The 144179-nt window shown below is 42.7% G+C and overlaps 11 protein-coding genes and 1 long non-coding RNA gene across 22 annotated transcripts in view; 7 read left to right on the plus strand and 5 right to left on the minus strand.

Moving 5' to 3' along the window:
* Positions 1-1573: 1573 nt before the first annotated feature.
* On the minus strand, positions 1574-2578 carry LOC306915103 (chemerin-like receptor 1; the record flags this gene model as incomplete). The annotated part of the gene is made up of 1 exon (XM_079492349.1): positions 1574-2578. One exon carries the CDS (start codon positions 2576-2578, stop codon positions 1574-1576), a length of 1005 nt encoding a protein of 334 aa, XP_079348475.1.
* A 5415-nt stretch (positions 2579-7993) lies between these two features.
* On the minus strand, positions 7994-9745 carry LOC306915283 (NAD-dependent malic enzyme, mitochondrial-like; the record flags this gene model as incomplete). The annotated part of the gene is made up of 1 exon (XM_079492582.1): positions 7994-9745. The coding sequence occupies one exon, from the start codon at positions 9743-9745 to the stop codon at positions 7994-7996; it is 1752 nt and encodes a 583-aa protein (XP_079348708.1).
* Positions 9746-11485: 1740 nt separating this feature from the next.
* LOC306915104 (proton channel OTOP3-like) lies at positions 11486-17685 on the minus strand (the record flags this gene model as incomplete). The annotated part of the gene is made up of 7 exons (XM_079492350.1): positions 11486-12095; positions 12208-12438; positions 12530-13221; positions 13353-13501; positions 14098-14156; positions 15697-15833; positions 17343-17685. 7 exons carry the CDS (start codon positions 17683-17685, stop codon positions 11925-11927), a joined length of 1782 nt encoding a protein of 593 aa, XP_079348476.1. The 3' UTR covers positions 11486-11924.
* A 1420-nt stretch (positions 17686-19105) lies between these two features.
* LOC306914787 (pre-mRNA splicing regulator USH1G-like) lies at positions 19106-33708 on the plus strand. 2 transcript variants are annotated; one of them, XR_013788744.1, is made up of 6 exons: positions 19106-19413; positions 27834-28082; positions 28751-28964; positions 29364-30181; positions 31109-32517; positions 32621-33708. XR_013788744.1 is itself a non-coding variant. In XM_079491986.1 (5 exons), exons 1-4 carry the CDS (start codon positions 19250-19252, stop codon positions 30177-30179), a joined length of 1443 nt encoding a protein of 480 aa, XP_079348112.1. In that variant the 5' UTR covers positions 19106-19249; the 3' UTR covers positions 30180-30181; positions 31109-32590. The 2 variants fall into 2 exon arrangements, 1 of the variants encoding a protein (XP_079348112.1); XM_079491986.1 differs by lacking the exon at positions 32621-33708 and having other exon boundaries at positions 31109-32590.
* A 1625-nt stretch (positions 33709-35333) lies between these two features.
* fads6 (fatty acid desaturase 6) lies at positions 35334-46379 on the plus strand. Its single transcript, XM_079492156.1, has 6 exons — positions 35334-35988; positions 40435-40601; positions 42080-42260; positions 42927-43114; positions 44964-45143; positions 45631-46379. The coding sequence occupies exons 1-6, from the start codon at positions 35706-35708 to the stop codon at positions 45778-45780; spliced, it is 1149 nt and encodes a 382-aa protein (XP_079348282.1). The 5' UTR covers positions 35334-35705; the 3' UTR covers positions 45781-46379.
* A 4408-nt stretch (positions 46380-50787) lies between these two features.
* Positions 50788-57784, plus strand: trim16 (tripartite motif containing 16). The gene is made up of 7 exons (XM_079492057.1): positions 50788-51757; positions 52100-52473; positions 54907-55002; positions 55593-55826; positions 55955-56126; positions 56549-56644; positions 56853-57784. The coding sequence occupies exons 1-7, from the start codon at positions 51400-51402 to the stop codon at positions 57464-57466; spliced, it is 1944 nt and encodes a 647-aa protein (XP_079348183.1). The 5' UTR covers positions 50788-51399; the 3' UTR covers positions 57467-57784.
* On the minus strand, positions 57524-58173 carry LOC306914848. The gene is made up of 2 exons (XR_013788749.1): positions 57874-58173; positions 57524-57831 (listed from the first exon to the last, which is right to left on the minus strand). It is a non-coding gene; the product is annotated as an uncharacterized lncRNA (long non-coding RNA).
* A 2711-nt stretch (positions 58174-60884) lies between these two features.
* On the plus strand, positions 60885-68640 carry tvp23b (trans-golgi network vesicle protein 23 homolog B). Of its 2 annotated transcripts, XM_079493125.1 has the most exons (7): positions 60885-61020; positions 63625-63695; positions 64551-64695; positions 65066-65155; positions 65947-66075; positions 67577-67705; positions 68201-68640. In XM_079493125.1, exons 1-7 carry the CDS (start codon positions 61015-61017, stop codon positions 68225-68227), a joined length of 597 nt encoding a protein of 198 aa, XP_079349251.1. In that variant the 5' UTR covers positions 60885-61014; the 3' UTR covers positions 68228-68640. The 2 variants fall into 2 exon arrangements, with proteins under 2 accessions (XP_079349251.1, XP_079349252.1); XM_079493126.1 differs by lacking the exon at positions 65066-65155.
* Positions 68641-69063: 423 nt separating this feature from the next.
* Positions 69064-95091, plus strand: exoc7 (exocyst complex component 7). 7 transcript variants are annotated; one of them, XM_079493519.1, is made up of 21 exons: positions 69064-69281; positions 69933-69998; positions 71775-71959; positions 72491-72596; positions 73925-74147; positions 76234-76401; positions 77382-77393; positions 79293-79385; positions 80482-80550; positions 81537-81682; positions 82134-82286; positions 82561-82659; positions 82795-82857; positions 83338-83404; positions 87583-87648; positions 88164-88284; positions 88532-88627; positions 89380-89443; positions 89821-89862; positions 90876-91009; positions 94162-95091. In XM_079493519.1, exons 1-21 carry the CDS (start codon positions 69222-69224, stop codon positions 94262-94264), a joined length of 2136 nt encoding a protein of 711 aa, XP_079349645.1. In that variant the 5' UTR covers positions 69064-69221; the 3' UTR covers positions 94265-95091. The 7 variants fall into 7 exon arrangements, with proteins under 7 accessions (XP_079349645.1, XP_079349640.1, XP_079349642.1 ...); XM_079493514.1 differs by lacking the exon at positions 80482-80550; XM_079493516.1 differs by lacking the exon at positions 79293-79385.
* A 10454-nt stretch (positions 95092-105545) lies between these two features.
* Positions 105546-107361, minus strand: LOC306915105 (galanin receptor 2a; the record flags this gene model as incomplete). The annotated part of the gene is made up of 2 exons (XM_079492351.1): positions 105546-106191; positions 107021-107361. The coding sequence occupies 2 exons, from the start codon at positions 107359-107361 to the stop codon at positions 105546-105548; spliced, it is 987 nt and encodes a 328-aa protein (XP_079348477.1).
* Positions 107362-111038: 3677 nt separating this feature from the next.
* Positions 111039-116765, plus strand: plaub (plasminogen activator, urokinase b). Of its 2 annotated transcripts, none has more exons than XM_079492649.1 (11): positions 111039-111176; positions 111288-111342; positions 111509-111613; positions 111768-111921; positions 112012-112118; positions 112781-112827; positions 112937-113121; positions 113676-113827; positions 114866-115006; positions 115734-115882; positions 115976-116765. In XM_079492649.1, the coding sequence occupies exons 1-11, from the start codon at positions 111108-111110 to the stop codon at positions 116171-116173; spliced, it is 1362 nt and encodes a 453-aa protein (XP_079348775.1). In that variant the 5' UTR covers positions 111039-111107; the 3' UTR covers positions 116174-116765. The 2 variants fall into 2 exon arrangements, with proteins under 2 accessions (XP_079348775.1, XP_079348776.1); XM_079492650.1 differs by having other exon boundaries at positions 112781-112822; positions 112935-113121.
* Positions 116766-130717: 13952 nt separating this feature from the next.
* Positions 130718-144179, plus strand: part of vclb (vinculin b) — a 41555-nt gene continuing 28093 nt past the window's right edge. Inside the window, exons 1-2 of one of the 2 annotated variants that reach the window (XM_079493512.1) lie at positions 130718-131255; positions 144157-144179. The exon at positions 144157-144179 is cut by the window's right edge and continues 48 nt beyond it. In XM_079493512.1, coding sequence (XP_079349638.1) covers positions 131088-131255; positions 144157-144179 — 191 coding nt within the window. In that variant the 5' untranslated portion in view covers positions 130718-131087. The remainder of the gene's footprint in view (positions 131256-144156) is intronic. The other variant, XM_079493513.1, reaches the window with a different exon arrangement.

Raw genomic sequence — 144179 nt, forward strand, 5'->3', positions numbered from 1 at the left:
ACTTGAAGAAGTTAACTGTCTCTTTGTAGTTGTGTCAGAAGAAAGTCTCAGCAAACGTCCGCTCAGTTAGAAGGTCAGTCAGTGAGTGAAGAGAATGAAGTTTGATCATTACATTAACGTCATCTCAGACACCTGTCGTCCGGTTGGCTCATTTGAATATGAACTCGCGTTGCCATTCGATAAGCGACGCTCTCGGACGGGCGACCCCGCTCTGATTGGTCAGTCAAATCAGAAACCGACATTTCGCGAGAACGTACGAGACCGGACGAGAGGGAGAACAGATATACAAGCTCACAGTGCGTCACACCTGCAGCCCGTTGTGAGTTTGCAGATCTGCGGTTGTCGTAGCAGGCTAGGCTACCGCTAGCTAATATTGTATTCATAGGCGACCATTTCCAAGGGTGTGCTCGTTTTAACCGTATAGTATATACTCGCCGGCTACTACTAGTTAACCTGACTTCGCCAGATTGCGGCAGTATTGAGTTCACCAGTTCCCTCTGGCAGAATGCAAATGTTGTCCAGCAGGGGGAGTGGTTTCACCAGGCTAACTACTAGTAGGGGGCTACCGACCATACTCTATGGCATAAATAATAGTGTCGCATTTTAAAAACAAACGCGTTTGTTTTTAAAATGCGACACTATTATTTTCCCATAATGCACAGAGCGGTACTGTTCAACTGATGGCAGACATGATGGCAGACCGTCACACACAACAGAGAAGACTGAACCGAATTTAGAGAAGATTAATTACTAGTGATCCCACAGAAGTCGACCGTAGCTCAGGATTAAAATGTATCTGTCCATTTTGGAACGTGGGCTAGCCGTGCAGCAGCTCCATAGACCACACCATCTATGGAATTCATAACCAAATGGACCAACCAAGTCCATTTGGTTATGAAGTACTTGGTTACCAAGTATACACAATTACCCCATTGTGGCCTGTACTGCAGAACGAAAACAACCGCCAGTTGTCTATGATTGAAATTCTTTATTTGGAATACCCCTTGAGATACAATATCTCGTTTTCGAGAGGGTCCACAAGTATACAGTCAATACAATGTAATTACAGAAAAGAAAAAAGGAAAAGAAAAACAAAACAAACAGTTACAAAACAACACAAAACAGGGTATTACACTAGACAAGCAGAGTAGCAACAAGATGGATCATTTGTTCCGTCAATATCATTGTCACTATAGGTCAGTATTAAGATACAGTTAATTTGGTTTTCAGCATTGGAGAACTTTGATAGAAAGAAACATTTAGTTAATCTCATTGATTGTAGTTTGTTGTTTACATGAGAGTATATTAAGTAATAGTGTATGAATATATGAATAAAATGGAGTGAGATGGTCATGGGCATGTACAAGAGGTCGTAATATAAGAAGACAGTGCACTTTTGAACATATTAAATGATGAAATGGTTCGAATATGCGTTGGTAAATTGTTCCAATCAGAGGGGGCTTTAAATATGAATGCTTTCTTACCCAATGCATTGGAGACTGTTGGAACAGAACATCAGAATAGAATACTCCACTACAGTAGTGATATACAGTACAACTACAAATAGGTGGGCCTATAGAGTACAAGTTAGGAAGTTGGACAGTGTGAGTGTGTTGGACTTGGGAGTGTTGTTCGGCTGTGTGTTGGGAGTGTTGTTCGGCTGATCTTCAGCGAAGGCTTTCTCCAGAACCTTTAGGATGGACTCACGGAACACTAGCCTAAAATGCGGACCCATGAACATATACAGCAGCGGGTTCAGGCAGCTGTTGAGAAGCGCCAGGGTGAGGGATATGGGGACCCCGAACTCGAGCACAACACCCAGTGTCTCACCTTTTTTTGTCACCACAACATAAATCAGTCGTATGATGTGAAAGGGGGCCCAGCACAGGAAAAACGCGGCGATAATAGCTCCTATGATCTTGAAGTAGCGACGTGATCCCCTGATCCGACAGCAGACGAAAGAATTGCAAGAGACGATGACGAAGAAAGGAAACACGAATCCCACGAGGAGGTTAGTGATGACCAGGGGGTGTTCAGGATAGTCCCAGCACAATCCAAAATCCAACTCCTTAGAGATTACGTAAGGGATGCTGAGAACCAAAGCCATCACCCAGACACCCAGAATGAACAAGGATGCGTTTCTGACGGTGCGGTGACGGTGACGGGGCCACTCGAATGTCCAAACCATAAGCAAACATCTGTCCACACTGATCAGCACCAGAATGTAGATATTGGCATACATGTTCATGTAGAAAACCATACTGTCCATTTTGCACATGAACCAGCCAAAAGGCCAGCGGTTGTCCAGAGCTCTCTGTGTGATGTTCAGGGGCAGGAAGGCTGTAGCCAGGAAGTCGGCCACAGCGAGGTTGAGGTACCAAACAGTGCTGACGGTTTTCATCATCCTGAAGCCCGTCACCCAGATGACGATACCGTTCCCCAACACGCCGATCACACACACCAGGCTGTAGATGACCGCGGACATGATGTCGACGGATTTGAATAATTTATCCCAGTCATATCCTTCATCCTTAGCCCCAGCATCGTGATAAACAGCAGGTGTGGTCATATTCTCCATCGTCCTGAAACCTACAAGTAACAAAACAATTAATACAAGGTATATGCCTTGTTTTGGAACAAGGAGATTTGTACTGTTGAAATGATTATATATATATATATATATATATATATATAGAGAGAGAGAGAGAGAGAGAGAGAGAGCAAGAGAGAGAGAGCGCAGAATACTTGAGCACAGTAACTGATCCAAAACTAAGGAAAACATTAACTCGATATAGACTCAGTGAACACAGTCTTGCGATTGAGAAAGGCCGCCATAGGCAGACCTGGCTCCCAAGAGAAGACAGACTGTGCACCCACTGCACACAAAACGAGAGAAGACAGACTGTGCCGTGTGCACCCACTGCACACAAAACGAGGTACTAGAGACTGAGCTACACTTCCTAACCGTCTGCCCACTGTACCAAGACAGTTTGAAAACATGACTAACTAGAAAGGTCGCAATTTTTCAAAATTGCAAAGTGTGGTTGCCGCAGTCGCTTACATAGGCCCCTCCCACTAATGTTGCCAGCCAATTACAATGTCACGTCACCCCTGTGATCATGCGTAAGTCATTCGGAGGGGATTTATCCCCCAAAAATCATGTTTTTGCGACAAACGGTTACATTTCTCGCATTTGCGGCGCCCCCTATGGATGAAAATGGAATTGCTTTTGGAACTTGGTTGATTGAACCACTCGCGATATGTGATTCAAATTTGGGATGGATTGGACATTCCGTTCGTGATTCATGGCATTTTTTGTAAAATAGGCCCCTCCTACTATCTTCGGACGACGATTACGGCCGAACGATACGCACTACCAAAATTCTGCAGTTGGTGTTTTAATCGGATAGGTCCAGAGATCATGTGTGCCGATTCTTTTTAGATTTGGACAAAATCTGTAGGAGGAGGAGCCAAAAGTGTGTTTTGGAGAAAATTCTAATTTGCAGGATTCTTTTTCCTGACGAAAATGGGCGTGGTCTATATGTGGAAATGCATCATGACCCAAGGAATCCATGGAAAAATAAATTTAGATTTTACAGCTTGCGGTTCAAGAGTTATAGGGAAAAACGTAAAGTGGGCTGTTATAGCGCCACCGTGAGGCCGACTGATGTAATTCCTTTTCAATTAATTTTCATAATTATTATGAACCTCCCCCCAAAACTTGTAAATATGGCGCTTACGGTCTCCAAGGGAAAAAAATACTTAAATGTAGTCTTCGATTTCCCCATTATAAGTCTATGGAGAACTAATTCATTAATATCAATTAAACTATACAACAGATCTCTTAGCAAAAGAGATCTGTTGCCCTGTTAGGGCAACCACACTAATGACAAAAAACTCCCATATCTGTTGGGTGAAGTACAACAATGTGCAAACACAGCAGCGAGATTTGTGAGCTGCTGTGACAGGAGAAGGATGTCAAATGGAATACAAGCACCTTAAGGAATACAAACCATTGTGTGTACACTGTTTACCAAAAGTATAAAGCTAACGTCTCCTATATGGATGTATATTTTTGGGGGTCCTTGCCTTGGCAGCAAAAAGTCTGAGAACTCTCGATTTAGTAAGTAATTATGTAGAATGATTTAGAAAGCTTTTTGAAGAATCAGGTCTTAATGACAGCTCTACTGTATATTCTCTATCAATCATTACATGTCATAATAACAATAATATAAAAGCATAGTTACCTGTTTCAAAGTGTTGAAGAGACGTCAGCCAGAGAAGAGTCTTGGTATAAAGGGTGGACCTTAAACAGAGAGGAGGCAACTTTATAGGTCCCTGTCCAGTGTCCACCAAACAGTCTCGTTCAGACTTGTTCTGACTAATTCCAAATATTTAAAACTGTCACAGATAGCAACAGACTGGGCACTTATTGTGAGCACGCACGCACGCACGCACGCACGCACGCACGCATGCACCACACACACACACACACACACACACACACACACACACACACACACACACACACACACACACACACACACACACACACACAATACAATTACAATTTAGGCATTTAGCAGATGCTCTTAATCCAGAGAGATTTACATTAAGCAATAACAAAAAAGCATGGCATGCATCACATATATAAAAAGCTAAGAAGCTAAGAACGTAACAGTGGAGTATCTACGTAAACTATACATACTATACTATATTATATATTATACATGTGTACTATAAAGTGCTATGACTACATAAAGTCAGAGGGTTTGTAGGGTGCGAGCATACTTGTAAGATATGGGGAGCCATGCCTTTGGTTGTTTTGAATGCCAGCATCAGAGTTTTGTATTTTTTGCGGGCAGCGACCGGGAGCCAATGGAGGGAGCGGAGAAGGGGGGAGACGTGTGAGAATTTTGGCTGGTTACTTACTATAGTATATGTGCACACATGCAGTTCCTTGTACGTATTGCACATGCACACACTGAACTCCAATTCCAATGAAATGAGAGAGAGGGAGAGATAGGGGGGAGGGGGGCTGAAATGAATTAGGCCACATATCCTTTACTTCTAAATATACAGAAGAGATCAATTTAATGGTAACATGTCATTGTTCCAACCTCCCCTAGTCTGACCATTACTAACATTATCCCAAACCCTAAGCCTAACCTCAATCTTAACCGGCCATGTATGAGTCTTAACCGGCCACGGCGGCTATTTACTTGCGCAAGCAGAGCGCGCAAGTAATAGTTTTCGTCCAGGGCGATGTTTGATGCGTATGCGCCGTGCCAGCGTATGACGTAATGACTACTTGTGCTTGATATGGCAGTGGTGTCAGATTACATACACGTATACATAGGGGCATTACCTTTAATCCTCCCGACACTAAAACATATCGTCATTACGTCACCATCGAAAACCAATTACACCCTGGCATTGGGTCCTTTAAAGGTATATTCAGTGATTTCACTTAATTCAAATATCACTTATTTTTTCTTATTTTTTGGATAATCCTCCCTACTATAAAGTGTGCTGACCATATAAGGAGTTCCTCCCTGTCCCCAGTGAGCCCCTGGGGTCAAAAAACCCTAGTTTCGGTTTGGGCTTTGGGTGGCAAAGCCTTCATCCAATCAGGATGAGAGGGGCCTTCTTCCAATCATGATCGAGTGGGGCGGGCATTGGTGCACGTGCTGTTGGTCTGTTGTACTTCCCCCACTGTAGAGCGTGTGCATGTGCACATCTTGTTACCGGGTGGACCGGGTTTTTTTTCCAAATCACCCAAATCACTGAATGCTCCTTTAATCCACATCTTTATTACGTCATCATTGAGAGCTAGTTATACCAGTTATACCCTGACGTCATATGCTGCTACGATACATACGCATACGCAAAGTAACCACAGTATACCGCTAATCAATTTACAAATTACATAATACATAGAGGCATTTCCTTTAATCCACCCGACACTGATCGACATATCAAACAGGTACTGATCATTTCATTTGTTTACACTGGTAGCCTGTGTCAAATGTTCTGTATTCCTTTAAATCGTGAAATCTCTATAATTTATATAACGGGGGTCATTAAAAAGGAAAGCTTCTTCCTATTGACTAAAGCTACATTTGTACAAAAAGGGGACGCAATGACAACGAACGCATTTATCATCCGATTCTTGTAGGAAAGAAAATCCCACTCACTGTCTTCAAATTTAACATTAATGTCAAATAATGTATGGTATGTGTAACAGTGTGAACTTCGCCTGCATTCTGTATGACAGAATTCACCCAAGTCGGCAGCAGCCATTATTCACTGGCGATAAAGGGATATGGACACGGTTAGGACCAGCACAGCACTGTGGGCAATGTGCCCCCAAAAAGGCAAATGGTTGCTTTTCACCCTTGCTTTGAGTTGCTTAGTTGATTGGATGATTGCACTCCCACAGTAATAAGGAAAAAACACATACATTTTTACACTTTATTCATTTTAAACTCAGTTTTAGGGAACCCTGTATAGCGTGTGAAAGATCCATACACAGCCACAACCCAGCAGGCGCAAGTCTATTTTAAATCGCTCCCACTGGCCCACAGCAGCATCAATTATGCGTTCCTCATAATATGCAATATGCAGTTAGCCGAGGGGTGAAGAAGTCTATCAGCTGGAGCACATTGTAGGCCTTGGTCTGGTGAAGAATAATTGTCCTTCAGAATCCTCCAAAGCCTGCCCAATTGCCCATAGAAGCCCTGTGCCTCCCGCATACATTATTTGTTTGATAGCGGAGAGGAGCGTATTCCTGTCGGCCATGTGGATGCGCTACTCTTTTCTCCACAGCCATCTCCATCTGCATCTTCTGTGATGAATTTAGGCTTTTTCGGTTGTCCTAGGACTGAAGCCACTCCATGTATCCGGCTTTGACTTCAACCACACTAACACACACACACACACACGATTAACATAACGTATACTATATTATATTTCCCTATCCCCATATGAGAGCAGACTTTTCGTCCTGTGGAAATTTAAAGGACCACTTCACCACTTTTCAACTTCTCTTCCTATAATGGTCCTAACTAATGTTCATGATAAAATACCACCATTTTTTCCTACTCAGTCTGTGTCTCATAGGAAGGCTGTGGGCAGTTCAGAAACCCGTCCACCAGTGACATCATCGATGGTGAATCCAAGCTAATAGAAACGGCAGGCTTTCTTTTCCTGAAAAGTTGCAATGCAAAAGTTGAAGCCATCGTTCTCACGATAATAAAAATCTAAATATATTTTAAAACAAATCTTGTTTAAAAAGAATCTGCCTAATGATGATGTCACTGGTGGACGGGTGTCCGAACTGCCCAAAGCCCTCCTATGAGACACAGACTGAGTAGGAAAAAATGGTGGTGGTGTTTTATCATAAACATTAGTGAGGACCAATTATATGAAGAGATGTTGAAAAGTGGTGAAGTGGTCCTTTAAGTGTAGCGCCCTTGTTTGTTCCTATTCCAACCTTTCACAGATGTAATGAGAGTATATGCCCATTGACCTACAAAGCAGTTTGTGTCGACTTACTTACTTATCCCCATTACGCCGGCTGGCGCATAGGGCAGCAACAAAGTTCCTCCACTTGCATCTGTCTTTGGCCATCTTCTCCATGGTCCCCCAGCTCTGATGTTGTTGCTGGAGCTCTTTCTCGACCGTCCTACGCCATGTCGTTTTGGGCCTGCCTTTCTTTCTCTTTCCCTCTGGGGTCCAGTGTAGTGCGACTCTTGGTATAGCGTTGATGTCCATTCTGAGCACATGTCCAATCCAGGTCCACCTGCGTTTATTGACTATACTGTGCATGTTGTCTTGTTGGGTGATGTTGAGGAGGTTTTTGTTTGAGATGGTCTTGGGCCAGAATATGTGTAGGATCTTTCGCAGGCATGATGTGTGGAAAGTGTCGACTTGCTTGAAAGTAATGAAATGCGTGACGCAGTCGGGACCTGCAGACTATCACATTTCCAGTCTAGGTTTTAGGGTTGAAGTTGACGCCGGGCCAGTCATAGATGTCTGGAAGGAAAGAGTCATATTTGGTGTCCCAGACAGTAGAACGCACAAAGCTGTTCTTTTCCAAAGGCTCAGGGTAGTGGAATGCCATGCCCTGAGCATAGACATATTCCACCACCGTGACAGCCATCTGGACTGACACCTCTCTAATGTTGGACAGAGGAGGGTAGAGTCTGCCTTCTGCGACTTCTTTATCCGTCACTTGCTCTGCCAAAGCCTTTGCTGCCTCCAAGAAGACAATGTCTTGGATATGTCTCACTCCGCTCAGGATCACGGCTAGCGCCACGCCCGGAAAGATGTACACGTTATTCCCTTGACCGGGAGTGAAGACGCGACCGTCGCTCAGAGTCACGGGATCAAATGGACTGCCACTGGCAAACAGACACCTACCGTTGGTGAGTGTGTAGGCATCCTCTGCAGTGCATTCAGCTTTGGTGGTGGGATTACTGAGGGCGAAGATGATTGGCTGTTCATTCAGGCTTCCCATGGCCTTGATGACATCGTGAGTGAACAATCGTCCAGCTCCCGACACCCCGATGATGGCGGTGGGTTTGATTGTGTTGACGGCATCTAGGAAGCTCTGAACGTTCCCTGGTGGACTGTCATGGACAAATGCTTCCTGGTTTCCATCGGTCTCCTGGGGTCTGTTTTTCACTAGTAGCCCGTGTTTGTCATACATCCAGATTTTCTCCCTGGCCTCAGCCTGGGTCATCCCCCTTTCCATCATTGCCATCACGATCAGGTTGGCGATGCCCAGGGCAGCCTCTCCGGCTCCCAGGAAAAGCACCCTGTGTTCAGTGATGGGTTTGCCAATTGCTCTCTGAGCTGCCAACAGTCCAGCCAGGGCTACCGCTGCAGTGCCTTGAATGTCGTCATTGAAGGTGCAGTATTTCTCCTTGTACTTCCGCATTAAGCGAAAGGCGTTGTGGTTCCCAAAGTCCTCAAACTGGATCAGCGTGTCCTGGCCATATTTGTCAACCACGGCCTCCATGAACTCGTCAATCAGGTCGTCGTACGCCCGAGAGCGGTCGCGCTTCTGGTACAAACCCATATATAACGGATCCCTCAGGAGGGTCTCGTTGTCTGTGCCAACATCTATCACCACCGGTAGACACCTCTCAGGTCTGATTCCAGCACAGGCCGTGTACAGGCACAACTTTCCAACGGGGATGCCCATTCCATACACGCCCAGGTCGCCTAAACCTAAGATACGCTCTCCGTCAGTTACCACTACTGCAGCAACATTGGTCTCTGGCCAGTTGTCTAGGATGGAGCGGACGTGTCCTTTGTCATGAATGGAGATGAACAAGCCTTTGGGTCTCCTGAAGATGTGTCCGTACTGTGTGCAGGCTAGGCCTACAGTGGGAGTGTAGACTATGGGCATCAGCTCCTCTATGTCATCCATTAACACTCTATAAAACAGCCTTTCATTCCGTTCCTGGATGCCCATCAGGTAGACATACTTTTCTAGTGGGTCTTTCATCTTCTTGAGGTTTCTCTGGAAGCGCATGGCCTGATTGTCCTGAGTCTCCACTTTGGGAGGCAGCAGCCCCTGTATCCCCAACATTTGTCGCTCCTGTAAGGTGAAGGCCATGCCTTTGTTGGTGCGAGGATTAAGCATAAGGGTTTTCCCTTTCTCTTTGGTGTGTGCCCATCTGTAAGCAGGGACGGGGGGTCTCAGGGACAGGGTTGGCCGTAGCCTGGACAACATGCTGGATAATCCCTGTTCTGGTCTGGTTCAATATGGTTGTTTAACCTGTCCTTTTAACTGCAACTTTATAGTTTAATATGCATCATTTCTTCAAGGTCTCAAAAGACAACTATTCGACCTCGACAGCGCACACATCTATATGGAATAATATATATACAAGCGGTTCGGACGCATGCCCTCAGATCTAGTCCACGGGCCCAGAATTCAGCCAATCATAACGCATGATGACACAAACGCATCATTTTGCCTAATTTTAGATATGGAGATATCCGACATACAGCATGTAAGTGACCTATCGAAGTCTAACGTCACAAACGAGGTTGATCTAGCTCCATACATGGAACGGGCAGAGACATCCAGTGCTGACATGCTAATGTAAAACTCCATATCTGGATTATATAGCTGATTTATCGTGACATCAGTGGTAGAGACATGAGATGTCGCGAGTATCCAGCCAAGTACTATATTAAAGGGACAGGTTTTCAACCATTTCTTATTTTAATGAGGTTTGGGAGACAAGAAAAACTTCAGGCTGGTTCTAGGTGTGGGGCTCAGAATTAATAATTGTGGAAGAGCCGATAACATAAGGTGCATTCATCGTACAATTATGTGAGGCATGAAAAATTAAGATAGATATGTAGATAGAAGGGCAGTGTATGAACACTGGATTGTTACATCAATGTTACATCAATAGAATTCTATTAAGTCATCATGGTGTGCCATAGTGTTGGATATAAAATATCCAACACTATGGCACAGTTGGCACACAATCATGATGACTTAATAGAATATCATATTATGATATAGTTAATTAATTGGACACAGATGTATACCTGTGATGAATTTACACTTTTTCAGTGCCCCTCCGTCAGGTGAAGGTGGTGGTCCATCTTCTGTGACGCATTATGGTAACACATGTTACTACTCTTGTAGCTGCACTTTAACAATAATTGTTAAAGTGCAGCTACAAGAGTAGTAACATGTGTTACCATAATGCATCACAGAAGATGGACCACCACCTTGGAATGGAATTTGTATTTATTCGTAGATCAAACTTTTTTAATTTCAAGGTCTCCCATAACTCTTGAGAGTGTACACATTATTTGTACATTCTCGGAGTTGCAGACTTGTAGCGGTCCATTTGGAACTGCATCAAGGAACAGGTTCCCTGGAACCCACTTTGAGAATCACTGTCCTAGATTGGATCGCTACTCCATATGCAAGTTATGGGGATCAGAATTGGTATCGGGAAGGGGAAAATGGTATCGATACATCTCTTCTCTAGTTGTTGTCGACACACCAAGGTGTGGCACCGAGTTGGAACACCTACATGAAATTATGGTTAGACAGAACACCTCCTACAACCTGCCTAAGTGATTATATAACATGCAATAGTGTGGGTTAACTTTGTTTTATTCTTTTCAAGTTTTAGACAATGTCAGTTATTTCACTAAAAACAGCCCCCATCCAGGAACATCAAATCACACACATAGACACATTGATTGAATGGAAAGGTTAAAGTTAAAATACAGCCCGAAAAAAGGAACAAATTCAGAAAAAAAAGAAATGTCATGAAAACAAACAATATTTTAGGCTGTTTTTAAATGTGCTTTATAAATAAAATGTAGTTGACTACTGTACAGCTACTTACGGGAAGAAAAGACAGAGGAAGATTTGTGCAAACAGGTTTACATACGGCTTTCTTTGAGTGCTTTGCATCCGATAACTGGCAGCAGAATTAAGAAGGCTATTGAACATTAAGGAGGCTCCTTTTGCATCTTTTCTAAAAGGGAAACGAAACCTGGCTTATCCTGAAGTGAAACCTGACAGAAATGCATAAAGGCCACCCAGAGATCTATGAGAGCATGAAAATGTTATAGGTTTTGTATTGAGTCTGCTTAAAAATGTTAATAGCATTTTTAGATGGGCTGGGGAAAAAAATAAATATTGTCTTGTAACATAAGAAGGCATACAATATATGATTCATATACAGTCTGTGAAGTATGACATACAGTTTGGTTTAGATTTTGTTACTGGGGAAAATGTGTGATTAATTAGAACTTTTTGTAGGTCATTTGAGGTCCTCAAAGTGGACTGTATTCAATGTTTGCCAAAGTCAGATGAGTGTCTTTTTCAAGCGTAACTGTGAAATATTCATTGTTCGTATGCAACTGGCTTTTTAGGCAGTAATGAGCAGCTCCATCAGAGCGCCTACAGAATGCATCCTATAGAAGACTCCTAGAGGTTGCCCCAGGTTTACCAGAACAAACCATGCTGTGAAACCAAAGAACTTCTTCCCCAGACCATTCTCAAACTGGGGATGGGCTCCAAATGCAGGGATGATCCACAGCTAAAAGAAATAAGGAACAGTGAGTGGTGTGTTACAGGCAGCAATAGAGAAGCTATACCCTCTTATTCTGAGAAAGATAATATGGTGCTAAAAATAGGATACAGTAGTTTACCATGATATTTGAAAGGATCAGGAAAGCGCATATTTCTTGGGTTGCTTTCTTAGCCCTTGATGTTTTACCATCCCCTTCTTTGCCAGCAGGTGGTGCTGATGTGCTCCCCTCCAGAAGTGAGACGTCAGTCTTTGCCCCTTCTTTGCCAGCAGGTGGTGCTGATGTGCTCCCCTCCAGAAGTGAGATGTCAGTCTTTGCCTCTTGTATTTCTACAGGTGCCTTTTTCTTAGGCTTTGGAAGGAACAGTTGTTACTTTAGTAAATAAATAGCAGAAGTAGTCTTCAACTTATGCAGAGCAAACATACAGTAAGGGTCAACTTACGTTAAATATGCTTCTTCTTCTTCCATTCCTCTTGGCAAGGCTCAGACTAGGGTGCCTGTGGAGACCGCCGATGATGAAGATGTTTTGGAGCATCAGTTCCAGCAGGCTGAGGAGCGAGTAGGACAGGTCGAGACTCCCCAGGGTATCGCTCGCTCCCACCGCCAGGGCCGCCACCACGGAGAAGTAGGACAGGGATAGCTGGCCCAAGGCCGCGGCCACCAAAAGCATCACGTCCAGGCTACGGGTCGGGTTGTGGCCAGCCTCTTCGGCCCTCCTCTCCAGCTTGTGGACCAGGAGGCCGAGCACGCAACACAGAGACATAACTGGCATCACGGCCAAATGGTATCCGTAAAACAGCAGGAAGGCCGTTAAGCGACGCTCCCGCTGGCTCACCCAAACTTGATAGAGGATGAAAATAGCCACTCCTGTTATGAAAACCAAGGCACCAAGCAGAGGGCCAAATATGATCCCGCCTTTTCGGACGATGCGCAGCGTCAGCTTCTGAGAGGCATGTTCAATGGCCCCGGGGCCAGGACCCATCCTGCGCCCGACGTTCTTCCACATTACATAAAGCATACAGCCGGCCATCAGGTAGTATTCAATGTTGAAAGGGTAGAGAATCTCATAGCCTTTCCTGAAGATGAGGCAGACTGCGTTTGCACTGCACTGGCAAATGGTTGAATTTCCACCACCTGGAATTAAGATAACAGCAGTTTGTTTTAAATGATAACAGTCAGGCTGACATGAGTGAATGAATATCGGTTTTACCGGTACTTTAATTTAATGTTACAAAGGTACATTTGTGGTCGTGCAGCTATAGCACCTTCTGAATTGGATGTCTCAGTGAAATTAGTGTTGATGAAAACGTCCCCGCTTTCCTTCTCTAACTCCATCTCTTGATGGACGGTGTCCTCGGTCACTGTATTCAGCCACAGAAGAAGATCTGCACACAGGGTCACCATGAGGCCCGACCTGTGGAGACACCAGGTCACATACCATTAAACACCAGTGATAAAGTTGGATAGACATTTTATTGATTGATTGAAATTTGTATTCACAGTATGTACAGTAGAATGTGTACATTTCAAACGAAAGCACAAGTCAATACAAAACTGCTACGAGGATAAAACCATAAAAAGCCCTAAAGTCTTGCTTACATCAGGGTCCTCCGTTTTCAATTCATCAGAACATTTAAAGACATACAAATATAATATACACTTCTATGAAAAGAAAAGGAAATCATCATATATATACAGTTTAAGAAAGTAAAAAAAGGGGACAGTATGGAAAACATAGGAGGTGGGGACTTTTCGAATTGCAGCTGCCCCTACGTGCGGTTTTGAATATATATTTGTGTGGGGCTTTTCTGCCTTTATTTGACTGTACCAAAGACTGACAGGAAATGGGGACTTGGGAGTGACAGACACGCAGCAGAGGTCGTCGGGATCGGGACTCGTCTCGGATTAGCAGCCTAGGTGCCCACCCGGACGACTACGCCAGCTGTCCGGGCCCACAGTAAAATACTTTATACCTAACAAAGTTATTTGATGAAAAATAAATCGATATACCTGGTCATGATCTTGTGCTTATGAATGCAGTCTTTGGAATGATCCCAGAGTAAATATGTCTACAAAAAGAAGAAAGTAGTAGCTAAATAAGACCACTCACAAACAAACAGTCACGGTGAGGTTATATGCAGCATGCCCAAGGTAATGAGGGCAACAACACATTGACTTATTATTCTGTACCGCCAATAGCCCGCCCCTGGTTCTATTCTTTGCATGACAGACTTCCTCTCCAACAGACCATTTTTCATTTCATTTTTCATTTTTTTCATTTATTTATTTATTCCGAACATGTTAAAATATAAACAAGAAAAGACAAAGTAAATATTAAAAACAAAAAAAGAAGCGTCCAAAAATAATAATAGTGATCTTTCATAATCCTTAACTTATATTTATGTTCGAAAAAGGAGTAGGAAGAAGTTTATTGAAAACTTATCAAGTCCTACCCCTTCTTTGTGTATCTCAATACATCAAAACTTATTCAAATTATATTCAGGTTGATTTTTTTTCTTTGTTTACACACAGTATTAATAACAAAATGGAAATACAAAAAACAAACAAAAAAAACAATCAAGTCTATATAAGATCATTCAACTAAATATATAATTACAATGAATAATAATTATTATTATTATTCATTGTAATTATATATTTACAATACCACAGAAACTTCAGAAAGTATAGGTGTAAGGGGAATTATGTATTATCAACTTTACCATTACGGGGTCCCGTAAGGATGAATTCTGTCCCCTGTATTGTGTTATATTACCATTAGTGCCAGCCGGTCAACCTGTTTAAACATGGTTTGACAACCTCATATGTACATTAAAGGCATAAACAACAGCTGAGTGATCTACAGAACCAGCAAAGCCCTGAGCTTTGTGATGATTCTCATCCTTTATTCACTCAAGGTGATGAAATTGGAGAAGGATGGGGGAAGGATGTGGTACAACTGGCAACCAAAAGTATTTCAGTAAGTAACCTACTGTATTCCAACAGCGTGGTAACAAAGTTGGCTTAGAACATGAAGGGTGTTTATCTGGCATGCCTGACAAACTTTGTCATTCCATTAACCGCTGAAGGCCGCCGTTTCTGTTCTGTTTTAGTTTCTTGGTTGCCAGCTGTGTCAGCTGTGTATTATACCACCACATCAGCAGCAGCAGCTGTGTTTGGGGGCTGATTATTGTTCATATTTGACATGATGAGCAACAGTGTTGATTTTGACAGCACATTTTGATTTTAGTTTTAGTCATAGTCTTTGAAATAGTCGACTAAATATCATATGATTTTAGTCGACTAAATCTAGTTGTTTTTTGTTGACAAAAATGCTCACAATGCGTCGCAGCGCGACGCGTGGTGAGCTTGTAGATCAACTATTTTGTAGATCAGCTATGTTGTGAGCTTGTAGATCAACTATTTTGTAGATCAGCTATGTTGTGAGCTTGTAGATCAGCTATTTTGTCAGTGCTTTAGCTGCACCGATTGGCTGCCTGATGTATCTTACTGTAGGACTTATATGGCATTCAGAGAAAGATTGTCACCCTCTCTGACAACGCTTATTTGGTCAATTTATCAAGACTACATGTATGAGATTGTCATTACCTGTAATCCTAGAAATGGAGCCTCGATGAACGGGGAGATAACTTTGGCAGTGGGTTTGCAGTGCCTCATAGTGATGACATAACCAATTCTGAAGACATGCAGCAGCAGACTGAATGTAGCGAAAAGCATAAGAACCACTGTGAGCAAAAGAAGAGAACAGTTTAATATGGCCATCATAAATTATTTCTATCCTACTATATTTCAATTTATTCTCATATCAAGTCATACAGTCACATTACTGTATGACTTCATTGGCTTGGCAATAGTAATAATAACTGCACTCTGCACTCTGTCGAGGTGCCAATTGCTAAAATCGTCTCTTCGGTGCTACTGAAAATTTCTGACGAGCCAAAATCATTTCGGCACTACAGCGGTAAGTATGAATCGGCCCTAACGTCTATTACAACTGCTGTTCTAAATCCTTTAGACCCGTTATTGACCTTATACCAACCTAGAAACGTACCTTAGTTAGATTACCATCAACAGCCAATAAGGGACCACCATTCTCCTCCCCCGACATACATACATACCCAGCCGATCACCAAACGTACCTTAGTTACGAATACGTACACCACCGACATACGACCGACATACGCAGCAGATTACAGTACTCTGCTTGTGCAAGTAATGATGATGATAATTCTAAAAAGATTTAATTTCGGACCTCATGGTACAATAACTGGTGTTTCTCAACAGGGTACAGCATTTCAGAGAGCATGGGAGTTGGGGGGCGGGGTGGAAGCAATTCTTTTTTAGGCCTATACACAGGTTTAATGTTTAGTTCAAAGTTTGTTTAGTAAACGCATTGACATTGAAGGGAAACTTTACGTCATAATGTGTCGTTTACGTCATTTTGTCTCTTTATTGTTAATGGCGTTTAATGTTTGTGTTGGCACCGTTTGTATATTAGCACTCCTCACTTTACACAGGTGAGATTTTTGAAAGTGGGCACTCCTGTTGGGGGCCTTAACTTTTCAAGGGTGGTGTCAAATGGTGACAGGACCAGAGACAGCCAACCATTGCCCGAGTCAGCCAACAGCGGGACCAGAACCTGCGACCATATTATGCACATAATTATATGTGCATAATGTCACAGTACGGAGTACGCCATAAAGGACCACAGACCTTTCATTCATTTTTATTTATTTTGTGCCCTGTATCCGTCCGTCCTTGACCATTTATGCTATACAGTAAATGAAGATCCCTGATGTCATCAGAATATATGCCCAAACATCGATAATAATTGATACATAATGAAAGTGAAAATGCCTCTCCCTTTGCCACTTATATTTGCTCATGTGGCACACCTGTTATGCGATGCTCAGCCAATCAAAGCGCAGAATGACACACCTTCCTGGCACCTTCCTGCCAGCCTAGCGGTCTGGGCACATAGGCTGGCACCGACCCCAGTGACCTTTGCTGCGTGTCACCCCCCCATCTCTCTCCCCGTTTCCTGTCTCCTATATCTACTGTACATCTATCAATAAAGGCAAAAAGCCCAAAACATATCTTTAAAATAAAAAAGGGACACACCTTCCAGCCAATTACCGTGCAATACAGGCGGACGATTCCGTCCTCAAATTTTGAGGACACAATTACTAAAATGATTAGTTATTAAGATAACAATAATAATAGTAATAGCTCACCTGTGACAGTCAGCCCCCCGGCATGGTGATCTTTATATGGGGAGATCCCGGGTTGCTTCCTGGCCCAAAGCAGGTACCACAGCATCCAGACCACACTGCAGCTCATTAACAGCAGCAGGAAGATCTGGGGCTCCTGGTGCTTCAGACCCAGGGGGTTGAAAGCCTGGCCAGCCACCAACGCTGCCCCCAGCAGCACCACGTTGAGACCCAGCATTCCAGAGAGCAGCCGGTGGCCGCTGGGGGCCCAAACCAGTACCGGGTCAGGGTCCGGCGGCTCTTGAGTTTGAAGTGTTGTTGAGTCCCACTGGTCAACTGGTTCATTGTGAGAAGAAGAAAGTTCCATGTCTGAGGTTCTGGAAGGACGCTCTGGATTCACACTCACAGCTCGCTTCTCTCACTCACTCACTTTCTCTCTTCCCTTCCCGTTCAGTTTCCAGACCTTTCTCTCGTATTTCCCTGTGTTATGTCATAGGAACACGAGACTGTGTTTAACCATGTTTCACCATGTGGCTCACAGTGGGACCGGATTGGAAATGATCAAGCCCTAACGTGCTACACTACAACTTGACTAGGTGTGGTCACGGTCCCATACAGTGCAAACAATCATGACACACCTGTGGAATTTGGTTTGGTTTACACAGTTGAACTTTGTCTTATCATTTGCATTAGTCTTGTTGGTGATTGTGTTACAGACACTGGCACATACAGTGTGAGTGTATACTCGCCTGTGGTCTATTTATTGCAGGCTATAAATATGCTATCTTACCAGATTGTCTGGCTGATAATAATCGCTATAATAGTCATTAATAGAAATTAACAAAACAAAACTGCTGTTTTAGTGTAAGGTATACTCAAGCATAGGTATGGTGGATGTCTGTCTGAATGTGTCTATAGTGTTGTTACTGTAAAAGGGAAGACATTTGTGGTCGTTAATCAAGACTAATGAATGTATGAGTGTAGAGTTTATAAGGAAGGGCATTCATTTCCACTGTTTGCAGCACACACACCAGATATAAAGTGGGTCCCTTATCACTGCTATGTAAGCACCTCACAGGTCACTGATAACATTCAAATTCAAAATTCAAATTTGTCACATACACATACGTGTATGAGCAGTGGTAGAACATTATTTTAAGCCTAGAATCAAGCCATAAAACATTTGATTCTGTGAGGAAAAAAAAGAATATGAAAACCGCTAAACAAAAGGCTGTAGCAGTTTTTTAAATGTAGTAGGCCTATATAATTAGCCTAAATTATATTTTTTCACAGAATTAAAAGTTTTGTGGTCATGATTCACCAGGATCCTGGTGATCCTGGCTTGATTCTAGGCTTAAAATAATTGATTATAGGCTATAGGCCTAATTATTTTTGTAAATCTCTATGGGGAAAAATGAATGGACGATTTTTCAGTGGAACCAGAAAACCACGCCCATGCCCTATAAGCTGTTCTGATCATAGATACAGTATATGTCTATGGTTCTGATAACCCTTCCCCTTTGAAAAGTGGGCGTTTCCAATTTCTTTAACCACTCCTGTCTCCTATTCCTGTCAACCACCTGACCTCGTGTGTGCGTCGCCATGGCAACGGCACAAGCGTCTCTCCTTCCCTGCAGCTTCTCTCTCTCTCTCTCTCTCTCTCTCTCTCTCTCTCTCTCTCTCTCTCTCTCTCTCTCTCTCTCTCTATCCCCCCCTCTATCCCCCCCCCTCCCCCTTACCTTCTCCCCGGAAGGAGAAAAAAACAACACCGACAGTGGTCCGAACGCCGTAGCAGCCTACTGTCTGGGCAGGGTCAGGGGAAACGTGCCCTAATGGCAAGGCAAACGAACCACGTTCCCTGGAAGTGATCCATCCAGCCAGCCCAGGCCCCTGGCCCCCTGAGGCCCGACGGACGGTCTGTCAGTGTCGCAATGACCGACCGGTACCACCGCGCGGCCCGGGACGGCTACCTGGACGTGCTGAAGGAAGCCACGCGGAAGGACCTGAACGCGCCGGACGAGGATGGCATGACACCCACGCTGTGGGCTGCCTACCACGGCAACCTGGAGGCGCTCAGGCTCGTCGTGTCGAGGGGGTGAGTTCTCTGTAAACCTTGCTTGGCTTTATGGCTTTTGCGCCCCGTTGCCAGAACATGTGCTTTCACGAATTGCGACCTGTAGTGACAGATGATGGTTGGGTTGGGTGCCTGCAGCGGTAACAAGACAACTCACCCCTAAAGCCACTTTTGGTGAGTTGTCCAGACAACTCACCCCTAAACGTGAAGACATCTCACCCCTGCTTTTTTAGGGGTGAGATGTCTTCACTTTCCGGGGTGAGATGTCTTCACTTTTGGCCACTTTCGGGGTGAGATGTCTTCACGTTTAGGGGTGAGTTGTCAGGACAACTCACCAAAAGTCTGACTGAATATGTAGCCTTTGAGCTATACTTTACTGAATATTTCACAAGAATATAACACAAGAGTCAAATGTACGGTCAAATGTAATGTAGTTTATTTAAATATAGAAACATTGTAAACAAAGTTCAAACAGCAGTTTGTACAAAAAATATAAAAAAAAGGTAAACATCAAAAGTTTAGAAAAACATCAGTTTGTACAAAAAAAGAAAAGAAAGAAGAAAGAAAAAAGTTAAGTATAGAAAAAATGTAAACTAAAAAATATAGTAAAAAGTTGTCATAAAAAAAAAAAAAAACATCAGTTTGCTACAAAAACACTAAAAGGTTGTCTACAAAAAGAAAGAAAAAAGTTGTGCTGTGTGCAGTGCAGTGTGCAGTGTGCTGTCCCATTTTGGTCAAAAGTTGTGCACTAAAAAGTTGTCATATCTACAAAAAGAAAGAAAAAAGTTGTGCTGTGTGCAGTGTGCTGTCCCATTTTGGTCAAAAGTTGTGCAGTGCAGTGTGCTCATCTCCACACTGGGGCATTCACTTCAGAAGCGAGAGTTAGCATGTCCATGATGGTCAGATCGTTCCTTTCCAAGTCCTTCCACAACTGGGCCAGATTGCCCTGTGTAGCCTTGGTCTGCTTTCGCTGGTAGCGGCGTAGCTTGTTCTCTGACACCATACGCAGCTGGAAGTCGATCAAGGTACTCTGCCTTTGAAGCGCAAACATTATCCACAAACGACCCCCCCGGGCCCCCCCCCCCCTCAATGCTGCATAGAGAGAGAGAGAGAGAGAGAGAGAGAGAGACGCTCTACTCCTTACAAGTGTTTCACCGGATTTTACTGTTAAATAAATAAATAATTAGCCGTGACTGCGCACGTCTGTAGGAACCGATAGTTAGATCCGAAATTGAATTATGCCTACTGTAATGGGTGCCACGGAAAGTACAGACAACTCACCCCGCAATGTCAGAAAGTGAAGACAGCTCACCCCGGAAAGTAAAGACATCTCACCGGGGTGAGATGTCTTCACTTTCCGGGGTGAGATGTCTTCACTTTCCGGGGTGAGATGTCCGGGGTGAGCTGACCGGACATCTCACCCCGACATGTCAAAAAGTGAAGACAACTCACCGGGGTGAGATGTCTCGTATTCCCTGCAGCTAGCCCCTTTCGGGACCCTCGTTACCAAAACGGATACTAGAGTATCCGTAAACTAGGGGAGAGAACCTCAACCTATACAACTGGAAAAGTCTTTCCAATTAAAAGGTGCTGTAAGTTGTGTTTGTTTGTTTTGTTTTTGTTACAATAAGTGTTAAGTAGCTCAATATTTCAATAGTAAATAATGTATGATAGCCATCCATTATTTTGTTAAGTAACAGGGGTCTCACTCTCTGCTATACCCTACCCAGCTCTTTAGTAAACAAACAAGACAAAATATACAGGTTATGTTTAGGTCGTTGACGTTGGCATACCAATTACCAATGTCATCCAATCAGGATAGAGAAATGACATGAGGATAACCAAAGTGAGATTGGGACTTTTGGAAGTGATGGAAATAAAATATAATGGAAAAAAAAGACTAAATTGGCACTGGAATAACTTTCAGCTGATAAAATGGCATCTTTTGTCTGATAGGATGAAATTGTATTTTCTGGAGGTATGGACTGCTGGAGAGATGGCGAGACCCCTGTTACTGGACAAACACTAGCAGTGATTATAGAGCTTGAACTTTTTAACAAAAATAATCACTTACAGCACTGTCACTTAAAAAAGTTACTAGAACACCAACCATGTACTGTATACCATTTGTCATGGTCTCGGACTGACTACATTGTTTCACCCTCCCTCTAAGATTGTAATTCCTGTGTCCCTGATTCCTGTGATGTATTTATTATATTATGTATGGTGACAGATTGTACTGATGTAGTAGGCCTGTTTTGTTTCCATATTACATATTTTTTATGTTGGAGACTACGGATGAAATGAAATTAAAACATATTTTTCTAAATCCAGTGTATTTACAATTAATACATTGCATCATGTGTTTTTTTCATTTAATACATGCTGTCCATCCCAAATAACCAAATAAATGAATTGAAAAGAAAAATACGACAATGTCCAGTATTATAATGCAGGTTGTTAGGGAATGTATGTTATATTATTGACATTCAATAATATAACTTTGCCTCATTGGAGTTTAGTTGCATATCTTATGTGAACACATAAGAAATAACCACAACATGCCACCTAAATAATCCGGTCCCGTAAGCATCAAATCAGTGCTGCTAGATGGTCTGCTATTCAAGTTTACAGCCTAATTACAGAGAAAGGTCATTTGCCTCCCTAGTAAATGGAGGATGGACAACACACACACACACACACACACACACACACACACACACACACACACACACACACACACACACGCACCATCGCAAGCTGATTGGTCTCCAGTCAGTGTACACAATATGACTTTGTATTTAATCCCTTAGCCTGTGGCTGCCATTGATGGTGCTTTGATTGTGAGATGCACTGAGCAATTACACAACAGCAGCACCTCTTTGGTAACCATGTAAATCCTATTCAGTTATCCAACACAGAGGCCGTTTTAATACAGATCAATTACTCAAGGGGCGCAACTCCTTTACCCACATTGTAAGTTACCTAGCAGCTACTTAAAGATAACATCGGCACTCTTAAGAGTCTCTCACACACACACACACACACACACACACACACACACACACACACACACACACACACACACACCCACACACACACACACACACACACACACACACACACACACACACACACACACACACACACACACACACAACTAATTAGCCATTTTCTCATTGTATAGCACAATGTCTTCGTAGCCTAATGGAGTTTGCGCTCAGTATTTCAATGAAAAAGAATAGACAGAATTAAGAGGATTTAGCAGTACTGTAAGTCTATCTTCTGCAGTGATTAGTTGGGTAAAAGGCCCTTTGTACAGGGGCACTGCACGAGACAGTATCTTTTGTTAGAGGTTACACAAAGCAGCTTTAGAAAGGGTATAGTATTTTCTATGAATTTAAAAGATGCAGTGATGGCTTGCTGTGGCTGAGAGACACTGAGAAGGGAGTGGGGCTGTGCTAGTGTCCTAGTATAAGTCATGCTCTCAGTGACAGGTTTATAATGCATGCAGTAAAGTCAGGCCAGTTAAGGCCACTGCTGGAGAGTAACATAACGCAGGAGGATTATTAGAAAAGCAAAGGTCACTGTGATGGATTGGGCATGTTCTTCTCTCGTTAATCTCTGGAGGATGTGCCGCGTGGATATGACTCGGGCTGGGGTCGGTCTTCATGGCAAAAGGTAGACAACAATAAACAACCAAAAAAAAGAAACAATCTCTAGATTACAATGTATTATTTGCTAGTGTGAGCAGCAATTCTGTAATTTATATTTGCAGCAGATGCGTCTTCTGACAAACGACACATTTTCTATTTAGTTTTCTAGCAGCAACTCTGATTTAATTTGTTATTTAGTAGCAACGTACACGTGATACTGTTGGCAGCTAAATGTGTCTGACTTTGCCCTTCCTGGCAGAGTTTCTGATGGTCAAATTACTGTTTGTGATTCTCCGTTTCTTACTTCTAGAGCGAGGCATTTCCCGGCTGACTCTTTGCAACGTATTTAATTACCCTTTTACCTAACACTGCAAAAAGTGCTTTAGTTTGAACTAGAGCCCGATCGATTTATAGGTAGGCTCGTTTTACAGGCCGATATTGGCCTATCATAATGATGGTAATAACAATAATTTAGTCTCCTTTAGTAGTTTTTAGGTATTTGTCACATATGTGAAATCATCCTAACTATTAGGAGCAGTGGGTGTTATTAATACAATGCCCAGGGAGCGGGTATGCTGCGTTCACACAGGCAGATGCAAAGATACAGTCTATCATTTATTTTCAATGGAAGCCAGCGACATACAAAGATGCATCCCATTTTTGTAGCTGACAACACTGACAACAGCTACAAAAAGTTGAGCTAGTTTCAACTTCAGCTACAAAGATGCAAAGCTACAAATAGCCTACCCTGTGTTACAGCTTTGCATCTTTTGCATCTGTCTGTGTGAGCGCAGCATTAGGGGTTAACTTGTCTTTGTGTTTGACACATAAATGGGGTGACCATGAACCAGCATCCTTCTGATTATTACCATAATGGTCTCTACCCAATGAGATATGGCCGGCGTTGGCCGCCAGTCACGGATACCATTTTGTATATGCACTGATATAAAAACTTTATTTTAAAACTGTACATTACATTATGCATAATTGCATATGCTGAAACAGTTGCTTGGAGTGAATCATGATGAAGGTCATCCTCTCCACAACATCATGGCAGGCCTAGAAAAGCAGCAAAGGGTCTGTTAATTTCTTTGCTCTGCAAGAATGAACGATTTAAGAATTAGTTTTGTCCAAACAGGAAATAGGCTCTTTAACAATACAACCAGCTGATGATTTGTATATGCCGTATACTGTAACCTTCCCGGCCTGTAACCTCTGTTAGTTGTTATAACCTGTGCCCTTTTGTGTTTTTGAGTTTTTAACTAACATTATGCCTGCATGAGCTTTGGGATACCTGCATTCCCCAGGTATTCCCCCCTGTCTGTCTGTCTGTCTGTCTGTCTGTCTGTCTGTCTGTCTGTCTGTCTGTCTGTCTGTCTGTCTGTCTGTCTGTCTGTCTGTCTGTCTGTCTGACTGACTGACTGACTGACTGACTGACTGACTGACTGACTGACTGACTGACTGACTGACTGACTGACTGACTGACTGACTGACTGACTGACTGACTGACTGTCTGTCTGTCTGTCTGTCTGTCTGTCTGAACATTTTTGTTTTCTTTTTGAGGGGTGCTAGCTAGCCCTTCAATGCATGGCTTTTGAGAATTACGTCATATGGCAGCCAAGTCTATGAACGTTTGTTTAGAGTACTTATGACGTAAATCGAATTGCAGCCAAGTCTATGGACTTTATTGTTTGTTTAGGGCAGCAGTTAAACAAACATTGACGACGTGAGACGCCATCAAGCTAATATAAATACAGTGGGCGGTCCTCACTTCACATGGGTGTGATTCTTATATATTAAAGTCCCTGTGGGAATTTACTGCTTCAGTGCAGTGATGCAATTGTGGACAATAAAGTGTATTGTTAAATAGTAAAATATTTACTATTTATATTGTATTTACTATTACAAGTGTTTGATATTAACACTTGAGGTATCGTTGCAAAAACTGTGTCGTTGTTTAATCCCTAATATCGGTGTTCGCATCTGTATTGGCAGGGTCTACCGTACTTTCAACCTATAGCGGCATGTTAACAGACCAATCAGGCTGATTTGTCATTATGTAACTGGCAATGTGATACGTGTGAGAGTGTTACTATACGGTACCTACTAATGACAACAAGGTGTGGCGTCACAGACGGGAAGTTGAAAGGAAGGTGGTGACCTCACCGTGCATGGTCACTGTGTCTCTCTGGGTGTCCGAGAAAAAAAAGAGTTGACATGTTATGATGAATAATTCAAAGTCATCTCTGTCATGTTTAACCTGCAGCAGCACTTCAATTATTGATCAGCCCTTAGCTAATGCCTGGCCATGTGGGTGGGTCAAAGGCAGGAAGGAAGGGGAGGGCTTTTTGGAGCCCAGAGCAATGTATAACAGACACCCTAATACCTGAGGTATGTATGACACACATTAGGGATTTAAAACCAACTGTCGGACCCTCGACTACAAATCAAGATAGTTTCCATGGAACACGAGTGTGGACAGCTATTATTAGTTGTGTCAGTTTAAACTGTGAATACTTATTTTTTCACTTTTATGTTTTGTTGAGCTTTTAATTTACACAATACCTGACCTGACAAACAACAACAATTACAAGAAAGAAAAACTACGACTAATCCTAAAAAAAGAAATAAAATAAAAAATAACCTAATACTAAGCCTAATAAAAATAAAAAATAAAACTATTTAAAATTAGCTTTAAAAACGAATTGGATCGAAACTGAATGGAAATAAAAACATGCAAAACTAGAAAAAGTGCCCTTCTGGGCACAGGTCTCCACCAGGAGGATAGGAGTGTGTGTGATGTTTGGCAAAATGTTTAGGAGTAGTGTGTGTGTGTGTGTGTGTGTGTGTGTGTGTGTGTGTGTGTGTGTGTGTGTGTGTGTGTGTGTGTGTGTGTGTGTGTGTGTGTGTGTGTGTGTGTGTGTGTGTGTGTGTGTGTGTGTGTGTGTGTGTGTGTGTGTGTGTGTGTGTGTGAGACACTTGGCCTGTTGTAGCGCCACCATGAGGCTGATTTGAAAACTGTCAAGTGGCATTTCTTCCTCAGCCTAGTGGGAATATGCATGCACAGTTTCACCGCAATCGGACGCTGCGTTGAGTAGTTGCTGCGATTTGTACAACACGGGTACAAAGTGGGCTACTCCTGAAAAGTTTAGAAGCCAATCGTAGGCAATGAAGGTGGATTATGAGAAATCAAACAAACCCGTCTTGATCACATGACTATGGAGAGCATGTGTACCGATTTGCGTGACATTTGGATAACATCTGAAGGAGTAATATTAGAAAATGTGTATTACATATGTCGCCCTCCTGGTGGCGCTATAAAGAGCAGATGTGAAAAATTCCAGGCAAAGGTTTTTCCTTGGCCTCTAGGGAGTTGGCATACAAAGTTATCCACAAATCCGTGCAGTTGGAGGTAAAAACACTTTTTGGCCAGTTATAGCGCCACCATGAGGCTGAGTTGAAAATGTTCACGTGGCATTTCTTCCTCGGCCTAGTGGGAATGTGCGTGCGCAATTTCATGGAAATCACATGATGTGTTCATGATTTGCAGCATTTTGTTTGAAACTGAGCACTCCTGCGAACTTTGGAAGCCAATCTTAGCCAATCAGGATGGAGTCTGAGAAATCTGAAAGACCCGTTTCGTTGAATGGCTCTAGAGAGACTGTGTACCAATTTGCGTGATGTTTAGACAAAATCTGTATGTGTACTGTCCAAAAACGTAAGCGGCCTCCTGGTGGCGCTATAACAGGCCGTTCTGGAAAACTTGGGGCAGAGGTTCATCGTTGGCATCCAGGGAGTGTGTGTGCAAAATTTGGCATCGACCGGGTTAACGGTGCCGGAGATTAGCTGTTCACGGACGGACGGACGGACGGACGGACGGAGTGCAAAACATACTCTCTCCCCATGCCTTCGGCCTGGTGGAGACAACTATACCTAATGACTATGATCTTCAAGCTTGGGATACGCTGCCCCCTGGTGGATATATATCCTGACAGAGTAGAAGGAAATGTAAAAAAAGAATGGCATAACATTCTGTCCTTTTATAGTGCACTTATTTCAGAGAATGAGCGGCAATTAGAGCCACAACATGGACAGGTTTTAGTATTCAGCAACAATACTGTTCTGTGTATGTCTTGTCTGTAGTGCAGTGGTTCCCAGCCTTTTCTGGTTCAACATTTTGGAAGCGTTCACCTCCTCACCCATGCAGTTTATTGTAATGATCAATCAATCGATTTAAACTAATAACAATCTTTATTATATTTTAAGATCCTATTTATTGGTATTGCATTAAAAAAAATAGATTAGAATCTTAGTGTTTTCCAATTATTTGGTGGCCCACTTGCAATATCCTCCCGGGCCTTCTAGCCCTGGCACACAGTTTAAGAATGTGTCTACTGGGAACCGCACGGTTCCCAGTTCGATCCCAGGCTCCTCCAGAGTTGGTGTCGAAGTGTCCTTGAGCAAAACGCTGAACCCCAAATTGCTCCTGATTTGGTAACCTGACTCCACCAGATGGGGCAGCAGAGAGTACACTGGGTTCCCCCCAGTGTACTCTCTGCTGCCCCATCTGGCGGAGTCAGGTTACAGGTTTGGTGCCTTGCATGGTTTCCTCCGCCATCGGTGTATGAATGTGTGTGTGTGATTGTGAATGGGTGAATGTAATGCAAAATCTATGTAAAGCACTTTGGATAAAAGTGCTATATATATGCATCATTTACCATTTATTTACAGTAACATTGATCGGTATCATTTCTCACCCTGCCCTGTGCTTCTTCTGTCCATCAGGGGCGACCCGGACAAGTGCGACATCTGGGGCAACACCCCGCTCCACCTGGCAGCTGCCAATGGCCACCACAACTGCCTGTCCTTCCTGGTGGCCTTCGGTGCCAACGTGTGGTGCCTGGACAACGACTACCACACGCCGCTGGACATGGCCGCCACCAAGAGCCACATGGACTGCGTGCGCTACCTGGACAGCATCGCTGCCAAGCAGATCACGCTGAACACCAAGCTGGTGACGAAGCTGAAGGACCGGTCAGTATTAGCCGTATTGCTTCCAAGATCATCGTACTTCCCACACCCACACTCTCTGATATGAACAATAAGGCCATCACACGGTTAGCACTAGGGATGTACACTTTTTTCGTATCCGATCAAGATACCACACTTTCTGTGTTAACCGATACCGATACTGACTACAGATACCAGTGTTGTGATCTCGTGTTGTGTTTATAGCTATCTAGCTATCTCGTGTTGTGTTTATAGCAGACTCCTCACTCATATGTGCACTTGCAGTTTGGGCAACTCGAAAGCAAACTCCACATGCCCCAACATTTTATTTACCTGCCGTAAATAAGGGCCTATACCGATACAGTATCGGGACATCTCTAGTTAGCACTTTCAATATCACATCACACTGATCATCCCCTGTATCGCTTTTTGAACCTCATGCCATCAGGACAAAGATACAGAACCTTTGCCATGGAAAAAGGTCTGATTTTAGTAGGAGTTTTGTCCCCTCAGCCATCGCTGCATTAAACAAACCCAGCCGATAGGATGGTTCTGTATGCAGTGGGGACCTCATGTTTTTGTATTGTCTTGATGTTATGTTTTCTGTACTGTGTTGCTTTGTTGTGGCTGTTTGAACACACCTGTGAAGATCAATATCCTTCGGGACAATAAAGACTATTATTATTATTTAGGGCGTTCCGCGGCGCCGAGCGCCGCATCAAGGAGTGCGCCAAGCTCCAGAGGAGGCACCACGAACACATGGAGAAGAAGTTCCTGAAGGAGGCGGCGGCGATGGACCGTGACGCCGACACCATGAGCTTCTCCAGCTACACCAGCGGCAGTACGCTCAGCCGCAAGCTGCCCCAGTTCAACACCGTCACCACCGCCAACATGCCATACTCGCAGGTGTGTGTCTGTGTGTATGTGTGTGTACCATACTCGCAGGTGTGTGTGTGTGCGCGTGCGTGCGTGCGTGCCATACTTGCAGGGGTGTGTGCGTGTGCGTGCGTGCGTGCGTGCGTGCGTGCGCGCCCGTGACCCAAAAGAGAGATTTTTTTTACCCAGGGAGGGACCCAAACTAGTGAAAATAGCAGATCTACAAGCGTACAACATGTCGCTTCGCGCCGTGTTGTGAGCTTGTAGATCGGCTATTTTCACTACTACACCACAACAATAATTATTAACTGAAACTGTAAATCAAATGCGTCGCCTTAAATTCTTCATTCTTCAGTGTATTTATCCTGTGCTTATGGCCTTGTAATGGCTGTAATGGCTGCTTGTCTTGACTCCACCCTTTCCTCCCAGGCCACCCTGCACTCCACATCCAAGGGCAAGACCAAGATCCAGAGGAAACTGGACAAGAAGAAGCACGGCGCCGACGGCACCTTCAAGATCTACGAGGACGGGAGGAAGAGCGTGCGCTCCCTCTCGGGCCTGCAGCTCGGCAGCGACGTCATGTTCCTCAAACAAGGCACGTACGACGCCAACCCCAAGGAGCGCGGCCCGCGCCTCAACATCCGCGACATGTTCCCCCGTGGCTACAACGACGATGACACCATCTCCCGTGCCATCAGCGACCCTGGCCTCCACGAGGCCGCCTATTCCGAGATCAGCGGCGACTCTGGCCGCGACTCGCTGTTCACCAGACCCGGGCTGGGCACCATGGTCTTCAGGAGGAACTACATGAGCGGGGGCATGTTCGGCATAGGGACGCGGGACGAGGGCAGCGTGGCCGGGAGCGAACCCGTGGGCAGGGCGCCCAACGTGCACCTCCGCGGGAGGCTGCCCCGGCACGATTCGCCCAACCTGGACGAGGACAGCGTGGGCAGCGCCCTGAGCCTGCAGGAGAGGAACCTGCAGGAGTTGCCCTGGGAGCTGGAGGAGCAGATGGAGCCGGACAACAGCCCCCTGGAGACCTTCCTGGCCTCCCAGAGCCTCGGCGAGTTCATGCCCATCTTCGTAAGGGAGAGGATAGACCTCGAGGCCCTGCTGCTGTGCTCGGACAAGGACCTGAACAGCATCCATATACCCCTGGGCCCGAGGAAGAAGCTGCTGGAAGCCTGCAAGAGACGCCTCGAAACTCTTGGTGACCCCGACGCCATTGAAGACACTGCGCTTTGAAGGTCAGTAACTAAGTATATGGAATTATATAAATGTTTTAAAATGGTGAAGTATCGCTCAGCATTCAGTTCCTCACAGATTGATTGATACACGTTGAATAAGAGTCAGTCTACACCAGGGGTCAGCAACCTCTTTGATCACTAAGCCGTTTTCCAATGCTGGGATGATCACCCAGTGCCAAACAATGGAATAAATAAATAAATAACTTTTACTTCTCATGCTCAGAATAATTGCATAAAATAAAAAGCTAAGAAAAAGTCAGTAATGTAATAATAAAAAACTATTAGGGCAACCACACTAATGAGTCAGTAATTTTAATATGAATAATAAAGGTAATTATTACGATCTGGTGAGAAAAGCTTTATGCAAATCAAACAATAATTAATAATAATGATCGTTTCTGATGAACCAATTGATCACCCCAGTAGCCCAATCTGATCTTTGATGTGAAAAGTCTACAGGGGGAATTCATTGTACGGTTATTTAGTCATTGAATTTCACTTTGTGGCAGTGGTGGCCGAACGGATTGCGGAGCGGTCTTGATACCGGAAGGTCGCCAGTTCGAATCAGCGGTCCGACGCGTTAAAATGACCACCGCTGAAGTGCCCTTGAACAAGGCATTGAACCACCATGATGAAATGTTCTATGAGCAGGGCCTGGCTGGAAACAAGTTCTTGAGCTTAGCCCAGATACCCTGGGTAAATATAGTAATCATTTCATTTCATTTCACTTGACTAGCCTTTCTAAGAGCTGGCAGCTTGCTGTTATATTGAGTAACGGGGCCATCTAGTGGACACTTGGGGAATATATGGCCTTTGGTAGGCTGTTGGAATATAATAAAAACATCCTAGTATTAGAATTACTTTTACTTTTATATTAGAGTGTAATATGATATTGTAATATTATGTTTTTTGTTACTGTGTTTACAGGAGAGAAATAGAGTAAAGCTGTGATACACAGTTCATGGTCTTGTCTTTACGAAGCGCCACAGCAGCTGTTGTTCACATGTCCTTCTCTCTGCTAATCATCCATGGGGATATACTTCCTGGCACTAGATAAAGGAGACTCCAGAGAGACCCAAATTCTTTGACTAACCACATGAACCCTAGTGACTACTAGCGTATCCTATGCTGGGCTTGTTGTGAACACTGTGGATTGGATGTTTTCCTGGTTTGCTTGGTTTGGTGTAGAGGAGAAAAAAAGTATTGACCCCTGGGGTTTTGTGGTCAAAATAGGGCTTTAAAAACTTTAAAAACCCTTTTTCATCATCGCCGGAGGCTGATTTTATGGAATGTGTTGGCAGCTGGACGCAAAGGAACATTTTTTTTATATTTAGGAAAGCCTTGCCACACGTGAAACACGTGGACATGTGTTGTGCCTGAAAGAATTCCAAAAAACATTTCTGCCATTTTGAAACGGTTACAGTATATCTCTATGTATTTAAAGGGATATTTCACTTTTAAACATGTTTGTGACTTCAAACTCCACTTTAACCATGATATAGTCATTGAAAACAGCCGCCCTTGGTTCTGGGCTGGTGACTGATGATATGTTGTTCTAATAATGCGTGGCCGTGTCCGTGAGGGGGCCGTGTTTTTTCTTTATCTTTTATCATTTATTTTTTATATATTTTGTTTATATTTATATGTTTATTTTATTTGAAAGTGAAATATATCCCGTTAACCTTATCCCCTGATATGCTATTTATTATTCATTAACCTTCATTGCACAGTTGTATTATTGAAAGAGTTGTTTAAGTGATATCATTTATTTATTATTTATTCAATGACACATGCAAACTATATGAAGATAGCTTGATGTGTATAATGGATGAAAATAGCCACAGACTATGATGTTGGAAGGATATTTATTCATGGGAAAAAAAGCAACACTGAGGTTATACAAGTGTGCACTAGAGCAAGGGTCAACTGATTGTGAACCAGGGACCACCACCCTGACTAAGAATCAACCTGGGGAGTGGGACCACTGTTGTGTTGGGATGAAGAATCAACCTGGGGAGTGGGGACCACTGTTCTGTACACAGACCACAGTACTGATAGAGCAGACACACCATGACATGATAGAGAAGAATAATGATGACTCAACCAGGCAAGCTGGTACACATCAATGGTCAAGAGGTGCATGCACATCCATGACTGAGAAAGGAAAGAGGAGACCCGCACACCGTTTTAAAGGCTCCCAAAAGGATTTATTGATAACGGAGGGGACAAAGCAATACAACGTTTCGGCCTCACCGGCCTTCGTCAGGTATACTGAAACAGCGTGTCCAAGTGCTGGGCAACATCAGGCTAGGGCAACGTCAACTGGTGTCTCTCACGTCTGTGAGAGACACCAGTCAAGTTTGTGAGTGGAGAAACCTGGGATTCCGCCCTGTTGCGGCAGTTTAAAGGGCCGCCACGAGGAGCTAAACATGAGAACAGTCAAGTTTGTGAGTGGAGAAACCTGGGATTCCGCCCTGTTGCGGCGGTTTAAAGGGCCGCCACGAGGAGCTAAACATGAGAGTTAAGAGACTCTTTGTATGACGCGCACGCAAATGAAGCAGGTCCACTCCAGCTGTAAGTTTGACCGTTTATTCAGTCACCACACGTAAGTTACAAACTGTTCAAAGGCTTTTAGCTATAACTGTCTAACGTGGATGTTAATGGTGATAAAGTGCGTTAGATGCGGTCAACAGAAATGTCTTCTCCCACGCTCACCTCCTCTCTCTGTCCAACTTCCCTCCCCAAGTGACAGGTAAACGCCATGAAAGTAGAGTGGCAGCGCCCCAGCCCCGGTGACACGCCCACTACCTGTGCAGTGCCCATTAAAGTGACATACCTTATGTCAATCATAATAGCTCATTAGCTATTAATAGCTCATAATAGCTCCTACACGCCCTAATTTGACAAGACATGTTACAAGACTGGTTTCAGGTCGAATTCCTCATTTAACCCATGAGGAGCCGACGTATCTCAGAGCACTGATGTTATGGCCAGCCTGTTTAAAGTGCATGGCCACGGGATTTCTTTCATCCCTGCATCTAATATCGGACCGGCGCTATGGAAATTAGGTAAAATGTCCCCACGTCATCTTGTCCCCACACGTCTCATATTTGCCATCAACAATGAAAGGAGAAATTAGGTCAAATGTCCGCCAAATATGACGTAAAATGTCCGCAACACAAACATTAAATGCCATTGACGATGAAGGGAAAATGTACGTCATCTTGTCCCCTCACGTCTCATATTTGCCATCGACAATGAAAGGAGAAATTAGGTCAAATGTCTGCCAAATATGACGTAAATTTGTGGCAACAGGCATTCTGATTGGCCAGTATGAGATGATGCATGATGATGTACGATGATAAGAGCGCCTCTCACTTCACACGGGTGTGATCTTAACAGCGTTTGTACCCACAAGTCTCAAGATTTGCCATTGACCACGGTAAGATAATTCCTGTCAAATGCAAGCTTTACCATTGACGATGAACGGAGAAATGACGTCAGAATTCCGCTAAATATGACTTAAATTAAACATCAAAACATTAAACAACATTGACATTGAAGGGAAAATGTACGTCATATGTAAACGAGCAAATCAGCCAACCAATCACAGGCATTCTGATTGGCCAATGGCCAGTATGAGATGATCCATGATAAGAGCTGATAATTCCCCTAAATATGACGTAAATTAAAGGAGCATTCAGTGATTTGGGGGATTTGGAAAACCACCCAGTCCGCCCCGGTAACAAAATGTGCACATGCACGCTCTACAGTGGGGGGAAGTGCAACAGGCCAACAGCATGTGCACCAAGGCCCGCCCCCACTCGATCATGATTGGAGGAAGGCCCCTCTCATCCTAATTGGATGAAGGCTTTGCCACCCGCCACCAAAACTGAAACTAGGGTTTTTTGACCCCAGGGGCTCGCTGGGGACAGGGAGGAACTCCTTATATGGTCAGCACACTCTATAGTAGAGAGGATTATCCAGAAAAAAAGAAAAAATAAGTGATATTTGAATTAAGTCAAATCACTGAATATACCTTTAAACATCAAAACATTAAACTCCATTGACATTGAAGGGAAAACTTACGTCATATGTAAACGAGCAAATCGGCTAACCAATCACATGGTTGGTGGGAGCGCTTGGCCAATAAGGGACCACCTTATGTAGCAATGTCAAATGTCCGCTAACGTAAATTGATGTACGATGACAAGAGCGCCCCTCATTTCACACGGGTGTGATTTTTTTAAGTTCTGATTGTGTCTGAGCTGGTACACTTACCCTTCTAACTACCTTTCCTGTGGAATTTCGTAACCACACCTGGATCAGTCAGTGGATCCTATTGGTTCACCGATCTGAGCGCCCTCCTCCCTTCCCATCCCCCCCCCTCCCCAGTAAAACAGTTTATTTTTCTTGTGAAAACGAGAACTAGATAACACTGTTATCTCAGGTGCTCTGGCGGTGTAATATTTCACTAAAGGTCTGCCTGGGCACTTGAAAGTGTGACCGTGCATGAATGTGCATTTTTATGTTCAGAAAGATAACCAATCTTTGTAAAAAAAAACCCAATTCCTGTTCACATGTATGTACCTAGTGACATATAGATCTTTTATTAAAAGAAAAGGAAAATACTGGCTTTGTCCATATTCATCCCATCATGAGGTGTGTGTGGGGGGGGGGGGATGGGTACAGACAGCCTGGCGCTCAAACTCCTGAGTCCTCTCTGTTCTGCTTCTGACAAGTTTCTTGCCTCCTTTGGCCTCAAACATGGACTCCCAGAGCCTCAGTTAAAGAGCAAACTGCAGTAAGCATGGCATCAAGCCCAGAACACTGGCCTATCTCCCAATAAAAGCACTTAAACTCACACACACACACAAAACACAGTACATCAACACATTCTTGTACACTTGACAAGTTTCCTATCCCCCCCCACGGCCCCTCTACACTTTGACCTAGTAGCTAACACACAACTGACTACTGAGCAGCTATTGCTAATTCTCTTCCATCCCATCTTCGGAGCCTCTCTTCTCTTCCCTCCCCTTTCCTGGGACGGGTGCCAAGGTAACAGGGAGAGGAGGGGGGAGGAGAGGAGAGGTTGGGTTGCGTAGAGCCGTAGACAAAGCCAGGAGGGTGGGGACATGCAGTATGCATGAACAGCTATGCAGGACGGCAGGGGAAGAAGACATTTCGGGGAGTGAGAGAGACGTATAGTAGCTCCTGCAGCTGAGCAGCTGCAGTCCTGTGCCGCACCCGTGTTCGACTATTCAGAAAAACCTGCTGGGGTTCTCTGTCACTATGAGAAGAGAGAAGAGGACGCACTAGTCAACTTGAAGAAGCAAAAAGGGGGCTGGACTTCTCTCAGGGTTCCTCTGCTGCTATGTTAACGTTGACCTGTGGACTCTGTCTGTACTCTGGCTGAAGTGCTGGCAACCGTGGGACACCGCCGCACTGTGACCCTGAAGCCTTGAGCCTTGGTTGAGGCGAGTTTCTAGTCGTCAGGCACTGACTGTTGCGTAGGGCTGTCATGCAGAATGTATCAGCCGAGTGGAGGGAAGGACAGAGTGAGCAAAGGGATGTCAAATCCGGGGAATGGGAGGCCTTGTTTGAGAGGAAACCGGCACACTCCACAGATTCAAAAGGGGACCCGAAAGAGAGGGGCAACGGAGAGATGAAGGCAGAGGGCAAAGAGTCGCCGATGATGGAGCTGACGCGGCTGGTCCAGAAGGTGGTGAGCGATAGCAGTTGGTGGGAGAGGAGAGGCATCGACTGCAGCATCCTGGCTGGAGCATTCCTCTGTCTGCCACCGGGTAGGTAACTTATGTGCTTCCAATCATACTCTGTAATACGACGGTGTTGCTCGCCCAAAGATAGGAGCTGATCTACAAGCCCACACAACGTGTTGTAGTATGCTATTTTAGGCAAGCGAAGCTGAAGCATCATATGATGAAGTATAATCAGGCTTTATGCTTTAATAATTTATACCTCACTGAAAGTACTGATATCGTAAATATGAAAGGCTTGTGATGATGATGGTAGTGTTGATAATGATGATGGCCGGTTTCCAAAGCTGCTTTTTATAATAACGGCTGTTGTTACTCGACGCATTAATTGGTTAATTGGTTACAGATACAGAAATTCAAACGCCTGGCTAACAAGAACACAAAACAAATAAATCTAAATCTTCTGATGACATTGACATATATGTAAATAAGCGTAACGAATCTGAAATAGAAATTGAAACAAATATTTGTCAAGGCTATTCTACACCATTGGCATATAGCTAACTATCTGTTCTTTCATTCTGAGAGGGTTTCTTTGGTCCGACAGATCACTTCAGTCTTTATGGTCCACTTTATTCAATAAAGTCATTCTTTACCAAAAGAATGGTGTGCGGGCCCTACCTCCTTCCACTTCAGAACGATAACATTATTTTATGACTACAGCTGAGTACAGAGAGAACAGACAGATAAGATAAAACAAAGCCTGCACTGAATTATATTTTCCGTTGTGAATTTTGCATGGCCTGCCTGGCAACTATACAAAAGCATACATTTAACACACAAATTTAACAATTTATTCTGCTGACCAAATGAATCTAATACTGCCCAAGTTAATCTGATCGATAATCTAATACGGCTGTCATTTCTGGATCACACAAGCATGTGTCCAGTACTGGGGTCACAGGCGGTCAACTATACTGACCTCAATAAAGGTCAGTTGGTGTCATTTGAGCAAAGGACCTTTGGCTTTATGGATCCTGGACACCATAGTAACATGTAATCTAGACTCGTAGAATGGAACTGGTTGGAATAACGTGTTCCTTCCACACGCTACGTCCAACCAGGGAAACTCCCCCCTGTCAGGTGTAAAGGAGCAACTTGGACACTCATGCATGAAGGAAGCATGAGTTCAAGTCCGTTGCTCTCCCCATGTTGGCGGAGGGTGTGTAGAGCCCAGGATCACATTAGATAATTGACACAGGGGTGAAAAATGGGTTACAAAATCATGGGATAAAAATTATAAAGAAAAAAAAATCTAGACTCGTAGAAGTGTAGTGGAGGATATGCAGTATAGTATATCTATTCAGTTTAGACAATTACAAAACATTTTTTTCATTTGTTTAAACACGATCGAAAAGGAATAGGCAGAAGCTTAAAGCTTATGTATGCCTGTCCTCCTTACATAAGAACGTAGAACATGTACTGGGTCTACAAAACAATCAACATTTGGACGAAACATAAAAAACAAAGAATAACAACCACAAGAAAAAAGAACAAACAAAACAACTGTCCCGGATTCTAATATTTTCACCTTTATTGCTGCTTAATTAATTGATTTGTTCAATCGTGCACAATTGAGGTATTTATATCAGACCTAAGGCCCCTGGGAAGGCCTATAGAGGGTATGCGCGTGACATCATCATCAAAGCAGGAAGTTATGCAGGAACGCCTACTGATTGGCAAAAACCTACTTTTTGGCCTTGACAGCCCAAACATCCACACAGAAAAGTCGTATCTGATTGCATTAAACAACATTAAACAATGTTAAACTCACTTTGCCTGTTGCTTTGCCACTCGATGTGCCATTCACTTTAAGCATGCGCATACTCTATAACAACTAAATAGTTACTACTAAGCGAATTACTCAGACATATACTGTTTAATGCTAAAGCTTGAAACTGTTACTCCAGTGTTTAAATAATCCAAACCAGTGTCTTTTACATTATTTATTGGTCATTTCATTACACGTATAATTAAAGCACACGTTGGTAGGATTACAAATGGATGGATTCAGTTTGCCTGTTGGCCTAAACTCTAGTTTATGAGAATAGCAAGAACTAAAACAAGACAGTAATAGTTGGTAGTTAGACTGTGGTCTAGTTAGTTAGACTGTGGTCTAAACAGTTAGTTAGAGTTAGGTAATTAAAACCTGTAAGGATGACAAAGAAACAGAGCAAATAGCACATTATGTTTACAGCTATTTAACTGGTATTGTACTAATATACAACATTAACAATGTTAATACAGAAATAGAATGACATACCGTTAGTCCATTTAGAAGTTAGATCGTGTGTTTTACACGGCTCAAATCTTGTGGTTGCAAAGGCCTAAGCCTTGGTCAGTTAACTGAGACTTCTGCCTCCGTTGGTGTTTACAGAAAAGAGACAGAAAATAGCTTTTTCCTGCCATATAACCCTAAGAGGCGGACCTGCTCAGGGTGTCGGTTTTCAGGCTAGCTAGAAATGGTATGAATGGTATGAATGAACTCCACAACAACAAAACAAACAGACAAACAGAAAAAAACAAAAACAAAGCACAGACAAAAGCATAAAGTTGGATCCCTAATCGGTGACTTATACATTTTCACATTAGCATTTTATTTAATTATTCAGCGTACCGTATGGTATTTATCCAATATCGCCTGTTTAAGCCTTTTTTTAAATTTAATTAGATTTACACGTTTTATATTCTCGGACAAGCTATTCCACAGCTTCACCCCACGAACAGAAATACACATGCTCTTCAAAGTAGTGCCGACCCTTGGTTGTTTGAAGTTAAGTTCACCTCTCAGCTCATACCTACAATCCCTATCCTTAAACCTTGCTTTATAGGTGCAGTTTTAAAGTCGACTAAATAAAAAAAATGAAAGTATGTGAGTTTATAAACAGTATATTTGTGTGCTCGTGATAACCTAGCATTCAAATTGTGGAGAGATTGTTTTATTCCAAGTTACCATACATTTATATTTAGTATTCATTTGTGCCCTAATTTAATATGCATCACTGGCCTTTTGGCTTACATGAGCTGCTTTGAAATATGAGGTTGTGTTTTTGAATGCAGTTTGCCATTAGGGACATACAGTAACAATCAGGTTATACTAGTGAATGCGGTGAATGCGGTTTGCCATGTTAGGGACTGGCACGCTCTGTGCTGAGTGAGTGACAGGGACATAACAATCAGGTGCAAACACTGTAATGACACAGCCAGCAGCATTGGACATCACAGCTAAAAGTTCTTCGCCACCTGCAGAGCCAGTCAACTCAGCACTCGATGGGTTTATTGAATCAGCCTGGTGACCTCTCAAACTGAGCGAAACATGACACTTGGTGTGGCAGCTAAGCCTGAAAAATAAATACAAGTGAAATTCAAATTTCTCAGCATTGAACTAATCAAATTATATTACTGATATGAAAGATTTGGCTGCATATCATTATGTAGACTACGGTATCTACAGTATATAAAGACAATGTTAACAGAATCCAAGAATGGATAACACAAAATATAGGGGGGTTATTTATAATGGCATATAATGGGTTCATTTTTGTATAATTTCAAGTAGTCATAGTCGTAGGATCATACCGTGTGTGATGAAAGGTGCAGGGATCCTCTAATGAGGATAGAGTTTCCCTCCCTCCACCCGATCTCAACACAAACAGAAACCCACACCATCGCTGCATGGGGGTAGCTGGCTGGGTGCTCAGACACCAAACGAGATGTCTGGCTAATACTTGTGTACATTCTTTAGGCTTATACTTAGTTGCATCATGTGGCATTGCGCACTAAATATAGCTGATCTACAAGCTCACATTGCATCACAGCGAGAGTGGCTGTGAGCTTGTAGATCTGCTATATTTGGTGTGCGCTACACCCGGCACAAATGTGTAATTCAGGCTTCATACAATGAAAAAGAAACGGGTCACTGACCGCTGGGAAACAAGTGCTGAATGGTATTGACCTCTTTCTTCCACTCACACATACAGTACGCTCACACTGGGAAATCCCACGTTATGCTGGGAGTGGGATGAGAATGTTCTGCAATGCATGTGTGTTTTAAATAGCAGCATGAACACTGAACAGAAATATACCACTACAGCTAATTCTACTACTACAAATAATACCATTCATTTTATAATGATAATAGGGGTGAACCAATGGCCGAATGGTTAGGATGTGTACTACAAGCTCTAGTAACGCCTGACGGGAGAGTCCCTGGTTTGATTCCTGCCGGCAGGGTACATCATTTGCTGCATGTGTCATTCCCCTACTCTCTTTACTGGTTCCTATGATCTATTTCTCACTGCTGACTATCAATATTATATAATTTAGTCTATCTTCTAGTTTCACAGAGTGTGTCTATTATGTGTGTTTATATCCAAAGGCCAAAAGGAAACGTTTTGTTGGGTGCCTACTATCGTTCACTTGTCCCTCTGTTCTCTCCATCTCTCTGCAATCCCTCTTTTGTGGTTCCTCCAGCCTTCCTGCTACTGGGTTCCTCCCAGTTGCCCTGGTTCGCAGCAGGACTGCTGCTCATGGGGTTGGCTCATGCCATCATCACCATCAAGGGGGCACACACGGCCAGCCACGGTTCCCTGAACGAGTCCCAAGCCTGGGGGGAGTTCTGGGCTGTCTTCTTCATAGAGGTGAGAGAAGTTCAGGTTCTGTGTGAGTCTATCACATGGCCATCTGTTGATTGATTATTTCCTGTCCTAAAAAATAATCAGTTAATCAATTCACCGCATGTTTATTGAGTCTGGCTCATTCAGTGCAAAACAAAACTTGCATGTAGAATCAGTACAACAAGTACAAAGTACAAAAAGTGGGTGAAATACGTTTGTGTGCATTCGTGGGTTATTTCCATAGAAAGAAAGAAAGGGAAGAGAGAGGTAGGGGGAAGAGAGATCAAAGAAAATATAGTGACCGAGGTAAGATATACCTGTAAAGGTGTGTGAGCATAGCAACCGATGTATACTGTATGTGATACTATGGACATTAGTTAAGGTGCGAGAAAACACAAAAAAGTAAAGTCATCGAAATGAAAAGTCAGTGCATCGACCGCAAACTCCACATGATACTGGTAGACTGTAATCCACAGGTAGGTCCATGGGGAAGAGCCGAAAAAAGAGCAACTAGATAAAGTGCCACTCGGGGCACAGGTCTCCACCAGACCAGGTCAGGTTGTAGCCTCCTGGTGGCGCTATAATAGGCCAATGTGAAAAGGGTGCCATTTCTTCTTATGCCTTGGATGTCAATTGGATGATTTGAGGCATTTTGTTCCAAAAATGTGTTTTGCAAAAGTCCACCTGTTGGTGGTGCTATAACAGGCCAATGTGAAAAAGGTTTCACGTAAATTGTATGCTGCGTTCATGATTTGTGGCTTTATGTTCAAAATGGGCCAATCCTGCAAACTTTGAAAGCCAATGTTAGCCAATTAAGATGGAATATGAAATATCGGACAGATCCGTCTTGAACACATGACTATAGAGATAGTGTGTAGCGATTTGCTGGATTTTTGGACAGAATCTGGTAGTTTAACGTCATTTAATGCAATCATATTGGACTTTTCTGTTTGGATGTATGGGCTGTCAAGGCCAGAAAGTAGTTTTTTGGCACTCAGTAGGCGTACCCTCTATAATCTATATGTTGATAATCACAAGCTGTGATACATCTGGCGGACTCACACACACGGACGGAGTGCAAAACATACTCTCTCTGACTTCGCCGTCCCCATGACTTCGGTCTGCTGAGTAAGGTTTGCTGCTCCTCTTCACCGTTGGACTGGGTGAAGGGTGAATGCTCGCTTATCACCTTCTCTCCATTTTTGTGTGTCTAGTTAATCAGTAATGGAATTGGTCCTTAGCTATTCAGAGCTATATGTGTTTATGTACACTTACTGTATGCACTTACTCTTGTCTGTCTGTCTGTCTGTCTGTCTGTCTGTCTGTCTGTCTGTCTGTCTGTCTGTCTGTCTGTCTGTCTGTCTGTCTGTCTGTCTGTCTGTCTGTCTGTCTGTCTGTCTGTCTGTCTGTCTGTCTGTCTGTCTGTCTGTCTGTCTGTCTGTCTGTCTGTCTGTCTGTCTGTCTGTCTGTCTGTCTGTCTGTCTGTCTGTGCCTCCATCCAGATATGTGGCTCATTCACGGCTAGGGCAGGAGTGCAAGCCCACATTAAGATGCACCATGCCCATACTAACATCATCGGACTTGGTGACTCCAGCACATGGAAGGCCCCCATGCTGACACGCAACGTTTACCTGTTCATAGCCCCCCTGGCGGTGCCCATCATTACGCCTCTTGTTGCACTAGGTGAGAAATAAAGCAAAAAATAAAATGTACTTTTTTTCTTTGTTGTTTCTTTGTTTTTTTTATTGAAATTAGGGACTTCAAGGATGGAAAAAAAGATAGAAAGAAAAAGGGTACAAAACACACAGAAAAACCAAAAACTAAAGAGATTACAAGAAATTAAAAAAGAAGGCTGCATTTTTCAGATATTACAGATTCATATTTGAATTCCTCATACATTGACCATGGGCTAGACTGGAAAAGATCCCACTTTTCCCACTTTTTGTGAAACTTATCCTCTCTTGTAGTCTGAGTATGAATGTTAATTTGTCCACGACCTATATTTCCCCAGTAATGTCCATCCAATTGTCTTGGTTGGTGGGTCCTGTTGGTACCAGGGTGTGTGATTGCTTTCTTACTTGTTACTAAGAGGATAAAGAAAAAGTACTTTTAAAGCTGAAGATTACATTCTTAGTACTATAGCCGAAAGACACCCCACCTGTATTGAATGTGTAACTTTTGATCTACACAATTTTTGATCTACACAATTTTACACTCTGAAAGTGTAAAAAATAATTACTCTTAAATTTACCCTCGAGTCGGCATACAGTTATTCAGTGTGTCTATCTACAGTAAGTATTGTTGAAGTAGTTGTTCTCACTGTTATGATGCCCCTTTGTTTTTTTGCAGGTCAGTTGACGGGTTATTCACTGGCCCAGGTCCTAAGGACCGTACTGCTGATAATACTGGGATTTTACTCCCAGTACTGGCTGCTGATACACGTCTCTGGGTTCCAGTCAGCTTATAGTGCCTTACTCTGCATGCTCGTGTGTAGGGCAATGTCCGGTCTGCCCTACATCCATGTCAACATATTTCAGGTAAGCTTCCAGACACGAGATAAAGAGAAATGTCAATCTTCCGAACAGCATACAGAGATATTCATGATTCATGTTTCAAAGTGTATATACTGTTAGTGTATATAGTTTGGCTTCCATGGTGACAGTACAGTGTTCAAAGTGTACACTGTACAGGCATCCACACATAAGGAGGATCAAATCACATCTCATATGGGACTAGTCTGGAGCCAATTCAGAATGGAGTCAGAATATGTGGGATAAATTATGAGTGCACTTCTTCTGAGAGCACCACCCCTTTCAGTGTGGTGCCGTGACCTCACCAAGGAATTCCAGGGGACTGGAACAAAGGGGCAGCAAAAGGAACAATCCATGCATGATTTTCCCAGACGGAGCCTTGTAGCCTGTAGAGTTCATTGTGTATTGTTCTGGTCTAACTGTTTGATCATGGATTAGTCAATAAATATGAACTCTTGGATGGGGCTTGTAGGGGCTTAGGGAGGAACATTCAGTATCACTGTACATTACATTAGTCCAAGTCTAGATATACTTTAACGGGGTCTCCAATGGGTATATAGTTGGTCCCCTCCTTTTTTCCCTCTACACCAAAGCTGTACAAGCTTAGATCTGCTATTTTCACCAACTGTTCACTTATTTTTGCCTGTACACCTATTATTATACTATAGCACTATAGTGCCCTTTTTCCAGGCATGTCATAATAATAATAATAATAACCCTATAGGGTTCATGTGGTTAAAGCACAATTACACTTTGGTTAGAGGTTAGTTACATTAGTAGTATACGTTAGTATCACTTACTACGAAGCCCATGTCTATAATACTTTACAAACATATAATGCATTATAATTGGCATAACTGTACCAACGTAGCCTACTGTTTCCCAAACTTGCTAATAAAAGTATTCAATCAATCAATCAATCAATCAATCAATCAATCAATCGTGTCCAGCTATTATTATGGGGCGACTGTGGCTCAGGAGGTAGAGCAGGTCGTCCAATGATCCATGGGTCGGCGGTTCGAATCCCGGCTCCTCCTGTCTACATGTCGAAGTGTCCTTGGGCAAGACACTGAACCCCAAATTGCTCCCGATGTGCTGGTTGGTACCTTGCATGGCTTCCGCCGCAATCGGTGTATGAATGACTGTGTGAATGGGTGAATGTAATGCACAATCTATGTAAAGCGCCTTGGATAAAGGCACTATATAAATGCACCATTTACCATTTACCATTTATTATTATAATACTTGGCATCATAAGCCAGTATAAAATGCTTTATAATGTGTTATAATAAATATTGTTATAAAGCACAATGAGCATTTATGAGTTCATTTAGCTATAGTTATTAAGTGTTATAAACTGATTATAATAATGCACATTATAAAGTAAGTATTATAAAGTATGATTGTAATACATTATAGACTCACACATTTTAATTAGTAAGAATATACAGATCCGGACTATACGGATCCAGTCCAGTCTGTCCCACTTTGATGAATTGAACATTGTGGACCCTATTGGAAACAAGTGTAATGCTTAATTGGGTCGTCCACTCACAGTTAACAGCCTTTGTATTGAGTTTGTGCTTGAAATGTACTGTAATTCTGCAAACTGTTAATACATTTTTCAATCAATCAATCAATCAAAACTGTAAACATATCATAGCAAACAAACAGCTAGTCCAGTATATATTGTCAAAGCTGTACAGTACAAGCTATATTGTCAATATCTCCCTTGCTAACAATATACTCCTGTTGTACGTCCCATGAATCAATATCTAACATTGACAATACCTTTAGTGTCATTATGAGCTCTCATCACACTGTTTTGACTGATGAAACGATCTCTGTTCCACAGCACATTGGCCTGTCCATGTTCTCCCCCACCAGCCGTCCCAAGAGGATTTACCAGATGACCCACGGGGTCCTTAACCTGCCGCGCAATCCCCTCCTGGACTGGACATTCGGACATTCTCTCATCAGCTGTCACGTTGAGCACCACCTCTTCCCCTTCTTGTCTGACAACATGTGTTTAAAGGTTGTTATTTTTGTTTTTTTAAATTGTAAATATGTTACTAAAATGTGTCCTTAAGGTACCATACCTCGTTGGTCTGGGCATATGTTTACTTTAGACCAGTGTTTACTGACATTACTGTCGAGCATGGATAAAGATTTTTTTGGCTGGACCTGCGAGCCAGCCCTAAACGTCGCCTACAGACTACAGCATTGACAACAAACTATAGCCAATCGTAAAATAATCTCTCATATAAGTCTATCCTTGGTTGGTACAGCTTTGGTTACATAACATTAGCCATGGTTAGTTCTTGTTCAGTGCTAATCACACCAGAACTTAAGAGATAAATATTGCTGATAAGAAAATTGGCGCTAAATACAGTACGTACTGGCTGTAAAACAGAGATGCTTGTTGTGGAAGACTGTTTGACATTGTGCATTTGTCTTGGCAATGACCGAGAAACCACACCTATGTTTGTTTACCGTTCTGTTGACCCTTTCCTTCTCACCAGGTGAAACCTATTGTGTCCAAGTATCTGAAGGAAAAAGAGCTTCCGTACCAGGAAGACGGCTACCTCTCCCGCCTGCGCCTCTTCTTCCACAAATACCAGGAACTGATGGTGTACGCGCCATCCATTACAGAGCTGGTGGGAGTGCAATGACGGAGGGAAAGCGATGGAAAGCATTAGTGGAGAAACTGGAGATTAGTATGACAAAAGAACTATTCTTAACTGTTGCTGCTATTTACTTTAACACTGCTGCCTAGATCTTTTATACTCTGTCTACTGGGACAATTTGCTTAAGAGCACAAGCTGTACTGTACAGTATACTTCAATGTTGCAAAATGGACACTCCATATTTGGACAACCTACAGCAGGGGTATTCAACTAGATTAGGTCAACTGTAGAATGATTGTGTGTGGAGGGCCGCACAGCGTGCGCGCGAAGCGTGACCTTTTTTGGATTCTACAAATGCATTTTGTGTTCAAACACAAAGATTTATGTAGGCTAATACATTTGTGCACAGTATGAGCACAAGTATATGCTATACCTTAGAATAGACCGATTTGACAGAACGAGCGTCAACGAGCACTAGCTGAAAGTACTAACACACACACACTAACACACACACACACACTAACACACACACACGCACTCTGCAGGAGTCTGTCTAATTTCTCTTCAAAATACCTTGAATATGATAGAATATAATTTAGGATTACTGTCATTATGATAATCTAGCACTTTATATATCGAACACATCATACCTGTAACTTTCTCAATTAAAAAAAAGAAAATGTTTTTGGTTTTTTTGAAAATTATTCCAAGGGCCGCCAGTTGAATAGCCCTGACCTACAGCAAGCAATACATTGTGATTTTTTTAACCAATCATGCACTGATAAAGCAATATCTGATTATGATTAATGCTTAGGGTTGCTCTAACATACTGTAGCAATGTTATATTTCATTGAGTTCAATTAATGTCAATGTATCACAAATATAGAAGGCGTAAACAACAAGTAAACTGCAAATATGCAAGATAAAAATATGATACACCAATGATATCATTGGCATCCACGCACTCTCTCATATACCCACCTATCAAATGTAGGATTATTTGTCACACCTACACAATTCCTGCAGGGTTCCATGGCAAAAGATTGTTGTGGGACCTTTTTGCAACTTGATCTTTGAGATATTACATGGTCCCAAATCCCAATGAGGCTGAAGCGCCGCTTTAGTAGGCCTTGAAGATGTACCTAGAATAGCTGCCAGCTGTGTTCTTCTGATTTCCAATGGCACCTCTCCCACCGCCTCCTGAACTGCTACAATTGGAGCCGATTCAACAGCCCTACAACACAACCCAAGAGCTTGCCTGTGAACCACATCCCACTGTTTTCAACTGGGTATGAGCTGCAAGCCCATAGGCATAAGCTCTAGTGTTTATGTCATCTGGCCACCACCAAATGAAGCCTAGCTAAATTATACTTTGTTGTACGAAGGAGTAGTCTATAAAGTAGGCATAAGAGTTGAGCGTACCGCTTTTTATAATACAACATCCATATTTCATGGTATCTGGTGACATTATTACTTTATTTTGCATTTCTCTATTTTATTTGATATACTCTTCATCATATTACCGTACTCTATTAACATCCTCAAATTCACAGTAGTATCAATCTATTTCATCATTGGTTTTTCACACTGAACCTGAAATGCCCTCACTTTCCCACTTCAATACCTCTCTAATGAGATCATTGTGTGCAATTAAGTATGCCATTTCATTTCCTCCACATAGCCTCATCTTCTGCAAAGAAGAATTACTCACACCCATCTTCACTCTAGAAAAATTATAATTTCCCATTATGGAGAACAATAAAGGTCTGAACACACTGGACATATCTGATCCTTCTATATTCTAACTTGGATTGTTCTACCAAAAAGGCCTTTAACCCAATTTAAGTATTTAATCCAATGAAAAGCCATTCAGGCAGGCTCCTACTAATCCCCAATGTTCCCCATCATATCTAATTTAATTCCTTCCTTCCACATCACATCATATACTTATACTGACAGGACAGCAAGACTCAGTGCTCACAGGTACCAGGCAATAAACTAGCACTTTTGAAGTGAAACACTTGATCCTACATTAGAATAAAACCACAAGAGGCTGTGGTTTAAATTGTTTTGGACAAACGCACGCACGCGCGCGCGCACACACACACACACACACACACACACACACACACACACACACACACACACACACACACACACACACACACACACACACACACACACACACACACACACACACACACACACACACACACACACACACACACTGTCAATATTCACTTTCGTGATCTAAGATATACCATGCATGGCACATTTTTCTTTTACCTTATGGTCAATATTGTATACTGTACGTATACGTGCTCCATTAAAAGTATAATGTTTATTCTCTGGGGGTCGGTGGAGGTTCTAGCAAGCTTTACAGTGGGTGGCAAAGTGGTGGCTGGTAGTTGCGATAGGGTGGCATGGGCTGGACTAGCAGTCTGGGCACCTAGACTGGTAATCCAGCCTGACAGCGTGTCGTGCATTTGAGTCCGTTCCTGCATGTTACCCCCATCTCTACCGTCTACCTATCAATAAAGGCATAAAAAAGACCCCAAAAATAAATAACTATATTGTCAAAATAACAATTATTCTACATTCTCGAATTGTGTAGACTTCTTGTAAATTAAGTAATGCAGATGTTTAACAATAATGCAACTCTTCAAAGCGTAACATGAAACCAAATGGACACACGGGTCCATTTGGTTTAATTTTACACTCTCAAGAGTTAAAGATCTAGGGTCCATTTGGTTACCAACTCTCGATCATTTAGCTGGGGACCACCTGGGACCACACTGGTTGAAAACCACTGCGATATGTTATAGTACAATGGTCCTTGGTAATGTGATGGAGCAATGACACCATTAAGAAGGCATTACAAATCTAGTTTACTGCGCAGGCCCAACAGGATCCAAGATGCTTCCAGATTTGCACATTCCTCTCCCAGGAATATGAACCTTTACTTACTTGCAAAGAATTTGAGACAGGGTTCTTGGAGGATAGGTTTTATTTTCTTAAAGTTAAGGCAGGTGGTTTGACCTAGCTGGAAAGGGAGTGTGTTGTTTTAACTCTTGATGAGCTGGCTATCACTCCAAGACATTTATGGCCATCATACTGTTCTGTTGTGGATACCGACCACCACACAGAATGCATTCTCAGTGATCACTGGAAGATAATTGTTACTACACACAGAGTACTATCACCACCCAGTGGTTAGAACATGCTATTACATAGCAGTTACAAGTTTGATTGATTGATTGAAAATTTTATTAACAGTTTGCAGAATTACAGTACATTTCAAGCACAAACTCAATACAAAGGCTGTTAACTGTGAGTGGACGACCAAATTAAGCATTACACTTGTTTACAACAGGGTCCACCATGTTCAAATCATCAAAACATTTAGAGACGTACAAATAGACACTTCTATATAGACAAAGAACAGTACAGGAATTCATCATAATGGAGGTAAAAAGGGAAAAGAAACATATACAGTGAGGGGAAAAAGGGGGAGGGCGGTGGGGGGGGGGGGGTTCAGATTTTACGGGGGCCAGTTTCGAATTGCAGCCATCCGTAGGTGCCCTTTGAGAGCGGTTTTGAAGGAGTCAAGGGATTCGCATGTCTTAATGACTGTTGGTAGGGCGTTCCACATTTTGGTGGCATAGGAGCGAAAAGAATTTAGTCCCTTGTTTGTGCTGAATCTGGGTTGAACATGATTCGTTGCACTCCCTCTGGTGTTGTGGGTGTGGACTTCATTAACATTAAGGAAGTATCTACACAGGTACATGGGTATCTTGGTGGAGTATCGAATCTTGTGGACCAGACCCATTGCAAGATGCTGTACTCTGTCGCCGACCCTAAGCCATGCCAGTCTGTCAAAGTGGGCAGGGGTGAGGTGGGTTCGGGGGGTGAGGCCAAGTAGGAGCCTGACCAGTTTGTTTTGGGAGGTCTGGAGCCTAGTTTTAAGGGCCTTTGAGGTGCTGTGGTACCAGGAGGTGCATGCATAGTCAAAGAAGCCTTGTACAATGGCTCCTGTTAAGGTCTTCAAGGTGTTTTTGTCGACCAGTGAGGAGATCCTGTAAAGGAATCTTGTTCTTTGGTTGACTTTTTTGATTACGTTGGTGGCCATTTTATCACCGGAAAGATTAGCCTCCAGGATGGAACCTAGGTAGGTAATTTCATCTTTACGTGTGATAACATTGTCACCCACTCTAACCAAGAAGCCATTTGCCTTGCTGAGATTACTATTAGATCCAAAGAGAATGGATTCAGTTTTTCCCAGGTGTAAAGATAGTTTGTTATCAGCGAGCCAGGTGCAGATTCTACCGAGTTCAGAGCTGAGGGCATTTTCAACCTGCAGTTTGTCCCTGTCCGAGACCAGCAGTGCCGAGTCATCTGCGAACAGGAACAAGTTGCAGTCACAAGCTGAAGTCATGTCGTTAACATATATTAGGAACAGTAGAGGCCCTAGTATGCTTCCTTGTGGAACGCCACAGCTCACTGGGAGGGGGGGGGGACAGTGTTCCGTTCACTTCCACCATCTGTTCTCTCCCCTCCAGGTAGGATTGCATCCAGCTCGCTGATGTGCTATCGAAACCAATTGCTTTTAGCTTGTTAACCAGTATGGAGTGGTTCACTGTGTCAAAAGTCAGTAACACCTTGAGCACACAATACAATACAGAGAGCTGACAGGTGTTATCAATGTTATAAATTAAGGTTGTGTTCCATTCCGGTCAAACAGAGTGCCTCACTGGAAAGACTGCTGCTACAGTAAATTAAGTGGAACCTTGATTTTGAGTAGTAACACCAGATTTTGCCCTACAATATAAAAAGTTTATTTACATTTTAAGATCTAGGCTAAAGCTCTGTTAGGATGCCCGGTAACTTGCTATTGATAGCTACTGACTGCAAAAGGATGGCTATAGTAGCCTATTAGACCCTGTTTTAAAAAAGCTTGAATGAATTTTTTTTTTTTAGCTAGAATTCATTGCTGTCTATTGTCACTGGGTGGCAGTATTGCACCATTTCTGAAATAATGACACCAAAACCAATGTTTGCCTGCATTGAACAACTACAACATGCACTTTGGAATAAGCTCAGCCGAATCACAAAAATGCAACTCGTTGCTGTCATTTTGTTTTGAACAAGAAACTAAAACAATCTCTTGTTGTATGGGCTGGAATGGATTGATGCAATTATGTTTAAACAAAACGGGTTCAGCTCAGCTGTGCTAGAGCAGTCACATCAGTGAGTGAAGCACAACATTATGTCAATAAACAAGTTAGGCTACCTCATGATACTTTGGAGTTGAACGCAAGCAGCATGAAGCATGCCGGGGAAATGCAATAGGCATATAACACCGACCGCACAGTTTCTGATTTGGAGGGAACTTGGCAATGGGAAGTGATTGTGTGACTAATGTGTGCTTGCAGCCTGCTTCCAGTTTAAAACTGGGGGTTGGTGAACATGCTGGCTGAAACTACAGGAGGCTGCAGTGCTGACGTTTGCATAGTTTAGGTGTGGTGTGGGAGGCGAGGCTCTTCCCTCTGATCAAGGAGGAACTACAGGTTGGCCAGCCAGCTGAAGTAAGTGGCAGAGCGGGTTAGTTTCAGCTTTCAGGGAGAGAGAGAGGCTGAACAACAGAGAGAAGGAACAAACAGAGCCATGGCAGATACAACTGCACCTGAAACGGCAACCACCCTTAAATCGGAGCAGCAGCAACTGTGTGTCGTGTGTTCTGGTACTATCCTCACCACCAGAGACGCGTCTGCTTCGTGCGGCCACTCTGTCTGTGGCTCCTGCCAGGGGGACAAAGCTAAAGGATGCCCGGTGTGTCTGCAGACTCAGAGCCCCAGCAGCAAGCCTGGACGTGCAGAAAGCCTCAAACAGAACGGAGCAGTGTCTGCTGAGTCTCCTGTCATAGAGTGCAGGGAGGAAGAGAGTCAAGAAGACTGCAAGCAGACAGCGGAGGAGACCAAGATACAGGAGGATCTGAAGGAATCAGAAGATCCCAAGAAGCCAGGTAAATTTACCAACAGCCATTAAGAAATGTGAATCTCTAGACTTCTTCAAAACAGCTCCCAAAGAGCACATGTTTACAGACGGGTGTCCCCTGGCCCTCCCCCTATTTTTTTTTACTTTAACTGTATATTGTATTATTGGCCTATGATGATCAACTTATTTTCATAGAAGTGTATATTTGTATGTCTTTAAATGTTCTGAATAATTGAAAATGGAGGACCCTGATGTAAACAAGTCTTGGTGCTTTTTCTGGTTTTATCCTCCTAGCAGTTTTTGCATTGACCTGTACCTCCGTTTGAACTGTACCTATTCTACAAATTGAATAACATTTTCAATCAATCAGGCGAGGACAAGCAGGATGTCGCGGTCAATGGTGAAGAAAAGGTGGTGGATGAAAAAGAAACCCCCCTGGGCCCCGATGACGTGGTGTGCGACTCGTGCATCGAGAACCCACGGAGGGCCCTCAAGTCCTGCCTGGTCTGCCTGGTGTCCTACTGCGAGGCACACCTCAGGCCCCACCTGGAGAACCCCAAGTTCCACAACCACAGGTTGGTGGAGCCCCTGAGGGACATCGAGAGGCGCACCTGCGAGAGCCACAAGTGGCCCTTGGACCTGTTCTGCTGCGCCGATGCCTGCTGCGTGTGTCAGGAATGTGTGACGGAGGAGCACAAGGGACACAACACCGTGCCTGTGGAAGAAGCTCGCAAGAGGATAGAGGCAAGTTTCTCACTCAGACAGACACACACACACACACACACACACACACACACACACCTTTTTGTTTGTTTTTGGTTCTCTAAAATGTACTTCCCCTAAACACCAATCCCTAAGAAGAGAATGTTACGTAACGTACACCCACTTTCTACCATTATGTGCGCTAAGACCACACCATTCTCAAATGACCTATATCTTTTGTGCGGTTTTGTTATCTGACAAACAACTGCACCTTAGTGTTTTCTTTGGTCACTAAGGTTTCACTCTACGGACGTCGGACGTAGAGGTACACAGAAACAGGTGCATAGAACTAAATGCTCACCCAACTGCAAAACACATTGTAATTTCATCATGTCATTTAACTATGAATAAAAACAACAATACATCACGTCAGATGATTCCTCCACACAATACTATCCTTGGTTATTCTATACTTTGTAATACAATTAGTACTTTGACCAGTCTGCTCAGTATAATAATGATTATGTTTAAGGTTCTGTAACCTGACTGTTACCTTACTGGAGGTGTATATACAGGGGTTTTCATTCAACTGTATGAAAGAGGGACCACTGTTGTGTTGGGTGGGGATATGGGCTAGCTAAGATTAGTGCTTTTGTAAGACTTGCTACATCCCACTGTTTCTCGACCAATGAATGGTCCATTGACTACTAATAATTATTTTCCTAATGATTACTCAACCAGACGATCTGGTGCACTTCCAACTAATGAAATTCGATCATAGGTCACCAGGCCATTCACTTCACGGTTTCGCAACTAGTGGAAAGATTTTTTTTTAAATCAACAAATCCTACATTACTAAATGAATGGTCAGGGACCAATACTTCCACGGACCACCTGTTGAAAACCCCTGCTATACCACATTACAACATTTGCTTAAAATGCTTCAGCAGGAAGATGGTGGTAGAAAACGTAATATAGATATCTAATTTTAATTTATAATTGAACTGACTTTTCACAAGTACCAGAGAGGACATTGGATTATTTAAATTGAATTATGAGTCTATCCAACTCCAACACAATCTCTTGGGCTTTCTCTGTAGTGCGTTCTTGAAATTCCATTTTTCTTGTTCAATTCTATTTTGACTGAAAGAAAAACATGTTAAGCTGAAGATTCATTTGTCTTTCTTATAGTGACAGTTCATGACAGTTCAACATTCCAGCTCAGACTCCCAGTGACACCATTCTGCTTAGCCCACACCTGTTATTTGTGGCAATATTTGTAGCAGTTGACAGGCCAAGAATGTATAGTCATTAGTCAAGACTAGGTTTGTAATTCAGTACAATTATCAACTCTCCTTTGAAAGTAGATTATGCATTGAAACATAAGTAGATTATGCATTTTTAAATGTCAAGTGCAACAGTCATTTGGATATATAATGTATGTTCCTGTTCCTAGTTTGTTCACCAGAAAAGTCCCCTTCACATAATTTGTTACATAACTCAAAGGGCAGGTTTTGATCAAACCAGTTATTACTACTATACATACACCTGTAACATGGGTGGCTGATAGAGTCGGTAATGTAGTCATAAATCATTTCGAACGACCTACATTTGTTTTAGGATTCAAACCAACATATAACTTAAGCCCTGAGGGTTAATTTCCTTTCCTGTTGTGTCACTCTCGCACTACATCCCATGGTACACAAAAGATGAGTACTCTATGCCTTGTGGTAAAAATGCTTTGCCCAATACGAAAAGGTAAACTGGGACAATGGTATTTCCTGTAGCATTGGCTGCCAGCACTTGACGTGTAATACTGCTCCTGTTTTAGCATCACACATTTTGTTGTATGAACGAATACTTAAAACTGGTAGAGCAGCTTTGTTTTCTCTCTGCAAAACGGTGTGCCTGTTCTTATCTCTTAGATGAAAGGGAGCTCTTGCGAGAGGTCAGTTATTAACAAATGGTACTGAATGGAATGCCGCTTACAGATAAACACTTTTTATTAGACATTTTAATATAATACCCCGACTTTTTGCAAATGTCCATCTACTTTCTGGCCCAAGCAAGCATAATGCCTTTATAAAGAATTAATGTAATATAGATCTCAATATAGATCTGAGAGTCTACCTATTGGTTAACAAAGCTGTTTCCTCGGGGTACACATTGTATGGACAAGAATGCAACATGCCATTCCAGTTTCGCCAGGACCTGCCCAAGGAATTCACACTTGAGACTGAAAGTCGGTCTCAATCTAGAGGGCAATGAGCATATGCCTTAAAAACACAACTGATTATAATATAAGCCATCATCTGGCATTTAGAAGCAGCAACACTGTTGATTTACAGTACATTCTTCAGAATGGTCTTGTTGTGTAAGAAAATTGTTGGGATTATGTATAATTTCACAGTGAACGACTGCATGACTGTGGTTTTGCATGTACGCAAACTGAGTTCTCTTCTCCTGTATGCACAGAGGGAACTAAATGGGAAACAGACTGAAATGGCCAAGACGGTGACCGCAGCAGAGAACGCCATCAACAAACTTCAAGTCAACACAGTCTCCATCGAGGTACATTACAACTAAATGCACTGTGACATCCCTTGCCTGACATGAGATCACTATTTAACGACATTCCTTTATAGTATGTCATAGTAATTTGTACGAGCTGTAATTATTAAGACAGAGCTATTTTTGGCCATGAATATCCCTTGTCTTAAAGCCTCAAGGTATCCGAGCCACCTCAACCTGACAGGTTTCTTCAGGCGTGTGGGAGGGGGAAATCCATGTGTTTGTGTAGTAGTTCCTAGTGGTGTCAGCTCCCATTTGACGCATTAAGCATTCCTCCTGCTGTTACATAAAAGCCACCCATCGTCATCGTCACCTGACATAATGTGTTCACACCATGTCATCTGGTTGAGTTGTCAGTCACACACGTTGACACACTGAATGACAGTTTGCTGATCAATTGCTTCAATCATCTGACCATGATCCATACACGCTAAAATCTTCAGTGGTAAATGCATCCATTTGTATCTCTGAGAATGAAACCAAATGCACACTTCGTATATATTTGTACACTATCAGAGTTAATACTGAGCATTTTACTGTGTATAATCAACAAATATGACGACAAATGCATAACAAGAACCACTTTGCAGCATTCGGTGAAGGAGGTGCGGGAAGTGATCGAGACCCAGTTCACAAAGCTGCAGGCCGTTATGGAGAGGGCCAAGAAGGAAGTGACGGAGATCCTGGAGGGAGAGGAGAAGCAGGCTCTGAGACAGGCAGAGGGAATCCGGGTTCACCTGGAGCAGAGGTGCACGGAGCTGAAGAAGACCCAGGCGAAGGTGGAGAAGTTCTCTAAAAACAAGAATGATGTGGATTTCCTACAGGTAATCGATGGCTAATAGATAAATGACCAGGTCAACGTTTACAAGACCGTGCTCAAACTCCTGTTTCTATAACAAATTATCGACTTTACTGTTCCTACTTTTGAAATAAGCTCTGGTTGTTTTTACAGGAGTACTCGGAATGGAAGAAAGAGGCAACGGATATTTCCCTGCCTGGCGTCTACATTGGCCTGATGGATCGCTTGAATTCCTTCAGCCGTGTGATTGTCAAAGCCACCGAGGAGCTGTGTGAGAAGCTTGTGTCCTCTTACATAGAACAACTCAAGGAAACGTGTAAAAATGGTAAGTGTATTGCGTGCAACAACAGAAAATGCTATTTGGAGGGACACAACCTTGAGTTTCTGATGTAAAGATAATCCCCCCTTGATTCCCTCGGCTTGCTCAGTCTTGTCTGGAGAGCTGAGGAATCTTAGACTGTGTGTCATAGTTTTGAAGCTAAGGATTAAGGCAACAAGTGGCGGCTGAGCCTGAGAGATAAGAATGTGTACTGTAAATGTAGCTGGCCGCCTGAGTGACTGAGTCACCTCATGTGTGTGTCACGAGCACACCTGAAGTGACTTGACCCTCAGGGTTGAAGGATGGCTTATCGACTAATGACCGTTTGATCTATTGGGTGTGTGTGGGTGGCAATAATAACAAACAAATGGAAATCTTAGCGATGCTGTGTTATTGAAGCATGGAATATTGTTCTTCCTTTTCCTCAGACAAGATGGGAATAAAGACCACTGTGCATGAAATTGTTGCAGCCAAACAGAACATGTCCCTGCCAGATCCGAAGACGCGCAAAGATTTTCTCAAGTGTAAGACATTGTGTATATAATATATATGAATAGATGTATAGGTGTAAAACATGGGTAATTAAATGTTACTCAAGTGTCACAAATGCTTTGGGTAATCACTGTTTCTCGGGTGTCACAATAATTGTCATTGTCAATCAATCAAATGCCACACAGCAAAGTCCTGAATAGCACTTAAGCATGCTGACTCATCTCTCGCATCCTCTCCCAGATGCCACCCATGTGAGTTTCGATGCAGACACTGCCCACAAGTTCCTACGTCTGACCGAGGAAAACAGGAAGGTGACCAACACCACTCCCTGGCAACATCCCTATCCCGATGTACCAGAGCGCTTTGACAACTGGCGCCAGGTGTTGGCCACGGAGAGCTTCTACTTGGGCCGCCATTACTTCGAAGTGGACATAAGCGGGGAAGGCACACACGTCGGCTTGACCTACAAGAGCATCGACCGCAAGGGCAGTGAGAGCAACAGCTGCATCACGGGCAACGACTTTTCGTGGTGCCTTCTGTGGAACGGCCGCACGTTCTCCGCTTGGCACAGCGACGTGGAGACCCCTCTCAAAGTGGACAAGTTCAGACGTATCGGGGTCTACGTGGACTACACCAAGGGTGTCCTGGCTTTTTACGGTATGGATGAAAGCATGACGCTCATCCATCAGTACAAGGCAGAGTTCTTGGAGCCTGTTTATCCAGCTTTCTGGCTGTCTAAGAAAGAAAATGTCGTCACTTTGGTTGTCCCCGGTGAGTCACTCCCCCTTAAAAGCCCCTCCCCTCCCACCTCTCCTGCAAACAAGCTTGCTGCCTTAAAACCAGCAACACAGTAACTTCAAAAGGTCATATTGTACCTGTTAACTTTTCCCATTCAAATGACTGTTTAACAAGTTTAATTTCAAAGTGTGTTTCCATGAGCCAATAACAGACCTCTTTAAATCTATATAATGGTTGTGCTTGTTGAGTTCAATTATGTTTCATCAAACGGGACAGTAGTTTTTCTTTGGAGAATACAGCACTGAGACATTCTTCTCCTGTGTATTATACCCTGCGTGACTCATATGTTGTATGATTTTGGGACTACTGTTACTTAACACTGTACTGTGACTTTAGAATATTAATAAAGAGTATGACACTTGTTTGCAAACAAAACTGGTTGCTTGTGTTATAGCTTGATGTCTGACAATTATCTAAGATTCTAATGGACACAAAAAGTAGTCCGCTTATTTATGCTTTGAACAATTGAGAAGACAAGGCTCTTTATAATATGTAATACTTGTCTTTTTGCTGTAGCGTTTGGAATCGAATAATAAAAGTCGATTAGAAGGGCTTTCTAATTTAATTTAAATGAAATATTTGTAAACTAATGTACATATCTTTAACTTGTTGGACTACAATCACCACCACACATGAAAGTAAAATGACAAACTTGAACAATCTACAGTACATGCAAAACAACAAACATCCATGTCTTCTTTTTCTTCTTCGGGGTTGCAGTTGACAAACCAGCTTTTAGAGGCGCATTGCCCAGATACTACTGGATTATATATTGAGAAGTATATTTTACTTGCTGTTTTACCCAAGAGACAATGAGAAGTCATGGTGTTTGCCCTTCCTAGGTGAATCAATATAAGGTTTAACCCCCAAGAAATTGATACAAAAGGTTTTTCAATGGATTCTGGTAGTATTGGGCATGCTAAATAACATACTAAGAGTCTACCAAAATCTACTCTCCAGAAAGCCATTTTCAAGATTGCGTCCCAGACAGAGTTTAAAATGGCCATATATCAAATGGCAAAACATTTTCAAAGTATTTTTCAACTTATTCTAGTACCTCTGGACATGCTTAAGAACATACTACAAATATAGGAAAATATACCTTTGGGAAAGGTGTCATTTCCAAGATGACGTAAAAAATGGCAGGCTTATAAAGCTTATAAACAGCTATACTGTATATCTCAATTGAAAAGAAATTATACATAAGGTTTTTCACTTGATTCTTGTACCTGTAGACATGCTTATGAACATACAAAAGATTTAGGCATAGCTGGCACCGCTATACTGTATATCTCAATAGAAAAAATTGATACAAAAGATTTTTCACTTTATTCTGGTGATTTTCACTTGATTTCACTTGATTCTGGCCATGCTAAATAACATACTAAAAGTCTACCAAAATCTACCTTTAGGAAAGGCTTCATTTTCAAGATGGATTGAGATATAGCAATTTTAAGCCCCCGGACGCCGTTTTGGACACCATCTTGAAAATGAAGCCTTTCCCAAAGGTATATTTTCCTAGATTTTTGTTATGTTCACATGTCCACAGGTACCAGAATCAAGTGACAAATCATTAATATAAATATATTCTATTGAGATATACAGTATAGCCAATTTAAGCTTGGCTGTTGCAGTTAAGCCCATATATGGAGATCCCTGATGTCATCACTATTGGCCAGCAACTCTACATCTGACCTCAAACCCTTAGATCTCCATACTGTATATGGATATATTTCAGAATCCGTTCTGACATTCCATCCTTCCACATCCATCCTTCCTCTTTGATGTCTCCTTTTTGAGTGGTGTAAACCACTCCTACAACTGGCTTTTGTGTGCAGAAAAAAATGAGCATGGTTGCTATGTTCAAAATAATTTCTGACGTAATTAAATCACACCCGGGTGAACTGGATGACCGTAGCAACCATGGTCATTTTCTCTGCACAGAAAAAGCCAGTTGTGAAATCACATCCGGGTGTGATTTCATTACGTCAGATCAGAGCTGATCAGGCTACATAATACCTTACCTTATTTCATTACGTTAGACATTACGTCAGACCACAGCTGATCATGCTATATAAAACCTTACACCACTCAGTTCACACGGGTGTGATTTTTGACTTATAGCCTACCTGTCCATTCAAATTTCAAACTCTAGTCGGGCCTGCCCCAAAGTTATTAGTGCAGCCTCAGCCTGCGAAAACAAGTTCTCAACAGGCCCACCTGTCCATTCAAACTCTAGACGGGCCTGCCCCAAAGTTTTTAGTGCAGCCGCACCCACCACAGAGGGAAACTAGAGTTCTCAACAGGCCCGGAAATTAAGGCCCGGCCCTACCTCTACCTGGGCCCTGATCCAACCCTGTACACTCAAGAGAATGTCCCCGCTACCACCCTTAGATCTCCATATACTGTATCAAGCTGACCTGTTCTGACATTCCATATGTTGATCTGACCTCATCAAACCCTGTACACTCAAGACATGCTCCTTATATGGCCAGTACAGAATTCATTCCATGTTGGTCTGACCCCCCCAGTGCTTGCCCAGCAGTCTGCCGTCAACGAGGCGGACGCGTGCCCTTTAAGGCGAGGTCGCTTCTCGCCCTCAGGCGTCTTACTAAAAAAACATTTCAAAATGAGTTATTGTTTTGACCCCGTCCCAGTAGTAGCACATGACAAGCCTCCTCATGTCACAATGACCACTGTTTAATTAATTCCACTGTGCTCATATCCAGTGGCGTTTCCAGGAATTACATTTTGGGCAGGCAAGAATTACATTTTGGACAGGCAAGATGTGTTAATTGTCGTCTCCCCGCGCACAATCGTAGCACTAAAGGTTTTCAAAGAGATATACCTGCCAGACGAGTAGTATACAAAGGCTGAAAGGCTTGCATGTACATTCCAATGGGTGATTGAGGGTCACTCTCTACCGCGACGGCCGGCCAATCAGCTGTCCACTAATAGTTCTCATGTCTTGTTTTTGTCCTCTTTTTTTCTCATTGTATGGATTTTGGCCAGGCCAGAAATGGATTTGGACAGGCGGACACCTGCCCTCGCCTTATTGTAGATACGCCTCTGGCTCTGCTCATATCTGCTATCACACAACAGTTGTGGTCTAACGTTTCTTAAAAATAATAGAATAGGCCTAATGAAAAGAGAGATTTTCACTTTCCTACATTACTGAAAGTCTGAATGCATATAGTCGAGGGCCACATGCTGCGCAGTACCTTCAAGAAGGTTCCACCTGTGGTGACCTGACCACCAGTAGAACTTGAAACCCCCTCCCTGAGACAAGGTTCAGCTTGTTTATGCTTTGAGAAAGACATTGGATTAAGAAAGTAATGTCTTTAAAAGGATCCCTGGCTAATAAGACAAATAGATAGGCCTATGCCTTAAATGTTTGCTGTAGTGTAGCGCCTAGATTAGAACCTACACACGCGCACGCGCACGCACACACACACACACACACACACACGCACACACACACACACACACACACACGCGGTTTCCGTATCCCTATCCAAGTATAGTGACGTGTAACCAGGAAGTGGCTAGCTAGTAGCTACACAGAATCATCACTAGACAACAGCAGACTTTAGCAGATTGAAACATGATGGTAAGTGACAAATCTCACTCTGTTTGTTGTTCACTATGGAATCAGTCGATTCATTTTTACTGTGCCGCAAAGAACGGTGGCAGAATTTCACCAACTCCTCAGGGAGGGACGAATCTGTCGCTGCAGTCTCTGTGTTGCTAATGAGTTAGCATAGTGTGTTTAAATGTAAACACATGTTAGTTATACAACACCCCGTTTTTAACACCACACATGATAACGCGTAACGTTTTAATGTGATATTAGCACACCATGGACGTAACTGTCATCTATATGTGGTCGTAGACTTGCCGTTAAACACTAGATAAACAACGTCATCTATATCTATAGTAGACGTGTCATTTACTGTGTATGTCAGTGATTCTCAATATCAACCCTTCCAAGGACCACCAGTTTGTGCATTAGCGATTAGGCCACACTTGTATAGGCCTCCTGTTAGCCCCTTTCTGGACCCTTGTTTACCTTTTCTCCCCAAATACAGAAAAGGTAAACAAGGGGACCAGAAAGGAGCTAGCCTCCATATGTGGTCTGATCCAACAACTTGTGCGCCACTGCACATCTTTCTGTAGTGCCCTGCGAGAGATAAATGCATATTATTTTGTGTAGCAGGGCAGCTCGTTTATATCCCAGCCCATGTATGGAACAGTGTAGCACATAGGCAAAATAAATCAGGTCTTAATAAAGCAGTAGTTGTTGTGTATAAATCCTAAGAGTATTCCTCTATTAATGGTGGTGCAGTGTCACTCTCAGATTCCTTTAGTTTAAGAAAAGATGATGACAACAGGCAGTATCACATGATTGATTGATTTATTAACAGTTTGCAGAATTACAGTACATTTCAAGTACAACTCAATACAAAAACTGTTAACGGTGAGTGGACGACACCATAAAGCATTACACTTGTTTACAATAGGGCCTACCATTTTCAATTCATCAAAACATTTAGAGACGTACGGATATACACAACTATATAGTCAAAAATAAATAATCATAGGAGGTAAAAAGTGAAAATAAACATACAGTGAAGGGAAACGGGTGGGTGGACAATTCAGATTTTACGGGGGCCAGTTTCGAATTGCAGCCGTCCGTAGGTGCCCTTTGAGAGCAGTTTTGAAGGAGTCAAGGGATTCGCATGTCTTAATGACTGTTGGTAGGGCGTTCCACATTTTGGTGGCATAGGAGCGAAGTTTATTTAATCCCTTGTTTGTGCCGAATCTGGATTGCACATGGTTTGTTGAACTCCCTCTGGTGTTGTGGGTGTGGACTTCGTTGACATTAAGGAAGTATTTAGACAGGTACATGGGTATCTTGTAGCCGCAATTTGCAACTCTAGATTTTTTTATAATGGGATGAATCTAGAGTTGCAATACCCTCCATTGACTCCCCACTCATCATTTTGCGTTTGCGATCTGCTTGTCTTAAACAACGTTAAACTCACCAACATTGCAGCTGTAGTCCAAGCTTGAATTATTCTCTTTCAATCTGCCGAGCTTGTTTTTCATAAAAATCCCTTGTAGACATGTTATGAGCTACTTTCTTTCAAGAAATTCTGTGCAAGTGATTATTTTTCTAAGTGCTGGAGTTTGGAAGCGCTCGTCGTAAGTCACTGAACGTCCCTGCATGCATCTGTTTCGCATTTGCACATAATGCAGGAGGCAGCAGCGCGACCCCTTAATACAAACGAGCGCTTCCAAACTCCAACATTTCTTCTTCTTGACAGAAAGTAGCTCATAACATGTCTACGGGGGATTTTTATGAAAAACAAGCTCGGCAGATTGAAAGAGAATAATTCAAGCTTGGACTACAGCTGCAATGTTGGTGAGTTTAACGTCGTTTAAGACAAGCAGATCGCAAACGCAAAATGATGAGTGGGGAGTCAATGGAGGGTATTGCAACTCTAGATTCATCCCATTATAAAAAAATCTAGAGTTGCAAATTGCGGCTAGGTATCTTGGTGGTGTAGTGAATCTTGTGGACCAGACCATGACAAGTTCTAAACTTGATTAAACACAGTCAGTGGTCGCACTCGCATTACATGAGCAGGAGATATGAGTCGTAACAGATATGGAGTCCAATATTATGAATAAGTACACAATAACAAACACATGATGTTCGACAATGTAGTCAAGTTGTACAAGTTGTACTTCAGCTCGCATTTGGCTGCGAGCTGATGGTGTCACACTAGTAAAGCAGTGACGATCATCAGCATAGATCTATGCTTATGGGAATGAAAGTGAATCGGTACAGTACAGACACCAGTCAGATGATATCAGGGCGAGCATAACAGGCCAAGCATACGATGGATTATAAACGGTGTTTAGAATAGAAACTGTACAGGTATCACTTTTACAGTATTGGATATGTTAAACCTTACTGGTGAAAATTGGTATTACAATATCGGTGTCGATAGCCATGGACATATTCAGTTATCGGACGGATTTTGCCCAGAACGTCAATATTTTGTATCCCTCGTATTTAGTCTAATGTGTTGTGCTGCTAGTCCATATCTAGATAGATATGGCGATTGGCGACATTGTATAACAGTCAAGATGGTCTTGCACACTATCAGTCAAGGTTCAAAATGGCTCTTCCTTATCGATCCCCTAGGAAAATGATGATGATGTGTCCCTGTTTGACGCAGAGGAGGATGTTGGGACAAAGTCAAAGAAGACTATCAAGTAAGTTGACTCACATGTTCACTCAGTCAACATCCTTGTGCAAATGCCTAATATCACATGACGTTTGACTGTAACAATAACAACTACCGTGTATTATCATATCTGTATTAACCCATTTAGATCGGAGGACACATCTGTGTCACCTTAGCTTTTAACCACTTTAACCATTATTTAAAACTTTAGCTGTTGAAAAATAGCAGATCTACAAGCTCGTAGCACAGCACAGTGCCGCGCTACGAGCTTGTAGATCTGCTTTTCGTTAAAATGTGGCGCGAAGGCCACATTTCGGTGGCGTAACCGTCTGGGCACCCGACTGGTAATCCAGTCGCAGTGTGCCGGGGGTTCGACTCCCGAGCCCGACACGGCCTTTACTGCATGTCTTCCCCCATCTCTCTCCCGTTTCCTGTCAGCCTACTGTCTGTCCCTTCAAAAACCAATAAAAGGCGTAAGCCGCAAAAAAATATCTTTTAAAAAAAAAAAATTGGCGCGAATCTTTGAATATGTATTCTTTCACAGCAAACATTTCTTTTTTTTTTTTTTTTTTTTAATGTTCTGTTTATTAATTTTTAGTTTTTTAAGTAAATTGAGAAATACAAACAGAGTAACAAATACACAGCGAACATTTCTAACTCAAATCTTTGCTTCTGGGGGGGGTGTCCCCTGGAACAACATATTTTCAGATGGGGGTCGGCGGCCAATTACATATCATTTTTGCGGTTCTTGACATGAAATTCTTTGAGAACCACTGGCATAGAAACATAGGATTTTCAGAAAACTTTCATGATTTAGAAGACATTTTGTAGAATCTGGTTTCAGGTCTCAATGTATTAAAAAACGATATGTTGTTCTTCACAGGCATCCACTGGCATCATTCTTTCACCTCTTCTTCCGAGTTAGTGCTATCCTAGTGTACCTGCTCTGTAAGTTTTTCAGTAGCAGTTTCATTGCCCCCATGGTCATGGTCATCCTCCTCCTGTCATGTGACTTCTGGACTGTAAAGGTGGGCTACTTCCTCACGTTGAAAATAGATCAAGTATTATAACTAGTGAGAGTTGAGATATGTGCGTGACATCATACTGAGTGGCAAAAACTACTTTCTGGCCTTGACAGCCCATACATCCAAACAGAAAAGTCCTATCTGATTAAATTGCCAGAGTTGCCACTCACTTTGCCACTTGATTTGCCTCTCACTTTATGCATGCGCATACCCTAGTCTATATAATGAGTATTACAGCAGCATAATATCTGATTATAAATATATATATATACTATACCAGATATACAGAAACAGACACAGATGGACATAATCATATGATATATACGTATAAATCATACATAATATTTGAGCTTATCTATATTGTCTATTGTAGAACGTCACTGGCAGGTTGATGGTTGGTCTGAGATGGTGGAACCGGGTGGATGATGATGGTGGGAACCACTGGGTGTTTGAGTCTAGAAAGGTACAGTACATTTATCTGAACTTGATTCATCAAATTGTTGTACGTTATGCTTTTTCTTTTCATTATTATTATTATTATTGTAAATTTTTCCAGTGATTGTGTAGACAATAAGCCTTTGAAGGTATTCTGGGGTAGCATTATGCTGCTTATTGCTTGGGCTTGTAAACACAACTTGCAAAGTCTTAACGAAAACAGTACATCACTTCGGCACACTTCTCCTTCAATTATCATGGGGGAATGCAAAATCCTGATATACACTCATTTTCGAATGTGCCGTGCCCATGTGTTCATTGTGTTTTGCATCATTTATTGTCACCCTTTATCGTTTCAACCACCCACCTATGGGTTTCCCCTTAATTATTAACTAAAGGGCCGGCCACGGTGTCATAATGGTATATTTGTTTGCTCTCATTGATGAACAAGCTCACTGCGCGTCACTTCGTGCCTTGCTGCGAGCTTGTATGTCTGCTATTTTTGAATAGCCAACGCATAAATATAAAATGACACCGTGTTTTTCCCAGTTTTAAGGCTCACAGAAAATAGAAACGCAGGCAGAAGACACTGACAACCAATGTACCATAACTTAAGTAATGATTGAGTAGGACCATTTCCAGATAGAATTATGCTATTTCATGGGGGAATCCTGATCGTGTGCTTTTAAAACCCCATGATACATTATTGACCTATTGTACAATTAAAAAATTATAAATACTGAATGCAATGCTTACTGTCAGGAAGCTTCATTGCACTGGCAGATGTCAGTATGAGAATATCCTCTTTGTTTTCCTCAGGGGAGTGGAAAGAAGCAGCTGGTCTCGGATTCAGAGTCACGTATCTTCTGGCTTGGACTGATTGTTTGTCCCATCCTCTGGGGTATCTTCGCCTTCAGTGCCCTCTTCTCTTTCAACATTAAGTGGCTGGTAAGTCTTAAAGGATGAGAAGGTCTTCTTATCTTATTAAAGTGCCACGGTTAAAGGAGAATTCCATACTAGAAGGCTTTCTTACCTTTATTTGTAGTTATGTCCCCACCAAAGATGTCCAGGTGTTATTTTGTGCAAAAGTGCATTATTGGCCATTTCCCCTACCATAAGCCCTCCAGCCACCCAACCCCCCCCCCCCCCCCCCCCCCCTGGCCGCAGCGGGGAAAAAACTTTTTTTTGGTACTTTATTTACAGTTTGCTAATAAATACAGTGGTGCGTGGCGCGAGCTTTCAGTTCACAATGATTAATGAACACACTAAATTGTTTCAGTATCTTGTTTCAACATTTCAGCATGATCAACAGTAAATAATTAAATTGTTTCAGCCATAAGCGGCGGGTGGATTTTACCTTTAGCTAGGTGGGACGACGACGACGCAGATTTATTTATTTATTTCCCCCAGATGGTCTAACAATGTCATGATTTGACCAATGTATTACCAATCTCGTACACCATTGCTCACGAAAGCAAGATCCTTGACCCAATTACAGCCACTGCATCTTACCTTTTAATTAAAGTAAAAGTAGTCTGAGGAAAAGGAACAGTTCTGTTCCCCGGACATTGTTTTGGGCTATTTTGGCTGAGATGGCTCTGTTTGTCAAGTCTCAAGTCAGTGTGGAGATTACCCGGCGGTGTTGCTGCCCCTCCCCTCCCCTCCCGGCTCATGGCTCTTTACAGACGGGCCGACGGTACACAGACAGCAGCCTCTCCGCTGACCGTGTTAGTGTTGCTGCAGGAGACGGAGTGTGAATGAACCGTGCGCTCACTGGAACAAAGCCACCATATTAGCATTTGAATACCTGTTCTGTGAACACCGTAAAGGTGTGTGCCTACGTGACAAAATTACCAGGGGGAGGGGATCTTCAGCCTTAATCTCAGTGGGTGCTATTTGGCTTATTATTTTTTCAGTGCCTCAGGCACTCCCGAAGTTGACGCCGTTGAGGTCAAGTTTAGTCGCTTCTGTCAGTCTGTGCCACCATATAGCTCTTCAGCCTTAAGCCCTTTGAAGAGCCACCAGCTGATTTGGTGAACCAGAAGTAACAGTCAATCATTTCCGGGGCAGCCGGTAGATACTTTCGCGCTAAGCTAATATAGTACCGCGAGGTCGCAGGGATTTTTTATTGAGCCCCTAAAACATCAATGTTCTGTATGATCACCTCAATCTGAGCTTCAATTCAGAGAAAAACGCAGCTAAAGATAGTGTGGACGGAGGGAAAATATTCAATGGCGTCACGCCATTGAACGCGGAAGCAAAGTGTTGCCAGGCGACGGAGATGCCAAGATCCGGTAAAAATAATACTAGTGATGATGGATGCATTAGAAACTAATAACTCGTCCAATGTCGTTCTAGGCGATCTGTGACTTTTAATCAAATTCGTCCAATGTCTTACCACGTTTTATTTCTTCCCCCCCCCCCCCCCCCCCCCCTCTTCTGTACACAGCCTGTGGTGATCATGGGTCTGGTGTTGCAGGGAGCCAACATGTACGGATATGTGCGCTGCAGAGTGGGAGGCAAGACCAGCTTAAAGAACATGGCTACGAATTATTTTGGCCGTCAGTTCCTCAAACAGGTGACCTGATTTTTGTGAAACATGGGAAACATAAACTCAACAAACGACTGCATGAATTAAATTTCAGTCATTTGGATTCCATAGAAGCCAAGCATGTCTATCTATGGAAGCATATTGCACACCGATAATAGCCTCTCTACAAGCTCACAACACATCGCAACGCAACGTGTTGTGAGCTTGTAGATCGGCTATTTTTTGTCATTAGTTATTTTAAGATTAAAGTTGTTAAACTAGCAATAGAATACAGAGGCATCTTCCATAAACACAAGATGTTGCAGTAATGCCAATAAAAGCCTCAAACTGTGATTTCTTCAACCAGTTGGCTCTATGTAGAACAGCAGGAACATAGGTTCAGAGTGATAATACCTAAACATTATCATTAAAGTTTCAGTCATGAGATTTTATTTAGCTTTTTCCATGCAACTGATTACAATCTGTTTTCAAGTGATGTAGTATACAGTAATTCTGATTCGTGTTCATTTTTCCTCTTTATAGGCGCTGTCCAAGGAAGGGGAATCGTAGAGTACAACTCTTCGATTTGGAACATGTTTGCATTATTCTAAATGCTATATAGTAAATAGACTTTTATTAGCACATTGATAAATTGAATGAAACATTTTTGCAGCAATGTGAAAACAGAAATTGTTGAATTTCTGTGGTAACAATTCAAGAAGGTGATGGGAATCTCTGTTTTGCTAGTTCACACAAACCCTTTAACTATTTTGTTAACCTTTTGTTTTGTTTTCCATTGCACATTAACCTCTGTTAAACAATGATGATTGTTTTTTTTGTGAAAGTTGTTGTGCAAACACTTTTGTAAGGACGTGTATAAGTAAAGCAGTGTAAAGGTATGGGGTGCATTTGTAAATAATTATTTATGTAAAGAAACTACTGTATGTGGACCACCTTTGTGTGCAAATACATTTTTAACAATTTCCAAAATGTGTGATTTTTGGTGTTCTCTATTGTTAGTCAAAATTGATTATATGAACTGTTATTATGAGCAGGCAAACATGATAATTGGACCATGAATGAATTTCAAACGCCCAGATGGAGGTCATCTTGTGGACTACACTGACACATGGTGGAATGTTTAAGAAGTGTATAATATTTACATCTACTTGGCTGCCTACATAACAGTAACACATTTAGAACATTAACATTAACATTTGTACAAACTGCAAAGTATTATAATTAACATAACATGGCCAAATAAACGTATACGGTTATAACCTTATAGTGGGTATAATTAATATAACCTTACTCCTTACCATAGACAGTAGACATTATCACATACGAGGTAGCCTATTTATTTGCCACAACAAAGATGGCGTCTTTTTCATACCCGCCCTCTTGACTGCTCACAAGACGGATGCGGAAGAGTTCTCGCCTCAACATTAGCAGCAGCACATCCGACAGGTCATTGTTATTGTTTTGTGCAAATACAGGGCTCTGTAAACATATGTTTGCGTGACAGTTGGTTCTACTTGAATGGGAATTGTCTCAAACATTCAGGATGATCCCCACCGAGGATGCGTCCGCCCGGAAGAGGGAGATCGAGGAGAAGCTGAGACAGGTCGGAGATATTCTGGGATAGCCTACAACTACAATACATTATGAGCAACAACAAGGGTTGCAAGTTGCATATGTTGACCAGATCCAAACTGTTCATTTGAGGGACAGAAGTATCACTTGTGTGGTACAGTAGGAACGGGACGGGGTTAGCAAATTATTATTTAAATGCGTTGATGTCATATTCGACTATAGGCCTAATATTGCCTATCATTTTGTTATTAAACCCCTCTGGCGTCTCACATTTTGTTTAAAACATTTTGTCATGGCCGTAGTATGTAGCCTAGGCTAGGGGATATATTGCTCATGTTATTTTAACAGGCTTAAAACACATCTTGCAGGAAAAGAGACAGAGCTTTACAACAGACAACTATGAAGGGGATAACTATTAGGTCATTTGAACACTGATGCCTGCCTGTCACAATGTGGGACTGGGACAGGGTCTCAATTTGTGGGACGCCTGAAAAGTCTTGGAAATGATGGACTGTCCCATGCAAAGGGGGACCTCTCGTCACCCTATGGATCATAGCAATAATACAAATTATTCTGCCCACATTATGCCACATAGCAGTTTCATGGTCTAATTATGTGTCACTCCTGGGTTTAGTGTCACATTGTTGCCTGATGCTTGTGTAATGATGAAACCTCATTGCAGGAACAAGAAACATTGTCATTCATCAGAGAAAATCTGGAGAAGAGCGATCAGCAGACCAAGGGAATGGTATGATGAACAAAACGGATACATAACATAATACACCTATACCTAATACTATACATAATATGATGAATCATGAGATGCTGAAATGATTCACTGCACTGCTACACTGCATATTTTAATCATGAGATGCTGAAATGATTCACTGCACTGCTACACTGCATATTTTACACTCTTGACGTTTTGTCTGGGGACCCCCGGAAATGCTTTGGCCATGTCTCGCGACCCCCGCCCTGCCCCCCTTCCCCACCCCCAATACAAACTGACTGCAAAAATAACCTTAATAATAGAGAAAATATATTCTAAAGGAATACTGAAACCAGATCTAATCATGAAGGAAAGTTTATGCATGTACTATGTAAACTCTTAATTTCCATTTCCATTCCATTTTCAGTTGCAAAAAATAAATACATTTGGGGACCCCCCAAATGCTCTATGCAGTGGTTCTCAACCAGTGGTCCTGGGACACCAGTGGTTCCAGGCACTAGGCCTACTAAACACCAATGGTTCCAGGTGGTCCTCAGCTAAATTATGGAGAGTTGGTAACCAAATGACGGGTCCATTTGGTTTCATTTTACCCTATAAAGACTTAAATTATTGTTAAACATCTGCATTACCTAATTTACAAGACAGTATACAATTTGAGAATGTATAGTTGTTATTTTGATCAACATTTGCCCATTATCTCTACTATGGTACAATACAATATTCCAAGTGGGTCTGAGAGGTAAAATCTTTTGAAATGGTTGTCCGTGCCTCAAATGCAGAATAAATAATGGCCCGTGATATGCAAAGGGTTGAAAACCAGTTAAACCACTGCTCTATGGTTTTACATTTCCCCCAAAAAAGGTCAGGTCAAGTCACATTTCTTTATATTGCACCTTTCATACGACATACAAAACAATAAAGACAAGAAAATGCAAAGGTCAGCAGTGACACAAAATGAACACAATTACGTGCGTTACGGGGCGTTAGACCTTCATTCAGCCCAGGACACTGAAGGACAGATGAAACCATAGTGGATGGAGAAATAAGCTAATGGATGTAGATGGAGAATTATTTCTTTGGTGTAATGGACAGCAGCCACTCAAAACTCAGAAATAGCTACAAAAACAGCTGAAGTACTGGTACTTGAAAGCTGCATTATTCTGAAAGGAAAGAGAAGTACACAACATGTCTGGCTGTTTTTATTTCTTTGTACCATGAAAAGGTCTTTAGCTGGAGAGCTGGAGGTAGCAGAGACTAAAATGTTGAGGTTCTCTCTGGGAGTAACAAGGATGGATAGGATCATGAATGAGTACATTAGAGGGACAGCACATGTCAGATGTTTTGGAGATAAAGCCAGAGAGGCCAGACTGAGATGGTTTGGACACATACAGAGGAGGGATAGTAAGTATATCGGTAGAAGGACGCTGAGGTTGGAAGTTTGGAACTGCCAGGCAGGAGGCCTAGATTTATGGATGTAGTGAAAGAGCCCTTTCAATGAAGCCCTTTGAATTGAATTGAATTGAAAAATGTGAGGCAGACTGGCATGGTGAAGTGCTTACATGTTCGTATTAAAGGAATGGTAAATATAATAAATAATGGAGAGAAAAGGTGGTAGCCAAGAACAATTGAGCTATTCTCTCCTAAATTAAGTACATACATATCTTAGCCAGTTCCTAGACTTGATCGATTTAAAGACATGAGAAGCACTTTAAAATCAATCCTTTGTTTCACTGGGCCCCAGTGAAGAGAAGATAAAACAGGAGTAACATGTTCAAATGTCTTCTTGGTTCTAAGGTGTCCATCCTGTCCTCCTTTGAGAGCCGGCTGATGCAGCTGGAGAACTCCATCATCCCGGTTCACAAACAGACGGAGAACCTGCAGCGGCTGCAGGAGAACGTGGATAAGACGCTGTCCTGCATGGATCACGTGATCAGCTACTACCACGTGGCCAAAGACACCGACAGGATCATCAGAGAGGGGTGAGACTGTCTGCCTGACGCAGTGTTTAAGACCCATTAAGACCAGATTCTACAAGTCCCTTCTAAATCAGTGGTCCAAAATGATATGTATTTGGCCGCAGACCCCCAATCTGAAAGTGTTTCGTGCCAGCTACTAGCCTAGGGATCGCCCAGAATTCAAAATTATTCAAACATGTTCAAACGCTTTCAAGATTTTTCAAAAATATGTTCAATGTTGTGGTTTTTTTTGGGAACCACTGTTCTAAACCGCTGTCCTGAATCCTAAAGCGTTTTCTAAAAGCTAAAATCTAAGATGACACTGAATAGTTAGGATAGGTTAGGACATGGTCTGGAGGAGGACACATTTCATGTATGTGCAAATGTACTGTGGCAAAAAATACCCACTTACCCATGCCCATTGCCCACATCTCTGTCTCAGTCTGACAATGGCCAAATCCTCACTTCCTGCCAGGAGATACTGGGTTCTTGCGGGATAAATAATAATAAATATATTACAACTTATGATGATAATAAACAATTATTTGTTTTCAGACCCACAGGCAGACTGGATGAGTACCTGGCCTGTATCGCTAAAATCCAGAAAGCAGTGGAATATTTTCAAGACAACAACCCTGACAGTCCAGAACTTAACACAGTGGTACAGTATATTATATGCCTCAAACCGTTCGTTCGGGTCATTAAATCATTAAGCTACCATACTTAACGTTTGGGCTGCTACTGTGCACATACTCATGAATTAATGTATTTCCCCCATTCAATAGCTCCTGCATTGCAGGCAACCCCATACCCAAATGGTCTGTCACTGTTCTTAAAGTTGTAATCGTTGAACTTTAGTAGAAACTTGGATAGCTTCCGGGGCCATGATATAAGACCGAATATTGTCGATCATCTTTATCTCTTGCTTCTGTTCCCTGGGAGCAAGGAACAGGAAGTAGTCACTCTGTGCACGGTGAACAGTTTTCAAAATCCTACTTTTAGCACACATATTGGCCACAAAGCTATGTACAACCTAAGGTTCTACTGGAATGGGCTCTATACACACAGAATGACTCTTCCTACTTCTGGGCCCCTTCCCTTCTTCCTTCACAGGTGTTACCCATGATACTAATTAAGCCTCTGTTCCATTTCGTGTACATTGGTTCTCAAACATTTAAATTTCAAGGACCCACCATAACTTTAAGAGTGTACAAATGAAACCATTTGTACACTCAGGGGCCATTTGGAACCCACTCAAGGACACTTTGAGACCCACTGGCGTAGCAGAGTGTTTCCAGTGAGCCAACATGCACCATAGCAGCACCCTGACTCTGTTTGACCAGAATGTAACAGAGCCTTCATTAGTGTCATAGGTAACACCTGTGAAGGAAGTAGGGACGGGGCCCAAGTTCTTTCCAAAATGGCGTATGTGCATAGAGCACCCGGGTGAAATCCGCCGCTTCTGACATACATAGTAGGGGGCCTAGGGGCGAGGCTTCCCTCACTTTGAGGGGCACCGAACACGGAAGCCACGGGTGTCTTTCTGACAGAATTGCCATCTGATTAATGCATTTCTGATAGAAATACAGTGTGATAAATAGCGATCTATGTCGGACATTACTAACTCTAACCTAGCCCTAACCTCACAGGGAAATAAGTCGGACGCTTAAGTCTAAAACTTTACTTTATCTGCAAAGAAAAGTTGTTTGCGTTTGGCACAAAAATAGTGGCGTAAGCAGGATTCGAACCCGGGAAGTGTGGATTGAAAGTCTGTTGACTAACGAGCCATGCTACGAGCTGGATGGCAGAATGGGTTTTCAGGCTGTGGTATAATATAACATCGCCTCAACTCATGTGAAAAGAAAGAAAAGCCCCCCCATATGTCTGGCAGAAGCCGCTGGTGTCTGATTTCACTCTTCTGCGTGCATACTGCATAGAGCCATTCCACAGAAAAAGGACGACGTTGCCATTTTAGAGTTTCCTTCGCAGAAAGCCCGCTTCGAGAAGGGCAAAGAGCTGCTGGAGGCAGAGTTCCGTAGCCTGCTGACCCGGAACAGCAAGGCCGTTCCTCCCATCCTCATCCTGGACGCCATCACCGTGGACGAGGAGTTGGAGGTCCAGGAGGACGTCATCCTGGAACACCTGCCAGAGAACGTGCTCCAAGATATCATCTGCATCTCTGGCTGGCTGGTGGAATATGGACGCAACCAGGGTATAGTACCTGTCTATTTCCCAGAGAAACTGTGGCTAATGCCTGATTTAATATACACGTTGCTGCGTATCATTATAGAGGGTATGCGCCTGACATCATCATCATACTTGGAAGTTATGCGGGAGGGAACGCCTACTGAGTGGAAAAGAAACGACTTTCTGGCCTTGACAGCCCATAAAACCAAACAGAAAAGTCCTATCTGATTGCATTAAACAACGTTAAACGACATTAAACTCACTTTGCCATTCGATTTGCCACTCACTTTATGTATGTCCATATCCTCTATTCAAATATTTCTATTGTATTGAATTTGTCTAAAAGGTTATATACACATTACAAACTACAAAACACAACAGACCCTAGTACTCAATACAAGATGAAACGTGTACACATGCAAAACAATAACTGAGCGACCAAAAACATATAAAGACATTTTAGTACAATACATTGGCCTAGATTAATATTTCAAATGTGCCTGCGTAATTATCATGTCGTGTACTGTAAATAGCCAATCTACAAGCTTGCAAGTTTGCGCTGTGAGCGAGCTTGTAGACTGGCTATATATGGGAATGTTTTGCCTATTCTCTCAGAATGTTCGCCCGTGTATAAATCAGACATAAGCTTGTTACATCTCACTCCGTGTTGTGATTCCGCACAACCAACAGCACATCCTGTCCATCGCTCCACCTTGCGCTGTTCTTTCCTTCCTTCTCCATTTCCTCTTTTGGATTTCCTGTATCCCTATTCTCGAAAAGAGAGACAGAGGCGGTTGACAATGATCAGGGCCAAGTTTAGTTTTGTTTGACAGTAATTTAACACTTAAGACATTGCATTTTTAGACCGTTATTTATTTGAGGATGTGTTGTTCGTATCATTGAGCGTGTCAATATGTCCGGCAAACAGCTGTGAGTGTGAAATGCAGCAGGACAGCAGGCGATGACAGCCAGTAGTATTGCTTATTATTATAGTCACCTAGACTAGAGTAGACGCCCTACACTCCTACAGGAAGGCTAGTGCCAATGGTGGTGGGAGGATGACCCACTCAGTGAGCCAGTGGATACTGTATGGTCAGCAGAAATATAATGAGAATTATTCTTACTCTGATACTAATTTATAATTTAATAGGATTAATAGGATTTTGCTATGTTTAAGTTGTAATTTATTTTAAATATACCCTGCCAGACAGTATAATTGTCTTTAGTTGTAAAACATCCAGAGGCCCAAGGTAAATGCACATATTTAGAACAAATGTAACATTTGGCCACATCGTTACAGTGTCCCAGCAATGATATGATGAGCAACAAAACGTTCCCATTCCCTCTTAGTAAGGTCCTTACACACCGTTTAAGTTGTGTGATTATCTTATGAGTGCATCCACAAAAATAAAGTGATGTAGTTAATCAGAACGAAATTGATATTTCACCAAAAAATAAAAACATCAACCTGCATGAATGAGGCATCAAGTATATGAATAGACACATTTTCTGTGCTTGCAGAGCACTTTCAAGTCCTCATGTGTACGTATATATTTCTAAAATAGTCCACGTTTTAAGATATGGAGAGCATGTACTGTTACAGAGGATACTTCTTGTACCTGAGACTCTGCAAAGTTATGCCCGGTAAGCATTAGGGCTAGGCAATGCGACTTCAAATCAATATCACGATTATTATATCAAACGTTTGCCTCATTTACGATGAATGAATGGCTATTATCTTTTGAATAGTGCAAATAGCAGATCAACAAGCTCACAAGTCACAACGTGCCGCAATGCTACATGTTGTGAGCTTTTCTGCTATTTTTGCACACCACCCTTGTACCACAAAGTATAACACTGGGCTAAAGTGGTTAATCAGACTCATCGATGTAGTCAATTATAAAGAAATCCATTAGAACATTTTTCTACGTACGTATTTTTCTGGTACGTTGATATATAAGGAAAAGAAAACTTGCTTCTCAATTATTTAAGGTATTGGTTCTGATTACCCAGCCCTAGTAAGCATAGTCTTTGCGATACTGGCGATACCCAGGTGACTTTATAATCGTGTTTGTTGTGTCTAACTGTGTTTTGTTATGTCTGCCCTGCAGATTTCATGAACGTGTACTGTCAGATCAGGTCCAGCCAGCTGGACCGTTCCATCAAGGGTCTGAAAGATCACTTCCGCAAGAACAGCGCTGGTTCTGGGGTCCTCTATTCCCCTGCGGTCCAGACCAAGCGCAAGGAAACACCAACCAAAAAGGCTCCCAAGAGACCAGGTCAGAACACCTATAGTAGAACAGACTCACTCAAACACTTTAAAAGTTCTCAGTTGCTGATTTCGCGACGCATTGAGAGCTTGGCTATTTTCGGTTATTATTTCAAGATTAAAACATGTCAAGTGGTCAAACATCTCCCATAAAACCCTAATGGTCTGGAATATTTCATAAAAGCAAAGCCTCAATCTGTGATTTTGTCACCTGGTTGGTAGTACAGGAACAATGTTACAAAAAACATCATTTTACATAATTGTGTTAAATTGTTTAGGAAACAGTCCTAGTGTGGGTGGTGGCTCCTTTCACCCTGTTTCTTAAATTGCAAATTAGGACGTGGCCATATATAACATTTTTCAGTTATGAAATTCTATTTTTGCTTTAATCCATGACTTCTGTAAAAGAGAACTTTTCTTCAGCGTTAATCACTTTCACTATTTTTGAGCATGTCGTTGTTGTCACACAGTCGATCTACAATCTCACAACGTTTTTGCTATTTGTCATATGACACAGTGTATATAGGGCTTAACCCGCCTTCTAAAACCTAACCTAAGGTTTCTGAAAACCTTCATATTATTATTATATATATATATTTTAATAATTACCTTGCAACATGTATAGCAACAACTAAGGAGACACAGAGGTACTGTAGCTCCTGGATTCAAAGGTATAACAACGTATAGGTTGCACCAGGTCTGAGTGGTTAAATAGTCAAGACAACACCAACAACCAACGCTAACCTAACCTGAACGTTCAGAATCTGTCGATTTGTGGAGCTCGGCTCCCACCATGTCAGCTTCCTTCAAGACGCGAGTGCATGCTCCACCGCCAAGAAGACACGTCTATGACTACTATGAGCCTGATTACTGAACCATTGTGCACAGCCAGGCAGCCCTCCACTATTTACCTCCTGTGATCTTTTGTCTTTTTGACTAAACTAACGTTTCGTCCTTTCCTCTTTCATAATCCTTGTGTTGTGATGACAGTCTACATCCCAGGTAAAGACTAAGCTTTAGTCAGTGTGTGCTTTAGTGCCGTCATTTGCAGGCTTTTATCATTTTTTTTATATCAATTGAAAGCACGTTTTTTAACCAAGGGTGCATCGAGTGGTCCTCCAAACAGGTTGCATAATGTAATGTTCAGTAGAATTTGGATCCTTTACCAAGCGGACAGTGACAAACATACACTACAGTATCTGCGACGGATGGAGCATCTCGCTACTAGTTATTATTTCTGTCACTGGCTGCTCGTGTGTTGTGTGCTTTCTCTGTGGTGAATATAGCTGGCATATTGAATGAAGGTGTTTTGTGGTGGATAGATACAGTGAAGTGTAGTAGCCTGTTGGTCAGTCTGTTTAGCTTCAGATGTGCAGAGAAGGCATGAGAGAAGGCTTGTGTCACAATGCTGCTTAACCACTTCCAAGTCAACCTGGTGTCCCTATTTTAGGCATGTCAATATAGGGGAAATACTGTATGGAACAGAATTTCTTAACATTTCAAAACGTGATTTTCAAATACCAAGAATTGCTGATCTACAAGCTCACAATGCATTGGGAGATTGTAGATCAGCTATTTCGGCTGTGCGACACTGTTGTGTTACAATAGGGCTCAAGTGGTGAAGCAGCTTAATCATTGTGCACTCACAGCATGCTTTTGCTATTGCTTGCACTGAAACGCCTTAAACAATTAATATTCACTGAATAAAGGATTTGTTGAAAAGTCCGTTTTCACGATATAGTAAAACATATATATAGTTAAAATGGAACAAGTGATGCAGTGTAGAGCGAGAGGCGGCCATCTTGAAACCTTGTAGAGCTGCTTTGTCAGTTCCGGTCATTATGCTAGCACACTCTTATTTGACGTTAATGCTGCTAACTAACACACTAACAGAGTCAACATACTGTACCTGTGGGCCATGAACCCTTTGTATACATTTTGCACCCCAAACCATGTAACAAATTGTCATTCTTTTTTGTATTTATGAGTATTAATAATATAATAATGTAATGATCCTGGATATGACTTAATAATTATAATGGCTGTTTCATTTTGTGTTTGTAATTGACCTAACCTTGTTTTATTTAACTTTTGACGTGGTGTGGTGGGGTTTTGGCACACGTGCTCTAGTCTAAGTCTTTTTGCTGGTCTTTTGTCGTCATGTCCTATAGCGGTGCTGCTGGTCATTCTGTGTAGGGTTGGGACCTGGAACCGGTTCTTTTTCAGACCCGGTTCCAAGATTGAAGAACCTGAATCGGTTCCATCGTATTTGGAATCATTTCTGGAACCGTTTTTTAAATCACACTGTCAGAGCTGGTATGTGGTCTTGAGGTCTGCTATACAGTTAATATACCAGTGGTTCTCAAACGTTTTAATTTCACTCTGAGAGCGTACAAATGGAACCAAATGGGGCCGTAAGGGTCCATTTGGTTCCATTTGTACTCTCTCAGAGTTACACTCCTGTAAGGGTCCATTTGGTTCCATTTGTACTCTCTCAGAGTTACAGTCCTGTAAGGGTCCATTTGGTTCCATTTGTACTCTCTCAGAGTTACACTCCTGTAAGGGTCCATTTGGAACCCCCCTAGAGGATCGTTAAGGAACCAGAATCATTAAAGTCCTAAAGGTTCCCAACCCTAATTCTGTGTTGTGTAGTTGTGGTGAATGCTAGGTCTTTTGCCCGCTGACCTCGCCTGCTTCTTTGGTGGTGGTCTGGTGGTGGCGGGAGGGATGTGGTGTGTGCGTTTCATCACTCACTTCCTAGCTCTCTGTCCTCTCCTTTCCTCTTTCTTCCCTCCCCCTCCTCCTCCTCCTCCTCCTCGTTGGACTCTGTCTCTTTTTGGGCTTCTCTGGACCTCGCTCCCTGCCCCCCTGGACCTTGTCTCTGTCTATGGGACCACTCAGGGACCATTCGCAAGGCTCAGAACCTTCTCAAACAGTACTCACAGCATGGGCTGGAGGGGAAAAAGGGGGGCTCTAACCTCACTCCTTCGGAAGGTAACGCACCTCTGTCTTTCTCTTTGGTGTCTCTCTCTCTCTGTGTCTGTTCGCACTCTCCCCAGGTAACTGGGGCAACTGTTGCGTCTCCTCCTCGGGACGTATTCACACGGTGGCCATGTTGCTCTCATGTTTTCCATGCCATGCTCGCCATTCCATGCTCGCCTCCAGTGTGGCGTAAGAGCAAAATGGCTACCGTGTTAATATGGCCAACTAAGGACGGCATCGGACATACATGAAGCTCCTCAGAGTTGCAGCAGCTCTTAGACATTGCAGAATCTTAAAATAAATAAAATAAAGATTACAAACATTGGAACTGAATGTCGTGCCGTACGACATATTCTTTTTTCTTTTAATGAGATTATTTTTTTAATCTCAGACCGGTAAATCTAAATAATTTATATCCCTTCTTGACATTATGTTGGGCTAAGTGAGAGATGCAATGCTTCTAAAGCTGGTGCCACATCTGGATCACGGTCTTGAGAAGAAAACGTTAGCGTAACAGCCACTGACTAAAGGGCCATTCACACCGAGCACTATATACAAATATAGTTTTAAAAATGGTTCTGCGTCAAGGGGATTGCGGAGTTCACACAAACTATTCAAAATACAAATAAATGTGAGAGACGCCTCACTTCTTTAGACGAACGATCGCACTCTATTTGTGTTTAAAGTCCTCTAAACAAACGTTAGAAAGTCCATAGACTTGGCTGCGTACTCTGTTTGTTTAAAGTACTCTAAACAAACATTAAATGATGACGTAATTTCCGAAAGCCAGACGTTGGAGGGGCTGGCGCCCCTCAAAAAATACAATACAATGGTGAACGATATAGTTACAGTATAGTGCTCAGTGAGAAGGAACGGCCCTTCACTTAGACATCCATCCGGGCGCTTCCTTCTGCCCCTCCCCCCTCTCTACCCTGGAGGGTAAACCCCCTGCTTCGCCCTGCTGGCTGCTTGGTGGTCGGTGTAAGTGTTTCGCCAAGTCCCAGGCTTGGCCCCCTCGGCTCATAGTCATATTAACCCAGGGTGGTGGCATGACCAGGTGGTACAAGTTGTCCCTGATAAATCCACCCCCCCCTCCCCCAACCATTAGGTCACGATCACGACCCGCGGGTCAAACACCACTCCGACGCCCTGACCGACAAGCACGGGGCCGCAGCAGGTGAGTGAGGGGAGCGGTTGTGATACATAAAACGAGATTGCGTTAATACCCAGAAAAGAACCTCACCCTGGATTGAATTGTTATGTCAAAATGGACCTGTAAGAGTGTAAGGGTCCATTTGTACACAGATAAATGAAGTCAGTCAACACACAGACACTTGCACACAGAGAAATTGTTGTGTTTATGAAATCAATGATCTATTAGTTTGTGAGTAGAGAGTTGTGTGTCAGTGGATGTGTGCTGATTGCCATTCTATTTTGTGCAAGGAAATCTGCTGCATAGATTTAGCATGCAAATCCATGATGGTAATGGGATACTTCACACTTTGATCAAAGCCCCAGTTTGTGGGTTGAGATGCATTGTCACATCACATGGTATGGTAGTACTGCACTATGAACGCCTTCTCCTAGTAAGTGCCTACATGTTTAAAATTACTGTATTCTTTTAAACACTTTATTTTCCACACACAGACAACAGACTGTGTCTCAACATTTGAACGCTTAGAACAATCCAGAAGGACAAAGTTCTAACAAAATGGGTCAAAACAACAGAAAATCCAATCGGAATGAAACATTTTCTCCAATTCCCTATGCCCGTTTTCTCCCCACAGACAGACTGTGATTTACCTCTAAATCCCCACGTAGGAGTACACACAAAGAGAGTCCTTTGGCTCACACTAACGGCTGAATTATACTCTGTTGAGCAGCAGTGCTGCTTGCTAAAAAGATTAGTGTTTACCTCTAAATCCCCACATAGGAGTACACACACACACACAGTCATTTGGCTCACACTAACCGCTGAATTATCAGTTGCAGGTCGTCAGTGCAACTTGCTAAAAAAAAAGTGCTGTTCTACGAGTTCACATCACGACTTGCTATGAGCTTGTAGATCTGTTCTTTTTGGGCGCACAACACTGTCGTGCAACTGGCTTAAGTAAGTCCCCTATCTTAGTTTCCACTTGACCTTGCACCACATGTGCCTCCCAGGAAAGGACGACGTCTTGGACATCGAGATCGACTCGTACATCCACTGCATCAGTGCGTTTGTCAAGCTGGCGCAGAGCGAGTATGCCCTCCTGACTGAGATCATTCCTGAACACCACCAGAAGAAGACCTTTGACTCCCTCATCCAGGTCAGAGAACGACGACAAACACACCTTTTTCCATTTATAGCATTATTTTCCAGCATTATCTCTGTATATTCGTCTATTATGCGTAGCCGCCGAATTTGTGCTGTAAACTAAAGTATAATATGTGTATATAATATGACAACTGCAACCCATACTTACTCACTTTTAAGCCGCCACTTTTTATTGGCTTTTTGGATAATGCCTGAAGGTCAATAGACCGAAAGCTTGCGATAAAAAATACCTGATTGTGCACAGATTTGAGTGTGCAGACCCTCCTTTTATTTTTTCATATCTAAACAATTGTGACTCCAGCACCAAGTCTATCTCTATCGGCAGATGAGCGGTGGCCTTTTTCACTTTAAGCTGCCACTTTTTCAAAACGCTTCAGAGAAGCAAAAGGCTATATACGGTATGAACTTAACTTAATTGTGTTCTTGGCTTATCCTCGTCGCAGGAGGCCCTGGACAACCTGATGCTTGAAGGTGACAACATCGTGTCGGCGGCTCGCAGGGCCATCATGCGTCACGACTACTCTGCTGTCCTCACCATCTTCCCTATCCTCAAACATCTCAAGATGACCAAGCCTGAATTTGACACGACGCTCCAAGTAGGTTTCTTTGGAGCCTCTTCATCACATACATAGTTTGTAGCATCAGACTTGCATTTTTGCCTAAATGATCAGCAGGGGATGCAGGATATAATTTTCAGGAGAAGTTCACCCGAAAAATGACACATGTTCTATTTTTAAAAAAAGATGCGGGCGAACTACTTATTTTTAAGATTATTACACAAAACAACACATAATAGACGCCAAAAAAAGACCCACGGTTAGCTGTGTTCTTTCATTGTTCACAGTAGCTGTGTTCTTTCATTGTTCACAGGGCACGGCAGCGAGCACCAAGAACAAACTGCCAACTCTCATCACCTCCATGGAAACTATCGGAGCCAAGGCTCTGGAAGAGTTTGCAGACAGTATAAAGGCAAGCAACCCTTCCTATGCACACAGAGCTACGTTAATTGACAGATTAACAGAGCACACATTATTATCTATTATTTATTTACTTCATACACCCAAACAGTTATGTCATTATCCCGTTTCTCCTGTCCAATCACAGAATGACCCTGACAAGGAATACAACATGCCCAAGGATGGGACCGTCCACGAGCTGACTAGCAATGTAAGCTGTAGCCGTTTACTCTTATAGGCTAGATTTATAAATCGAGTCAATCTACAAGCATGGTGCGTTGTACTGAAGTGCACGTACGTGTAGAATAGATTGTACTCCTACGTAGATGCTGCCATGGAAACTAGAACTTCTTAATTAACACCTAGACGCTTTGGTAATGGGGGCACATACGTTGGTCCGACATGGCTGGTTACTCACCCGTGGCTCCCGACATGCGTTGCCAGTTAGACACGCGTGGCCGGTTAAAACTCAATCGTGGATCCTGACATGCGTTGCCGGTTAGGGTTTGGGGAGGTAGGGTGTCGGACAGGCATTACATAATGGTGCATTATGTGCGCAACACCACCACACTTCAACTTCCCCCCTTATAACTCGGGTCTCCTGGGCAACTGCTAATTGCACAGAGCGCGAACTATGGCAGTTAAATCAATAAAGTGACGCGATCTTGACCTTTGGTCCATTTCCCTTTAGGCCATCCTGTTTCTGCAGCAGCTGCTGGACTTCCAGGAGACTGCCGGAGCCATGCTAGCCTCTCAGGGTAGGTAGGGCCACGTGGCGTCACTGTGGCCCGGGGCGGCTAACTGCTCACATCTCCTGCTCTCCCTCTTCTATCCCATCAGCCCCATGAAAACTATTAACTGCACAGAACAGTGGTCTTCAACCTTTTTCATATTCAATTCCATTATTTATTTGGCGTTTGAGCCACGGACCACCATTTGATGCAATTTAGCCTCTCGGACCCAAAACATGGAATATTTTGTTGTCATTGGATAAGATTTTGTCCACAATTCCATGCTGTATTGTATTGAGGTGGTACCATAGGAGAGATGACAGGCAAATTCTTCATTCTCTAATCGTGTGTAGACTTCTTGTAAATTAAGTAATGCAGATGTTTTACAATAATTGAACTCTACCAAACGGGTCCATTTGGTTTCATTTCACGCTCTCAGGAGTTAAAGATCTACAAGGGTCCATTTGGTTGTCGACTCTCCATCATTTAGCTGGGGACCACCCGGCACCCCCTCAAGGACCACTGGTGGTCCCCAGACCACTGGTTGAAAACCACTGGCATAGAAGATTCCATTAGCACTAGCAGTGATGCTGCTCGGCCGCCTGCATTTTACAAATGATTGACTACGTGCATGCAACTGGCATGTTGGGTCAGGTTTCTTCTGTGACATGCACACAGGACTTATGCATTTCTGCCCTTTTTTGCATTAGTGCACTCACTGCACTGTCCTTCAGCGTCAACAGCACTGGTGGTCCTTTTAAGACGTCTGTATTTGTAAAATTGCTTGCATGTTAAATGTATCATGGCTTGGTAAATATCTCGCTGATGCATAACGGTACGGGATTCATGCATTCATTGTGTTCATAGTAAATTTAGTTACGCGCCAAATTCAGTCACGTCGAACATCCATTTCACACTCGTACTAATATACTGTAAATGTTGGATGAAGTCTCGGTTGTGCGGCTTTGAGGGACTGCAGGTGAGGGTCCATGTTTCTGTACTTCTGTTCTAAAACACCATTCGTATCTCTTTCGTGGGTGATTGATTATTCCTCTCCCACAAAATCCCTACACCTCTCTCTCTCCCCACCACACCTACTCAGTGGCGAGCGCTGCTGTGTACACTGCAGACAGAGATAGTAACTCCCCCCAGGTTCATCTTTCATTTTATTGCCCACTGATGTGTGTAGGTTTTCCTCCTACTCTTAAGTTCCATAACATCTCTTCTCTACCTTACTCTGCTAACTTCCCACGCCGCCTGGCTATTTGCCTCCCGTTTTCCTCTGCTCCTTGCAAACGACTGTCTCTCTCTGCCTCCAGCAGGAGCCCCCGTGATATGCTTCTGCACAGCCACAAGGGTGTTGGCTGTCGAGATCACGGGGCTCGTATAATCGCCACCTTCTTAAACTAAGTAATAGTAATTTTTTGAGGATTTTGTTGTTGCCTAAGTCAGCTCTTCATGACACTGGCCACCTCTGGTCAAATCTCTCTCACCTCTCTCTCTCTCTCTCTCTCTCTCTCATTAGCAGGCAACAGTGCAATACTATCTCTCTGTCTCTGGCACAACAGCGCCCCTACTGGTACTCATGAGTCACACACAAACATAGGTGTCACACACAAACATAGGTTAACACGGACATTGCTGTTCCTTGGAGTGGTTGCACCACTCAAAAAGTACTAAAGTAAAATTAGTGTGACTTAATATAAGAGTGTGACTTAGTGGTTAAATTGGCCTAAGTGTAAGGTTTAATTCAATTGAATCATATTTTGTCACATAACTTTCAGACAGTGTTATTTATATAAATAGGTTTTTGGTGAAATTTTGTAAAAATAAAAAAAATATATTTTCCTGAAAACCTTAAAAAAATTACTTAGGCCATTAGTTTAAGAAGGTGACTACTGGTATATGAGAAAATACCAGAAAGCCTCTTGATTGCGGACAGCTGTACATTTGGCTTGAAACCCCAAATAAATTAAAAAACAATACATTGGATGCATGTGCACAAATTGTGCGATGCATTTACAATATGATTGTGATGTCCTCATCTCAAATTAATTTAACTCATTTGTCCTTCTGCCCATGGAATGGCTTAGAGTCATCAGAAAACAAATTCCATGTTTATATTCAATTGAACTAACTAATGACATCCCCATTTTCACAATTTCTGCAGTTCATTCATATTTAGATGTTGTAGAGTAGACCAGGGGTCGGCAACCTTTTTGTCATGAAGTGCCATGTTTTCATTTTCTTGATAATCAGTGTGCCGTATCAACATAACGTTTAATTATGCCACCACATAAAAAATGTAATATTTCCATCTGATTTTGATTGTCCATAGGCTGTACATAACCTTTTTATGTGGCATATTTTTTTTTCACACAGACTCAGAGTGAATGTAGAATTATGTGCAGGGCGTAATTTGTGAGGGGACTTCATTTCACAGACTAAACCTTTTTTGAATACTTCTTTATATTAAAATAAAATATCTCTCTCACACACTTATGCCAGTGTGCCAGTGACCACCCTCCCCTGTGCCAATGTTGGCCTATAGGTTGCCTACCCCTGGAGTAGACCACCAGCAGAAGGTCATCAGAAGGGGCTCCTTATCTCTAATGTTCCTCCGTAATGCTTACCTTCTCACTTGAGTGTTTAAAACCACTTTGACTTGAGATCAGATTCAAAAAATGTCTTCTACATCCTGACAGTTTTCTGAAAAAGCTATGTTTCAGTTGTTCTTCGATTTTTCAAAAATAGCAGACCTACAAGCTCATAGTGCGCCACTCGGTGGCGCTCTATGAGCTTTTTTTCAATAGCTAAAGCATAACATAATGCTAACACCAAAAGGGGTTCCCGCCCAAAATGGGTTAAAACCACTTTCAACCTGGCGTCCCTGTTTTGGGAATGTCATCATAGGCAAAAACATATTTAAAATAAATAACAGATCTACAAGCTCACAACATGTCACGATGCGACATGTAGAGCTCTGTAGAGATCACTGTTTTTCACCCCACTGCGCCATCGTTCGATGTCGTATAAGTGGTTCTTTTAAAGGTTTTGTTTAAGGTTAAATCACTATATTCTGATAGTAATCATTGCATTGTTCAATTGTTTGTTCAGTAACAGGAGTCTCCCTCTGTCTCCAGCTCTTTGTCTTTAATAAACAGACCCTACCTTTACCTCTGTGAGTGTAAAACATATTGTACCCTGACAGACACAGAGCAATTCTTACACTGGGGTTAGGGTTTAATTAGTCTCGCGTAGCCAGACAACTATTCCACAATCTCTGAATGCTATTATAGAGTCTGGAGCTACGCCTCCAGAAATCCGAGTGCCATTTCCGTTCAGCAACAAGCTATATGCTTAGATGATTTCTATTTATATTAGGATGAATGTGCGCAACTGAAAAGACGAAACGTAAGTGGGGAGGAGGCTCACTTCCGCTTTATCGCTTACTCATGAATGATGGAGCTTTCGTTGCTCCAGACTGTATGACGGAAGCATTTGGAAATTGCGATTGGCAACAGTCTGGCAATGCGAGACTAGGGTTTAATTAACACTCAGTGTTTTGCCGTGCTCCTCCCTTAGACGCTCTGGTCTCTGGCTGGTAACAGTTTTACTACTTGGCTTGACTCTGCACTAACACAATCTTTTTTCTAACCTTTTTGCACTTCTGCCTCTTCTTTCTCTTCTTCTCTTTCTCTTTTTTGCTTTACGTCCGTCCCTTTAGTCCTGGGGGACACTTACAATATCCCCTTAGACCCCCGAGGTAAGCAAGAGATGACCCCCCCCCCCCCGCCTGCCCCTCCCTCCAGTTTCAGGGTTCTTCTGGTTGGCTGAATTCTGAATGTGTTATTGGATGTAAAATGTCATATCAATTTAGTGGAGATTAGTGTAATTATTATTATAACCACCACTTGTTTTGATGAGATATGACACAGGAGAGGCGCTCCATTTCATAATCAGACACTGAAGTGCATGTACGCGTATGTTCGTACTCTTGTACGTGTAGGTTGTACTCTTTAGACGCTGCCATGGAAACTAGAGCTAAACTAGAGCCCTTTTTAATTAATACCTAGACGCTTTGGTAATGGAGGTCCCCAAGAGCCCAACCCTCTTGACCCGACAGACAATTAAATGAATTACAGAATGTCAGCATGCGAGGAGGACTACTGAATTAATATGCTATGCTAATGTGGAATTTGCAGAGACCAGCTCGTCGGCGAGCAGCTACAGCTCGGAATTCAGCAAAAAGCTCCTCAGCACGTATATATGTAAGTGAACACAATCATCATCATCGTCATCATCATATCATCATACTATACTATAATTAACCAAATGTCTGAATGTGTGTCTGTCTGTGTGTCAGAAACACTGCCGTAGCTCCTCACTGCCTTCACCAATCACTCCCACTTTTCACACAGGCATTGGCCATAATAATATGGAGGTCTTAATGAAGCCCTTTTTCCAATTTAACAAATTATAGATTAATAATGAATTTATTAGTGAATTAAAAATGCGCTCAGGGCACAGTACCCCCTGCGACCACAAGGGGGGGGGGGGGGGGGGGGGGCAATATCTCAATGGGTAAGGGCTAGTGATTATAATAACCCATTTAAACGTTTTAGATGTTTTTTCGCTTGTGTGACACTGTCATACAACAAAGTATAAAATAAGGCCTAAGTGGTTAATTGCATTGTTCTTGTATGTCCACGCTAGCCTTCTACGCTACACTGTGTTGGACATGATTGATGTACCGTACTACTTGTTTTGCCTCTGTTCTTTTCAGGCAAAGTGTTGGGGAACTTGCAGCTGAATCTCCTCAGTAAATCCAAAGTGTACGAGGATTCAGCTCTGAGCGCAATCTTCCTGCACAACAACTACAACTACATCCTCAAGTCCCTGGAGAAGTAGGCACCGTTTTCTCTGTATCTACCATTCCTTTTGTTCCAACTCTAAGCCCTTGAAACATTACTATAGCATTTTTCAAAAATAACAGATCTACAAGCTTGTAGCGCTGCACTCTTTCAATAGCTAAAGTATAAAATAATGGTTAAAGTGGTTAAAATCTATGAGGTGACACAGATGCAAATTGAGCCGAGTGATCTTGATTTCACACACAAGAATGCCGGTTGTGCTCTTTCTGTCGTCCTGCAGGTCAGACCTGATCCAGCTGGTGACGGTGACCCAGAAGAAGGCTGAGAGTCAGTACAGAGAGCTCATAGAGCAGCAGATCCAAATGTACCAGCGCAGGTACACCAAGACCAAGTTTAATATCCATTTTCCTTCCTTTCCTTCCTTTTCATAATGAGGTCCATCATTTATTCTGCATTTGATGTAGCCTCTCAGACCCAAGACTTAGAATATTTTGTTATCGTTGGATAGAATCTTGTCCAAAATTCCATGCTGTCTTGATGTTGGTACCATAGGAGAGGTAACAGGCAAACGTTGATCAAAATAATTATTCTACATTCTCTAATAAACAATAATGTAACTTGAGAGCGTAAAATGATTTTATGTTTCATTTTATGCTCTCAAGAGTTAAAGATCTACAGGTATTCATCATTTAGCTGGGGAGTGGGGACCACCTGGAACCCCCCGGACCACTGGTTGAGAACCATTGATTTAATGGAGAAAAACCATAGAGTATATAAAAGGATAGAGACTGATCTGGCGCGAAGCTCCGCCCCCTCCGCTATTCATGTCAGTGGAAGTTGCTCAGTGGCGTTTTGAAGCACCCGGAAGGACCGTCTCAAAACGTCTACTTCCGCATTTGCCAACCAAATTTTGGTTGGCAAATGCGGAAGTGCAACCGAGCGCTCAATGTTAAAGCCCAGCTGCACGGGGTTTCCCGGTCATGAATCCACGGGTCTGCCTGTAGTCCCTCCTCTTACCACTAGGGCCCAGTGCTTCAACGTTGGAGTGCCTCACTGGCCCCTTGAGAAAAACTCAGACACATCAGTCACAATGATCTGTGGTCTAATTATGCACTTTATTTCTTCCAGCTGGTTGAAGGTCACGGAACATCTCACCGACCGGAACATGCCCGTCTTTCAACATGGCACAAAGGTTAGACTCCTTAAAAGTCTGGTGACATTATTATTTATTTATTTATTTTTGTGTTTGTTTTCTGACCTTAATTGCACCAAAAAAAGAACTGAAAATGCAGTAGATTTTCTGTGGTCCGGGGTTTTCGCCTCAAAAAGTGATCCGCAGGCAAAACTGATTTGTCTGTGGACAGTGACGACATCAGAATCGAGATCTGCATCTATCCATTTAAGAAAATGCATTTCAACCAATGAAAAGTATTAACACATTGATTGCCAGGTGTATAATCAATCAATCAGTCACTTTTTCAGGTTAATTATTCAGGGCATTTATCCATTCTGTGTGTGAATAAATAAATGTGATTTGTTTTTTGACCCTTTCTTCTTACCTCGCTTCAGCTAAAAGACAAGGAGCGGCAAGTGATCAAAGACAAATTCAAGGTAAAGTCAAAATAACCCTTGGTGACACAGATTTCAATCTCCCTGAACCTTTTTAATCTCAAGAACCCCCCCGTTTTATAGAGATACAGACCCGTAAGGGTCCATTTTGTTCCTAAACATTAAACCCCTAACACGCCACCATTGACTCCGGCACTGCGGGTCCCTGCCAACTGCATACACAGGGTTATTTTATTTTGAAAACCCCAAAATTCACCGTAATAAATCAGGACTAATATGTCTAGCGAAACTGTAAAAGTCTTTAGAAGCGTTAATATTGTAACCGCAAGGTATCGCCGATTTAGTATTGAGCCCCTAACATCCACGTTCTGTTCAAACACCTCAATCTGAGCCTCAATTCCGAGGCAAACGCAGCGGAAGACCGCGGCTATTACAGCAGTCTATGCTGCGGCCATCCTGCCACAGTCAAATACATCGAGCAGAGAGTTGCCTGGCGACGGGGAACCCTGCTTTACGGTAGATATTAGCGAGACCATTCTGAATTAATAAAACAAAAAACTATGCGTCAAACACGTTCCTGGCGTCCTGAACTGTGAACTGAGCAGTGCAACTATACATTTATTGTTGTAGTTACTGTACTGTGCTCTGTACTGTATTGTAGTATACTGTGCTCTGTACTGTATTCTTTGTGAAATGAGTTACCGTATGGGGGTCCCCGGAACATCCAAACCCCTAGGAACGCGCCCAGGGGGGCGACGCTGTTCCTGCGAGCCTTCCCGCGTCCGAAATGGTCGAGAAAGTTACCGTGTTGCAGCTTTCCGTGCTCGGACACAGTGACAGACATGTACGTCGTAGACATACACGTACTGTATAGGGACACACATAGCTGCGTAATGGAGCGGAGGCACTGCTCAAAAACACGTAAAACATGGTCCTGGCAGGGAATGAGCCGCGGACCCCCTCAAGGACCACTGGGGTAGAACCGCTCAAGATCAGTACGTTCTCATTCTCTGGATATCACGATGATGTCCTGTTGTCTCCTGGCTTCCATTCAGGGCTTCAACGATGGCTTAGAGGAGCTGTGTAAGATCCAGAAGGTGTGGGCGATCCCCGACAAGGAGCAGCGGGATTTCATCCGGCAGGCCCAGAGGAGAGTGGTGTCTGACGCGTACAGGGCCTTTCTACACAGGTGAGAAAGATGATGATGATGATGATGATGATGTGGGGGAAAAAAAGCTGACAAAAAATGACACGCACATCTAAAACCTAATAGTCTGGGTGCTGGGTGCAAAAACCGGTAATAGTTCAAGAATATAAAGAGCGTGCACAGTACGCACAGCCACACACCATGTTCTGCTCCCAGAAATATCTTGACTTGATAAATGGTACCATTTATCAAGTAAAGATATTTTTGGGAGCAGAATATGGTGTGGGGACTCTTTTCATTCTTGATGATGATGATAATAATACCATGGATTAAAGTTCTCAGTTGCCACGACCGATTTCAGTCTTTTGGATTCTATAGAAGCCAGCATGTCTTCTATGAAAGAAGCAGATCTACCCTACTGTCTGTCCCTCCATAAAATATATAAAATAAAGGTGAAAGCCACACAAAAAAATCATAAAAAAGCAGATCTACAAGCTCACAACACGCCGCGCAACGTGTTGTGAGTTTATAGGTAAGCTAGTTTCGGTTATTTGTTATTTTAGGATTAGGCTATTATTTTAAGGTATTGTGGTATTTGAAGTCATCAAACCAGCAATGGGATGTTTAGAAGCATCTTCCATCAAAATGAATGGTCTCGGAAATGTCATAAAAGCAAAGGTTAATACCTCAAATCTGTGATTTCTTCAACTGGTTGGTTGGCTGTACGTGGAACATCCGCAACATAATAATACCTAAACATCATCAATGAACCTTCAGTCATGAGATGCTTTATTGTCTCCACCAGGCTGAAGGCACAGGGAGAGAGTATGTTTTGCACTCCGCCTGTGTGTGTGTGAGTCCGTGTGTGAGTGTGTGTCCGTCTGTCCGTCCGTCTGTTACCAGCTAATCTCCGGCACCGTTAACCGGTCGGTGGCAATTTTTGCACGCACACTCCCTGGATGCCAACGATGAACCAGAATGGCCTGTTATAGCGCCACCAGGTTACATCGTTACACACCATCTCTATAGTCATGTTTTCAAGACGGATCTGTCCGATATTTCATATTCCATCCTAATTGGCTAACATTAGCTTTCAAAGTTTGCAGGATTGGCCCGTTTGGAACAAAAAGCCTCAAATCATGAACGCAGCGTGCAATTTACGTGAAATCTTTCACAGACTTTCCTACTAGGCTGAGGAATATATCCCACCCTTTTCACATTGGCCTGTTATAGCGCCACCAACAGGTGGATTTTTGCAAAACACATTTTTGGAACAAAATGCCTCAAATCATCCAATTGCCATCAAAGGCTTAAGAACAAATGGCACCCTTTTAACATTGGCCTATTATAGCGCCACCAGGAGGCCACAACCTGACTCGACCTGGTGGAGACCATAGAGTATATAAAAGGATAGAGACTGAACTGGCGCGAAGCTCCGCCCCCCCAGCTATTCATGTCAGTGGAAGTTGCTCAGTGGCGTTTTGAAGCACCCGGAAGACTGCCGGAAGTACCGTCTCAGAACGTCTACTTCCGCATTTGACCACCAAATTTTGGTGGTCAAATGCGGAAGTGCAACCGAGCGCTCAATGTTAAAGCCCAGCTGCACGGGGTTTCCCGGTCATGAATCCACGGGTCCGCCTGTAGTCCCTCCTCCTACCACTAGGGCCCAGAGCTTCAACGTTGAATAGCCTCACTGGCCCCTTGGTGGAGACCTGTGCCCCGAGGGGCACTTTTTCTAGTTCCATGTGATCCGAAACACTTTCCACACATAATTGTTTTGGACTTTTTCTTTGAAAATAGACAAGCTACAGGCTCACAACTTGAAATAATGGGCTATTCAATTCATTTGTTTATGTTCATAAAATTCAAATTGTAAACTGTGCAATCTAACAGTGAGGTTCTCTCATAAGTAGGGTTGTCCCGTTCTGATCACTTGATCGGAAATCGGGGTGATTTGGACATCCCTAGTATCAATATTAGACTGGATATTGTCTGTGATTTTGGATATTGTACTATTGTGATATGATGACATAAGTGATCTATCGGCAGATACCGATTATTGCGAACGCAGTGAGCATTTACTATGAGACCCAGCAGATCATGTCTGTGTGTCTGTCATGCTGTAACACCACCCGCCCACCACCAGAGGGCGCAGCTGTATCACACACAAAAACACACACGCACGCACACACGCACGCACACACACACACACACACACACACACACACACACAAAACTTAACTTAAAAAAAACTTAACTTAAAAAAAACTTAATTTAAAAAAAAAACTTAAAGGAAAAACTTTAAAAAAAAAAAAAAAACTTAAAAAGGAAAAACTTTAAAAGGAAAAAAAACCTTAAAAAATTACGTAATTTATTCTAATTGTTGTTTTTGCAATTTACGAGCTGCGTTCGCTTCCCGCGTTCGCGCGTCTTACTTGTTATTAGGGTGTGTGAGCTGCCTCTAGGGACGGTGCATGACATTAATAGTGTAATGGTGGTGTTTTAATTATTAAACATAAATAACTAATACATTATTTCAACATGTATTTTTCATGATATAAAAAACACAAAATGAAGGAAAATCGGTTTCACTAAATAATACATAAATAAACGTACGGAAAATGTCTTAGTAATGTTAACTTTAGATTATTATTCTCCCCCTTTTTTGAATGTGAGAGCTTATTGAACATTTTGTAAAGTTCTTATTATTTGATTACAGTTAATGTGCAAATACGGCTATGAATGGACTCGGCTGTCTCTTTCCGGGCTTTATGGGAGCGTCATCTACGTCGGGATGTAGAAGGGGGTGCATGTCCTAAAAAGTTTGGGCACCGCTGCCGGGAGTTTATTCAACAGAACATTTTAACCCATTTAGGCCTGACCTCGAAATTTAAAAAGAATCTTCTAAATCCTCCAGTTTTCTGAAATAAATATTTTCACGATTTTTCAAAAATAGCAGACCTACAAGCTCGTAGCGCGCCACTCGGTGGCGCGCTACGAGGTTGTAGATCTGCTATTTTTCAATAGCTAAATTATAACACAAAGGGGTTCCCGCCCAAAATGGGTTAACTCATTTTTGATATTGGATTAGATCTCTTTTGGAAATTGGTTCCAATTGTTTGGACTTCTTAGCTTGCAGTCGTTTTGTAAATCTTTGACTTTTGTTTCTTTCCTCATATAACTCCCGCCTGTAGATGTGCCAACATCTCGTTCACCAAGAACCCAGAGAAGTATCACAAGTATCGTCCGGATCAGGTGGAAGAGATGATCGAAAGGCTGTTTGACACCTCAGCCTGAACCGTGCCTCCTAAACAATATATATATCAGATCTACGAGCTCACAGCACGGCAAAAAGACACCTCAGCCTGAACCGTGCCTCCTAAACAATATATATATCAGATCTACGAGCTCATAGCACGGCAAAACGTGTGACATGCTATGAGCTTGTATATCTGCTATTTCTGAATAGCCAAAGTATAACATAATTGTTAAAGTGGTTAAAATCTAAAATGAGTCATGACAGATGCTTTCCCAGTTTCAATTCATTCACTTTTACAAATGGAAACCCATCTCACATCTCAATGACTGAATCACCCGGGTCCATAACAATTGAGTCCTGCTTCCCCGCACGCTAGCACTTAAGCCTAAATTATCTGTCGTCGTACGAACTGTTTCATTTACCATAAATAACCAATTTTCAAATGAAAAACATGACGACGTGTTACGTTGTTTCGTTAAAACAGGAGGAGGCTGCACATCTCGTAGCCACGATTCAAAATAGAATTTGGAAACAGTATAGTCTTCCCCAGGAAGACGGGTATGGAAGACTATCCAGTCGAAACGTTGTCTATTTTGCCCTCCTCCTTTTGTATCAGTTGTGGTCAGCATCTCTTCGATACCGGTGTGGTCTTCCTCTTCCAGTGTTTGCCTGACATATTTCAGTTCAAAGTTATTTTCAGCACTCAACATGGTTACAAGTACGACAATCTGTAAACTAGGCTTTTAGGCTCTTTGTGTGTGATAAATGTTAATCTTTTGTACAACAATGTAAAAATGATGTATTTATATGTAATTTGTCCCCTCTAAGTGTCAAAGTATAACAAATAAAGGGAACTCAGACGTGATGTGTTTTGTGACTGTCGTGTGTGGCTACAGAACAGCGCAGGACTTATGATTGTATTATATATTAATCTAATGGTGAAGCAGAGAATATCATTTCCAGTGGTCATTTGTTGCCCGAGGTGGAGAGTACCATGCATTTTCACAAATGGTATTCCTATGTTTGATTTAGATGCATCTCTGTGCCTTATGCAAAAAAGGAGTTTCCTTTCCTGATCAAGGTTAGGGTTAGGGTTGAAGTGGTGTGAAGAGAAGAAAAAAAGGCTTGAATTGGGGATTTCTTTAACCCATTTTGGGTGGGAACCCCTTTTGGTGTTAGCATTATGTTATGCTTTAGCTATTGAAAAATAGCAGATCTACAAGCTCATAGCGCGCCACCGAGTGGCGCGCTACGAGCTTGTAGGTCTGCTATTTTTGAAAAATCAAAGAACGACTGACATGGAAACATAGCTTTTTCAGAAAACTCTGAGGATGTAGAAGACATTTTTAGAATCTGATCTCAGGTCAAAATGGAAAAGGACAATTATCAAAAATAGCAGATCTAACTCGGGTCTCCCACGTGAAAGTCCAATATCTTAACCACTAGACCAAAGGGATATCCCTCTGGACCGGGGTAGATATTGGACTTTTGAGGCCATCAGGCTGAGGCTCTGAGCCACTCTGCTACACCCACCTTTTGACGACCTCCCACAGGGAAACCTGATCCAGGTCACGGCAAGTCCAACATCTTAACCACTGGACCAAAGGGATATCCCTCTGGACCGGGGGGAGATATTAGACTTTTGAGGCCAACAGGCTGAGGCTCTGAGCCACTCTGCTACACAGGCTTATAACCACTTGAACTCTAACGGCACCTAGCTTGGGGGGGAACATTCGTCGGAAATAGACTATATATCTACAAGCACACAGGAACGCACACGTGGGCCGGTTAAAAAAACGTCCCCCCCCCCCCCCACCTTGGTAGCCACAGAAACATCTCTGCTTTTTCATGTGACGTGACAGACTAGACAGTGCACTTTTCATTTCATTTTATTCCTCATACAAAGATGCCATTACCTGGCCCTGTATCTGAAATGGTCGAATAAATATTTGATTTAGGAATATAATATGCCTTTGGAATTGTATTCTTTCTGTATATCAGCAAAATGTAGATTTCTATGTTAGACATTGAGGGAAATGAAGATGCGCAGAATAAATAAATAAAATTCAGCTTGTCAACTAATCGATCGATAAGGTTATACATTAATGAATTATCGATAAACCCCATCCCTAGTTTACATGGTTAAGTGAGATGAGATGTCAGCAGATGGAGTCTCTTGTCTTGAGTAGACCACACACCACGGCAAGTGGGAATGTAAATCAGGAGACAGTTGAACATGAGAACAAGTAGGTGGTAGTCATTTCATTTAATTAAGCCCAATAGCACTGTGACATGATAGTTTTGTGTAAAACAAAACAAAAAAGGCAGCTCTACAACAATCTCACGACTGAATCTGAAGCATTAAAAACATTAGTGATTTGGGCTTTGAGTCCCTTAGCCAAGAAGAGTGTTTGGTGACTTGAATGATTCTGAGTTAGGGGCTACGCTACATACTGTATACGTGCTTCACTTGGTCCATTTCAGAAATGGTATGTTCTCACCGCCCAACAAACATCCTCTACTGCTCTCAGATCTGGAGATACCAGAGCTAAAGGGCTCTAAATCAGGGGAGGGCAACTGGCGGCCCGGGGGCCACATGCGGCCCCCACCTTCACTTAATACGGCCCTCATGTTAATATCAGAATACTGATATAGTATTGATTTCAGCTGTTACAATTCCAAACCCGCTTTAATTACTTCATGACTAGTATTAAATGTCTAGTAGGCCTACTTAATGACTAGTATTAAAATGTTATTGTCTTTGAGAGAAAGTTAACATAACTATATTTGAAATTCAATAAAAAGGTTACTTTTCAGGATTCCAATTAAAAAATAGCAAAAAAAAAATATTCAGGTGTTCAATTCAAATATAGCAAAAATAGCCGATCTACAAGCTGCGACGCGTTTTGAGCTTGTACATCGGCTATTTTTGCTACGACAGTAATATGCACTGTGGCCCTCTGGAGTGAATGTGGAAATATATTAATAATAATAAACTTTATTTGTATAGCACCTTTCATACATAAATGCAACTCAAAGTGCTTCACAGGGCAGTACATAAAAATAGCAATAAAACACAGGCAAGCAGTTAGACGGATAAAACAATGGTAAAGAGCAAACAACAAAAAAAGCATAAAAACATAGATGGACGAGAAACAAAGCACACCGCAAAAGGTCAGAATAGAGAACTCAACTAAAACTAAAACTAAAACTCAATTAAAAGCAAGAGTAAAAAGGTGAGTCTTGAGTTGAGCTTTAAAAATGTCTACAGAGGGTGCGTGTCTAAGTTGAAATGGAAGTCGATTCCAGGCTGTAGGCCCATAGAAGCAGAAGGCTGCCTCACCATATTTTTTTGTAGACATTTTTTAGGCACTTCAAGCAGGCCAGCAGTGGAGGACCTGAGGGGGCGGTTAGGAACGTATCTGGGTAGGCATTCGCGGAGGTATGAGGGTGCAAGACCGTTTAGGGATTTATAAACAAGTAAAAGAATTTTAAAATCAATCCTAAAAACCACCGGGAGCCAATGTAGTGAGTGTAAAACTGGAGTAATATGATCTCTCATCTTAGTTTTGGTTAAAACCCTAGCAGCCGCATTTTGAACAAGTTGGATTCTGTCTGTTGACTTCTTTGGCAGGCCCGAGAGGAGGGAATTACAGTAATCGAGACGCGAAAAAACAAAAGCATGGACCAATGTTTTAGCATCATCTAAAGATAAATATGCTCTTATACGTGCGATGTTTCGAAGATGAAAGAAAGCTGTCTTGGTAGCTTGATTAATGTGCGCATTAAAATTCAGATCTGAATCGATAATAACCCCTAGGTTCTTTACTGTCGACTTACTTCCTACATTTAGGTTACCGAGTTTATTTTGTATCAATTATTTTTGCTCATTAGAGCCAATTATAAGAACTTCTGTCTTATCCTCGTTCAGTTGGAGAAAGTTCTCACTCATCCAGCATTTAATGTTGGACAGACAGGATAGCAGTGGGTCAAGGGCAGAGGGGTCATCAGGGGCTACGGAAAGATACAGCTGCGTATCGTCCGCATAGAAGTGGTAATTCATTCCGAGGGCGCTAATGAGTTCTCCCAGCGGCAATATATAGAGGGAGAACAATAGAGGACCAAGGATTGAGCCCTGTGGAATACCGGAATCAATATTGTGCGTGTCCGATACAAAGTCTTTCTGTTGGCCCTTTCCATCGTCAAAGTTGCCCACCCCTGCTCTAAATGGACAGGCTAGTAATTAGACTGACTTGTTCAAAGAAGGCAAATGCAAATTCAGTATAAAGACGCGAGTGGTTTGGGGAGAATCATGTTATCTATCTCAGCATGTTGCAGTTGAGGCTTTACACAGAAAAAATAGAAAGGCGTTTACTTTCTAGGGCTGCCATCCACCGAGGGCCTTGTTAATGGTGATAGTAATGTGCTTTGTTGTACGATAATTGTTATGCTGAGCGAAAATACGTCTTTTTCAACTGAAAAAACGTGCCTCAACAATGTTTTTGGAAAATCTGTCATTTTTGGCAAGCGAAAGCAGGTGTGTGTGTGTGTGTGTGTGTGTGTGTGTGTGTGTGTGTGTGTGTGTGTGTGTGTGTGTGTGTGTCTTGCGCGTGCGTGCGCCTGCGTGCACGCATGCATGCCCACACTATGATCACCATAGATGGTCATGACAAACAGGTCCTATTTCTATAAATATTTAGGAGTTCACTGCACATTGTTAGTGAAATGTGACAAGTCTGCAGCGCCTTAATTTCCTCCGTGGTGTAAGTAGAAACATAATGTTGAGCTTTTATAGAGCTATAGTATAGAGTCAATTGTAAGGTATGGCATCACCAGTTGATCCTTAGATTAGCCAAAATGGCCGGGAAGATCATGCGTAATTGTCTACACCTCCCATCACCCACCCAGGTCATCTTGCCCCCTTGGAGACTAAATGAAGTAACATTGAATAAGATAAGATGTGTCATTTGGTTGGCCAGCGTATGCTTTTGGGGCGACTGTGAATAGCACCCCCTCCCTACCTTCTGCTGTGCTCTTTCTCGGGTGTTTGTTGTGCTGTGCCACAAATTAAAATGGTTGTCATGACTACTCGGCCCAATCTGAAAGCCCCCGGTCATTGGTAGGCTTATCTGATATTATAATCAGAGTACTGTATATATTATGGCGGCCTTAATAATATTTAACACACAGACAAAAATGTATTTGAAAATATTATTTGGTATAGGTATCTTAAATTACAACAAATATACGCAGGTTGACACATTTTAAATATATTTTGGTAAGTCAACAAATATTTGTTCCCATACCACTGAGTGGGAGATTTCAATGTATAGTATGTTGTTTTCCCTCCTTTTACTTTACCAAATATTAACTCATTTAGACCTGAGATTGATTCTACAAATGCCTTCTAAATCCTTTCTTTATTTATCATTTTTCACCCCTGTGTCAATTATCTAATGTGATCCTGGGCTCTACACACCCTCCCCCAACCTGGGGAGAGCAAGGGACTTGAACTCATGCTTCCTTCATGCATGAGTGTCCAAGTTGCTCCTTTACACCTGACAGGGGGAATTTCCCTGGTTGGACGTAGCACGTGGAAGGAACACGTTATTCCAACCAGTTCCTTTCCCCTCCATCAGGCGCCCCGGCTGGCCAGGGGGAGGCAGTTTAGAGACCAGGATTACTGCATGTTTTTTGTGAGGGTACCTACCCTAGGGGACACGGGGAGAACATGCAAACTCCACACAGGGCCCTTTCGCCAACCCCGTCTCGGGTATGGGCAGCCTCTCAAACATTTTCATGAAAATCTCAAACATTTTCATGTCAAGGACCCCCAAAAATATATGTAATTGGCCGCCGACCCCCATCTGAAAAATATGTTGTTCCAGGGATGTAAGAGCCACTTTATGAGTTCATGTCATGTTGACCTAGTTTGCTTGATTGAGCCTATTCTGTGCAGCAGTGTTTGATTTCATGTTGATTAGTGCAGCAGAGTATTCTTTTTACTGCCTTGCTTAGGTTGGTCAGCTCTTGATTGAATGTTTGTGATTGGTGCTCCTTTTTCTTTGATGTCTAAATTACCCTCCTGTCCTGTTTTAGTTTGTCAGAAGCTGTGAAGTGAAGTAGAGAGAGCACATGTTTTTCTACCACATGTTATCCCCACCATGTAACCTTACTAAGACATTTTGTACAACCTGTAATTTTTCCTTTACATCAAGTAAAGTGTTACAACTGGTACCACGTGCGTCAGATTATTTGTGCTCACAGCTTTGGAAGGTAATATATTTTGAAAAGTGAACAGAAAATATACGCCTCTATAAGGGACCCTCCAGAAGCAAAGATGTGAGTTAAAAACATTCGCTCTGAAAGAATATATTCAAACATTTGTTCCACATTTTCACGATTTTTTAAAAAATAGCACACCTTGTAGATCTGCTATTTCTCAATAGCTAAATTATAACACCAAAAGGGTTTTCCGCCCAAAATAGGTTAATATAATATATTATAATTATATTATAATTAATATAATAATATTACATGAAATGAAATGAAATGAAATCTATATTTACCCAGGGTATCTGGGCTAAGCTCAAGAACTTGTTTCCAGCCAGGCCCTGCTCATAGAACACATTTCATCGTAGTGATTCAATGCCTTGTTCAAGGGCACTTCAGCGGTGGTAATTTTAACGTGTCGGACGGCTGATTCGAACTAGGAACTAGGAACCTTCCGGTATCAAGACCGCGCCGCTATCCGTTCGGTCACCGCTGCCAAATTGTTTCTCGATGTAAAGGACCTGACCCAGTTAACCGGGCATCACGCATCAGTGGTGGAAAAAGTACTCAATTGTTTTACTAATAAGTAAAAGTATCAATACTGCAATGTAGAACCTATAGTTAGTAGGCCTACAAAAGTACAAAAGTATTGACATCAAAATGTACTTAAGGTACGAAAAGTAAAAGTACTCATTATGCAGAATGTCCAGTTTCAAGTTTTCAAATGTATACAAATATTTTGAAAATAGCAGATCTAGTACAAGCTCACAGTGAGCATTGTAAGCTTGTAGATCGGCTACGGTATTTTCAAATGTCCAACATGTATATGGCTGAAGTGGCTAGTGTAGCCTATGTTTTGTAATAATAATCAAAATCTATGAAGTAACTATAGTAACTAAACTTTTCAAATGATTGTAGTGGAGTAAAAGTACAAATACCTCAAAATTGTACTTAAGTAAATGTACTTAGTTACTTTACACCACTGCTGGGCATGTGGTAACCTTTTTGTCTGTTTTGCAGCACATAGTCCAGTGCTTTTCAGTTTTCAACCCTTATCATATCACGGTTGTTGGATAAGATTTTGTCCACAATTTCATGCTGTGTTTGGATAAGATTTTGTCCACAATTCCATGCTGTGTTTGGGTAAGATATTGTCCACAGTTCCATGCTGTGTTGATGTTGGTACCATAGTAGTCTCGCGTTACCAGACTGTTGACTCGCAATTTTCAAATGTTTCCAATAGCATTCTGAGATTGTGGGATAGTTGTCTGGCTACGCGAGTAATTCTTGTAAGTTAAGTAATGCCCAATGTTTAACAATAATTTAACTCTTAATAATTGAACAAACATTTGACACTCTCAAGAGTTAAATATCTATTAAAGGGTCCATTTGGTTACCAACTCTCCATCATTTAGCTGGGGACCACCTGGAACCCCACAAGGCCCACTGGTGGTCTCCGGAACACCACTGGCATAGACCATCAGCCTTTTTAGAGCCACCACACCACACGGTTTCCTCTGGCACAGGATAGCTCAGTTTCTGCATTATTGCCCACCAAGAGGAGCAAACAATTGAGCCAACCATATGTTACATTACATCAAAATCCATTTATTCACATTTGCACGAAACAGAAAATAATCTTTAATGTGGACTCAGGAGGGAAAAAAATGTATATATATATATATATAATCTTTTTTTCAAAAAAGTGTTCAAAATTATGTTTTTATGTAGCCACAACCACCAGTAAATTTAGTATACCTGGTTTTCACCTTAGCACCACCCACTTTGGGGTCTATTAGTAATGTTAACTCCATAGACACATACAAAACGGAATCATTTCCATCAGACAAAATAAATCACAAATAAAAGTGCACAAATAAAAAGGCACCAGTCAAAGCTGCTCTAATTACATCAAAGCTCAAATGTTTATGCTCAAGAGCATGTTCAAATTCTCATATCGAAAACCAAACCAATCAAAAACCAAAAGGCCTTATGTGATACCATGTACGTACAAGGTAGCCACTTATATAATGTATTTGTTGAAGTCACTGTGTGACCACTGTAAGTAGAAGAGAAGGAGGATCAGCACACCACAACTTGAAAGTTGAAACATGATACTGAATTTTGCATGGACAACTTTATTTCTGCTCTCATCTAAATGTACATGGTATTCTTTTGGATTGTGGACGTATTGGACACAGGATGTGCATGTCTTTTCTTTCCTTTTTTCTGTCATCTTTCTTATTTATTTGTGGCTAAGTCTCATATAACTTATTTATTGACTGAGGACTGAGGAGGAATCAGCGGAGGTTAAAGATTGCAGATTGAGTGGAATAGTACAGAGCAAGTGCTGGGGGACCCTAGCCCTAAACCCTAGCCTCGTTCCCATACTCATCTGCGAAGAGAAAAGCTGAAAGGCTGAGAGTGTATCAGCCGGAAGTGTCGGGCCGGAACATCCGTCAGATGTATTTCCCCAAGGTTACGATATGTTTCGACCATTCACAACACTTTCACGGAGAATGTAAACAGATTTGTAAAGCATCAATGTCATTTCCTTGAGCGATACTTCCGCCAAATTCCAGCACTTCCGTTGACTTCCTACAGCTTAGGTCTTCCCAGCGTGAGGGGGACCCTGGTCAAATAAGTACATAATACTGTAGTAGGTTTCAAGTGGTTAACTAAGTCCATGTTCTAGGTCCATTGCACCTGGATAAAGTCCAGTGCCTCTACAGCCGAGTATTGTACCACATAATCCATAACAACTGTGTCTGACGGCCAGTAGTGAGGTGGGTTGCTTGTGGTGACAGTTCAGTGCACGTGGTGGCACTTCAGTTCGCTTGATTGGTCAGCTGGCATATTATCCCAAAGGAAGATAATGGCTTTTGTTTTTGCATTGATTGGTCAGTGTCAGTTGCCATGCTGTCCCTTGGGAAGATAGAGCTGCTGACAAATCGGCACAAGCCTAACATTGTCACTGTCCTTTTATCACTCCCTCAGTCTGTCACAGCACATTAAGGGTCCTATTTTCGCCAGTGCCTTATCTCTTATCCCTAACCTTCTTTGCCCCCCCTCTCCTTTTTTTCATTTTTTTTTTACTATTTTGAAATACATTTTAAAATTGTTCAAACAGCCGATCTACATCGACACGCTGTGAGCTTGTAGATTGGCTTTTTGAACTATTTAAAAATGTTTTGCAAAATAGGCAAAAAGGCAAAATAGTTTAGGAATAAGGGGTAAGGCACTGGCAAAAATAGGGCCCTAAGTCTGGGTATGTAAGATACAGTATGTAACATGTAATTTTTGTTATGTTGTAATATTCCTTTGCCGTTATTAAACATTATGATTTAATTTAACTCCCTTTGGAATTCTTACCACTTTACCACATCAACTGAGCCATGTGCTAACATGTACAACACTGAAGCTACAACACTACGGGCCATATGGCCCTTTAATGGAGCCAGCAATGCTTGTTCTTACACCAATAGCACATCAAATGCACCACATGGTTGCAGCAAAATCAAAATGAGCAGGAAACAGACAGGCTAGTTGAAGCATAGTACCATATGGCCATTTTGACAACACAATACGAACGTTTTTATATATTAGTGTGGTGCATTGTTGCAAATGGCATGTTGCATAATATACTCGTTCTCATATCCAGTCCAAAACACCCACGGTTCTTCTATTCATACTTATTTCCAGTTCCGTCCGGTTCAACCCACACTGCATGTGGAAGCAAGATCCTTCTTGGTGTTTCAGAAGCATATATTATTATTTTTTACAAATAATACCGTTTGCTATTCATGATAAATGGATTAGTCCTGGAAATTTCAATAATTATATCCAAAGATAAATTATCCCTTTTGTCAAAATTCTGCAGAATCTTCCATTAGCAATGTGTTCTATGTTCCCATGTTTTGCCAGAGTGTATTTGATTTCCAGGAGAAGTACTTAAGAATCCTACCAACCATAAGTCAATTGCAGAGTATTTTGTTAAGTCATGCACAGCACACCCCTGTGACAGTGGCTAAAGCATGAACCACACGGCACCTTGGGGGGAAGCATTTGACGCAATAAAATTGACACAACTGCATATACACAACCCAAATACATACCCAAATACAAGTATAAATGATGGTCCGACCTTATTCTATTCAATGTTTTTGCTTTGATTACATGTATCACATTTTATTTTTGATGAGTCTGTCTGTTATGCTGTTCAGCTGGATCTCCTTAGATGCCTAAAACTGACCCCTAACTGTAGATCGAGCCCGATCTCACCCAAACAAGGGGAAATTGGCAATTCCATACACGCCTAGAAATCCCCAAAATCCGTACATATTACACTATTCTATTCCTGTTTTGACCGCGATGGAGGCATGCCTTTCACTAGTATTGTATGTATGGAATTGCCAATCTGTGCTATTTCACCGTGTTTGGGTGAGATCAGGGTTGACATTATTTACGATTCTGTGCTATTGGGTTACAACTCGGACAGGGCTGAGTCAGCTCTACCGAACTTCGCAAAGCTCGACACGGCAACTCCTCGTGGTTCAGGTTCGGTAGAGATGGCGCCCCTCCGTCACGGTGTATGGGGAGGAGTTCAGTGTAATATGTACAGATTTTCGGGTTTTCTAGTAGTGTATGTACAGAATTGCAAATCCGTGCTATTTCACCGTGTTTGGGTGACACCGCGTTGGTAGAGATCCTCCTGCTTAGAACTAACTGACCCCTGCCTAGAACTGTCTTGACACCTGTGACCTAGCCTCGGTACCCAGGCTTTTATTTTCCGTTCGCATTTGGCAAAGAAAATGAGAGCCTGGGGGAACGAGACACATTTCCTGGTCTAGGAGTGGGAGTGTACTCGAAATATGGTGACGTCGGTTTTCTCCACTGTATTCTACCAGGGAGGGGGGGCACGGGCGGGCGCTCGCATCGGTGAACCAATATTATCCAGCGCATTGCTTCATGCGCTACCCGCCCCTCTAGACCAGAAAGCATGCTGGCTGGGCCAGGTTACCTGTGACCTGGCTAGTCTGACAGATCCTAATTGGATTTGGACATCTCCAACTCGCTGACCGTGTTCACCACCTGAATGACATTCACCTTGTTGACCACCTTCTTTTCCAGTGCACAGCAAAAGACATTTCTGAAGCCCTTCCGGAAGTGTTTGGAGACGAGCGCGTAGACGATGGGGTTGAGGCAGGAGTTGGCGTAGGCCACCAGATGGGAGAGGATGCGCAGCACGTAGGTGGCATAGCTGAGCGGGAAGCGTCCGAACCACATGCACATGACGACCAGGTGATGGGGGAGCCAGCAGACGGCGAAGAGCACCGCCACGATGATGATCATCTTGGTGACCTTTCGCTTGGCCTGCCTGGACTCCGACATCTCCTCGATGGGGTCGACGGCGGTCCACAGGTAGCGGACGATGCGCGCGTACGTCAGGCTCAGCACCAGGACGGGGACGAGGTACCCGAAGACGAACGTGCACATGTCCATGGCGAGGCGTGGCTCGGACTCCCAGGCGGGGATGCACACCAGAGTTCCCTGCAGGTCCATCTGTGTGTAGTAACTGAGATAGGGTCCGGAGAACGCCAGGGACAAGCACCACACCACGCAGATGGAGGTTAAAGCGTTCTTTGCCGTGCGCATCTGCCTGGACTGAAATGGGTAGCAAATGGCGAAATACCTGCAAAGTGCAAACACAATGTTTTTTTTTAGCAATGTCCAAAGCTTTATACAGTAAAATCTTCAGTGTTCATGTTCTCTATAGTACTCTCAGAGTAAAATGATAACACTGAGGATTTTACTGTGTGGTACTGACATGAATTGTCAAAAGTCAAACGCATGCAAGGACGCACACACACGCGCGCACACACACGCACACGCACGCACGCATGCGCGTGCTCGCACACACACACACACACACACACACACACACACACACACACATATTATATATCGTTGCTGTCGGGAGGAAACCACCTAACTCCATTTTTGAGGTTTTTGCATAAATCAGTGCTATTGAACACAGTGCTATTGTGTATATATTATATAATATAGTATATAGTATATATAATATTGAACCAATGGAAAGTAGTTAAAAACGCTTTGAACAAAACCTCTTAACTCCATTGGACCCTCAAACTGTCTGCTAAAGCAGCTAATTCCACCATCTCTCCCCCTCTCATGCAATTTATTGACAATATATAATTTCACAACGCCAACTTTGATGAGGCAGTATTGCTTTGTTTTAAAAATATTACATTTTCCTGAAAAATCAACATTTTGGAGTTAGGTGGTTTCTTCCTGACAGCAGAGATATAGTCAATTCAATAAATCAAATCAATAAATTAATCCAAAGCATGTTGATAAACAAATTTGGCAAAAGTCATGACATGTCAAATTACTATATTAATCAACCCTTCACTTCACAACCATTAGACTATTATATGGCTCTTAAAACATGAATATTATAGCAACTTCAACTTTCCTTTCTCACAAGACATTTAACGCACCTGTCCAGTGAAACAGCTGCTAGGGTGAAGATGCTGGCGTACATGGTGAGAAAGATCATAAAGTGGACCACTTTGCACACAACAAGACCAAAGATCCACTCGTCCAAAGTGTAAATAGTGGCTTGAAACGGCACACAGAAGACAATGAACGACAGGTCTGCGATGGCGAGGTTCAGAATGAACAAGTTGGTCGTCTTTGTGTTCTGTCCACTGCGAAAGACAACCGCGAGGACCAGAGAGTTTCCCACGGTGCCGACCAAGAAAATAAGTGAAAAGACCAGAGAAATGACCACTGGTTCCGTCGTCCATTCCACCGAAGAGGAGTTCAAGGACATATCCATTTTTTATGAAAGCATATTGTCCAAAAAAAGCGCACTTTTAATTTGATATGTCAAATTGCTTAGCGCATTATTGTTTCCCCGTCAGGGCGGATTTTAAATAATCTAGTTTAGTGTTTATAGCCTATAGTCTATACGAACATTTTGCAAACACGTATCGTTTTGGAACAGATCAATCATCAGGTAGAAATTAGAACAGATTAAGCATATTTTGCCGTGCGCAATGAGCGCACCGCCTGCTGTCGATCCATATAGTCGCCTCTCTGCTCTTTCACTCCCTCCTAGCAATTCTCATCGCGAATCATTCATCATCATCATCATCATCTCATTGTCGACGTGTGTAGAGGATTTTTTGTATGACTGCACTTATGGACATGTGGGCACTTGGACACCTGCGGGCACCTTGGACGAGTGGTAACTTGGACAACTGGGCACTAAGAATATGTGGGCACTTTGGACGAGTAGGCTACAACTGGACAACTGCATGGGCACCACTACCTGACTTAGGGTCGTGTTTTTTTTAATTATTATTATTTTTTTGGCATTGATTACCTATAGCTATAGGCATGCTGCTGCTTTGTTTTTGGTAAGTGTGTGTGTGTGTGTGTGTGTGTGTGTGTGTGTGTGTGTGTGTGTGTGTGTGTGTGTGCGCGCGCGCGCGCGTGCGTGGTTATCTTGGTTGGTTCGATACCCATGAGGCTTTCATTTTCGTCTCCGCAAAAATTGTTCCCTATCAAGTATCTTCTTAAAACTGAACACTTGACTGACTCCCTCTGGCGACTGGCGCTTATAAGGTTATAAAAAAAAGTAGGCCTAGTGCTGATATTGTGGAGTTGTAGATTTCACCCAATTAAAAACTAAAAAGCTGACAAGTCGTAAAGTGAACAGTGAACACCAACTTTTTATATATGTCCCAAATTAACATGAACCGTGTGTGTGTGTGTGTGTGTGTGTGTGTGTGTGCGCGTGTGCGTGTGCGTGTATGTGCGTCTGTCTGTCTGTTTGTCTGTCTGTCAGGTAGTCAATATAGGCGTCTTTTGTTTAAAGTGGGACATTTGGTATATAGTCTTTTTTATTGGCCGTAAATATTAAATATTGTCTACATACATTCATAAAAAATTTTTAACAGGGGTTTATATGTGACCATACCATTAACATCCCATAAGGCAAAAATGTCCCACTCCACACCCCCGGCTGCCGGACTATAGTATAACTGAAAGCTGGGAAAGGTTTATATTTTATTTTTTATTAGGCGACATGAATTTTTTGCTGAACATTCCCTTGTAGTATTGGATACTGAGTGTTATGTTTTGTTAAAGGAACATTTAATTTGGTTTAAACTAGAGATGACCCGATACTGTATCGGTATCGGGAAAAGTATCGGATCGGCCCTTATTTGTCATATCGGATCATATCGGTATCGGTGAATATGCCATTCTACCCACAGATCCGTGAAAAGTGAATCGGGACATCCCTATTTTAAACCATATCTCTATATAATTCCTGTTACATGTAGGCTACTGCTGTTTATGCATACACTTGTTTTGTTGTCTGTGATTTTTGAATTCTTTCCCTCAGCTGTTTTGTTTTCCCTCTGTCTGGGTTAGGGATGGGTCCGATTTATCTATTCATCGATTATCGTTAACAGGACCCGAAATCGATTATGAAAATTAATAATTGATCATCGGGGGGAGAAATTTATGAAAATCTTTTGGAAAGGCAATATTGTCATCCAAACAGGACAGGGCTATATAGGCCTACCAAAGTGTGCCTGGAATGTGTCTGTGTAGCTGCATGAGGAGTGTGAGTCATTGAGTGTGAGTGGAGATTGATTGCAATCAAGATACATGTTTGGAGGATTTAGTAGATGTTGGGAATTTACCTAATCAGGCCTAGGCTGGGGTTGCTATGGTGATCAATTGGCTCAACACTGGTCCAGGGACCACCAGTGGTCCTCATTTAAAAGATGGAGTTAGTAACCAAATGGACCCTTATTAACTCTCAAGAGTTAAAATTATTGTTAAGCATCTACATCAGGGGGGGGGGGGGTTATCGATTTATCGATTAATATTGAATTATGCTAATCGATTTTCATTTTTGACACATTTACACATCCCTAGTCTGGGTGCAGGCACACTTAAGCGTCAAGAGATGACAAGAAAACGCCTAGACCAGGCGTCTCTTCCTGGTTTTTAGACAGCTAGTGGATGTAATTGACGCTTGTGCACGGCTTCAACTTGTAGGGTCTGCAAAGCGTTTCCGTTTTTTGAAGGTGAAGCTGCGCACTAGCGTCGTTTTCCATCCACCAGCTGTTTCAAAACCTGGAAGAGACACCTGCTCTAGCCGTTTTTCTGACGCGACAGTGTGCCCGCCCGCGCCCACTGTCCTCAAACCCAGGTCCAGCCCATCAAACTCCACCTCATGGACCGATTGGATTTCCACTCATCCGCTCTCAAATCATCTCCTTCAACTATGACTCACACATAATGATTGGCTCTGCGGTGCGACAGGTGTGAGGGCCCTCAATGGTAAATTGGCTCCCATTTGAAATGGAACGGTCTTGCTCTCTGTTTCTCAATAACATGATTTGGTCATGGTGGAGCGTGTGTGTGTGTGTGTGTGTGTGTGTGTGTGTGTGTGTGTGTGTGTGTGTGTGTGTGTGTGTGTGTGTGTGTGTGTGTGTGTGTGTGTGTGTGTGTGTGTGTGTGTGTGTGTGTGTGTGTGTGTGTGTGTGTGTGTGTGTGTGTGTGTGTGTGTGTGTGTGTGTGTGTGTGTGTGTGTGTGTGCGCGCGTGTGTTGGTTTCGGTACAGATATTTCACGGTGTCATTGGTGTGACCTGTTTAAGTCGCAAGCTTATAGTGCTGAAAGAGTCACAATTGAGCATAATGGGACTGTTTAGAATTAGTGCATGGTGGAAAAGTACTCAAGTAAAAGTATCAATATTGCAATATAAAAATACTCCGTTACAAGTAAAAGTCCGGAATTCAAAATATACTTGAGTAAAAGTGCAAAAATGTTGGTATGTAAAAGTACAGAATGTCCCATTTCAAGTTTTCAAATGTATACAAATATTTTGAAAATAGCAGATCTACAAGCTCATGGCCGAAATGTATGTGAAGTGAAGTAGGTAATGTATGTTTTGTAATAATAATCAATTTCTACAAAGCAACTAGTAACTAAAGCTGTCAAATAAATGTAGTGGAGTAAAAGTACAATATTTGGGATGTAGTGGAGTAGAAGTAAAAGTTATGTGTAAGTTTACAGTACTTAAGTGAATGTATTTATTTTCCACCACTGGAATTAGATGATTGAATGGGTCAGATTTGTTATCACAATTCTAGCAAGTTTACTGTGACAACAGTGCCATAACAAACTTAACTGTTGCACCAGCAACTACACACCCACCCTCTGCCAATAGTAGTGTGTTGTCAAGCTTCCTGGGAATTCCATGGCTTAAGACTGTGTCTTAATGGATTAAGACTGTGTAAAGACTGACTCATTCATTCCCCATTCTGCACCACCCACCATATAATTTCTTCACACACCAAATGGTCCAGCCTGTCAAAGATATATGCTCCCTAGCCAATCGCATCACTGACCCCGCCCCACACATGTGCCCTGAACACAGACATAACAGAGCAAAGCCCTAGGGTTTCCCCTGAATAAAAAGATTTCACTGCAAGCAGATTCATGTGCTGTCTGTACACTGTGCACGTCGCTAGAAACTCAAACTTTATAGGACGACAACATGACGAGGAGAACAGACGTGTTCGGCTTTGTAATCTACGCCTTGACGTCCATTTCAGCAACAGAGGCGGTAAAGAAAACATAATGGGTTTTATTGCTTTATAATTTGTAAATTATAATTTGTGCTGGTCTGTCAAGTGTGTTTTCATGAGTATTTACATAGCTTGCTTTGCCTTTACAGGGCTTTTTGAGATTGAAAAGACAGACCTTTCCTTCATTCCACTTTGGAAGATCAGGTAGGTCACTCCATGTTGCCATTTGGATGATCATTTTAGGCAACTCTTCCTCTCCTATCCACCTTAATAACCACATGAAACCAAGCAGAGTCTCTGTTCTGGGCATGTCATAACAGGCAAACATTTGCACTATATCAATATAACTTAATAATAATGTAAATTCCAGGTGGAATTTGTCTTCATGGTGGAACCTCTGTCACATCCTTAACTACCGGTGACCACATGTTCTGCTTGTGTGCTGAAGGTTTTGGAGGGCATAGCTGTGAAATTGGTAAGGAAACTCCTCATGCATGTGATAAATCTCTTGAGAGTGTACAAAACAAATTGAACCAAATGGGACCCGTGTTGTAGGCTGTATTTATCTCATACTTAAGTTAAATGATGTTAGAAGCACAAAAACAGCTCCATCTGTGTTGTCCTTTTAGTAACAAGTGCCACCTGCTACAATGGTATTGGACTGTTCTACAGAGGCACCGTGTCTCAGTCAGAGAGTGGAGGAACATGTGTGAAATGGGATTTGGACACAAGGAAGCGCCATTTGTCATCGGATGTCAGATCAGGGAGACACAACTTTTGCAGGTACAAGCTATAGACATTCTTCTCATGCACTGTAGGTGATGCATGCCAAGTTTTGTATTCGACTGAAGTAGAGTGCTCTGTTTTCCAAAGAAACCTCGATTACAGCCGACGCCCATGGTGCTATGTAATGAGAAATTACAAGTTGGAGCAAGAGCATTGTGATATTCCACAGTGTGGTATTATTGACATACCTGTAGGTAAGTGCACTCTCGTCTCCACACGTGTCACATCCTGTGTGTGTGTGTGTGTGTGTGTGTGTGTGTGTGTGCGCGCGCGCGTGCGCGCGCGTGCGTGTGCGTGTGTGTGTGCACCTACTGTACCATTGTGGATATTGCATTACTTTGTTTTGTTTTTTTGAACTTTGAACATGAACAATGAAACAGAAATCAAACATAAATGTGAATGCAAGAAAACAAAAACACATAACAAAAACAGAGACAATAAAATAAATCCAAAGAAAAACAGAAAAACAGCTTGACAAACAGTACAAGGCAAGGCAGGGAACAGCAGGAGACATGACTCATAATATACAGCAGATATCCAACATTAATTGTCACAAGCCCGGCCTGCATCCAGCCCTTGCTCGCACCCCGAGGAGACAGAAGCTCCGGTGACCTCTAGCCCGCCACCAAGTGACTGGCCAGAGGCCCCCGGATCCCCCGCCCCCCAGCCGGCTACAAACCGGGCACCTGCAACTTCTTCAAAGCATTTTTATAGACACAACAACCACTACTCGGCACTTTTAGACCTCTACACAATGTACACATACACTGAAACACCCAAGTACAATATTACAGAAGTCCATTTAAGTATGAAACTGCATTACTTTGTTAATCAAATATATATCTCTTATCTTTAGATCCCCTCCCATCTTCACCCACACCCACTGAGCCAGGAACAGGTAAAGTTACCGACTGTCTTCTTTCTGAAGAACAGTTTTTGCAATGTTTTCCTCAGATGTTCTGCTTTCTTTCGCACCACTAAACCAACAGCATTTCATTCATCTGCATCAGAGTCAACATGTGGCCAGCGTCCTGGGAAGCAGATGAAGATCGTGGGAGGACCAATTACTACTGTGGAATCACACCCGTGGATCGCTGCCATATTTTGGCGGGGCAGATCCAAGAAGGTTTTCCGCTGTGGAGGGAGTTTGATCTCTCCCTGCTGGGTTCTCACCGCCGCCCACTGCTTCCCTGATGGGTAGGGTATAGATACACTCACTGCAAACAATAACAATGTTCATGTCGTCCACGAAAGGCCTATTCATACGCCAGTTTTCAGGCGAAGAGGTGGCCACCTTTTCGGCGTTCACCTCTTCACCTAAACGGTGGTTTTGATGGCGGTCCATCACCGTGGTGGGAGGGCCCCGCCTCCCTCTGGGCTGCCTGGAGCGAGTCAAGTCATTTTAGGTTGCACTCTGGTGTTGCGCTCTGAAAATACCAGATACAAGCTTACAACGTTACACGTTGCGTCGTGAGCTTGTAGATCGGCTATTTTCAGCATGCAAACAAGTGTAAAATCTGTATACGAAGGCATCAAGGCCCGCCAAAATACATTTTAGTCGACTAAATCAACTGTTGATTTAGTAGATAAACACTAAAACACTAAAACATTTCAGATGACTATTCAAAAAGACTATGACTAAAACTAAATCAAAATTTTCTGTCAAAATCAACGCTGAACAATAGCAGGTGCTGAAAAGCAAACAGTGACAGCTGGTTTGTTAGAATGTCCTGGCTGTGACTCTCTTCCAGCTCTGTAACCAAAACACGCCGTTTATCCGTCACCCTGGGGAAGAATGCCCTGAATGAGACCGACCTGACCCTGGAGCAGACCTTCCAAGTGGAGGAGCTTCACGTCCATGACATGTTTGACCACAGGGAGGAGAACTACAATAATGATATTGGTATGAATTCAAATGTTCTTTTTCTTAACACATATGCACACTATATACTATACTATAGTAATCATATTTTTCAGACAAATAACATGAATAATATACAGAGGGGTGACAAATATTAGTAAGGTGTTAGGCCACTTTGAGTGCATCCAGCAAACACAAATGGACCACGATTTTGTAACCCATTTTTCACCCGGTGCCAATTATTGTCCTGGGCACTATACTCTCCCTCTGCCAACCTGGGGAGTGCCCTGAACTGAGCTCATGCTTCCTTCAAAGCATGAGGAGTGAGCAGGCCGCTTCATATCACCTGACAGGGTGGAGTTTCCCCAGTAGGACGTAGCGTGTGGAAGGAACACGTTATTCTGACCAGTTCAGACAGTTCTGACCCTCCATCAGGCGCCCTGACCAGGGGGGGGGGGGGGGGGGGGGGGGCAGTAGAGACTGAGATAACTGCATGTTTTTCGTGAGGGTACCTACCCTATGGGACACGGGGAGAACATACAAACTCCACACAGAAAGGCCAACCTCAACCTAAGGTATGGGCGCTGATGACGTGGAGGAGAGAACACGCCCCCAGACACCTTTTTGCACCATGCATTGACATCAGTCATGGGAAGAGGCGCTGTTGCGACTTTGTCCACCATGTCTCACTAATGCACAAGCATCACGGTCGCTGAATCTGCACTTTCAAACACAATTTGTATTTATTGATGTCTTTCCCATAGATGGAAATGCAGATGTCACTTTAGTCACTGACTGTTCTATTGAAACATTAGCTAGTTAGCCGGCCAGTCTTTGTGACTGAAGCTCCTGTCAACCATGTCTTAATGATATACAGTAGGCTAACTCTTTCATAGTCACTTAGATTTCATAGTCACTTTTCTCTTGCCAGCATGATCCTAAATCGAGATCAACTGAGACTGCTTAGCAGTTCTTACTATAATAATAAAGTGATACTTTTTCAAGAAACAACAGGTATTTATATGCCAACACTGTCATCGTCACCTGTCACTTATGTTTGATGATCACTGTGATTCACAGCCCTGTTGAAGTTGAGGGCCAGAGATGGTCAGTGTGCACAGGAGACACAGGCTGTAAAGACAGTCTGTCTACCACCCCTCCACCAGAGCCTCCACCTGGGCGCTTACTGTGAGATTGCAGGCTATGGAAAAGAGAAAAAAGGTACAGTACAGTTTCATGTTTGTCATTTAAATGCATATTGTACACATCATATATGTACCTGTATTGTTTTTCCTTAATTTCCTGGCTGTACAACAATGATAACGGGTGTTCCGGCCAGTCTGCAGACTGACCAATCATTCACTGGTGTCCAATTGCGGCCCGGGGCACGATTTGAGAACTCTAATTTAATGTAGGCCCACTGGCATTGTAATGCAAATGAAATATAGATGTACTGTAGCTGTAGATATACTGTTAACCACTTCGTAGCTAAACAGACAGAAAGACCTTGCACATCTGAATCACATTTTGTTGTGTTAAATAAGGCTGTGTTTTGTTCACAGCGCACCTGACAAAAACAACATATTGATATTTGATATTGATGAAATAGAATTGTTGAAATGCCATGCATTTCCATACTTCCATACTTTAATATGGTCTGAAAGTACGTTATGATAGGTAGGAGATGTAGTAGCTGTCCCTTGTTGACCCATGTTTTCATATTTTGTAATTTGGCCCGCTTTGAAAAACATTTGGACACCCCTGGACCAATACGAAATCTTAGTTACGCTTTGACTTTCTTTGTTTGGCCCTCCTTATCTTATCTGGCTGGCAATTGTTTTCTGCTGTTTTCATTTTTTATTATCTGTTCTTGAGCACTTGACTGCTGTAATTGTCATAGCAAACTGAATTTCCCTCATGGGTATATTTATCTGGTCGCTCTTTCCAGGCCTGTGGTATAACTCTCAATACCTAAGAATGGCTACAGTGAACCCCTTGGCTCAGGATGTGTGTCGTCAAAAAGACTACTACGGGAACATGATCACAGAGAATATGTTCTGTGCCGCTCACCCTGATTGGAGTCAGGATGCATGCGAGGTATGTGAGTGATACAAGCCAAAACATGATCAGACATCGCCCCGATGATTATGCTGTTTTTGCATTTCTCACCCACATCACTCCTTTCTGCAGGGGGATTCAGGTGGGCCTCTGGTGTGTGAGGTGAATGATAGATTCTTCCTGCATGGTATTGTCAGCTGGGGCGAGGGCTGTGCACAGGAATTCCGTCCAGGTGTGTATACCACAGTGACCAATTACAACCAGTGGATTGAAGAGAAGACGGGTCTAGATTCCATTACTACGGGGTCCATCATGTTCCCTCAGAAATGACCCTCTTTCCCGAAACTGCTGGCATGTGAATATAGTAGCCTACACACTGACTGCTGGTGTCCTGTAGTCATTATTTGTGGCTTTTCTGAGCCTTTATTTGATAGGTACAGGGGCGAGAGACACAGGAAACATGGAGAGAGAGTAGGGTATAGTGTCATGCAAGCAAATGGTCCGGCTGGCCAGCAATCGAACTGGGGACTTCAGGTGTCCACGTGGTTGGCCCACGTGGTTGGCTTGGCTATTGGGTCACCAATAGATTGTCTCTTTTGAATCTGCTTTGAGTCTCCTTGAATTTCCGATGAGGATCAATAAAGGGTCATTTGTGGTATTTCAGTTATAATACTGAATTCACATTTGTTGCTAGTACTACATTATTGTGTTTATTAAATTGTACAGATGTTTACAGTAATTCATATTTACCGCTGCCTGCGGTTATTTTGCAGCATGTTTCCAGTTACTTCTGTATTTTCTTGAGTAATTATATATTTGAGATATTGGAGTTATTTTTGTGTTTCCCTTAATGTTTTTTTTACAAAAATGATTATGTCAGTGTTGTTTTAAATAAAACAAAAATAATTTGTCTCAGTTCCAACTTAAGGTCATTCATTCTCTGAGGGACTTAGCCCTTCCACTTGCCACTCAGGTTTTTGGAGTAGGTTGCGTAGCCAAATCTCCCTCTTGGTGGCAATCTCTGATCATCTGACTACGTGAAATGGTATTAAATAAACACCATCCGACCTACGCTCACCACTCTGACCCTAGTAGTAGTCATGCATGTGGAATCTGCTATGAGTCCACTCTGGATCTCAATGATGACATCAACCCTGGGAGCTAATCAGCAACAGCCATTTTTCTACTTGTTGGGAACCAACATGTTTTGTCATTAATAGCGAAAGCAGTGACAAATCATTGACGGAGAAGCGAATGCCCCTCACGGCAGCTATAAACGGATACTTACTATAGCTGCAATTTGCAGCTGTTGATAAATTATCTCACTATCCCTGTGAAATATTGTCTGCCTGTGACTCACAGAATCCTCCTTTATTGTCTCCACCAGGCCGAAGGCATGGGGAGAGAGTATGTTTTGCACTCCGTCCGTGTGTGTGTGTGTGTGTGCGTCCGTCCGTCCTTCCTTCCTTCCGTCCGTCTGTTACCAGCTAATCTCTGCCACCGTTGGCCCCATCCATGCCAATCTTTGCACACACACTCCCTGGATGCCAACGACGAACCTCTGCCCCAAATATTCCTCAACGGCCTGTTATAGCGCCACCATGAAGCTGATTTAGGCAAAACACATTTCTGTAGATTAATCGTACACATTTTATCCATACATCACACAATTCGGTATACACTATCTAGTGTATCATGTGATCAACACGGATCTGCACCATTTCCCATCTTCCATCCTGATTGGCTAAGATTGCCTTCCAAAGCTCACATGATTGGTCCGTTTCGAACAAAATGCCACAAATCACAAACACAGTGTGCAATTTCCGTGAAATTATACACGCACATTTCCACTAGGCCGAGGACGACATGCCACTCATTTCTTCCCCAAATCAGCCTCAAGGTGGCGCTATAACAGGCCAATTCCTGTTTTTAGCTATAACTGCATCGATCTGTATACAACTTATGTATGCGCACTCCCTAGAGGCCATGGAAAAACATTGTCCCTGCATCCCTCCACATCTGCCGGTTATAGCGCCACCATGAGGCCGATTTCTGCAAAACACATTGCTTATGTTAGTCGCACAGATTTCATCCAAATGTCACGCAAATCGGTACACATGATCTCTGTAGTCATGTGATCAAGACGAGTCTGTTGGATTTCTCAGATTCTACACTGATTGGCTAACATTGCCTTCCAAAGTTTTCAGGAGTGGCCCGTTTTGTACGAAATGCTGCACATGTCCTGCTCATCCAGAATTCTATCCTCATGCTATGAGTGATCTGGCTCTGCATTTCCTCAACAAAATGAAGAAAATTGTTGCAAAAAAATAACAAACAAAAAAACATGTTTATATTACTCCTAAACATTTTGCCAAACATCTCACACAGTCCTATCCTCCTGGTGGAGACCTGTGCCCAGAAGGGTACTTTTTCTAGGTTGACTCTGCAAAGCATCCTTTAAAGACTAACATCCATAATAATAACACTTAAAGGGTAGGACCACTTTAGAGGTTTGGGTAGTGTAGTTACCTTGCCATGATGTAACTCCAAATGTGGACAAGAAATCAAAAATAATTGCTCCAGTGATTAGAAATTGTCTGTCTGTCTCGAGAGTCTGTCTCGAGAGACTAGCTTTTGTGTGACACTGTACTAGTATGATCAAGTAGTAGGTCATTATTATTGTCTCCACCAGGCCGAAGGCATGGGGAGAGAGTATGTTTTGCACTCCGTCCGTCCGTCCGTGTGTCCGTGTGTCCGTGTGTCCGTCCGTCTGTGAACAGCTAATCTCCGGCACCGTTAACCCGGTCGATGCCTAATTTTGCACACACACTCCCTGGATGCCAACGATGAACCTCTGCCCCAAAATTTCCAGAACGGCCTGTTATAGCGCCACCGGGAGCCGGGAGGCCGCTTTGTGCAAAACAAGTTTTTGGACAGTACACCTACAGATTTTGTCCAAACATCACGCAAATTGGTACACAGTCTCTCTAGAGCCAGTCAACGAAACACGTCTTTCAGATTTCTCAGACTCCATCCTGATTGGCTAAGATTGGCTTCCAAAGTTCGCAGGAGTGCTCAGTTTCAAACAAAATGCTGCAAATCATGAACACATCGTCTGATTTCCGTGACATTGTGCACACACATTCCCACTAGGCCGAGGAAGAAATGCCACATGAACATTTTCAACTCAGCCTCATGGTGGCGCTATAACTGGCCGAAAAGTGTTTTTACCTCCACCTGCACGGATTTGTGGATAACTTTGTATGCCAACTCCCTAGAGGCCAAGGAAAAACCTTTGCCTAGATTTTTTCACATCTTCTCTTTATAGCGCCACCAGGAGGCCGACATATGTAAAACACATTTTCTAATATTACTCCTTCAGATGTTATCCAAATTTCACGCAAATCGGTACACATGCTCTCCATAGTCATGTGATCAAGACGGGTTTGTTTGATTTCTCATAATCCACCTTCATTGCCTACGATTGGCTTCTAAACTTTTCAGGAGTAGCCCGCTTTGTGCCCGTTTTGTACAAATCGCCACAACTAATCAACGCAGTGTCCGATTGCAGTGAAACTGCATGCATATTCCCACTAGGCTGAGGAAGAAATGCCACTTGACAGTTTTTAAATCAGCCTCATGGTGGCGCTACAACAGGCCAAGCCGTGTCTCACACACACACACACACACACACACACACACACACACACACACACACACACACACACACACACACACACAAAACGTGATTATATTACTCCTAAACATTTTGCCAAACATCACACACACTCCTATCCTCCTGGTGGAGACCTGTGCCCAGAAGGGCACTTTTTCTAGTTTTCCCTCTGTCTGTCCTCAAACCCAGGTCCAGCCCATCAAACTCCACCTCATGGGATTGCATGGATATCCACTCATCCACTCATTATCATGTGGATAATTTGTTTTATTGCTCCTTCCACTCATGCCAATAAAACAAATGATCCACAGATGTCCATAGCCCACCTCTGAGACACAACATTGATTGAAACTTTTGTTTATTCTCGAAAAAGAGCATTGAGGTTCATCCTCATCTGCAGTGCTGTCAAGATCACACACAAAAATCAAACAATCAAGACATACAGAATTACAGATATAAAACACAGAAACAGCCAAAAATTAAACATGATATAGGAGCATCAATAATAGTTTCCAGGCCCGGGCGGCTGGCGTAGCTATCTGGGCACCTTGGCTGGTAATCCAGTCTGGCAGTGTGCCCCATCTCTCTCCTCATTTCCTGTCAGCCTACTTTCATCTATCCCTCTATCAATAAAAAGGCGAAAGCCAAAAAAAAGAAGAAAAGAAAATAGTTTCCAATGCAATGATTTCCAATGCAATGATTGTTGAGCTAAATCTAATAGCAAAAGATGTGTAGACTTATCCCCAACAGGCAGGTTTCAGTTATGGAAATGACTATAGATCATCAACGCTGATGTCAAGATGAGACCACTGAGCTAAAACTATGTAGTCATGCTCATGCACCCATTATTAATCTAATTCCTGAAATAGATTAGTTGCACCGTCTGTATTCCACTAGACTAGTTTCCCACACTTTGCCTGATGACACAGCTCGCCAAACAGAAATAACAAGGCCAGCTGTGACTGTGTGTAGTTCCCGTAGTAGAGGGCTACCCCTAAATCCCTTCACTCACTGGCTGTGGAGCCTCGCAACTGCTCTTTGCAGGATTCCCTGTTGCATTGAAGTCCTTTCCTCACTGTAGCCTCACATCCTTTCTCTTTTAAAGAAACAGGTGCTATTATTTCTGACATAGAATCTAAATGTAGAAATTAGAATGAGATTTAGAATTAATCTATTAGGTAGCAATGGTTTAGCATTAGAATATATATTTCTTTGTTCAGTGACTTATTTATTGCATATGGTTTCACTCCAATTGTGTGGTTTATAGTAGGCCCAATTATTCACATGAAATTTCAACTGAAACAATAAACCTTCTGAAGAGTAAGAGTTACAGTTTACAAGAAAACAGTTATAACTAGAAAAAGTGCCCTTCTGGGCACAGGTCTCCACCAGGAGGATAGGAGTGTGTGTGATGTTTGGCAAAATGTTTAGGAGTAATATAATCATGTTTTGTGTGTGTGTGTGTGTGTGTGTGTGTGTGTGTGTGTGTGTGTGTGTGTGTGTGTGTGTGTGTGTGTGTGTGTGTGTGTGAGACACGGCTTGGCCTGTTGTAGCGCCACCATGAGGCTGATTTAAAAACTGTCAAGTGGCATTTCTTCCTCAGCCTAGTGGGAATATGCATGCAGTTTCACTGCAATCGGACACTGCGTTGAGTAGTTGTGGCGATTTGTACAAAACGGGCACAAAGCGGGCTACTCCTGAAAAGTTTAGAAGCCAATCGTAGGCAATGAAGGTGGATTATGAGAAATCAAACAAACCCGTCTTGATCACATGACTATGGAGAGCATGTGTACCGATTTGCGTGAAATTTGGATAACATCTGAAGGAGTAATATTAGAAAATGTGTTTTACATATGTCGGCCTCCTGGTGGCGCTATAAAGAGCAGATGTGAAAAAATCTAGGCAAAGGTTTTTCCTTGGCCTCTAGGGAGTTGGCATACAAAGTTATCCACAAATCCGTGCAGGTGGAGGTAAAAACACTTTTCGGCCAGTTATAGCGCCACCATGAGGCTGAGTTGAAAATGTTCATGTGGCATTTCTTCCTCGGCCTAGTGGGAATGTGTGTGCACAATGTCACGGAAATCAGACGATGTGTTCATGATTTGCAGCATTTTGTTTGAAACTGAGCACTCCTGCGAACTTTGGAAGCCAATCTTAGCCAATCAGGATGGAGTCTGAGAAATCTGAAAGACGTGTTTCGTTGACTGGCTCTAGAGAGACTGTGTACCAATTTGCGTGATGTTTGGACAAAATCTGTAGGTGTACTGTCCAAAAACTTGTTTTGCACAAAGCGGCCTCCCGGTGGCGCTATAACAGGCCGTTCTGGAAATTTTGGGGCAGAGGTTCATCGTTGGCATCCAGGGAGTGTGTGTGCAAAATTAGGCATCGACCGGGTTAACGGTGCCGGAGATTAGCTGTTCACAGACGGACGGACACACGGACACACGGACGGACGGACACACGGACACACGGACACACGGACGGACGGACGGAGTGCAAAACATACTCTCTCCCCATGCCTTCGGCCTGGTGGAGACAATAATAATGACCTACTACTTGATCATACTAGTACAGTGTCACACAAAAGCTAGTCTCTCGAGACAGACTCTCGAGACAGACAGACAATTTCTAATCACTGGAGCAATTATTTTTGATTTCTTGTCCACATTTGGAGTTACATCATGGCAAGGTAACTACACTACCCAAACCTCTAAAGTGGTCCTACCCTTTAAGTGTTATTATTATGGATGTTAGTCTTTAAAGGATGCTTTGCAGAGTCAACCTAGAAAAAGTGCCCTTCTGGGCACAGGTCTCCACCAGGAGGATAGGACTGTGTGAGATGTTTGGCAAAATGTTTAGGAGTAATATAAACATGTTTTTTTGTTTGTTATTTTTTTGCAACAATTTTCTTCATTTTGTTGAGGAAATGCAGAGCCAGATCACTCATAGCATGAGGATAGAATTCTGGATGAGCAGGACATGTGCAGCATTTCGTACAAAACGGGCCACTCCTGAAAACTTTGGAAGGCAATGTTAGCCAATCAGTGTAGAATCTGAGAAATCCAACAGACTCGTCTTGATCACATGACTACAGAGATCATGTGTACCGATTTGCGTGACATTTGGATGAAATCTGTGCGACTAACATAAGCAATGTGTTTTGCAGAAATCGGCCTCATGGTGGCGCTATAACCGGCAGATGTGGAGGGATGCAGGGACAATGTTTTTCCATGGCCTCTAGGGAGTGCGCATACATAAGTTGTATACAGATCGATGCAGTTATAGCTAAAAACAGGAATTGGCCTGTTATAGCGCCACCTTGAGGCTGATTTGGGGAAGAAATGAGTGGCATGTCGTCCTCGGCCTAGTGGAAATGTGCGTGTATAATTTCACGGAAATTGCACACTGTGTTTGTGATTTGTGGCATTTTGTTCGAAACGGACCAATCATGTGAGCTTTGGAAGGCAATCTTAGCCAATCAGGATGGAAGATGGGAAATGGTGCAGATCCGTGTTGATCACATGATACACTAGATAGTGTATACCGAATTGTGTGATGTATGGATAAAATGTGTACGATTAATCTACAGAAATGTGTTTTGCCTAAATCGGCCTCATGGTGGCGCTATAACAGGCCGTTGAGGAATATTTGGGGCAGAGGTTCGTCGTTGGCATCCAGGGAGTGTGTGTGCAAAGATTGGCATGGATGGGGCCAACGGTGGCAGAGATTAGCTGGTAACAGACGGACGGAAGGAAGGAAGGACGGACGGACGCACACACACACACACACACACACACACACACACACGGACGGAGTGCAAAACATACTCTCTCCCCATGCCTTCGGCCTGGTGGAGACAACAAAACACAAAACGGGGAAGGAATTAAAAAATCACAGATTGATTGATTGATTGATTGAAGAATTTATTAACAGTTTGCAGAATTACAGTACATTTCAAGCACAAACTCAATACAAAGGCTGTTAACTGTGAGTGGACGACCCAATTAAGCATTACACTTGTTTCCAACAGGGTCCACCATGTTCAAATCATCAAAACATTTAGAGACGTACAAATAGACACTTCTATAGACAGAACAGGAATTCATCAAAAAGGAGGTAAAAAGGGAAAAGAAATATATACAGTGAGGGGAAAAAAGGGGGGGGCGGGGGGGGGGATTCAGATTTTACGGGGGCCAGTTTCGAATTGCAGCCATCCGTAGGTGCCCTTTGAGAGCGGTTTTGAAGGAGTCAAGGGATTCGCATGTCTTAATGACAGTTGGTAGGGCGTTCCACATTTTGGTGGCATAGGAGCGAAAAGAATTTAGTCCCTTGTTTGTGCCGAATCTGGGTTGTACATGGTTCGTTGCACTCCCTCTGGTGTTGTGGGTGTGGACTTCGTTAACATTAAGGAGGTATCTAGACAGGTACATGGGTATCTTGGTGGTGTATCGAATCTTGTGGACCAGACCCATTGCAAGTTGCTGTACTCTGTCGTCGACCCTAAGCCATTCCAGCCTGTCGAAGTGGGCAGGGGTGAGGTGGGTTCGGGGGGCTAGATCAAGTAGGAGCCTGACCAGTTTGTTTTGGGAAGTCTGGAGCCTGGTTTTAAGGGCCTTTGAGGTGCTGTGGTACCAGGAGATGCATGCATAGTCAAAGAAACCCTGTACAAGGGCTCCTGTTAAGGTCTTCAAGGTGTTTTTGTTGACCAGTGAGGAGATCCTGTAGAGGAATCTTGTTCTATGGTTGACTTTTTTGATTACGTTGGTGGCCATTTTATCACCGGAAAGATTAGCCTCCAGGATGGAACCTAGGTAGGTAATTTCATCTTTACGTGTGATAACATTGTCACCCACTCTAACCAAGAAGCCATTTGCCTTGCTGAGATTACTAATAGAGCCAAAGAGAATGGATTCAGTTTTTCCCAGGTGTAAAGATAGTTTGTTATCAGCGAGCCAGGTGCAGATTCTACCGAGTTCAGAGCTGAGGGCATTTTCAACCTGCAGTTTGTCCCTGTCCGAGACCAGCAGTGCTGAGTCATCTGCGAACAGGAACAAGTTGCAGTCACAGGCTGAAGTCATGTCGTTTACATATATTAGGAACAGTAGAGGCCCTAGTATGCTTCCTTGTGGAACGCCACAGCTCACTGGGAGGGGGGGGGACAGTGTTCCGTTCACTTCCACCATCTGTTCTCTCCCCTCCAGGTAGGATTGCATCCAGCTCACTGATGTGCTATCGAAACCAATTGCTTTTAGCTTGTTAACCAGTATGGAGTGGTTCACGGTGTCAAAAGCCTTTTGGAGGTCCAGCATGACCATGCCGCAGTATTTGCCAGCGTCCACCTCTTGTTTGATGTGGTCGCTCAAATAGAGAAGGCATGTGTCAGTGGAGTGGGATGTTCTGAAGCCAGATTGGAACTCGTACAATAATTTATTAGTGGCAAGATACTTTTCAACCTGTTCATAGACAATTTTTTCCATCACTTTCGAGATGGAACTAAGAATAGAAATAGGGCGGTAGTTGCCGGGGTCTAATTTACTCCCTTTCTTGTGCAAGGGGGTTAGAAAACAAAACAAGTCAGCTTTTTAGTTTTTCATTGGGTGAAAATGAAATGCTGAGTGAAATCCACTCAACTGCACATTGCAAGGGGAAACACCATCTCATTGGCTGCAGCGAAGTTTGATTCTATTGGCTGCTGGCAAAAATGGGTTGGACTGCTGGATGCAGGGGGTTGGGCTCTGAATGGGCGGGACATTTCTGTCAGAAGACGTTGAGGGGTGATTTCACCCTCTTGCCTCCACATCAGCCTAGCCCTAGTATCAGCACATTTTTTAATAGTGTAGGTACTTATTAGAACCGCCAGAGGGAGTCAAGTGTTCGATTTTAAAAAGATACTTGATAGGGAATGGATTCAAGGGAACCTATGAAGGGAACCAAGATAACTAGACAACTTGTATGATTCACAAGACAAGTGAGCTGGACTGGACTGCTCTTTAAACTGACATCCTGTTCAACTTTGCCTATATCATGTCACATCATGTTACAAAGACTTTGCAGACTGAATGTATAGCCTACTAATCTACTTTGATTGAAACAAATATTGGGCACTGCAAATGAGGATGAACGAGAATAAACAAAGGTTTCAATCAATGTTGTGTCTCAGAGGTGGGCTATGGACATCTGTGGATAATTTGTTTTATTGGCAGCAGGCAGTGGAAGGAGATGATTTGAGAGCTGATGAGTGGATATCCAATCCCATGAGGTGGAGTTTGATGGGCTGGATCTGGGTTTGAGCTTTGAGGACAGACAGAGGGAAAACAAAACACAAAACAGAGGGAAGGAATTAAAAAATCACAGAAAACAAAACAAGTGTATGCATAAACAGCATTACATGTAACAGGAACAGGTTTTCTAAGGAAGCTATCATTGTCTGAATTAATGAATTAATGACATCATTGTAAATGTGGGTCACCGTCCATGATTCCTCAGAATCTTAAATAAAGTTTGAATGAATTATCAAAGAGGAAAACAGAACATTGGCTCTATGACTTATACATAATAATTATGTACGGACATATACTGTACATACAGGACGTAAGTCGGGACTTGGTCACCCCGGCTGGGTCACCTGAGTGAGGGGTATGATGATGTTGGGAGACCCGAAACCCCGATGACCTTGGGATACATCACTGAGGATACGTCCCAGGTGCATCCATGTATTTTTGTTTTAGTACTTATAGAGGTCTGTCTGTCTTTCTGTCTGTGTCAGGTATGTGAATTGTGCTCGCAATGAGGGAGAACAGAACCTGATAGCGTTCCAGTATCGACAAGGGATTGCATATCGTGTTTGTCGTCCTGTGGTCAAAGGAGAAGAACTGCTGGTCTGGTACGGAGATGAATATGCAAAGGGACTGGGAATCATCTTTGATAAGATGTGGGACAAGAAGAGTACTGAGAAAGGTACAACCATCTATCTATCTCTCTGTTAAATGTAACGATAATCTATTAGGGATGGGTCAGACTTGTCAGCTAGCCAGCGAACAGCTCACTCATCGACTAGTGGATTTGTTATATTTTTAAGTAAGTGTTCGTAATGAATCTATGAGCTCCCTGTATATGTTTTAGGACGTGATGACCTATCATTCTACTAACGTCTCTCTCTCTGTCTCTTTCTCTCTCTCTGTCTCTTTCTCTCTCTCTCTCAGGACCGAGTCCCCAGTCTTCCCAGACTCAGGCCTTCTGCTGTCCAGCGTGTCCGTATGCCTTCACCTCTCAGCTGTTCCTCCACAAACACATGAAGAGGAGCCACAGCAACCAATACTTCCAGTTCCACATGCTGTGGAGTCAGTCAGCCTAGCACCAGCAGCTCTGTGAGTGGACAGATCCCCCCCAGAAGCAGCAGCCATTTCCCTTGTCAGCAATGTGACAAGAGTTTCTCTCGGTTACATACGCTGAAGTTACACCAACGTGTCCACACTGGTTCAGGTTCAGGTTTATTTGTCATATGTATAGATGCAGTCTATGCAGAGTATAAATACAATGAAAATTATTTTGCTCAGAGCACTCTCAGTCTTATAGACACAGGACAAAAACAAACATCTATAGTGCAAAGAAAGAACACAAACACAAAAAGTGCAAAGTGAAGTGACAGTGCTGCACTGGTGAAAAACGTTACCATTGTAACCAGTGTGAGAAGAGATTCAGTCGGCCAGATGTCCTGAATAATCACCCGCGTGTCCACACTGGTGAAAGTAGCCAGTGTAAGAAGAGATTCAGTGAGTTAGGTAATCTGAATAAATACCTGCGTGTCCACACTGGGGAAAAACCATACCTCTGTACTTAGTGTGACAAGAGTTTCAGTGAGTTAGGTAGTCTGCAGAGACACCAGCGTGTCTACACTGGTGAAAAACCTTACCACTGTAACCAGTGTGATAAATGTTTCAGTGAGTCAGGTAGAATCACCTGCGTATCCATTCTGGTGAGAAGCCGTACCTCTGTACGCAGTGTGGTGAGAGCTACACTCGGTCAGATAGTCTGAAGAATCACCTGCGTATCCATTCTGGTGAGAAGCCGTACCTCTGTACGCAGTGTGGTCAGATAGCCTGAAGAAACACCAACGTCGTCACCACACTTAAGTATAACGCTCCAATGTAAACGGTGTGAAAAGTGAGTTAGGTCACCTTAAGAAACACCACTAGCCAGTGTTGTGGTGTATGAATCATGTATTTAGTACAGCTGTTCCAGAGCCACCAAACTAGAGGCCTAGATTTGGTTGTTTTGTTGGCATTGTGTGATATTGTTAAAGATTGTTAAAGATTTGCCAACATAATTTATTTAGTATGGGCCTGGGGTACCTAGTTGTTCTGACTCTGGAATCAAATGATCCCAGATACTTATACTGGAATTTCTGGAAAGTCTGTTTGACCAGATAAGCATTATCATAATACTGTGAGGCTACTTATTCCCTATTTGTAATTATTGTTACTCTAAGCCCATTGTAACAATGTTATATACATCCAAACTTTACAAAATTAACATTTCCACTACCGGTACATCTTCGTTTTCTTCACACAAATTAATTGCTAGGATATTTTGTAAATATACTTATAAATAAGCCTCTCTTATTTATTTCATTTTTATTTATTTTTCATTAAAAGTGTATTTCTCCAATAATAAAACCAAGGGGAAAGCTACTGAGGGCAGAGTCACAGATTTCTACAGGTCACCATCACCTCTGCAACACTCAAAACTGTATGGTTTGGTGGTGATACAGCGCCGCCCTGTGGCTTAAGTGGGAACCCGTAGCACACTTTGAGAACCACCACTCTGGGGGGGCTTCTAATGGACCTTAGTTCCATTTGTACACTGAAATAAAACACTGGTTGAATTTACAGTGTGCTACGTTCAGAGAAACTGCCATATGGCGGCTAACAAGATATGTATAATTGTGAAAATCTATAGTCCAGTATTCTTTATATAAGTCATTGTATAATATTCTTGAACTTTTGTTTTTTGCAGTTTTCATTGGAATACATGTTGCTAGATGGTAGCCAGTTGACCATTTCATACTTCTGGGCCGCTGCTGATATTTCTCTAGCTGCTCAGTACATGCAGGCAGAACCCACCAGTTATCTGTTATCAGCTGAGAGGAGCAGCAAGGGAAGGTGCAGACCACCCATCTAGAGTAGACCTCCAGGCCCACTCACATTCCACACAGTACACAGCTAGAGCCCAGCCTAGCTAGGGCACAGCCTTTCAGTAACTGGAGACTTGAGGAAACTGCAGACCACCTTTTGATGTCTATAATCCAGGGATGAACTCCCTCTGATTTTGTGCCAGACACTACGTGTATTTGTTTTTGTTTTTTAACGATACAGAGTCTGTCTATGTTGTTGGGCTGTGTTGGTTGGTGGTAGTCATAGGCCAGGCCTATGTATTATTTACCCCCCTCACTTATGTAAATGGTCAGAATGTTGACAGTGATTGTCGAAAATAGCATATTGACGGGCACATCACTCAAAGAGCGAGACCAAATATAACAAAATTACATTTTGGTATTTTTAAATAAAAAATGTAAATCTATATTTTTTTCTTTTTCTGTTGAAAATATTTAATATTTATATTTAATTTATATTTAAAAATGTTACTGTTAAGAAAATATTTGGCTTTCTAGTAGGCTAAAAGATTGGTTGTTTGCCCGGCCTACTTAAAAAACTGTTTGTCATCAAAACTTTGGAGTTCACAAGAGGAACTGAAATGAGTGACTACTGTACACGTCTGGCATGAGAATGCATTTTGTGGTGACTTTGTGGTGTGATCACCCAGTACGAATTCTGTGTGTATATTTACTGTTACATGGGCATTATACATTCACACTTCAATGATATGTCACACAGCCAAGCCTAAATTAGAGAGACATTGAAAATAATTACCTTCCATGTTAGCCATGCTGTGCTATAATAGCCGCTCCTTGTTAGAAGCCAACTTATCTAGACCTTATATGTTTACATGAGGTTTCCAAACAAAGTCACTTCCTCAATTCTTTCTTTTTTGGAATCTTCCTTTTTAGGAAGTGGGCCGCTGCCTTGCAGCCCTCTAGGGATTCTGTGGGAATTCCTCAGCTGTTTTGCTCCACGTACTGTTCATTTCCAAATGAAATATTATTTCTACGTGTGAGGATTGAGGAATGGATAGGAGGGAGTTGGAATTTAAAAGGATGTGTTCTTATGTGACATTGTGACAAAGCTCTGCCATACATTTTCAAATAAAAGTATGCAGTTCTATTATAGCTATATAGGCCTATGTGTATACACACACACACACACACACACACACACACACACACACACACACACACACACACACACACACACACACACACACACACACACACACACACACACAGTCACACACACACACACACACACACACACACACACACACACACACACACACACACACACACACACACACACACACACACACACACACACACACACACACACACACACACACACACACTTATTCATGAGTTTCTGGGGTTAAATTAATTTTGCTCCTATGCCATTAAAATGTGGAATGTTAAGAAATGTGAATCCCTAGACTCCTTCAAAACCGCTCCCAAAAGAAAAAAAAGTCCCCCCTATTTTGTATACTGTTTTCCCTGTTTTTTAAACTATATGATTTCCCTTTTTCATAGAAGTGTATATTTGTATGTCTTTAAATGTTCTGATGTATTGAAAGTGGAGGACCCTGATGATGTGAACAAGTCTTAGTGCTTTTTCTGGTTTTATCCTGTAGCAGTCTATCAGATTTTGTATTTTATTGACCTGTACTTTCCTTGAACTTGAAGAAATCCATTCTACAAGCTGTTAATACAATGGGAATCATGTCTCATTGCTACAATCAGATCTGGTCTCATCACACAGGCATCTCTCTTTATCTGCCAAAGTGTGCCTGGAGAGGAGAACCCGTCCAACCAGTCCCAATTTACAGCCTCCTCCTGCGCTGCTTACAGTGTGTGGAATCCACTCCTCACACAACCAACAGTAGACACATATTTCCCTTTTTAGGGCATGAGAATGTATTGCGTAATTTCGGGAGCAACTCCTCGGCGTCCTCGCATCTCTAGCAAACTCGACAGTAGTATGTACGATAGGGGGGGAGCGTGGGCGTGTGGGGCAGAGTGGCGTTCGCGTGAGCCAATCGCACGCGTGCGGTCATGCCTACGGGGTCCTCTTATTGGTCGGAGGGCGGGCGTTAGTTTCATTGAGGTTTAGGTTGAGTGTCTCTCACTCATTCTGAGCTTGCTGCTTTGCCTGGCTGGCTGGGGAGTTTTTCACGTTGATGGTTGGTTGCAAGGGGAGCAGTAGTTGTAGTAGTAGAGTCTTCCTTCCCGGAGAGTGAAACCGTCCAGGGGGGAAAGAAAGAGTGATTGGGATCATTTCGGACAGTCCTTGTTAAGAGCAAGTAGAAGTTGCGAGAGAAAAAGTACTTTTTTAGGAGCAGGCGGCTCTATCTTTTTCTCCTCTTGGATAGTGGTGGGTCTCCGACTCACTCAAATTTGCCATCATGCCGGTGTTTCACACAAAGACGATAGAAAGTATCCTGGAGCCGGTGGCCCAGCAGATATCCCATCTGGTGATCATGCACGAAGAGGGTGAAGTTGACGGGAAAGCGATCCCAGATCTCACCACACCGGTGTCTGCTGTACAGGCCGCTGTCAGCAACTTGGTTCGGGTGAGTTTCTCTTGTCTGTTCTTTCTCTTGTATTTGTCCAGGCAGGATTCCGACCCGGGGGGCGGATTGGCTACCTGTCGCTCTTGTTTGTCCACTGTTGTCTGACTGGTTAAAGTGGTTATTATTAGGTCCAGCCAGTTTAAGTCTATGCAAGTGTGGTTATTTTGTTCAGTCAACGCCGAAAACGTTTACTGTGCACAGGCTTTCAAAGTTCCTTTGAGTTGTTTCAACCAACACGGGGCAAAGGGCAGCGAGTGACGCCCTTTTCCCCTTGAAAATATGCCCTGCCTCCCTGGGAGACTGGGAGTGGACTGGACTGCCATCTGTGGACGTAGGCACCAATAATGCATTACATTTACCACTATACTGAAACTTAATAATGTATGACAAAAGTGTTACCTCCTCTTTTACACCATAGGCCTAGAGTTGTGGTACTTATGTCTCAATATGTTAATCACTTTACTTTTCAGCAGCTATCAGATAGTTTCTCATTGACACCCAGATGAGTGTTTCCTCCTGTCAAAATGACTCATGGCCCAATTATAAATTATGTCCCACTTGAGTTTAAATTTAACCTTTTAGGGATTGTCACAATCACGATGTTTATTTGATTGCATATATCATCTTATTAGCTGGCATCATAAAAGCTTTTGTTTAATGAATTAATTGAATGCAGCCCCTTTACAGCTGTGGCTTTGAGAGTACAAAACTGAAAACCACAACAGGGCTTGAAGTGACATCTCCCATACTCCCTTAATAGCTGAACCCATGGCAGCAAGTGAGAAATGAGACTTTATATTATCGTTTTGCAATTTATGACTAAATTCCCTGCAAATTCAGGTGTCAGTTAGTTATCCACCTAGATTTTAAAAGCAGTACAGGGACGGAGAAGGATAGTAGAATAACTTCTAGAGTCTACACTGTTAATGCATTAGTACAACAAATAAAAATGAACATGTACATACTGTACTTGTCTTGTACTGTAGGAATGGAGAAAAGATATCGGCATCCTCTCCGATATAGTGGGTATGCGAAGAAAAGGAAGTGGAGATGATTCATGCAGATGGTTTTAAATAGTGACTTATGGTAGTAGACCCTGTCAGTCTATGACTATGTTGCTCGCTGTCAGTGTCAGCTTGGCAAGGCTAGGGTTCCCTGCCTGGCAGTGGCAGTTGTTGTTGGGGGGGGGGGGGTACATTTGGACAATTGGACTGGCATCCCCTTTCAGCAAAGGAATGCTTAATTTAGAATGAATGACCACCATTGGTCTTCATTGGACTAAATTTGTGTGGCTCTCTCGACACTCACCAGAGTGTCTACACCTCTGTTTCGTTTTTAATTTCTGTTTTTGAACATATTCTTAAGTGCTTAATGTGAAAGACTTTACCCCATTGTGTGTTCTGTTGACATGTCCACACCCACGCAGATTTCCTTCCTCTGAGGAAGAATGTGTGTGTAGATAGAGAGAGAGAGAGGTGTGTACACAGAAGGGATGACAGTGTTCTCATGTTCACTGACTGGTCTGATCAAAGTGTTTAATCCAAAGCAGGAAATTAACCTTTTATTTTTTCTTGCACCTGCACTATTATACAAGTCAAAAAAGGCTTTAGTAAACTGAACCCTAACCCTTGTACGATGGCTGTTACCTGTCTAAAGGCCTAGACCATAGCGCTATTCACACTCCAGTTTAAGTGATCAGTTTAAGTCCATTCCACCGAATACTACAAAAAGACATCGCGCCGCGGTGATATGCGACACAATGCTCACCTGAACACATCTCTCTGTTTTTACTTACTGAATAGGCCTTAAGTAGTGATGGTACAGTACCTTTTAGAAACACATTCTACAGTATGTGTGTACTTACTTACCACAACGTGGGTGGGTGTGTCTAGGTATTAATTTTCACACCCTGTTGTAATTAAATAACTTTGCACAACAAGACCTACAAGCTGACAACGTGTTGCAAACACGAGAGCATTGTGAACTTGTAGATTGGCTATTTTCCACAAAGATATTTAGTATAGCAGGGGGGAAAAGTAGGTGCTCAGTATAAGTCCTGGGGGACCCCTGTCAGCTAAGTATACATGAGTTGAGGGGGAAAACTATCGGTACAAAATTGTTACTGAACAAATCTGTATTTTAATCTGGGTTCTTTTCCTGTTAAAGATTATGAACTGAAGAAGAGATATGTGATGATCAAGTGTAATTAATTCTGCAATGGTCCTGTGTTGTGTTTGCTTACAAACATTGAGTTACTGCATTCGTAATAGACAAGTACATAAATGCGGACGTGGATGATGATGGTACTGTATATGTATGGCATAGGCCTAAAATCCTCAGTGCTAATTTAACTCTTAAGAGAGATGATACCAATGAATTCTACACATAAAGTTCCATGTCATTCATTCATTCATTCATTCATTCATTCATTCATTCATTCATGCGTTCGTTCATTCATTCATTCATTCATTCATTCCCTGATGAAGATCTTGTTGGGTGAAACTCTTGGGTAACATTGGTCATATCCAGTGGACAGTTTGATGTATTTGTTCATCATACAGCTAAGCTTTGTGTGGTACATGCATTTCAACATGTTAGTATGATCACATAGATTTCACGTCATATCGTCATATCCTGCTGGAGCTACTTGAAAGGATTCAACTCTCTATCTGAGGAATGATGATCACATATTTCCTATGGGGGCATGAAGGCGTAAGGTCTGTAATTATTTCCAGTTGCCCTAGAAACACAACACGGACAATGTTTGGATACTGTTGTAATTAAGGCTGAGATGAAGATGGATTCGTAAAAAGCCACAAGTTGTGCCTGAGTCATGGACTGCTGCTTGGCTCTTAGTTTCTATACTTAGCAGTTCTCAATTATTGATGATGCATGAATATGTGAGGGACCTACGGTGCTGTTTTTGATATAATTCACACAGTTCTGTAATTTTAATTACTTTCCCCCTCAAAAGTAACCTCAAAAGTAGACCAATCATGCATGTCATTAAACGGTACCACTCCCAGCCATAAATTAACAATGTATGGCTGGAGACGGGCATACATGGCAGTTCATTCACAAACTACACACTGTAAAAACACTTAGTTGATTTATAAAAAAAACAGGAATTGAAAAAGATCCCCAAAAGGTAGCACATCGGCACATCCCCAATTTCAAATCAATGGAGGACCAAAGTACTCACATTTCCACTTTTTTATTGGCACACCAATAAACGAAACGTACGCTTACGTGTATCGGCTCACACAATAGCTCAAGATCAGGGAGGTCATGCCATGATTATTACACCACATGTTTATTTAGTGGAGAGAGACAGGATATGTAGAGAGAAGGGAATGACACAGCAAATTGTCCGGCCACCCGGGAATCAAACCGGGGACCGACCGAGGCCATTTTGCATTCAACTAGGATGTGCCCCAAACAATTGGCTATAGGCTTGCCAGTCTTGTTGTTCATTACTTGTAATTTTGATGGAAGGTGTTTTAATAATCACATAAGTCTACTGTTGCACCAGTTGAAACTAAAGTAACTCTTGATAGCACCATGGAACAAGCCAGGCAAGGGGATGATGCTCTTGTATAGTGTGCATGCTGCAACTCATGTCCCACACATAGTTGATTCCGCACAGTGGCCTAATTGGCCTCGGGCATTCCCAGAGCAAGGCAGTGCCAGAGAAAACCAGTCACCTTATAGAGAGGGTATGCGTGTGACATCATCATACCCAGAAGTTATGCGGGAACACTTACTAAGTGGCAAAAAACTACTTTCTGGCCTTGACAGCCCATACATCCAAACAGAAAAGTCTTATCTGATTGCATTAAACCGCGTTAAACAACGTTAAACTCACTTTGCCACTCATTGCGCATACCCTCTGTTGTTTCTGCTTCCCGCAAAACCACATATTGCACAGAGATGCGGCAGGCCTCTAATGAGGCTGACTTCTAACGATTAAGCCAGCAGCGTAATCAAGGTAATTTCAACAAAGTGATTTGACGTGGAGTTTGACTAGTAGGTACTGCAGCTATTTGTTCAGCTCATTTCCCATCACCAGAGAATTTGTCAGGGAGAGGGATGATCAGACCAAGATTCCTTTGCGGGTGCTTGCGACTGTCTGCGGAGATCAGTTGAGTGCAGGGTTGATGCATCACTTTTCAAACATCATTAGACTTGGCGAGTATTAGAACTGGAAGGGGCCCGTTGTTATTCCAGATGCGTGGAGATGAGAAGGGCAGATATTGTGTTACCGGTGAACCATCCGCAAGATGTTATTGGAGCTGCAATTTATTATTTTGACTGGGACTATTTGATTAAATACCTTTTTAGTTGAATGTATCAACAAATTGACGGGAGAAAAACAAATCTAATAGATTTTCTATAATGGATTTAGTTTCATCTGATCACTTGGCCCCACTGGCCCTGTTTTTATACTTTGTCAAAACATTATGTCTTGTAAAAATAGCAATAAATAGCAGATCTACATATCTACAAGTTCTAAAAATGTTAGCCTAATGACTTGCCCAGAAATGTGTTAAGTGTTTTAACCTTCAGCCTAATTGGAATGCACGGGCCATTTATGCTCAATATAAAAAATATATGTATTGTATTCGTTTTTCATTATTCTTCCCTAAAATGTATTATTTTATTACAATCGATAGTTTTTAATAAACTATTAAACCGATTAGTTTGAATGAATGCATTTTATTTATATAGCACCTTTCCAAACATATAGCTACAAAGTGCTTTACAGACAGGTTATAAACAGCAAATATAAAGGACATCAAAAACAACAAAACATCAAGACATCAGAAACATTAAACTTAAAAAAATAACAGCATCAAAACAATTGAAAATACGATATTAGGAAAAACACTTTTAAAAGCGTTTTTATAAAAGAAGACACTGACTCTGCTAGCCCAAGGGCAGGGAGTTCCAGAGCAGAGGTGCCCGAGCCGCAAAGGCCCGGTCCCCTCGAGTGACCAGGTGAGTTGCAGGAGGAACTAGGGCCCTATCCGAGGATCTGAGGGTGCTCACAGGCTTATGGGGTTCCAGCAAATCTGTTATATAAGTTTGCTCTCCTAAACCTAATGTGTGTGTTATGGGCTGACTACCGTTTGGTTGCACCTGTGGGCCTCTATTGTGTGTCCTGTCTCAGAACTTGATATCTATAAAGCCCAACAGCCCCATCATTAACACTGATTGACTTTCAGTGTCTCATAGGCCGCCCTCAATTAAAGATGACTGTTGGGAATGTGAAGAATTCCCAGGAAGCAAGAATGCATCTCTCAGCTCAGAGGGGGGTTGAATTAATTCCTTTTTGAATATGAGATGTTAAGCACTGACGTGGCTCTAAAGGCAGTGGTAAATTGAGAATAAATCATGAACTAATCTTTGGGGCAAAATGAACAACATGGATGGGAACGAGCGCGCACACACACACGCGCCACTAAAGCATTCCCCAATCATAATAGTTGCACTGATGCAGTATCGTCAAAATGTCTCTCTCTTCTGTGCGTGCGTGCGTGCGTGCGCATGCACATCATAGGTGTCACGGCTTCTCTGTGTGTTTATCTCTGCTTGGGTGCACGTGCATGTGCCATAGGTTGGAGCTGGAAAATATATTTTGTACATGCGTGCCATGGAATATTATCAATAGTTTCATGGCTTCAACTGATTGAAGGAGTAAATTGGCATAGGCTAGACTCTATTCAACGGGCGAACAGGTATTCGCACAGCCTTACAGACACCTATCCCATAGCCTGGCAGGATGGTGAGTCTGCGATTACGAATTCACAAAAATAGTATAGTAGTAGTTGTCACTGTCGTTGCCTACTGGCAACGTGGGGAGCATGTTAAAGTTGAGGATGAACAGGGTAGTTTGTATAACCATAACCATGGACACACACAAACATGGTGAAAACATGATCTCATTGATTCTCTGGCCCTGCCTGTGGCCAGGGGGAGATGATGATGGAGTGCATGCAGAGAGTATCACTGGTGTACACGTTTTCACTGGTGAGCTGAATAGAAGTTTACGTTTCGCACTTAAAGTTATAACACAAGTACTGTCCAAATATTATGCCTACACTACAGTAGTACCGCATTCTTATGGCTGTAGCCTGTGCGAATTCTTTCAAGATTACTAAACAAGGCCTTTTCATTTCAGTTCTGCTCTCCGTCATTTTTGCAGTTCCTTTTATAGTCTTTGGATAAGGAAAAGAATGCCAATGGCATTGGTTCTTGGCACAGACGAAAACCAAGTCTTTTTGACTTCAGAGTACAAATAAGCAGTGTCTGGAGAGTGCAAGATGATAAGCAATGTATATTGTATAACTGCACTTTAAAAAAAAGCATGCATCATCATCTCTTTGATACTGAAGTCCGAGTTATTCTCTGTCACACAGTAGTATTGTGGACCGAACATAATCAGTCTAAGCTCACATTGCATCCACAGCACGTTGTGTTGTGAGCTTATATCAGCTATTTCCGGTCCGATGCCGGGCAGTACAGGTCCGATGCCGGGAAGTATGGTACATAATAGTGTGCTTGATGACGTAACCAGATAAGGGGCGACTGTGGCTCAGGAGGTAGAGCAGGTCGTCCAATGATCCGTGGGTCGGCGGTTCGAATCCTGGCTCCTCCTGTCCACATGTCGAAGTGTCCTTGGGCAAGACACTGAACCCCAAATTGCAATCGGTGTATGAATGTGCAATCGGTGTATGAATGTGTGTGTGAATGGGTGAATGTAATGCACAATCTATGTAAAGCGCCTTGGATAAAGGCGCTATATAAATGCACCATTTACCATTTTATAAGTCGAGAAACCGCTAGATGTTGCTCATGTAAATGCTTGAAATATGACAGCTTTTTGTCTTGACATATAAACCAATGAAGCTGCAATATGGGAATCTGAATTCTTGTAATCCTCTCACGCTTTAGACTAGTGTTATATGAAGGTTTAATAATCTGTACAAATGGGAAACAAACGTGTTCATAAAGCACTTTGCAGGCAAAGTGCTTTAAAGGATTACACAAGAAAAGACTTCCTATTACCTGGCCCTCTAACTTCCTGTAATTTGTCAAGGGAGGCAATTGTTTTGTGTAGAGTTGTCCCAATGCCATTTTTACATTATTTACATTTTAGTACTCTCCGATACCGAGTACCGATACGATTACTTTTTATTTTCGTTGAGTAACCACTTATTTTACCCCCTTTTTCTCCAATTTAAATTCATTGTCATGCCTACACTTGTCAGTTGTCATTTATGCTTGTAGATCGGCTGTTTTTGGCGATTTGCTGCAGTGTTGGCCTGTTGGGGCAGAATTACTGCTGTTGCATTCGATCAACCTAGTGCCAGTTGGATGTTTTGGTACTCGGGTCAGAGTATCGGGGCCGGTACCGAGTAGGAGTACTTGAGGGTGGTATCGGCCCGAGTAACCAGTATCTGTATCGTAACAACTCTAGGTTTGTGTCGCTCGCCATTTTTATAGAGCATTTCCAAGGCTGCATTCTGACATTGTATCGTTGAGCGTTGGCCGATAATGTTGAGGGTCCCTCAGTAGTAGTACTGTACGAACTGCTTGGCTGCTGTAATATGAGTTTGAGAGGCGTGATATAGAGACTGTGGCTACACCATGGCATGGCAGTTGATTTGTGCCTTTCATCAAGCAGTACACACCCCATGTGTACTTACTCTAGCTCCTCGACAATATTAATAAACCATGTTTGACATGGTGGACAGTGTGGTGAAGCGGTCGACCTTCTGTGCACTCTATCTCTACCGGTGATGTGATTCTTAGTCAGAAGTCATCTGATACCACTTTGAACACAACGAGAGCATCGATGCAAGCTAGCTAATGGAGGACTGTGTCAGCTAATTGTGTGATGATCATATTTCATTTGATAGCACTGCAAAGTCATTCAGACTAGTGGGGAAATCCGTTGCTTTGCGGCAATAAGGCTATGGTCAGACTTGCAGACTGGCCTATCCATACTAGAAGAATCAGTTTTGAGACACATAATTACTAGCCTTGTTCAGACTGCATAAAAACAATCGGACTCCAATCTGGATAGGAAATCAGATTTTGGGTTGGATTTGGGCTGCCAGTCTCTCTGGACTAGGCTTAAACGTTTTCTGTACAGTTTAACACAAGTGCTTTTTTTATGTGACACTTCTGTACTGAAGTGTAGAAGGTTTCATTTTTGTAGCACATCGCTAAGGACACCAGTGACCGAGCCCGCTAGAATTTTGATCTCTGCGGTCGCCATGAGTAACACGGCATTGAGCTAAAAAGCTGGCCGATGTGTGAAAGGCACACTGTGTCTCTTTGCGGCCTTTTGGCTTTTTTGAGAGTGCCCTTTCTTCTTCCCCGTGGAGCGATGGGCTGATGTCAACAAAGCCCGATCTGTTCTACAGGCCTGGCCACTTTATCAAGACACTTCACAACGCAGGGTTTCCTCACAGTGCCCTTGGCTGTCGAAAGCACTGTCAACATTTCCACTCCAGTCACCGATGGTAAATGTCTTACTGGCCAGCCTTCTGGCCTTGTTGGTATGTAACAGCATGCTGCAACAATGACACCAAATCAGTCAAAAAGGGGAACAAATTATGGCAGAAGGGAAACGCTTTAATATCCATTTGTGCTTTGGCTCGTTGGCTCAGATCTATTCGTGGAGCTGGCAATTTGTGCTGTGGTTTGGGTAATGGGCACGTTGCCCAATCATCAGCCCAGCTGTTGGTTGGTATCTGACAGGAAGAAAAAAACAAGTCCAGACCAAAAAGCCACGCCCTTGATTGAGAACCAGTTGGAAGTTTCAGTTTCAGAACGTTTTCAACCTGGCATGCAGCCCAATTATTTTTGGGCATGTGGTATTATTATTATTGGCAAGAATTATCTGATCTACAAACTTCTATATTGGCTATTTTCACTGTTCATCATATGAATAAGTATATTATTATACAATTTACAATTTTGTAGGTATTAGGTAAACGATAAACATAAACAATGACAGTAGCATCTGTCATGTCATATGGTCATATATAGGGCTGATGTGGTAAAAAAAAAATACAAGGGGTCCAGGGCAGGCATCAGGACACTGCTTGACAACAACGGTTATAAACTTGTGTGTCAGTTCTATTTTTACAGCAAATTGTTTGGATCGCGGCTGCAGTCTGTTTTTGAACTCCTCCAGACCACAGGAAGGGCCTTCTCGTCCTCAGGGGGGGTGGGTAGAAGGAAGGGGGAGTGGCAGATTCATGTGGCGTCCGTTAGGAAGCTCATCTTCTTTCCCGTGATGGAAAACGTTCTGCTGTACTGTAGGAGTCAGATATATGACTCAGCAGCACTTGTGAAATATAGGCAGTCTGCCCCGATGACAGTTGTCTGGACTCAGTATTTGAGTCCCCGGAACTGTGCCCGGGCCAGTATTGGAGAGAGTGTAAGCTGACACCGTGTCAGATTTCCTCTTGTTCTTTCTCTCTTTAGTCATGGTTCATGTCAGAAGCTGCCTTATAGGGTTGCCAGTGTTGTCTTAACAGCTCAGCTACAGTAAGCGATAAGCCATGCAAACTGCAACTCATTTCCTAAATTCCTACGATATCCTTTCAGTAGGACTTGTGGTTCATCGTCGTGTCGAGTCAAATTCAAAACATTTGGTGGGGTTTTCTGCCCCACGCACGCAGAGTCGCCTCTCCCTGAGCCCCGGCCCCTCCCGACTAGTACCAACGACCTCAGATCAGACGAGACGACCCGCTGAATTTAAGCAGATTACGAAGCGGAGGAAAACAAACTAACAAGGATTTGCACGCCTAGACTACTCTCTGACTTTCACACCCGAATCGCTATTACAGGATAGTGGCAGGATCTCCTGCCTCACCTTACCTTAAGTTGTAGTAACTTGTAATGTTGTCTTAAAACCATGGCAATAAGTCATATAACCAATACGTTGCATTAAGTTAAAATGAATTGCATGAATATACCTCCCAGTACATTGTTACTGCAGATTGCAGCAACATATGTTCTGTTGTTTACCCTATGAAACAAAGTCGGTGTGCAAGTTAATGTTGCAAAATCTTTGGCCTACTTATCAGAATTTACAAGGCAGCGCAACCCTGTTGGTTTCTTTATGGGAGGGTAGTATTTTACTGTATGTAGTGCTGCTGGCAGGCCAGAGGCCAGGAAGACACACGTACACACACACACACACGCGTGCGCACAGCCACACACGCGCACTCATGTTTACTACTCTAGTCTGTGCCCTACATCCCTCTGCGTTCACCCCCAGGCCCCCCTGCCCTTTAGCCGAGCGGGTCTGGAACACTGTAGTGGGTTGTTTTTGGCTATTGTTCACAGCCACTCAGGGGTGGAATGTCAGGCTGAGGATGATGGCATCGTATCTAGGCTACCACTTCTCTCTCTGAGCCCACCGGCCGGCCGCCGCTAAGCTCCAGTTTTAGCCTGGCACAACCCTTGGTCCTAATTTATAACTACTCTGGCACCCCCCCCCCCACACACACACACACACACACACACACACACACACACACACACACACACAAATGCGCTCTCCCTGGTCTCCAATGAAAAGCGAGGTGAGGTGAATTACACTACAGTATGTCTGTCTGGTCCATTATGGTCTGGCTCCGTCCACGTCAGCTGTCTGGAATGGCGCTGCTGTCACTGCTGTAAGGCCACCAACAAACAGCCCCCACTCAGCGAGTCAGCATCACTAACCGTATTGAAATGAAGGTGCCAGGCAGCACAAAATCATTTACCTTGACGTAGGGAATATAGCCATACAATTGTGCAACGCATTCTTTTTTTCATTTTCTTTTTTTGAGGGGAGATAGCCCCTACTATGCCCAGCTTTGTGTGTTTGTGTGAATCATAGCTATGATTTAATTGGCTGAGTGATCACCCAATAGCCATGATTTGATTGGCTGAGCAAAGTACATATTGAGGATAAAACGTGAGGGCAGAAAAGTGAAGATGCGAATTGTGATTGGCTGGAATGTGATGATGTATGATAAGAGCTCCCCTCACTTCACAGGAGTGTGATTTTTAGTTAATTTAATAATCTAGAAGCACATCATTTTACCTATCAACAAATCAATGCAAAGCAATTCTTGTTATTAAATTGATAAAAATTGATTAGTCTGATTAACCACTTAAGCCCTATTTTATACTTTGCCTACAACAGTGTTGTGCTGAAATCGCTAATCTTCTCTCGCAAGCTTGCGTGTGAGTTTGTAGATTATTTGATTGAAATCATTTTTTGTAATTGATTATATAATTTACTTCAATTAACTGTTGCACCCCTAGTTTTCATCTTAATGATGTCATCTTTGTATTCTGGAGAACTCTCCCACCAGTTCAAAAAGGCACGCTCTACTCAGGGGGGGGGGGGGGGGGGGGGATGGGGGAGTCTTGAGGAGTAGTCTCATATAATAGCTGGGTGCAGATTCTTGAAGATACATAGAGCAAGGAAGGAATATCCGCACCCTCTTTGAGTAGTTTCTTATGGACGTGTTTATTTTGAGCAAACACACAGCAGCGGTCTACAAACGGGACGCGTTTCGGCACGTCGGCCTTCCTCAGAGTTTCAAACCCCTCTGTGTTGTGGACATTGCATTGTACGGAGGCTGCTCTGAGTGGGTGGACGCTCGGTCCGCTTGAGTAAGCGGACCGACCGCGCTTGAGTGTCTGAATGCAAAAGTAAACATGTCAGTGCTCGCTCCTCCTGCATATTGCGGTTCTTGATGTGTATGGAAAGGTGGGGGGGGGGGGGTTCGGCCATGTCTTTTTCATTATAGCCAGACATTGTAAGTGCTGACTGTCCTGATTCGTAACAACATGGCGCCCCTAATCTGAGTATGTCATTAGGCACACTTTTTCTTTTTCTTTTTACATTTAATAATGTTTCAAAACATTTTTAAATGAGGATTAAGTGGTTGAATAAACTTTGAACATTGTGTGCGTGTAAGTTAAATATCGTTCTCAAATAGAAACTCCAAAATCTGGGCGCGCCATAAGCCATTGGACACAAACATCCGGCGACGTCACGCTCAAATTGTCGTGTATTAATAACAATCATGCAAATGTTGTGTGGATCCGGATCGTGGGTTGGGTGTCAGGCAAAACATGTGCTGTGCTCACATGAGGTGGTGACGGTGTCACCCAACATTCCCCCACCCGTGACAGTTGTATGTGGGGGAGTCCGTCCGTCCCCACCCCCCACTGGGCTGAGGTCATGGTGGTGGGGGAGGTGAGTCACCGCTGGGAGGGAGAGGAGTTGGCTTTCAGGCTGCGTTACACATTGCCCTGGCTTCCCTCCAGAAATGTACCTGTTGAGACAAATGATGGCTCATTAACCCTGCTAATAAACGATTACAAATGAAACTCTAAATTAAAATTTCCTGGCTTTCCCCTTGAGAACCTTAGACTCTCTGTCTTGATCAGGAATTAGAAATGCATTATACAGTACAGTTGTCATGTCATTAGACCATGTTTAAGATTACTTAAGATTTTACATGATATTTCATTTGGCTTTTGTTCTGGACTAGAGGTACTACATTTTTCATTTAAAACAAATTTAGCTGGTGAAAACTAAATAATCTGTATTATTTTGAGACCGCTCCGATACCGATATGGCATTTTTATGGCCTATTCCGATTATGCTACCGATTAATCGTGCATCCCTAGTTAGAATAGTAACTGACACATTAATCTATTGTAATTTCAAGTGGCAGTTCAATTAAACTACGTATGTGAACCCCCTCAAGGACCCCACTTTTGAAATCCACTGCTTTAGGTCGTACAGAGGATTCTTGTTCATACAGGATTCTTGTTGATCGGTGTATCATCTTTGTATTTGTTTGTCTTCCAGGTGGGGAAGGACACCGTTCAGAC

This window comes from Electrona antarctica, assembly GCF_951216825.1.
Source record: "Electrona antarctica genome assembly, chromosome: 22".
NCBI classification, from domain to species: Eukaryota; Metazoa; Chordata; class Actinopteri; order Myctophiformes; family Myctophidae; genus Electrona; species Electrona antarctica.

Coding starts and splice junctions, on each gene's coding strand:
- LOC306914787 (XM_079491986.1), top strand. CDS start 19,250: ATGACCGACCGGTACCACCGCGCGGCCCGGGACGGCTACCTGGACGTG. Junction 28,083..28,750: donor GTGACGAAGCTGAAGGACCG/GTCAGTATTAGC, acceptor ATTATTATTTAG/GGCGTTCCGCGGCGCCGAGC. Junction 28,965..29,363: donor CCAACATGCCATACTCGCAG/GTGTGTGTCTGT, acceptor CTTTCCTCCCAG/GCCACCCTGCACTCCACATC.
- fads6 (XM_079492156.1), top strand. CDS start 35,706: ATGCAGAATGTATCAGCCGAGTGGAGGGAAGGACAGAGTGAGCAAAGG. Junction 35,989..40,434: donor ATTCCTCTGTCTGCCACCGG/GTAGGTAACTTA, acceptor TGGTTCCTCCAG/CCTTCCTGCTACTGGGTTCC. Junction 45,144..45,630: donor CTGACAACATGTGTTTAAAG/GTTGTTATTTTT, acceptor CCTTCTCACCAG/GTGAAACCTATTGTGTCCAA.
- trim16 (XM_079492057.1), top strand. CDS start 51,400: ATGGCAGATACAACTGCACCTGAAACGGCAACCACCCTTAAATCGGAG. Junction 51,758..52,099: donor AGAAGATCCCAAGAAGCCAG/GTAAATTTACCA, acceptor TCAATCAATCAG/GCGAGGACAAGCAGGATGTC. Junction 55,827..55,954: donor ATGATGTGGATTTCCTACAG/GTAATCGATGGC, acceptor TTGTTTTTACAG/GAGTACTCGGAATGGAAGAA.
- tvp23b (XM_079493125.1), top strand. Junction 66,076..67,576: donor CTTTCAACATTAAGTGGCTG/GTAAGTCTTAAA, acceptor TTCTGTACACAG/CCTGTGGTGATCATGGGTCT. Junction 67,706..68,200: donor GCCGTCAGTTCCTCAAACAG/GTGACCTGATTT, acceptor TCCTCTTTATAG/GCGCTGTCCAAGGAAGGGGA.
- exoc7 (XM_079493519.1), top strand. CDS start 69,222: ATGATCCCCACCGAGGATGCGTCCGCCCGGAAGAGGGAGATCGAGGAG. Junction 72,597..73,924: donor GTCCAGAACTTAACACAGTG/GTACAGTATATT, acceptor TTTCCTTCGCAG/AAAGCCCGCTTCGAGAAGGG. Junction 87,649..88,163: donor GCTCCTCAGCACGTATATAT/GTAAGTGAACAC, acceptor TGTTCTTTTCAG/GCAAAGTGTTGGGGAACTTG.
- plaub (XM_079492649.1), top strand. CDS start 111,108: ATGACGAGGAGAACAGACGTGTTCGGCTTTGTAATCTACGCCTTGACG. Junction 112,828..112,936: donor CTGAGCCAGGAACAGGTAAA/GTTACCGACTGT, acceptor TCTGCATCAGAG/TCAACATGTGGCCAGCGTCC. Junction 113,828..114,865: donor GAACTACAATAATGATATTG/GTATGAATTCAA, acceptor TGTGATTCACAG/CCCTGTTGAAGTTGAGGGCC.